The following is a 144179-nucleotide window of genomic DNA, read 5'->3' as shown; positions in this document are numbered from 1 at the left end:
AAAAGTTTTCTTTGGCATTCGAATTCCACACCATCATGCCACATGGAAATCCAGGCTCTAGCAAAGGCTGCGATGAGGAATGCAAATAGTTTGGCTTTCCGAGTAAAAATCTGTCTTTTAGGATAAGAGAGAAAGCAGACACACACCAAAACACAAGATGTACGAACTGGGGGCCAGCAATGTTTAAGAAACAGAAGCACAGTGATTGAGGCAAAGGGAATTAGAAAGAAAGCTTTGCTATTAATTATATACACATTTCCTCTGGCTGACTTGAGTTCAGGCTAGCACCAATATTAGATGTGTAAGCTAGGACAAATCATTTTACCTCTCTGAAATGCAGAAAAAAATAATAGTACCAACCTTCTCTCTGTTAAAAAGACTAAATGAGATAGTATATGTAAAGCTCCTAGAACAGTGACTGATACAAATACGCACTAAATCAATGTTGCTGTTATCTCTTTGGGTTACTATGAGAATTAATTAAGCATTTAAAGTACTTAATACAGTGCCTAAGGTATGGTAAAAGCCAATATATATTAGGTAACTTAAAAAAATTCATTAATCAGAACACACAATAATGGAAATAGAGAAGTCCATTTATAACCTTTGTCAAGAGGGCCAGGGTTCAGAGGCCTGGGTCTTACCTGACAGCTGCCCATCTACTTTGCCCCTATACATACCTCTTCCCTGAAAATTTCTAGGTCCAAATCCTGATCCTGCCACATACAGTCACATGGAAAGCTTAACCTCTCTGCCTGTTTCTCTATTTGTAAAATTGGATAATAACTCCTCCTTTGAAGGATAGTGGTGAAGATTAAGAGCACCTGGCACTCAGTAAACACTAGCTCTAAGGCCACCATTCTCCTTTATTAAGGAAAACAGTGAAATAACTGGCTGTGTGATCCTGCCAATAAACTATATACAAAAAAAAAAAAAAAACCTACCTCCAGGCATTACTTGTATTTAGATTTTAATTTTTATTATTTTTATCAATTACCAATGTAAATGAAAATCCTCTCCTTCCTTCATTTTGTCATATACACAGGTCCTGAATAAACAAAATGTCTGTCTCTCGTGGATACTCAGGGTTTTAACCCTGATTTATCCAATCCTTTATGGCTTCCCAAGGCAAAGACCCAGAGGATGCAGAAAGAGGCTGGAGCATCACAGAGGGCGCCAGCTCTCCTGGACAGCCTGAGCCTGAAATTCTGCAACCCCACCCCAGGTTTCAGGGCCCAAACGGAGCCAATACAGCACCCTCTATCCCCGCCGCCAGCGCCCGCCTCCCAGCCCAGTTCCTGTCTGAGGATGTCAAGGATCTTCGGAGAAGCGTCTCCGGAGCCTGCGCCTGGCAGCATCCTTTTTCCAGCGCACTGGGACGGAGTACCAGAACGCCAGGAACGGCCTGTAAACCACCCTTTGGAAGGCAAAATCCGCTTCTCAGCAAGGTTAAGAGCTGAGGGGAAAGCGCTAGCAGAAATCCCACCTCCGAACCAGACTGGGGAAAGCCGCAGCCCGGCGCTCTCAGCCCGCCACCGCCCCAGGGCCGCCGGAGCGATGTCGCCCATCCTGCGCCCCCTTTCCCACGCCTGGCCCGGCTCACCAGCCACTCCATCCTCGCTCCTGGCCGCGCGGGGTGTTTGGCTTCAGCTGGGAAGCCCGGAGGGATCTCACACCGGACCAGACTGAGCTCCTTCAGTTCTGTGGAGCAAGGATGCGCCCCGCCAGCGCCTGAGGAGAGCTGCCTCACTCCTCCTCCGACACAAATACCCCTCCTCCCCACCCCCGCCCCGCCCCCCAAGCAGAGGCGTGAAGGCCAGTTTTTTCCAGTTTACTTGTAGGGGATAAAATAAAATAAATAGTACTCCTCTTTTCCTATCTTCAAAACGATTCGCAGTTTTCAGAGGTGGCAACTGGGGAAACAGAAAATGTTTGAAAAAATATACACCGTTTCCATTTTCATTGTACAGACAGAAAGGAAACAGGGAGAGGTGGGAAGACATGAATTGTTCCCTGCGTTGGCGCTTGGAGGAATGGCAATCTACACTGTGCAGCTGGCAAGTGCGAAATGATTTTTGAGAAACGTTACACAGTTTCCACAATTACCACCTCGGAAAATCCAAATATTTTGAAGCTGAATTTAAACAGTAGACACTTTACAAAACAAATGGATATTTATTTTTATCCAGAACCAAATTATATATTGAAGCTATCAATGCTGTAATGATCTCTCCCCTCATGATGTGACTGGGTTTTTTCCTCTATGTGTGGAGTTTTCTTTCATTTGTACTGATGATGAGGATTCTTCTCATTTTATTTTTTTATTTTTTACAAGTTCCAGGGTTCTTGGCTCTTAAACAAACAAAGAAAGACAAACAAATCAATGAAGTGTTCAATTCCTAAAGCCTTTTCTGTTTTCCTAACACCACCCCTATGACAAGGTGCTGGGACAGAGCTTTTACCTAAGGATCCATGGGGCTGTAAATTCCAGGGCGGTAACGAAAATAATGACTGATTTTCAGAAAAACACAAACACACTGAAAGGACTAAAATATTCATGGAGTGGCAAACAGGAAACAAAAGAAAGCCAACTTATAGACATAGTGGAATTAAGATCAAATTAAGGAAATTGGAAGAAAATTCTTAAAGCTTCAAAAATGACAAGTAGAGACACCAAGAAAGAGAATCAAAGTGACTTTATTTTTTTAAACAGCTGTGTTTTATTTATTTAATTAATTATTTTTATTTTTATTTTTAGCTGCATTGTGTCTTCATTGCTGCACGCAGGATTTCTCTAGTTGCCGTGAGCGGGGTCTACCCTTCGTTGTGGTGCGCAAGCTTCTCATTGCAGTGGCTTCTCTTGCGGAGCACGGGCTCTAGGCGTGCGGGCTTCAGTAGTTGTGGTGCGTGGGCTCAGTAGTTGCAGCACGCGGGCTCTAGAGCACAGGCTCAGTAGTTGTGGTGCACGGGCTTAGTTGCTCCGCAGCATGTGGGATCTTCCCAGACCAGGGATCAAACCCGTGTCCTCTGCATTGGCAGGTGGATTCTCAACCACTGTGCAACCAGGGAAGTCCCAAACGTGACTTTTTTTTTTTTTTTTTTTTTTTTTTTTTTTTTTTTGCGGTACGCGGGCCTCTCACTGCTGTGGCCCCTCCCGTTGCGGAGCACAGGCTCCGGACGCACAGGCTCAGCGGCCATGGCTTACGGGCCCAGCCGCTCCGCGGCATGTGAGATCTTCCCGGACCGGGGCACGAACCCGTGTCCCCTGCATCGGCAGACAGACTCTCAACCACTGCGCCACCAGGGAAGCCCCCCAAAGTGACTTTAAATGTCACAAGGCAGTGCTGGATGCAAGAAGGCAATGAGTTAACTTTCAAAATATTGAAGAAAAATAACTTTGAATTCTACGTTGTCTTTTATAAATATTGCTACAGAGGTATATTTTAAAAATACATTTAATTTTTTGATTAAATGTGTTATTCATAGAGGAAAGTGCATACATCATAATTACCCAGTATGAATCGTCATAGAGTAAACATACTTGCATAGCCAGAAGCAGATAAAAATCTGACTATTCCCAGCTCACCAGAAACTGTCCTACTCTCTTTGCCTACCCTTTCTGTCACTGCCACCTTCCCACCACTCTTACTTTCAACATCATAGACTAGACTTGCCTGTTCGTAAACTTTGTATAAACGGCATCATAGAGTATGTCCTCATTTGTATCTGGGTTCTTTCACTCAACAGATTTGAAAAATTCATCCATGTTATTGCATGCAGTTGTGGTTCATTCATTCTCACTGCTGTATACTATCCCATTCTTTAAATGCCACATTTATTTATCTATTCTGCTGTTGCTAGACATTTGTTTGTTTCCGTTTTGGGGTTATTTTTAATAGTGGTGTTATAAACATTCTTATACATGGCTTTTCCTAAACACATGTACACCATGCTGTTAGATTATTTTTTGTTTTTGCCAGTTTTATCTTTTTCTATCACTTTACTTTAAAATTTTCTCTATTGTTTCCCCCCCAAGTATATAGATGATATTTTGCAGATGATATTTTGACATTTAAAAAAATCTACTTAAAGACTCTGTCCTAAATTTTATTAGCAAAATATTATAAAATGACAGGATTAAAAAAAGATTTTGTTAAGCATATAAATCTCAGAAAATTTATTACATCAAGACTCTCCTTGAAAATATTTTCAAAAGAAGTATTCTAGAAAAAAGAAAAATTAATCCAGGAGTATGCTACATAGAAAGATATGCAGAAAGGGTAAATAAACTCATCAAAACTTATAACTGCCTAGGAAAAGCAAGATCCCCAAAATTGTATGTTCATAATTCAATAATTCAAACGTGCATGGAAGGGGGTAAGAGGTTAGATAATAAGATTATAACAGGTAGGTGAGAATTATGCCAAGATGTGTATGTTTAAGAAATAAAAATATAAGTTCTTAGTAAGTTAAGGCAAAACACCAGAAGAATAGCATAAAATATGATTCAAACTAGCAAAAGAATATTTAACCTAGTGAAAGACAGTATAGGAGAAAAGAGAAAAATGTTACCAGTATGAAATGTGAAAGTCAAAAATAAAATGGACAAAATGTTCTATTATATTAGTATTTATGACATATACAAGTAAGTTAAAAACACAAAAGTTAGAGACTTGGGATGCAGAAGAGTGAACAAAAGAGGGGAAAAAAAATCCCTGCCATCATGGAGCATAAACATTGTTTAAAAATTCTTTGGAAAATAAGAAATGTGCTTATATAATTTAACACTTTGCAAGAAAGGAAAAAATGATGTTTAAAATTCTTGGACAAATTTAAAGGAGCACTCAGAGCTAATTTATCACCTGAAATATACATATCAGATACCAATGTTGAGCAAAAGAAGCAAACACTGAACTCAACAAAATAAGAAGGACAGATACAATAAAGCTACAGGTAAAAATCAATAAAAAGGAACAAAATTGAATATATATAAAAGGATTTTTTTCCTAGAGATTGATTGAACAAACCTATGGCAAAATTTACTAAGAAAAATAGAAAATAAAAAGAAACAATATAGAATGAAAGTTAGAAATAATACTGGTATAACAAATAGAAAAAATAACAAGACAGTATTATAAACAATCATATCAATTAAAAATTTCTGAAAGTGACAGATTGATCATAAGAATTTTTACCATTTTAATTGACATTTTAACAACATAAAATCTTCCAATTCATGAACATGGAATGTCATTCCATTTCTATGGAATGTCATTCCATTCCATTCCATTCTCTAATTTCTTTCATTAATATTTTATAGTTTTCACTTTATAATTCTTTTTTTAACATTTTTAAAAAATTGAACTAATTAGGGCCTACTGTATAGCACAGGGAACTCTATTCAATACTCTGTAATGATCTATATGGGAAAATAATCTAAAAAAGAGTGGATATATGTATATGTATAACATATACATATATGTATATATGTATGTATATATGTATATGTATAACATAACATATATGTATATATGTATCACTTTGCTGTACAGCAGAAACTAACACAACATTGTAAATCATCTATACATCAATAAATTTTTTTTAAAAATTGAAGTATAGTTAATTTACAATGTTGTGTTAGTTTCAGGTATACAGTAAAGTGATTCATTTATACATACATATATATATATTCTTTTTCAGATTCTTTTTCATTATAGGTTATTACAAGTTACTGAATATGGTTCCCTGTGTTGTATAGTAGATGATGTATGAGCATTTTACTTATTTATTTTTGTTTTGTTTATTTATATATTTATTCCTGTTTTCTTGAGATATAATAGAATACAGCATGTATAAGTTTACGGTGTACAGAATAATGATTTGACTTACATACATCATGAAATAATTACTACAATAAATTTAGTGAAGATCCATCATCTCATGTAGATACAATAAAATAAAAAGGAAAAATTGTTCTCCTCATGATGAGAACTCTTAGGATTTACTCTCTTAACAACTTCCATATATAACATAGAGCAGTGTTAATTATATTTATCATGGTGTGCATGACATCCCTAGTACTTATTTATCTTATAACTGGAAGTTTGTACCTCTTGACCAGCTTCATCCAATTCCCCCTCCCCCCATTCACTGCCTGTGGTAACCACAAATCTGATCTCTTTTACTATGAACTTGTTTGTTTGTTTTTGAAGTAAAATAGACCTACAACACTATGTTTGTTCCCAGTGCACAACATAGTGATTCAATATTTCTATACATTACAAAATGGTCACCACAATAAGTCTAGTTACCTCCTAGACCATAAAAAGATATTACATAGTTATTGGCTATATTCTCTACACTATACCTTTCATACCTGTGACTCATTTATTATGCAACTGGAAATTTGTACCTCCTAATTTCCCTCATCTATTTCTCTCATCTACCCACTCTATCCCCTCTGGCAACCATCTGTTCTCTGTATCTAAGACTTTTTCTATTTTGTTATGTTTGTTCCTTTGTTTTGTTTTTTAGATTCCACATATAAGTGAAATCATATGGTATTTATATTTCTCTGTCTGACATTTCATTTAGCATAATACCATCTAAGTTCATCTATGTTGTCACAAATGGCAAGATTTCATTCTGTTTTATGGTTGAGTAGTATTCCATTGTATATATATCCAAAACCTACTTTATCCATTCGTCTATCAGTGGGACCTTAGGTTGCTTCCTTATCTTGGCTATTGTAAATAATGCTGCAATGAACACAGGGGTGCATATATCTTTTCAAATTAGTGTTTTCATTTTCTTTGGATAAATAACCAGGAGTAGAATTTATGGATCATATGGTAGTTCTATTTTCCATTTTTTGAGGAACTTACATACTATTTTCCATAGTGGCTGCACCAATTTACATTTCCACGAGGGTTCTCTTTTCTCTACATCCTTGCCAACACTTGTTATTTGTTGTCTTTTTGATAACATTCATCCTAACAAGTGTGAGGTGATATTTTATTGTGGTCTTGAGTTGCATTTCCCTGATGATTAGTAATGTTGATCCTGATGTCATGTGCCTGTTGGCCATCTGTATGTCTTCTTTGGAAAAAAATGTCTATTCTGGTCCTATGCCCATTTTTTAATTGGCTTGTTTGATTTTTGATGGTGAGTTATATGACTTCTTTGTATGTTTTGGATATTAACACCTTATCAGACATATTGTTTGAAAATATCTTCTCCCAAACAGTAGATGACCTTTCCATTTTGTTAGTTCCCCCTGTGTTCATTGCAGCATTATTTACAATATCCAATTTTAGTTTGATGTAGTTCCATTTGTTCATTTGTTTGTTTCTCTTGCTTGAAGCGACAGAGCCAAAAAAATATTGCTAAGACTGATGACACAAAGCTTACTGCCAATGTTTTCTTCTAGCAGTTTTATGGTTTCAAGTTTTACATTTACATCTTTAATCCATTTTGAGTTTATTTTTGTATATGGTGTGAGAAAGTAGTCCAGTTTGATTCTTTTGAACATAGCTGTCCAGCTTTCCCCAACATAATTATTGAAGAGTCTGTCCTTTCCCTATTGTATATTCTTGCCTCCTATATCATAGATTAACTGACCATATAAGTGTGGGCTCATTTCTGGGCTCTGATTCTGTTCCATTAATCTATGTACCTGTTTCTGTGCTAGTACCATATTGCATTCATGACTGTAGCTTCATAGTACTGTTTGAAATAAGGGAGTGTGATATCTCCAGCTTTGTTCTACTTTTTCAAGATGGATTTGGCTGTTTGGGGTCTTTTGTGTTTCCATACAAGTTTTAGAATTATTTGTCCTAGTTCTGTGAAAAATACTTTTCTCCATCCCCTTACTTTCAGGCTAGTGTATCTTTGGATCTGAAGTGAATCTCTTGTAAAGAGCATATATATGGGTCTTGTTTTTTTATTCATTCTGTCACTCTATATCTTTTGATTTGCACATTTAGTCTATTTACATTTAACGTAATTATTGATAGGTATGTACTTATTGCCATTTTGTTAATTGTTTTCAGGTTGTTTTATAGTCCTTTTTCGTTCCTTCTTTTGCTCTCTTCTTTTGTTATATGGTGACTATTTTTAGTTTTATTTTTGGATTTCTTTCTCCATTTTGTGTGTGTATATATCATAATTTTTGGTTTGTGGTTACCATGAGGTTTATATATAGCAATCTATATATAGATTATTTATATATGCATGATTATTTTAAGTTGCTGATCTCTTAAGTTCAAACTCTTTTCAACAGCCTTACATTTTTACTCCTCCCTCTAAGTTTACTGTTTTGACATTATATTATTCATCTTTTTCTTTTGTGTATCCCTTCACTACTTACTGTGAATATAGTTGATTTTAGTACCTTTGGCTTTTAACCTTTCTACTAAGTTTATTTGTTGACTTACTACCTTTATTGTATACTTGCCTTTACCAATGAGATTTTTCCTTTCATAATTTTCATACCTCTAGTTTTTGTTCTTTTCTTTTCTGCTTAGAGAAATTCCTTTTACATTTCTTATGAAGCTGGTTTGGTGGTGAACTCTTTTAGCTTTTGCTTGTCTATAAAACTTTTGATCTCTCCATTAAATCTGAATGAAGGTCTTGCTGAATAGAGTATCCTTGTTTGTAGGTTTTTTTGCTTTCATCACTTTAAATATATTGTGCCACTCCCTTCTGGCCTGCTAAGTTTCTGCTGAAAAGTCAGCTGACAGTCTTATGGGAGTTCCCTTGCACATAACTTGTTACTTTTCCCTTGCTGCTTTTAAAATTCTCTCTTTATCTTTAATTTTTGCCATTTTAATTACAATGTGTCTTGGTGTGTTCCTCTTTGGGTTGATCCTATTTGGGACTCCCTGTTCTTCTTGGATCTGGATGTCTGTTTCCTTTCTCAACTTAGGGAAGTTTTCAGCTAATATATCTTCATATACGTTCTCTGTCTCTTTTTCTTTCTTCTCTTTCAGGACCCCTTATAATGACAACGTTAGTGCACTTGATGTTGTCCCAGAAGTCTCTTAAACTGTCCTCATTTTTAAAATTCTTTTTTCTTTTTTTCTGTTCAGCTTGAGTGATTTCCACACTCTGTCTTCGAGTTCTCTGACCCATTCTTTGTATCATCTAATCTACTGTTGATTCCTTCTAGTGTATTTTTTTTAATTTCATTTATTGTATTCTTCAACTTTGTTTGGTTCTTCTTTATATTTTCTAATTCTTTGTCAAACTTCTCACTGTGTTCATCCATTCTTCTTCCAAGTTCACTGATCATCTTTATGACTATTACCTTGAACTCTTTATTAGGTAGATTGCTTATCTCCACCTTCCACCTCTTCTTCTAAGGTTGTAACCTCTTCCTTTATTTTGAAACTATTCTTGAGTTATTTCATTTTGCCTGATACTCTGCTTTTATTTCTATGTATTAGGTAAACCTAATGTTAGGTAGGTGGTTACATTTTCAGATCTTGGAGAAGTGGCCTTATGAGGAAGATGTCCTATGGAGCCCTGAAGCACAGTCCTCTCTGTTCAGCAGAGGTATATGCTCTAGGGGTTCCCCTGTGTGGACTGCATAGGCCCTTCTGTTGTTGTGGGACTGACTACTGTGGGTCTCTGATGAGCATGGCTAGTCCTTAGCATGGTTGGTTGTCAGGCCCTGCCTAGTACAGAAGTTGCTGGCCACTGGTGGGTGGAGCTAAGTCCCAGGGCTGGTGCCAGCTCACTGATTTTTGGGTCTCAATCTTGTTGCAGCTGGCTGTTGGGCTCAGGGGGTCCTGAGGCTGGTGCTAGCCCACTGGTGTGCCAGACTGGAGCCCATGGGGTGCTGCGGATGGTGTCTGTCCACTGCTGCACCCCAGAGTTGGTGGGCTGCTCCTTGCTTACTTGTGGGTAGGGCTGGGTTCTGGTATGATTGACTGTGGTGGCCTAGGAATCCCAGGGCTGGTACCTGCCCACTGTTGGGTGAGGCCAAGTCCCAGGACTGGTGCTGGCCTGCTGGTGGGCAGGGCCATGTCCTGGTGCAGCTGAGGCCAGATTCCACCAGCATCTATATCCCCAGGGTGAGACCAAGTTGCCTCCTGCCTCTTCATGAAGCTCTCCAAGATCAGCAAGTGGGTCTGACTCAGGCCCTTTTAAATTACTGCTTCTGCCCTGGGTCTCTGTTGTGTGAGAGTTTTGTGTGCACCCTTTAGCAGTGAAGTCTCTACTTCCTAGAGCCCTCTGGCTCTCCTGAAAGCACACCCCACTGGCCTTCAAATCCAGATTTTCTAGGTGCTCATCTTCCTGGTGCAGGACCTCCAGGCTGGATTGTTCAATATGGAACTTGGACCCCTCACTCCTGAAGCTCTGCAATTGTGATTATCCTCCTGTTTGCTGGTCTCGTACCAGGCAGTGTGGGTCTTGACTATACTGAGTCTCCATTCCCCCATCCATCTTGTTGTGGTTCCATCTTTATATCTTTAGTTGTAGAAGATCTTTTCTGTTAGTCTTTGGGTTGTCCTCATTGATATTTGCTCTTAAAATTGTTGTAATTTTAGTGTGCTTATGGGAGGAGGTGAGCTCAGAGTCTTCTTCCTCTACCATCTTGGCCAAGTCCAAGCCTATATGAGCCTTTTAATGTGCCACTGAATTCAGTTTCCTGGCATTTTGTTGAGGACTTTTGCATACATATTTGTTACAGCTATTGTCCAGTAGTTTTTCTGTTCTTGTGCTGTCTTTGTCTGACTTTGGTAACAAGGTAAATCTAGCTTAATAAAATGAGTTTGGAACTGTTCCCTCCCTTTCAATTTCTTGAAAGAGTTTGTGAAGCATTGGCATTAAATCCTGTTTAAATGTTTGGTAGAATTCAGTAATGAAGCCATCTAGTCCTGGACTTTTCTTTATTGGAAGGTTTTTGGTTACTGATTCAATCTGCATACTAGTTATCAGTCTATTCAGACTTTCTATTTCTTCATAATTTAGTTTTGATAAGTTGTATGTTTCTAAGAATTTATCAATTTCTTCTAGGTTATCTAGTTTTTTGATATATAATATATCACAGTAGTCTCTTATGATACTTTTTATTTCTGTGCATCAATCCTAATGTCTCTTGTTTCATTTCTGATTTTATTTATTTGAGTATTCTTTCTTTTCTTCTTAGTCTAGCTAATGGTTTGTCATTTTTTTATCTTTTCAAAAACCAACTTTTAGTTTTGTTGATTTTTTTCTATTATTTTTTTATTTTCTATTTCATTTAATCTTTGTAACTTCCTTCCTTCTGCTAACTTTGCGCTCAGTTTTTTCTTCTTTTTCTAGATCTCTAAGGAGTAGAATTAGGGTTTTTTATGCAATGCCTATCAAAATTCCCATAGCATTTTTTTACATAAATAGAAAAAAACAACTATGATTCATATCAAACACAAAAAACCATCAATAGCTAAATCAATCTTGAGAAAGAATAATGAAGCTGGAGGTATAACACTTCCTGATTTCAGAATATAGTACAAAGCTACATTAATCAAAACAGTATGGAACTGGGGTAATGACAGACATATGGATCAATGGAATAGAAGAGAGAACTCAGAAATAAATCCAAATGTATACAGTTGACTGATCTTTGACAAGGGTGCTTGACAAGGGAGGGTCCAAGAACACATGATGGGGAAAGGATTGTTTCTTGAACAAATGATGTTGTGAAAACTGGATATCCACATGCAAAAGACTGAAATTAGACCCTTATTTTACACCATACAGAAAAATCAACTCAAAATGAATTAAAGACTTAAATGTAAGACTTGAAATTGTTAAACTCCTAGAAGAAAACATAGAGGAAAAACTTCGTGACATTCGTCTTGGCATGATTTCATGGATGTGACACCAAAAACACAGGCCACAAAAGCAAAAATATACAGATGGAATTATATCAAGCTAAAAAGCTTCTTCACAACAAAGGAAACAATGACAGCATGAAAGGGCAACCTAAAGAATATGAGAAATATTTCCAGGAGTCGTTAAGAGTCATAAAACCATCACAAGTATGCAAATATTGGTTTCTCAGTGTCATTAATGACAGTTAACCCATAACTTATTCATGTGTGTTCCAGATATGGAACAGGAAACAATTACTCAGTTACACAGACAAGTAGCTCCAGGATAGGCAAGAACATTTCGTCACTGTCAGGGTTTGTCCTCCATGTGAATCTTGGAGGTCTTTCTTCAGCCCCAAAGTGCTTGCACGAGAAACTGTCCTGAGCCTCTGCACCTAATTTCTTCCAATTATAGTCACATTATCTGACCTAATGAGTTTCTAAAAGTAGTTTTCATTTTATTTAGAGCATGTTTCCAGATGTGTTTTTAAATTAATCAGTGCTAGTAATAAAAGATAACATGACCCTGGGAAAAAAATTTGCAGACCATATATCTGATGAGGTTACTCTCCAAAACATATACATATAAAGAGCTCCTATAACTCATAGCAAAAAAATATATACACACAACAACAACAATAAAAAACCCTAATAATCCAATGAACAAATAGGCTGAGAATTTGAACAGATATTTCTCCAAATATACAAACACCCAAGAGGTAGTCAATGTCACTAATCATCAAGGAAATATAAATCAATCCACAGTGAGATATCACCTGACATCTGTCAGGATGGCTATTATTAAAAAACAAAAGACAACAAGTGTTGATGAGGATGTGGTGAAGTGACAACCCTTGCTTGTTATTGGTGGGAATGCAAAATGGTGCAGCTACTATGGAAAACAGTACAGAGGTTTCTTAAAAATGTTTAAATATAACCACATATGACCTAGTCTCACTTCTGCTATTTATCCAAAAGAATGGAAATACGGATCTCAAAGAGATATTAGCACTCCTGTATTCATTGCAGCACTATGCACATTAGCCAAGGTGTAGAAACAACCTAAATATTCACCTGCAGATTAATGGATAATGAAAATGTGGTAGAAACAACCTAAATATTCATCTGCAGATGAATGGATAATGACAATATGGTGTATGTGGTGGAATACTATTCAGCCTTAAAAAGAAAGAAATTCTGAAATATGTGACAACATAGATGAACCTCATGGGCATTATGCTAAGGGAAATAAACCAGTCACAAAAGACAGATCCTGCACAGTTCCACTTATGTGAGGTATCTAAAATAGTCAAATTCATAGAATCAGAGAGTGAAATGGTGGTTGCCAGGGGCTAGGGAGAGAGAGAAGTAGAGAGTTACTAGTCAGTGGGTATAAGTTAAGCAACATGAATTAGTTCTAGAGATCTGCTCTACAACATTGTACCAATAATCAACAATATTATATTGTAGGCTTAAGATTTTTATTAAGAGGGTAATGTCATATTAAATGTTCTTACCACAATAAAATAAAATGTTAAAAGAGAAATAATATTATACAAATTATAAGAAATTTAAAATGGAATAATCCAATAATTTTGAAAGGAAATAAATGAAATCAAAGAATTCCCCTGCCAAAAAATCCATAGATCCGGATGGCTATCAAGGAATAGAAATCTCTATCTTATATATGTTTCTAAAAAGAGAAATACTGTATGACTAAGCTCTTTCTTTGAGTGTTAATTTCAAAACCTTAATTTGAAACTTTTATTTCAAAGCAAGGAAAGATGATTTTAAAAAAATCAAAGTATAGTCCTGTTTTTCTTATAAAGCAGCAAAAATTCCCAGAATGGTTTAGCATTTGCAAATCTGTCAATGTAATTTATGATGTTAGTGAACCACTTTGGAAAGTTCATGTCACTATCTCAACAGGTACAAAAACATTACTTCTTAAGTTCAACAACCTATATATGTTAAAACCACAGAGACTGGAAATAATGAAACATCTCCTAAACTTGATAATATGCTTAAAGACCAAACACTGCAGGAAATATCATACCTAGAGAAATTTTAGACATAGTTTTTAAATTTAGAAGTGTTTTAAAGCAAAAATGTCATTATGTGCAAGGGAGATGGTTATCTATGTGGAAAATCATTAGATCAACAGAAAAACTTTGAGTTAATAAAGAGTTTAGCAAGGTTTCCAGCTACAGGTTAAGTCACAAAATCCATAACTGTTCCTAAACCACTAATAACAAGTTAGAAGATTTCATTTAAAAAATAAGATACCATTAATTATAGCACACAAATAAAAAGTACCAAAGAATTAACTTAGCAAAAGTTCCACAAAACCTACAGAGAGAAAATTTTTAAACTTTCCTAAAAGACATTCAGAAAGACTTGAATAAACGGATAACATATTTATAGGTGGAGTAAATTACACTAAAGATACAAAACTTCCAAAATTAATCTATAAATTCAACATAGGACTAAGCAAAATTCCAGCTGTATTTTTTTAAGAACTTAATAAACTTATTTCTTGATACATGTGTATGTTTGTGTATCCCTGAATTGAAATATCAAGTTAGAAAAGAAAAAAAGGAAACCTCTCCCTACCACATTTTAACACCTAACACAGACCACAGTAATAAAAACTATGTATCCATGAAAAAAAAAATTAAACAATGGGACAAAAGTTCCACCTGAGAGAGCTGGAAACAGAACTCATCAGTAAGGAAAGGATATATCGTATAGTAGCTGATGTTAGGAAATCTGGATCATTATATGATGAAAATTAGCACTATATTATCAAGTCTACATTATGTATAAAGGTTTAGAGACCTAAATATAAAATAGAAAAATAGAAAAATAAATATGATTGTATTTTTGTGAATTTAGGTGGATGAGGACTTCTTAAATAAGACCCCAAACTCAAAAGTAGGTAAAAAAGTGATGGAGTTAACAACATTAAAGCATTAAAGACCCCTGTTCTTTTAATTATATAACTGAGAAATTTAATGGAGTGAGGCCAAATAGGGAGAAGAATTTATTTACAGAATCTATGATATTCTACAATTTCTACAAATACAGTCCACCTACCCGAAGTCACATAAAGATGTAGACAAGAACTTCACAGAAGGGGAGTGAATAACAAAACAGGCTCATACTTATTAATAATCAGAAAAAGTACACCCCAAATCAGAGTAGCCATTCAACTAGTGACAGTGGGAGGGGTGAATAGACAGTGAATGAATAGAAACATTCCAAGACAGTAATATTAATATAACCTCAATTGAAATTACTAATTCATGAAATTGGATATATAAACAAATTTTTTCCACTTATTTTTAAAATGATAATTGCTGCTACCAAATGGACGATTTAATATGGAAGGGTAAGTCTTAAGTTTGAAGTATACACAATGACAGCAAAAATCACACATCTGCCAATTACCTGTGTTCATTAAGGTGTGTGGTTCATTAGGGTGTCCATGCCAGGCTGTCTCAGCTGGGGTGTGCTTTCAAGCACATTCTCAGACCTAGAGATATAAAGACTGAGATTATACATAAGATGAATACAACCCAAACACTCCCCCTAATGGCAGTATATTGTAAGAGCATGCTATCAATAAAAAATTGGGAGATTAAAACTCTCTTGACAGATCAAAATAGTTTTTCTTTTTTGAATTTTATTTAATTTATTTTTTTACACAGCAGGTCCTTATTAGTCATCAATTTTATACACATCAGTCTATACATGTCAATCCCAATCTCCCAAATCATTATACCACCACCCCCACCTCCCCACCACTTTCCCCCCTTGGTGTCCATACGTTTGTTCTCTACATCTGTGTCTCAATTTTTGCCCTGCAAACCAGTTCATCTGTACCATTTTTCTAGGTTCCACATATATACACTAACATATGATATTTGTTTTTCTCTTTCTGACTTACTTCACTCTGTATGACAGTCTCTAGATCCATCCATGTCTCTATAAATGACCCAATTTGGTCCTTTTTATGGCTGAGTAATATTCCATTCTATATATGTACCACATGTTCTTTAACCATTCATCTGTTGATGGGCTTGTAGGTTGCTTCCATGACATAGCTATTGTAAATAATGCTGCAATGAACATTGGGGTGCATGTGTCTTCTTGAATTATGGTTTTCTCTGGGTATATGCCCAGTAGTGGGATGGATGGATCATATGGTAATTCAATTTTTAGTTTTTTAAGGAACCTCCATACTGTTCTCCATAGTGGCTGTATCAATTTACGTTCCCACCAACAGTGCAAGAGGGTTCCCTTTTCTCCACACCCTCTCCAGGATTTGTTGTTTGTAGATTTTCTGATGATGCCCATTCTAACTGGTGTGAGGTGATACCTCATTGTAGTTTTGATTTGCATTTCTCTAATAATTAGTGAAGTTGAGCAGCTTTTCATGTGCTTCTTGGCCACCTCTATGTCTTCTTTAGAGAAATGTCTATTTAGGTCTTCTGCCCAATTTTGGATTGGGTTGTTTGTTTTTTTAATATTGAGCTGCATGAGCTGCTTGTAAATTTTGGAGATTAATCCTTTGTCCGTTGATTCATTTGCAAATATTTTCTCCCATTCTGAGGGCTGTCTTTTCGTCTTGTTTATGGTTTCCTTTGCTGTGAAAAAGCTTTTAAGTTTCATTAGGTCCCATTTATTTCTTTTTTGTTTTATTTCCATTACTCTAGGAGGTGTGTCATAAAAGATCTTGCTGTGATTTATGTCAAAGAATGTTCTTCCTATGTTTTCCTCTAAGAGGTTTATCGTGTCTGGTCTTACATTAGAGAATCCATTTTGAATTTATTTTTTTGTATGGTGTGAAGGAGTGTTTTCATTTCATTCTTTTACATGTAGTTGTCCAGTTTTCCCAGCAACACTTATTGAAGAGATTGTCTTTTCTCCATTGTGTATCCTTGCCTCCTTTGTCATAGATTAGTTGACAATAGGTGCATGGGTTAATCTCTGGGCTTTCTATCTTGTTCCATAGATCCATGTTTCTGTTTATGTGCCAGTACCATATTGTCTTGATTACTGTAGCTTTGTAGTACAGTCTGAAGTCAGGGAGACTGATTCCTCCAGCTCTGTTTTTTTCCCTCAAGACTGCTTTGGCTATTCGGGGTCTTCTGTGTCTCCAAACAAATTTTAAGATATTTTGTTTTAGTTCTGTAAAAAATGCCATTGGTAATTTGATAGGGATTGCATTGAATCTGTAGATTGCTTTGGGTAGTATAGTCATTTTCACAATATTGATTCTTCCAATCCAAGAACATGGTATATCTCTCCATCTGTTGGTATCACCTTTAATTTCTTTCATCAGTGTCTTATAGTTTTCTGCATACAGGTCTTTTGTCTCCTTAGGTAGGTTTATTCCTAGGTATTTTATCCTTTTCCTTGTAATGGTAAATGGGAATGTTTCCTTAATTTCTCTTTCAGATTTTTCATCACTGGTGTATAGGAATGCAAGAGATTTCTGTGCATTAATTTTGTATCCTGCAACTTTACCAAATTCATTGATTAGCTCTAGTAGTTTTCTGGTAGCATCTTTAGGATTCTCTATGTATAGTATCATGCCATCTGCAAACAGTGAGAGTTTTCCTTCTTCTTTTCCAATTTGTATTCCTTTTATTTCTTTTTCTTCTCTGATTGTCATGACTAGGACTTCCAAACTAGTTTTCCTTCTTCTTTTCCAATCTGTATTCCTTTTATTTCTTTTTCTTCTCTGTTTGCCGTAGCTAGGACTTCCAAAGCTATGTTGAATAATAGTGGTGAGAGTGGACAACCTTGTCTTCTTCCTGATCTTAGAAGAAATGCTTTCAGTTTTTCACCATTGAGAATGATGTTTGCTCTCTGTTTGTCGTATATTGCCTTTATTATGTTGAGGTTGTTTCCCTCTATGCCCACTCTCTGGGGAGTTTTTACCATAAATGGGCATTGAATTTTGTCAAAAGCTTTCTCTGCATCTATTGAGATGATCACTATGGTTTTTATTCTTCAATTTGTTAATACGGTGTATCACATTGATTGATTTATGTATATTGAAGAATCCTTACATCCGTGGGATAAATTCCACTTGATCATGGTGTATGATCCTTTTAATGTGTTGTTGGATTCTGTTTGCTAGTATTTTGCCGAGGATTGTTGCATCTATGTTCATCAGTGATATTGGTCTGTAATTTTCTTTTTTTTGTATTATCTTTGTCTGGTTTTGGTATGAGGGTGATGGTGGACTCATAGAATGAGTTTGGGAGTGTTCCTTCCTCCACAAATTTTTGGAAGAGTTTCAGAAGGATGAGTGTTAGCTCTTCTCTAAATGTTTGATAGAATTCACCTGTGAAACCAAATGGTCCTGGACTTTTGTTTGTTGGAAGAATTTTAATCACAGTTTCAATTTCATTACTTGTGATTGGTCTGTTCATCTTTTCTATTTTTTCATGGTTCAGTCTTGGAATGTTATATCTTTCTAAGAACTTCTCCATTTCTTCCAGGTTGTCCATTTTATTGGCATAGAGTTGCTTGTAGCAGCTTCTTAGGATGCTTTGTATTTCTACGGTGTCTGTTGTAACTTCTCCTTTTCCATTTCTAATTTTATTGATTTCAGTCCTCTCCCGCTTTTTCTTTTTTCTTTTTTTTTACATCTTTATTGGAGTATAATTTCTTTACAATGGTGTGTTACTTTCTGATTTATAACAAAGTGAATCAGTTATACATATACATATGTTCCCATATCTCCTCCCTCTTGCGTCTCCCACCCTCCCACCCATCCAGGTGGTCACAAAGCACCGAGCTGATCTTCCTGTGCTATGTGGCTGCTTCCGACTAGCTATCTATTTTACGTTTGGTAGTGTATATATGTCCATACCACTCTCTCACTTTGTCACAGCTTACCCTTCTCCCTCCCCATATCCTCAAGTCTGTTCTCTAGTAGGTCTGTGTCTTTATTCCCGTCTTACCCCTAGGTTCTTCATGACATTTTTTTTCTTATATTCCATATATATATGTTAGCACATGGTATTTGTCTTACTCCTTCTGACTTACTTCACTCTGCATGACAGACTCTATGTCCATCCACCTCACTACAAATTACTCAATTTCATTTCCTTTTATGGCTGAGTAATATTCCATTGTATATATGTGCCACATCTTCTTTATCCATTCATCCGATGATGGACACTTAGGTTGTTTCCATCTTCTGGTTATTGTAAATAGAGCTGCAGTAAACATTTTGATACATGACTCCTTTTGAATTATGGTTTTCTCAGGGTATATGACCAGTAGTGGGATTGCTGGGTCATATGGTAGTTCTATTTGTAGTTTTTTAAGGAACCTCCATACTGTTCTCCATAGTGGCTGTACCAATTCACATTCCCACCAGCAGTGCAAGAGGGTTCCCTTTTCTCCACACCCTCTCCAGCATTTATTGTTTCTAGATTTTTTGATGATGGCCATTCTGACAGGTGTGAGATGATATCTCATTGTAGTTTTGATTTGCATTTCTCTAATGATTAATGATGTTGAGCATTCTTTCATGTGTTTGTTGACAATCGGTATGTCATCTTTGGAGAAATTTCTATTCAGGTCTTCTGCCCACTTTTGCATTGGGTTGTTTGTTTTTTGTTATTGAGCTGCATGAGCTGCTTATAATTTTGGAGATTAATCCTTTGTCAGTTGCCTCATTTGCAAATATTTTCTCCCAATGTGAGGGTTGACTTTTGGTCTTGTTTATGGTTTCCTTTGCTGTGCAAAAGTTTGAAGTTTCATTAGGTCCCATTTGTTTATTTTTGTTTTTATTTCCATTTCTCTAGGAGGTGGGTCAAAAAGGATCTTGCTGTGATTTATGTTATAGAGTGTTCTGCTTATGTTTTCCTCTAAGAGTTTGATAGTTTCTGGCCTTACATTTAGGTCTTTAATCCATTTTGAGCTTATTTTTGTGTATGGTGTTACGGAGTGTTCTAATCTCATACTTTTACATATACCTGTCTAGTTTTACCAGCACCACTTATTGAAGAGGCTGTCCTTTCTGCACTGTACATTCCTGTCTCCTTTATGAAAGATAAGGTGATCGTATGTGTGTGGGTTTATCTCTGGGCTTTCTATCCTGTTGCATTGATCTATATTTCTGTTTCTGTGCCAGTACCATACTCTCTTGATTACTGTAGCTTTGTAGTACAGTCTGAAGTCAGGGAGACTGATTCCTCCAGCTCCGTTTTTCTTTCTCAAGATTGCTTTGACTATTCGGAGTCTTTTGTGTTTCCATACATATTCTGAAATTTTTTGTTCTAGTTCTGTGAAAAATGCCAGTGGTAGTTTGATAGGGATTGCATTGAATCTGTAGATCGCTTTGGGTAGTAGAGTCATTTTCACAATGTTGATTCTTCCAATCCAAGAACATGGTATATTTCTCCATCTGTTTGTTTCATCTTTAATTTCTTTATTCAGTGTCTTATAATTTTCTGCATACAGGTCTTTTGTCTCCTTAGGTAGGTTTATTCCTAGATATTTTATTCTTTTTGTTGCAGTGGTAAATGGGAGTGTTTTTTTTGATTTCACTTTCAGATTTTTCATCATTATTGTATAGGAATGCAAGAGATTTCTGTGCATTAATTTTGTATCCTGCTACTTTACCAAATTCATTGATTAGCTCTAGTAGTGTTCTGGTAGCATCTTTAGGATTCTCTATGTATAGTATCATGTCATCTGCAAACACTGACAACTTTACTTCTTCTTTTCTGATTTGGATCCCTTTTATTTCCTTTTCTTCTCTGATTGCTGTGGTTAAACTTCCAAAACTATGTTGAATAAGAGTCGTGAGAGTGGGCAACCTTGTCTTGTTCCTGATCTTAGTGGAAATGCTTTCAGTTTTTCACCATTGAGGATGATGTTGGCTGTGGGATTGTCATATATGGCCTTTATTATGTTGAGGAAAATTCCCTGTATGCCTACTTTCTTGAGGGTTTTTATCATAAATGGGTGTTGAATTTTGTCAAAAGCTTTCTCTGCATCTATTGAGATGATCATATGGTTTTTCTCCTTCAATTTGTTAATATGGTGTGTCACGTTGATTGATTTGCATATATTGAAGAATCCTTGCATTCTGGAATGAACCCCACTTGATCATGGTGTATGATCCTTTTAATGTGCTGTTGGATTCTGTTTGCTAGTATTTTGTTGAGGATTTTTGCATGTATTGTTCATCAGTGATATTGGCCTATGGTTTTCTTTCTCTGTGACATCCTTGTCTGGTTTTGGTATCAGGGTGATGGTGGCCTCGTAGAATGAGTTTGGGAGTGTTCCTCCCTCTGCTTTATTTTGGAAGAGTTTGAGACGGATAGGTGTTAGCTATTCTCTAAATGTTTGATAGAATTCGCCTGTGAAGCCATCTGGTCCTGGGCTTTTGTTTGTTGGAAGATTTTGAATCACAGTTTCGATTTCAGTGTTTGTGATTGGTCTGTTCATATTTTCTATTTCTTCCTGATTTAGTCATGGCATGTTGTGCATTTCTAAGAATTTGTCCATTTCTTCCAGGTTGTCCATGTTATTGGCATAGAGTTGCTTGTAGTAATCTCTCATGATCTTTAGTATTTCTGCAGTGTCAGTTTTTACTTCTCCTTTTCCATTTCTAATTCTATTGATTTGAGTCTTCTCCCTTTTTTTCTTGATGACTCTGGCTAATGGTTTATCAATTTTGTTTATCTTCTCAAAGAACCAGCTTTTAGATTTATTGATCTTTGCTTTCATTTCTTTTTCATTTATTTCTGATCTGATATTTATGATTTCTTTCCTTCTGCTACCTTTGGGGTTTTTTTGTTCTTTCTCTAATTGCTTTAGGTGTAAGTTTAGGTTGTTTGTTCAAGATGTTCCCTGTTTCTTAAGGTAGGATTGTATTGCTGTAAACTTCCCTCTTAGAACTGCTCTTTCTGAATCCCATAGGTTTTGGGTCGTCGTGTCTCCATTGTCATTTGTTTCTAGGTATTTTTTTTTTATTTCCTCTTTGATTTCTTCAGTGATCACTTCATTATTAAGTAGTGCATTGTTTAGCCTCCATGTGTTTGTATTTTTTACAGACCTTTTCCTGTAGTTGATATCTAGTCTCATAGCATTGTGGTCAGAAAAGGTACTTGATACAATTTCAATTTTCTGAAATTCACCAAGGCTTGATTTATGACCCAAGATATGATCTATCCTGGAGAATGTTCCATGAGTACTTGAGAAGAATGTGTATTTTGTTGTTTTTGGATGGAATATCCTATAAATATCAATTAAGTCTTGTTTAAGGTATCATTTAAAGCTTGTGTTGCCTTATTTATTTTCATTTTGGATGATCTGCTCATTGGTGAATGTGGGGTGTTAAAGTCCCCTACTATGAATGTGTTATTGTCGATATCCCCTTTTATGGCTGTTAGTATTTGCTTTATGTGTTGAGGTGCTCCTATGTTGGGTGCATAAATATTTACAATTGTTATATGTTCTTCTTGGATCAATCCCTTGATCATTATGTAGTGTCCTTCTTTGTCTCTTCTAATAGTCTTTATTTTAAAGTCTATTTTGTCTGATATGAGAAGTGCTACTCCAGCTTTCTTTTGGTTTCCATTTGCATGGAATATCTTTTTCCACCCCCTTACTTTCAGTCTGTATGTGTCTCTAGGTCTGAAGTGGGTCTCTTGTAAACAGCATATATATGGGTCTTCTTTTTGTATCCATTCAGCCAGTCTGTGTCTTTTGGTGGGAGCATTTAATCCATATACTTTTAAGGTAATTACTGATATGTATGCTCCTATTCCCATTTTCTTAATTGTTCAGGGTTTGTTATTGTAGGTCTTTTCCTTCTTTTGTGTTTCTTGCCTAGAGAAGTTCCTTTAGCATTTGTTGTAAAGCAGGTTTGGTGGTGCTGAACTCTCTCAGCTTTTGCTTGTCTGTAAAGGTTTTAATTTCTCCATCAAATCTGAATGAGATCCTGGCTTGGTAAAGTAATCTTGGTTGTAGGTTTCTCTCCTTCATCACTTTAAATATGTCCTGCCAGTCCCTGCTGGCTTGCAGGGTTTCTGCTGAAAGATCAGCTGTTAATCTTATGGGGATTCCCTTGTGTGTTATTTGTTGTTTTTCCCTTGCTGCTTTTAATATGTTTTCTTTGTATTTAATTTTTGACAGTTTGATTAATATGTGTCTTGGCGTATTTCTTCTTGGATTTATCCTGTATGGGACTCTCTGTGATTCCTGGACTTGGTTAACTATTTCCTTTTCCATATTAGGGAAGTTTTCAACTATAATCTCTTCAAATATTTTCTCAGTCACTTTCTTTTTCTCTTCTTCTTCTGGAACCCATATAATTCAAATATTGGTGCGTTTAACATTGTCCCAGTGGTCTCTGAGACTGTCCTCAGTTCTTTTCATTCTTTTCTCTTTATTCTGCTCTACAGTAGTTATTTCCACTGTTTTATCTTCCAGGTCACTTATCTGTTCTTCTGCCTCAGTTATTCTGCTATTGATCCCATGTAGAGTATTTTTAATTTCATTTATTGTGTTGTTCATCGTTGCTTGCTTCATCTTTAGTTCTTCTAGGTCCTGGTTAAATGTTTCTTGCATGTTGTCTATTCTATTTCTAAGATTTTGGATCATCTTTACTATCATTATTCTGAATTATTTTTCGGGTAGACTGCCTATTTCCTCTTCATTTGTTAGATCTGGTGGGTTTTTTTCTTCCTCCTTCATCTGCTGTGTGTTTTTCTGTCTTCTCATGCTGCTTACCTTACTGTGTTTGGGGTCTCCTTTCTGCTGGCTGTAGGTTCGTAGTTCCCATTGTTTTTGGTGTCTGTCCCCAGTGGTTAAAGTTGGTTCACTGGGTTGTGTAGGGTTTCTGGTGGAGGGGACTAATGACTGTTCTGGTGGATGAAGCTGGATCTTGTCTTTCTGGTGGGCAGGTCCATGTCTGGTGATGTGTTTTGGGGTGTCTGTGGACTTATTATGATTTTAGGCAGCCTCTCTGCTAATGGATGGGGTTGTGTTCCTCTCTTGCTAGTTGTTTGGCATATGGTGTACAGCACTGTAGCTTGCTGGACGTTGAGTGAAGCTGGGTGCTGGTGTTGAGATGGAGATATCTGGGAGATATTTGCCGTTTGATACTATGTGGAGCTGGGAGGTCTCTTGTGGACCAGTGTCCTTATGTTGGTGCTCCCACATCAGAGGCACAGCACTGACTCCTGGCTGCAGCACCAAGAACGTTTCACCCACACGGATCTGAATAAAAGGATGAAAAAATAGAAAGAAAGAAGGAAAGAAAGAAAGAAAGAAGATAAAATAAAACAAAGTAAGATAAAATAAAATAAAGTTATTAAAATAAAAAATAATTATTAAGAAAAAAAATTTTTTTAAAAGAAAGAAAAAAAATTGGATGGATAGAACCCTAGGACAAATGGTGAAAGCAAAGGTATACAGAGAAAATCACACACAGAAGCATACACATACACACTCACAAAAAGAAGCAAAGGGGAAAAAATAATACATCTTGCTCTCAAAGTCCACCTCCTCAATTTGGGATGATTCATTGTCTATTCATGTATTCCACAGATGCAAGGTACATCAAGTTTATTGTGAAGCTTTAATCCACTGCTTCTGAGGCTGCTGGGAGAGATTTCCCTTTCTCTTCTTTATTCACACAGCTCCCGGGGCTCAGCTTTGGATTTGGCCCCGCCTCTGTATGTAGGTCTCCAGAGGGCATCTGTTCTTCGCTCAGACAGGACAGGGTTAAAGTAGCAGCTGATTCGGGGGCTCTGGCTCACTCAGGCCGGGGGGAGGGAAGGGTGCGGATGCGGTGTGAGCCTGCGGCGGCAGAGGCCGGCAGGACGTTGCACCAGCCTGAGGCTCACCATACATTCTCCTTGGGAAGTTGTCCCTGGATCCTGGGACCCTGGCAGTGGCGGGCTGCACAGGCTCCCCAGAAGGGAGGTGTGGATAGTGACCTGTGCTCGCACACAGGTTTCTTGGTGGCGACAGCAGCAGCCTTAGTGTCTCATTCCCATCTCTGGGGTCCGCGCTGTTAGCTGCGGCTCACGTCCATCTCTGGAGCTCCTTTAAGCGGCTCTCATAATCCCCTCTCCTCGTGCACCAGGAAGCAAAGAGGGAAGAAAAACTCTCTTGCCTCTTCAGCAGGTCCAGTCTTTTCTCTGGACTCCCTCCCGGCTAGTCGTGGTGCACTAACCCCCATAGGCTGTGTTTACGTCGCCAACACCAGCCCTTTCCCTGCGCTCTGACTGAAGCCCAAAGCCTCAGCTCCCTGCTCCGGCCGCCCCGGTGGGTGAGCCGACAAGCCTCTCGGGTTGGTGAGTGCTTGTTGGCACCGATCCTCGGTGCGGGAATCTCTCCGCTTTGCCCTCCGCACCACAGTTGCTGCGCTCTCCTCTGTGGCTCCGAAGCTTCTCCCCTCTGCCACCCGCAGTCTCTGCCTGTGAAGGGCTCCCTCTTTTTCTTGATGAATTTGGCTAATGATTTATTTATTTTGTTTATCTTCTCAAAGAACCAGCTTTTAGTTTTATTGATCCTTGCTATTGTTTTCTTTGTTTCTATTTCATTTGTTTCTGCTCTGATCTTTATGATTTCTTTCCTTCTGCTAACTTTGGGTTTTTTTTGTTCTTCTTTCCCTAGTTCCTTTAGGTGTAAGGTTAGATTGTTTATTTGAGATTTTTCTTGTTTCTTCAGGTAGGCTTGTATAGCTATAAATTTCCCTCTTAGAACAGCTTTTGTTGCATCCCATAGGTTTTGGATTGTCCTGTTTTCATTGTCCTTTGTCTCTAGGTATTTTTTGATTCCCTCTTTCATTTCTTCAGTGATCTCTTGGTTATTTAGTAACATATTGTTTAGCCTTCATGTGTTTGTGTTTTTTACATTTTTTCCCTGTAATTCATTTCTAATCTCATAGTGTTGTGGTCAGAAAAGATGCTTGATATGATTTCAATTTTCTTAAGTTTACTGAGGCTTGATTTGTGACCCAAGATGTGATCTATCCTGGAGAATGGTCTGTGCGCACTTCAGAAGAAAGTGTAATCTGCTGTTTCTGGGTGGAATGTCCTATAAATACCAAATAAATCTATGTGGTCTATTGTGTCATTTAAAGCTTGTGTTTCCTCATTAATTTTCATTTTGGATGATCTGTCCATGGTGTAAGTGAGGTGTTAATATTCCCCACCATTATTTTGTTATTGTCGATTTCCTCTTTTATAGCTGTTAGCAGTTGCCTTATGGATGGAGGTGCCCCTATGTGTGGTACATATATATTTATAATTGTTATATCTTCTTCTTCGATTGATCCCTTGATCATTATGTAGTGTCTTTCCTTGTCTCTTGTAACGTTCTTTATTTTAAAGTCTATTTTATCTAATATGAGTATTGTTACTCCAGCTTTCTTTTGATTTTCATTTGCATGGAATATCTTTTTCCATCCCCTCACTTTCAGTCTGAATGTGTCCCTAGGTCTGAAGTGGGTGTCTTGTAGACAGCATATAGATGGGTCTTGTTTTTGTATCCATTCAGTAAGCCTGTGTCTTTTGGTTGGAGCATTTAATCCATTCACATTTAAGGTAATTATTGATATGCGTGTTCCTGTGACCATTTTGTTAATTGTTTGGGGTTTGTTTTTGTAGGTCCTTTTCTTCTCTTGTGTTTCCCACTTATAGAAGTTCCTTTAACATTTGTTGTAGAGCTGGTTTGGTGGTACTGAATTCTCTTAGCTTTTGCTTGTCTGTAAAGCTTTTGATTTCTCCATAGAATCTGAATGAGATCCTTGCTGGGTACAGTAATCTTGGTTATAGGTTCTTCCCTTTCATCACTTTAAGTATATTATGCCACTCCCTTCTGGCTTGTAGAGTTTCTGCTGAGAAATCAGCTGGTAACCTTATGGGTGTTCCCTTGTATGTTATTTGTTGTTTTTCTCTTGTTGCTTTCAATAATTTTTCTTTGTCTTTAATTTTTTGCCAGTTTGATTACTATGTGTTTTGGCATGTTTCTCCTTGGGTTTTCCTGTATGGGACTCTCTGTGCTTCCTTGACTTGGGTGGCTATTTCCTTTCCCATTTTAGGGAAGTTTTCAACTATAATCTCTTCAAATATTTTCTCAGGTCATTTCTCTCTCTCTTCTCCTTCTGGGACCCCTATAATGTGAATGTTGTTGCATTTAATGTCCCAGAAGTCTCTTAGACTGTTTTCATTTCTTTTCATTCTTTTTTCTTTATTCTCTTCCACAGCAGTGAATTCCACCATTCTCCTTTCCACGTCACTTATCCGTTTTTCTGCCTCAGTTATTCTGCTAGTGATTCCGTCTAGCGTAGTTTTCATTTCATTTATTGTATTGTTCATCTCTGTTTGTTCTTTAATTCTTCTAGGTCTTTGTTAAACATTTCTTGCATCTTCTCCATCTTTGCCTCCATTCTTTTTCCGAGATCCTGCATCATCTTCAGTATCATTATTCTGAATTCTTTTTCTGGAAGGTTGCCTATCTCCACTTCATTGAGTTATTTTTCTGGGGGTTTATCTTGTTCCTTCATCTGGTACATAGCCCTCTGCCTTTTCATCTTGTCTATCTTTCTGTGAATGTGGTTTTTGTTCCACAGGCTGCAGGATTGTAGTTCTTCTTGCTTCTGCTCAAAATATCTTTTCAATAATATTTTTGATCAATGGCCTTTAATAATATTTTGATATGATTTGTCTCCTTGGAAAAAATCCCCTCTATATTCCCAAGTTGATACCTCTGGTCCTTATCTGCTCTGTAAATTACAGATTCATAAATCTGGATCCTTCTACTCCCTTGCTTTAATTACTTCAATGGATTGATATTGCAGACACTTAAAAGCCCAAATGTCTTTCCAGGCCTATGGGCCTTACCTGTTCTGGCCCTCACTGCAATCTCAAAATTATTGTTCTACTCATGTTGACTTTCTCATTTTTCTTTGGACACACCAAGCTCATTCCCACCTTGGGACTTATAGTAACTCTTCCTTTTTGTCTGGACTACTCTTTGCCAAGAACTTTACTCACAACTTTTTTTTTACCCATTTCTCATTTTAAAATTCACCTCCTCAAAGAGACCACTCAACATAAATTGGCCCCATCATCTCTTTCAATTATATCATTCTACTTTATTTTCCAAATAGTACTTATCACTACCCAGTATTTTCTCATTTCCTTGTATCTTTCCTTGATTGCCTCTCCCCACTGGGACATAAGTTTCTGAAGGCAAAGAACTTGTCGGTTTTAGTTTTGACTCTGTCTCCCACACTGAGAACAATGCATAGCAATGTATAGGCATTCAGGAAGTATTTGTTGAATAACTGAATCAATATTTTATTATATTAGTCTTGTAAAGTAAGACCACTGTCATCTTACTGTGGCTTTGTCAGGTACATTTATCTCAAGTTCCCAATCTCAACCTTTTTGTGTGTGTGTGTGTGTGTGTGTGTGGTACGTGGGCCTCTCACTGTTGTGGCCTCTCTCATTGTGGAGCACAGGCTCCAGACGTGCAGGCTCAGTGCCCATGGTTCATGGGCCCAGCCGCTCCATGGCATGTGGGATCTTCTCAGACCGGGGCACAAACCCGTGTCCCCTGCATCGGCAGGTGGACTCTCAACCACTGTGCCACCAGGGAAGCCCCAATCTCAACCTTTTTTTACCACCCAGAGGTCAGCCTCCCACCAGTTGTCTGAAGTCCATATGCTCTCTCCTATCAAAATCTGTCCTCAAGAAAGAATCTTAAACTCAATTTATCATAAGCATGAATGATTACTAATAGCCTACCTCTATAACAATCCCAAGTAGCATATCATTTTAATAAGAATAAACCCTTGAGTGCAAAAATTACCAGGGATATACAAAGGAGTTTTCCATGATGATTCTTTCCATGATGAATTCTTCCAGAGCCCTTGGAATTTTTCTGTGGTTTTTATTTTTCAGATTTGAAACTATATGTGTTTAATCCATCTTTTCTATCAAAGCAGGTAGTAATACAACTTACTTTTTCTTTCTCTGAACAATACAAATGATGATAAATAACATACATGGAACAGTAATGAATGCACCAACTATACACAGCCAACTATAAGAAAAACCAGCAGTACCTAAAAAACACAAATCAGAAACATGTTCTTTGGGACTATACTTCTTTATGTACACTGTACTGACATTTTGGCACCTTTAATCTGTAATGCTCTTTTGATTTACCATTGCTTTGTTGACATGCAAATTGATACGGTAAGATTATTTGTCACATTTCATTTTGTAAAATAATATACTAATATATGTTAAAATTGAAGACAGACAATATTTATTTTCATCCTGCTACTCTCAGGAATTTAAAAAAGTATAGCCACCTAAATATCCACTTATATATAATCACTTAAAAGTGATTAACCAAACTATAATATAGTCACTTGATGAAATATTATCCAATTACTAAATGGAATTTCCAAAGAGCCTGTAATAACCTTAGAAAACAAAAATAATTAGTATTTAAGATTAATGTTCTAAGTAATGTGATAAACTTTTTATAAGGCTTATGTAGGGGAGCAGTATTTGCCACACCAAAATATATCTCTTTCACCTAAGGATTATTTCAGGCTGATTTTTTTAAGAAGCTGCAAACACAGGAGAAACATTGAAAATCAAGTGGAAGTTACCCTTTTGTAAGAGACATGTTCATGTATAAGAGAGATCTCCATTTGTACCAGGAAGAGGGAGATGACTCTAAATCTCTAGAAACTCTTATCAATTGAGAAAACAACAACTTAAATCTGCATAACAACCTTACCCTTGTTTACTGTGCTTTTTCTGGTAACCTCCCGTAACTGACTCTCCACCCCTAACATCTTCTTTCTTTAAAAAGCTGAAGATGGTACTTAAAGTGATGGCTTCAATATTTTTAAAGATTCAGTTTTTGTGGGTCTCTCCCATGTATACATATATTAAACTTTTGCTTGTTTTTCTCCTGTTAATCTGTCATACCATTTTAATTATTAGACTAACCAATCAACCTAAAAGGGAAGAAGGGACAAATTTTCCACCCCTATAATTATTTACATCAACTAGGTGAGCACAATTATTTGTTATGAGATGGAAAATGGGGGCTCTGAGATGTAAGAAAATTGCCCAAAACTATATGGTGTTTTGTTGGCAAAACTTGGAAGCAAGTGCAGTTCTGTCTGAATCCAGGGCCTGCACTCTTAAGAAAAACACAAATGGTAAAATTTTTAATAACAATGAAAAACAGATCTCCAGGCTGGAGGCAGGAGGTCAGTGAGAAGCCTGCTGCATAATCCAGGCAAGAAGTGGAAGTGGATCAGAACAGGATAGTAACATGCTGAGAAGACACAGAGAGCAGACAGCAGAAGCAGGGAGAAGTACAATCCTACAGCTTGTGGAACAAAAATCACATTCACAGAAAGACAAAATGAAAGGCAGAGGGCTATGTACGAGAGGAAGGAACAAGATAAAACCGCAGAAAAACAACTAAATGAAGTGGAGATAGACAACCTACCACAAAAAGAATTCGGAATAATGATAGTGAAGATGATCCAGGACCTTGGAAAAAGAATGGAAACAAAGAACGAGTAGATGGAAGAAATATTTAACAAAGATCTAGAAGAATTACAGAACAAACAAAAAGACACAAACAACACAATAACTGAAATGAAAAATACACGAGAAGGAATAAATAGAAGAATAACTAGGGAGAAGAACGGATAAGTGACCTGGAAGACAGAATGGTGGAATTCACTGCTGCAGAACAGAATAAAGAAAAAAGAATGAAAAGAAATGAAGAGAGTCTAAGAGACAACTGGGACAGCATTAAATGCAACAACATTCACATTATAGGGGTCCCAGAAGGAGAAGAGAGAGAGAAAGGATCCAAGAAAATATTTGAAGAGATTATAGTTGAAAAGTTCCCTAACATGGGAAATGAAATAGCCACCCAAGTCCAGGAAGTGCAGAGAGTCCAATACAGCATAAACCCAAGGAGAAACATGCCAAGACACATAGCAATGAAATTGGCAAAAATTAAAGACAAAGAAAAATTATTGAAAGCAGCAAGGGAAAAATGACAAATAATATACAAGGGAACTCCCATAAGGTTACCAGCTGATTTCTCAGCAGAAACTCTACAAGCCAGAAGGGAGTGGCGTAATATACTTAAAGTGATGAAAAGAAAGAACCTACAACTGAGATTATTCTACCCGGCAAGGATCTCATTCAGATTAGATGGAGAAATCAAAAGCATTACAGACAAGCAAAAGCTAAGAGAATTCAGCACTACCAAACCAGCTCTACAGCAAATGTTAAAGGAACTTGTCTAAGTGGGAAACACAACAGAAGAAAAGGACCTAAAAAACAAACTGAAAACAATTAAGAAAATGGTCATAGGAACATGCATATCAATAATTACCTTAAATGTGAAGGGATTGAATGCTCCAACCAAATGACATAGACTGACTGAATGGATACAAAAACAAGACCCATCTATATGCTGTCTACAAGACACCCACTTCAGACCTAGGGACACATTCAGACTGAAAGTGAGGGGATGGAAAAAGATATTCCATGCAAATGAAAATCAAAAGAAAGCTGGAGTAACAATACTCATATTAGATAAAATAGACTTTAAAATAAAGAATATTACAAGATACAAGGAAGGACACTACATAATGATCAAGGGATCAATCCAAGAAGAAGATATAACAATTATAAATATATATGCATTCCAAATAGGAGCACCTCCATCCATAAGGCAACTGCTAACAGCTATAAAAGGGGAAATCGACAGTAACAGAGTAATAGTGGGAGACCTTAACACCTCACTTAAACCAGTGGACATATCAACCAAACAGAAAATTAACAAGGAAACACAAGCTTTAAATGACACAATAGACCAGAGAGATTTAGTTGATATTTATAGGACATTCCATCCAAAAACAGAAGATTACACTTTCTTCTCAAGTGCACATGGAATATTCTCCAGGATAGATCATATCTTGGGTAACAAATCAAGCCTCAGTAAATTTAAGAAAATTGAAATCATATCAAGCATCTTTTCTGACCACAGCACTATGAGATTAGAAATGAATACAGGGGAAAAAATGTTAAAAAAAAAACACATGGAGGCTAAACAATACGTTACTAAATAACCAAGAGATCACTGAAGAAATCAAAAAATACCTAGAGAAAAATGACAATTAAAACACGACAATCCAAAACCTATGGGATGCAGCAAAGGCAGTTCTAAGAAGGAAGTTTATAGCTATACAAGCCTACCTGAAGAAACAAGAAAAATCTCAAATAAAAAATCTAACCCTACACCTACAGGAACTAGAGAAAGAAGAACAAACAAACTGCAAAGTTTGCAGAAGGAAAGAAATCATAAAGATCAGAGTAGAAATAAATGAAATAGAAACAAAGAAATCAATAGCAAAGATCAATAAAACTAAAAGCTTGTTTTTTGAGCAGATAAATAAAATTGATAAACCTTTAGACAGACTCATCAAGAAAAAGAGGGCGAGGACTGAAATCAATAAAATTAGAAATGAAGAAGGAGAAGTTACAACAGACACCACAGAAATACAAAGCATCCTATGAAGCTACTACAAGCAACTCTATGCCAATAAAATGGACAAACTGGAATAAATGGACAAATTCTTAGAAAGGTATAGCCTTCCAAGACTGAACCAGGAAGAAATAGAAAATATGAACATTTATGATAAAAACTCTCCAGAAAGTGGGCATAGAGGGAACCTACCTCAACATAAAAAAGGCCATATATGAAAAACCCACAGCAAACAGCATTCTCAATGGTGAAAAACTGAAACCATTTCCAGTAAGATCAGGAAGAAGACAAGGATGTCCACTCCTGCCACTATTATTCAACATAGTTTTGGAAGTCCTAGCCACAGCAATCAGAGAAGAAAAAGAAATAAAAGGAATACAAATTGGAAAAGAAGAAGGAAAACTGTCACTCTTTTTAGATGACATGATACTATACATAGAGAATCCTAAAGATGCCACTAGAAAACTTCTAGGGCTAATCAATGAATTTGGTAAAGTTTCAGGATACAAAATTAATGCACAGATATCTCTTGCATTCCCATACACTAATGATGAAAAATCTGAAAGAGAAATTAAGGAAACACTCCCATTTACCAATGCAACAAAAAGAATAAAATACCTAGGAATAAACCTCCCTAGGAGAAAAAAGACCTGTATGCAGAAAACTATAAGATACTAATGAAAGAAATGAAAGATGATACCAACAGATGAAGAGATATACCATGTTCTTGGATTGGAACAATCAATATTGTGAAAATGACTATACTACCCAAAGCCATCTACAGATTCAATGCAATCCCTATCAATTTACCAATGGCGTTTAATACAGAAGTAGAACAAAAAATCTTAAAATTTGTATGGAGACACAAAAGACCCCAAATAAACAAAGCAGACTTGAGGGAAAAAATGGAGCTGGAGGAATCAGACTCCCTGGTTTCAGACTATAATACAAAGCTACAGTAATCAAGACAATATGGTACTGGCACAAAACAGAAATATAGATTAATGGAACAGGATAGAAAGCCCAGAGGTAAACCCACGTACCTATGGACAACTAATCTATGAAAAAGGAGGCAAAGATATCAGTGGAGAAAAGACAGTCTCTTCAATAAGTGTTGCTGGGAAAACTGGACAGCTACATGCAAAAGAATGAAATGAGAATACTCCCTAACACCATACACAAAAATAAATTCAACATTGATTAGAGACTGAAATGTAAGACCAGACACTATAAAACTCTTATTGGAGGGGCTTCCCTGGTGGCACAGTGGTTGAGAGTCCACCTGCCGATGCAGGGGACACGGGTTCGTGCCCTGGTCCGGGAAGATCTCACATGCCGCTGAGCGGCTGGGCCCGTGAGCCATGGCCGTTGAACCTGCACGTCTGGAGCCTGTGCTCCACAACAGGAGAGGCCACAACAGTGAGAGGCCCGCGTATCGCAAAAAAAAAAACCAAAACAACAACAACAAAAAAAACCTCTTAGAGGAAAACATAGGAAGAACACTGTTTGACATAAATCACAGCAAAATCTTTTTTGATCCACCTCCCTGAGTAACGGAAATAAAAATAAACAAATGGGACCAAATGAAACTTAAAAGCTTTTGCAAAACAAAGGAAACTACAAATTAGATGAAAAGACAACCCTCAGAATGGGAGAAAATATTTGCCAACGAATCAACAGACAAAGGATTAATGTCCAAAATATATAAACAGCTCATGCATCTCAATATTATAAAAACAAAAACCCAATCAAAAAATGGGCAGAAGACCTAAAGAGACATTTCTCCAAAGAAGATATACAGATTGCCAACAAACATGAAAGTATGCTCAACATCACCAATTATTAGAGAAATGTAAATCAACACTACAATGAGGTATCACCTCACACCAGTTAAAATGGGCATCATCAGAAAATCTACAAACAACAAAGGCTGGAGAGGGTGTGGAGAAAAGGGAACCCTCTTGCACTGTTGGTGGGAATGTAAATTGGTAGAGCCGCTATGGAGAACAGTATGGAGGTTCCTTAAAAATCTAAAAATAGAATTACCATATGAACCAGCAATCCCACTACTGGGCATATACCCAGAGAAAACCACAATTCAAAAAGACACATGCACTCCAATGTTCATTGCTGCACTATTTACAATAGCCAGGCCATGGAAGCAACCTAAATGCCAATCGACAGACGAATGCATAAAGAAGATGTGGTACATATATAGAATGGAATATTACTCAGCCATAAAAGGAACGAAATTGGGTCATTTGTAGAGACGTGGGTGAATCTAGAGACTGTCATACAGAGTGAAGTAAGTCAGGAAGAGAAAAACAAATATCTTATATTAACGCATATATGTGGAACCTAGAAAAATGGTACAGATGAACCGGCTTGCAGGTCAGAAACAGAAACACAGATGTAGAGAAGAAACATACAGACACCAAGGGGGGAAAGCAGCTGGGGGTGGTGGTGGTGGTGTGATGAATTTGGAGATTGGGATTGACATGTATACACTGATGTGTATAAAATGGATGACTAATAAGAACCTTCTGTAGAAAAAAATAAAATAAAATTCAAAAAAAATTTTTTTAATATTAACACTTTTTACAGCAGGTATTATGACCACAGTGTACTTAAATTGTACTATAAATGTCACTTCTTTCTACATAGTCTTCTGAATATAATTTATATTTTACGTTGCAACTTCAATTCAAAAAATGGCCATCATTATGATTATCAATGATAGTTCTTAGGTGTAACATAAAAGTGAACCTATACCTTGTGGATGGACCTTAAGGAAATTTGCACTTATATTAAGTGGCATGAACTACTGTGCATTTTGCATTCTTAGGTCTTCTCGTGAATGGTTGTTTTTGTCCTCTTTCTGATTGTCAGATTGATGTCATTTGTCTGCTCACTGTAACCTCTTTTTCCTTTTTAATTTGCTGCTTTAATTTTCCATTATCATTGAAGAAAAAGATAAATTCTTGTTAGCAATTACTTCTTCGCTGAGATACTATTAGAAAGTCCATATTTAATTGAAAAACTTTGTGCTATTTATTTTTGACTGTTCAGGTATCACTTTGCCTCAGTTTCTACTTTTAACTATGTCCTTTTTCAACGAGATATTACATAGCTCATTCAAAATGTGTGGAGGAAGTTGAATGGGAAGAATTTGGCACAAAAATGTGAACACAGCCGTGAAGTCAATGGCAACAGAAAAAGGGAGGAGGGAGGGAGCTCTATATAAGATTTCAGCAAAATCAGGGATTTATATCCCAAATACTTGTTATGAAGCTAAGCAAGGAAGAATCCTCTTTTGAATTGATGTTACTTCTTTACAGACGTTTGTATCTCAGTGATAAGTGAAATTAACCATAATAATCTACCCAATAGATTGAGAGGACCCACATATACTATTCAATTGCCATAATTCAATCTCATGATTTGGGGAAACTTACCAGGGGAAAAAAGCTGATTAACTTTCGTTTTAAGAGATACATGTGGGCTTCCCTGGTGGCGCAGTGGTTGAGAGTCCACCTGCCGATGCAGGCGACACGGGTCTGTGCCCCGGTCCGAGAAGATCCCACATGCCACGGAGTGGCTGGGCCCGTGAGCCATGGCCGCTGAGCCTGTGCGTCCGGAGCCTGTGCTCCGCAACGGGAGAGGCCACAACAGTGAGAGGCCCGCGTATCGCAAAAAAAAAAAAAAAAGGGATACATGTAACAGAAATACTTACCTCTATTCTTTCCTGAAACTCCATTAAAGTAACAGTAACAAAAATAAAATGATTAAATGAAAAATAACAAGTAGACAGAAGAGAGACCTTCATTAGCAAGAAGTTTAAACAAACTTATGAAAGGTGTAAAAAGGTTAGAAGAATGGCCTATGAAGGTGCCGGATGAAAGAAGCTGAAGGTTCATTTATGTACAAAGCAGACTATTTCTGCAGAGAGAGCCCTGCAGAACCTGGAGAGGCTCAGGATTCAGACAACAAATGAAGGAATATTCTGAATCACAGAATAAAAGAGTCGAAAGCATCCACTTCCATGGACATAGAAACTGTCATACAGACTGAAGTAGGTCAGAAAGAGAAAAACAAATATCTTATATTAACATATATATGTGGAATCTAGAAAAATGGTACAGATGAACCGGTTTGCAAGGCAGAAATAGAGACACAGTTGTAGGGAACAAACATATGGACACCACTGGGGGGGAGCAGGTAGTGGTGGTGGGATGAATTGGAAGATTGGGATTGACATGTATACATTAATACATATAAAATAGGTAACTAATAAGAACCTGCTGTATTTAAAAAATGAACAAATAAAATAAAATTCAATAAATAAATAAATAAGCATCCACTTCCATAACCCAAAGCACAACTTTGGACAGCCAAGTGCTTTTGCCAACCACTCAGGCAAAAAACATGAGGTGGTAGTTCAAGTAATTTATTAAACATACAAAATAACCAGGGTAGAGGGGTCAGAGCACCAGAGTAAAGGCCTCTGCATTCCAGCTTTTAGACTCTCCTGGCTAATTGCTACCTACTCTCTACAAAAAAAAGTTTGTCTCTTCACAAGATGCAATAAACCAAATAAGGATTCTTTAAACTCCCAGTGAAGGCTCACTAGACTTTGAAGAAAGCCTGTAATCAAAGTGAAAAATACTGAGTAAAAGAAATATAAAATTAAAATGATGGTAGCGGAGGTGAGGCAGGGACTGGTGAAGATAACTAAAGATAATTATAGCACCTCTAAATTATTATTCCTAGATAGATTTGAGGGGATATTTTTTCCTTAAAATAGAAGATAAGGGTATGAATTAAAGCAATTTTAAATTGTAAAATTAATTTTAAATTGTAAAAGCAATTCAGAATTATAAACCTGATTATCAAAAGAAGGAAACATTTAATGAAAGAGTTTGAAGACAAATTTTTGAAACTCAGATAGTCTGAAAAAAAGAAAAAGAAATGTGAATATTAAAGAAAAATAAAATAAAATCCAATCTAAATACTTTAGTGACCACTTAATCAAAGTTTATCAAAAGAGAATGTTAGATGAACAAAGGGGAAAGCCTCAAAGATATGAGAAGATAGTCAGAGTTGAAGGATTTGAGTCTCTAGATTGAATGAACTCACCAAATGCCCATCACATTAAAGGATTAAAAACAAGACAAGTAAAAATAGCACCAGGAAGTTTCAAAACTCTAATAATAAAGAGAAGATACAATGTTACCACTGAGAAGTAATATTTACTATTACAATTATCAGATTGACATTTGGCTTCTTATTAATAATAATAGATAGTCAGGGTAATGGAGAAATACTCTAGAAGTTCTGAGGGCAGAAGGATGATTAAACTAAAGTTGTATAACAAGCAAGCTATCAATCACATGTGAAAGCATTCTAAGACCATAGGATAGATCCTGTGGCCTGGTAGCATGACCACCAGAGTCACCAGGGAAATTGCTAGTTTCCCTACAGCACTGAGTTTTGAACTCTACTTGAACCAGGTTGTGTAGCCTGGAGAGGCTGAAAATGACAGAAGAGAGTAGTTTTTGGTGGTCTGAGTGTATTATGTTTTACAACCATCTCATTTGGTGCTAGCCTTCATTTAGTGCTTTATTTAGATTAGCCCAGAGGTTAATTCAGAGATTGATGAGATTTCCTAAATGAGGTTATGTTTAGCCCATCTGGACTGCTTACTAGACTACTCATTCCAATACTCCTGTAGTTGGCTATGTACAAAAACTGTTATATATCCAAAAGACGTGATGTCTCCTTCACTCATTCAAAATTTATGATTCAACATCACTGAAGGCTAGTGATGCTTTTTGTTTCTTGGATGAATGTGACAACTTATGGAGATACTTTAATCTTCTCATCGTTTTCCTGAGTTTATAAAAACCAAAAGTATAGATATCTTAATAAAAGATATCTTTAAAGATATCTTAATAAAATAGGATAAGTTAAAGATATCTTAATAAAATAGGATAAGTGGGCTGACTAACATGACTTACTTAATGTTCTCACCAACTCTGAACATAGCAATTTTATGAAAACTGTCAAAATATAAGACTGGGAATTAAGATACCCTAAGTTCTACTGCAAGCTGTCCCATCAAATAAGATTCTGGAAAAGTCATTAGATTGTGCTTTCTGCAAAAGATATGCAGAGGTACTCTAGTCTTATTTCTAAAATGATCTGTAACTAATGACTTGCCTTCTCAATGTGTATTTTGGGGAAAGAAAATATTTCACTCTCATTATAAAGTCTAGGATTTGAAGCATTACTATCTGAATACTAAGCACCTACAGTAGATATCTTCTGCAGGAAGAGATGGAAACTCCAGTTGGCAGATAAGCCAAGAGCTCTTCTCTATTTCTATAAAAACTATTTAAGGCTATGTAATGAGGGCAAGAAACTGTACTTTCTTGAATTTCTGAAAACTGGGTCAAAGCACATTAATTACTGAACATGGTTAGAAGAGCCCTGTTGACAAGGAAGCTATGGAAATGCAGTTACAAAAGATGAAAAGATGGGACTTCCCTGGTGGCTCAGTGGTTAAGAATCTGCCTGCCAATGCAGGGAACACAGGTTCAAGCCCTGGTCCGGGAAGATCCCACTTGCCACGGAGCAACTAAGCCTGTGCACCACAACTACTGAAGCTGCGTGCCTATAGTCCATGCTCCGCAGCAAGAGCAGCCACCGCAATGAGAAACCTGTGCACCGCAACGAAGAGTAGCCCCCGCTCGCCTCAACTAGAGAAAGCCTGCGCACAGCAATGAAGACCCAATGCAGCCAAAAATAAATAAATAAAATAAATAAATTTTTTACAATACCCTAAAACTTTCCAGATTTGATTAAAAATATCATTAGTCTACATATCCAAGAACATTTATTCTGTAGAATAAATACAGAAAGATCCACACCAGGGCTTCCCTGGTGGCGCAGTGGTTGAGAATCAGCCTGCTAATCAGGGGACATGGGTTCGAGCCCTAGTCTGGGAAGATCCCACATGCCGCAGAGCAACTGTGCCCGTGAGCCACAACTACTGAGCCTGCGTGTCTGGAGTCTGTGCTCCGCAATAAGAGGGGCTGCGATAGTGAGAAGTCCATGCACCGCAATGAAGAGTGGCCCTCTCTTGCCACAACTAGAGAAAGCCCTTGCCCAGAAATGAAGATCCAACACAGCCAAAAAAAAAAAAAAGATCCACACCAAGGCACATCATAATCAAACATAATCAAAGACAAACTTGAAAGTAGAAAAGGATTTTCAATAACATTAACAGCTAATTTTTATCAAAAACCTTTGCAAGGCAGAAATAGAGACACAGATGTAGAGAACAAACATATGGACACCAAGGGGGGAAAGCCAGGGGTGGGATGAATTGGGAGATTGGGATTGACATATATACACCAATATGTATAAAATAGGTAACTACTGAGAACCTGCTGTTAGAGCACAGGGAACCCTACTTCAATTTGTTGTACAGTAGAAACTAACACAACATTGTAAAACAACGATACCCCAATTAAGATGAAAAAGTGCTAAGAGGAGTGGCCAAGATGGAGGACTATGAAGACCCTGAGCTCACCTTCTCTCATGGGTACACCAAAATTACAATTATTCACACATAAATTATTGATGAGAAAAAACTGGAAGACTAGCAGAAAATATCTTGCACAACTAAAGATATAAAGAAGGAGCCACAATGAGACGTATAGGAGAGGTGGAAATGTGGTACAGTCAATGTGGTACCCCTGGGTGGGTAACCCACAAATGTGAGGATAATTACAATTGCAGAGGTTCTCCCAAAGAAGCAAGGGGTTCGAGACCCAAATTGGGCTCCCCAGCCTGGAGGTACTGCACCAGGAAGATAGTTCCTCCAGAACATTTGGCTTTGAAGGCAGGCAGGGCTTGCTTTCAGGAGAGCCAGAGGGCTATAGGAGATAAAGGGCACACACAGAATCTCACATGCTTCGGGAACCAGGGCAGAAGCAGTCATTTGAAAGAAGCCTGGATCAGAGCAACATGCTGATCTTGGAGAGCCTCCTGGAGAGGCAGAAGGCAGCAGGGGGCTTGCCCCAGGGACATAGACACTGGTGGCAGCCATTTGGGGAGCTCATTCTGCCATGTGGCCCGGGTGCTGGCAAGACCCATTTTGGAGTCCTGCCTCTAGCTTATAAGTGCCAGGACTCAGCCCCATCCATCAGCCTGTGGGCTGGGACACCTTAGGACAAGCAATGAGCTGAGTGGAGACACAGCTGTACCCACCAGTAGGCTTGCTGCCTTAATACCGCACAGCCCGCACCTGCCTCAGGACCTGGCCCTGTCCACCAGAGGACCCTGGACCCAGGGGTCCTCTGGCACTATCACTGAACGGAAGGTAAATACCAGATCTGAGACAACTTGGACACCTCAGCCAGCCACCATGGGATCTACCCCACTCACCAGTGGGCCAACACCAGCTTTGGGACAGCCCAAACCCAACAGCGAGCCATGTCAAAAACCAGTCCTACCCACCAGCAAGCCAACTCTAGATCTGAGGCTGCCAGCCCCACATTCACCCACTGCAGCACACATCTCTGCCCACCAGTAGACCAGAACTACACCAGGACCTCCTGAGGCCATGTGGCCAGCAGGTGACCTGAGCCTGTCTTCCAGTGGCTGGGAGCCTCCTTGCAAGGCAAGGCATGGCAACCAACCAAACCAGAGGCCAGAAGGACCCATATAGGCAAAATAGGGAGCACCTCTAGAGCATAGAGCCAAATAAGAATCTAGATTTCAAAATCATTATAGAATTCCTTCCCAAACATTTTATGATGAGAGTGGGAACATGAAAATTGGCTCTATGGTAGTATCACTAAGTAATTTCAATGAAAATATCCCTTTCACATTATGTTTAGAAAAAAGAAATCAGTCTATCATTATTCCAAAAAATTTCCCTAGATAAAGGACTCAGAAGATAAAATCTATCTTGCCTGTCTTGATTGCATTCTCCTACATGGTTAGAATAGCCATTGTCTCCCTCTGTCTCTTTTTTGTTTCCTAACCCAGCAACCTGCATCCTCATATTTCAAAATCTCTATCACTCTATCTTATGTAGGAGTCTCATTCCCACCAGAATTCTGGGAAAACAGTGTCTATTGGCTCTTTGCCAGAAATCCACTGTTCCTAAGTTTTAAATTAATAGAGCAATACAATTTCTGGAGGTTCCTTTTCATCCTTGTTTATTTATTTATTTATTTATTTAAACGTCCTTAAGGCTTCAAGGGTTGCCGTAGATGTGCAGGGGCAATGATGCCGTGTAGCACCTTCTAGGACTGTATTTCATCAGCCAATCAAGTCAGGGGTTGTGAAGCTGAAGCCAATGGGTTCAGACCAGGGGCGGGGCTTACAGCAAGTAACTGTCAGTGAGATAGCAGTTAGTTGCGGCTGTTCTAGGGTGAACGGATTAGGTAGCCTCCACTTCTCACCTACATACCACACGATACTCCTCCTGAGGCTCTAGATGGTGAGTCCTCCCTTGGCTTCCCCTTCAGGAAGTTGCCCTTCTCCTTGGGTACTTTCTTCCGCAAGGAAGAACAAATGCTCCCACAGTATTCCAGCTACAGATTCAGCCAGCCACTCCCTCTTGTAGTTTCCAACTTTCCTATGGCAGCCAATCAAACACTTTTCCGAAGATCAACCAGCCTTTCAGTGTGAATTTCTGTCCCTTAGCCCCTGCCCCTCCTCCATTACACTTCCCATATCAACTTTCCAGACTGTGGTTCACCTGCCTGGTGATTGTTCCCTTTTGCCTTATGAGCACCAAGAGGAAAGCACACTGATGCCGTGGTGAATCTCCTCAGGTGTATGCAGCAGAGCCGAGAGGGAGGAGGGGCTCGTTCTGAGTGAAGAAGCCTTAGGAGGGCAACAGACTGCCCACCTTCGGAGTCTGTGAGTAAGGCCCCGCTGTATTGTGTGGAGAGTCTTCTGAAGAGACAATCCAACCCCAGTTCTGTATCTGCCATAAATCAATGAGAGCTTTACAGCTAATGAAGATTACTGGGATCCCACAGCTCTCTTTTCAGGATAATTTTGTCACCAAATTCCTGCAAAATGTGGTGATTAAAAGGAAGAAAGATTTCCCATTTTCAAGTACAGAGTGAATCAGTACGATTTCCACTCCATGAGAGAGAATTTCTCAAGGCTAAGTGATGTTCAGGACAAATCCATATGCCATTTTTGAGAGGACAGTTATTAACTCCACACAGAAAGAGATTTGAGGCATTATTTAATTTATTGATAAGTTACTATAGGAAACCTATGTGGCAATTTCAAGGCAAATCAATATTTTTTACCTAATGAGGCATTAACTCACAAACTTATTCAAAATTGTCAAAAGTCAATTTAAGCTGAAGAGGAGTTTTAATTACATTGAAAATCTGTTTAATCTAAACTGCTACTTCTTTACCCATATCCTTTAAAGTATCAAACTAGAATGATATTAGCATTTACATGCTAACTTAACATGAGATCATTTTGGTCAGGGGAAAGGTTTGTTAGGAGAATTTGGAGTAGAGATTGAAGAAGCCAAATTGAGTATTTACAGCCAAACAAGGAAATTCTGTTGAACTTGATCATATATGTCCCTAAAGTTCAAGAATAATTAAGATTTGCAGTAATTTTATTCTTTTATGAAAGAGATTTATTAGGATTGAGTGTATAAACACTTATTAAGGTTTTCTTTTTTAATTTATTTTTTTATTGGGGTATAGTTGTTTTACAATGCTGTGTTAGATTCTACTGTACAGTGAAGTGGAGTTCCCTGTGCTATACAGTAGGTTCTCATTAGTAATCTATTTTTTACATATTAGTGTATATATGTCAATCCCAATCTCCCAATTCATCCCACACCCCCTTTCCCCTTTTGGTGTCCATACATTTGTTCTCTATGCCTGTGTCTCTATTTCTGCCTTGCAAACAGGTTCATCTGTACCATTTTCCTAGATTCCACATATATGCGTTAATAATATATGATATTTGTTTTTCTCTTTCTGACTTACTTCACTCTGTATGACAGCCTCTAGGTCCATCCACATCTCTACAAATGACCCCATTTCATTCCTTTTTATGGCTGAGTAATATTCCATTGTATGTATGTACCACATCTTCTTTATCAATTCATATGTCGATGGGCATTTAGGTTGCTTCCATGACCTGGCTATTGTAAATAGCGCCACAATGAACATTGGGGTACATGTGTCTTTTTGAGTCATGGCTATTAAGGTTTCAAATAAACAATTTTAGAAATGAGAAAATGCTTATGGGAACATGTGTCCCTGCTTTTAGTTTGGAAAACAATAATTTCCTTAACTGTATTAAATTCTGAGAGCCTATAGGAATGTATAACTATGATGCAGAAAATAGTTTTCCTTTTTTGGTCAAACCCATTTGCTCCAGAATATTTAGTCCAGGAGTAACAGTGAGAAAATTAATAGGTGAAATTGACAATGTTTTCCTAAATAGTTTGATGCTGGGAGCAAATACCATCAGTCTATCACAATGTTCTTCCCTAATGGCACAGATTTCTCCTAGAGCAGTGCTTCTAAATAATGGCTGATTATTAGAATCACTGGGAAGTTTTTAGGTTCCTAATACTCAGGTTGCACCTTAGACCAATTAAATTAACCTCTGTGGTACCACCCAGGTATCTGTATTTTTAAAACTCTCTGATTCCAATATGCAGTCAAGGTTGAAAATCTCTGTCTTAGAGGGATAACTGAGCTTGCTCTCCTCTATCACTTAAATTACTATCAAGAGCCCTTGGTCTACTTTCAGTTCTTAACATGTTAAAGTGAGGTTAAGGAATTTAGAAATCCTTTGAGGAAAAATGAAACAAATCAAAAATAAGCAGCCCCAAACATCAGGGAACTGGTCTGACACCCAGAGCTAGGTGTCACCTAGTATTACTACAAGCTGGTCTGATGCTCACAGCTAGTCCATGCTGTTCTCCTACCGGACATATAATCTCACAGAACATCAAAATCAGATGAGTTCACTAGGAGACCGTAAATAAAGTTGGACAAAAAGAAGTCACCATGCAACCCATACAGTACCAAACATCCCCTCCCTCATCTAAAATGAGTGGCTGCTGCTTCTGTACTCACCACAGCTTTATCCCCATTCTAGTCTGCTTTCTCTATACATAAGATTTATTGAGATACCCAATCACAGAATTGTCCTTGCTTTTTTTTTTTTTGCGGTATGCGGCTTCTCACTGTTGTGGCCTCTCCCGTTGCAGAGCACAGGCTATGGACGCGCAGACTCAGCGGCCATGGCTCACGGGCCCAGCCGCTCCGCGGCACGTGGGATCTTCCCAGACCGGGGCACGAACCCGTATCCCCTGCATCGGCAGGCGGACTCCCAACCACTGCGCCACCAGGGAAGCCCTGTCCTTGCTTTGTGACAGCACCCAAGTTATAGCAAACTTTCACTTCCTTAGACCTTCTCCAAAATTACCCAGATCCACAATTAGTTCTTTCTAACATCCTTTTACTGAACCTCCCAACAGTTCCCCAGGGTGAATGGCCTCCCTCACTGAGACACATTATAAACCAAACTTGTCAACTACAGTTGTGTTTCTGGGGTCTTCACCAGAAGGGCATTGATACCCTTTCTCAAAATATCTGACTCAAGAATATTGAAAATAAGCTGGCTTTGAGACTGAAAACTGAGCAATGTTGCCTTTGAATTGGGTGAATCACAGTGGTTACTACCATTGGCTACACATTAAAATTGCCTGGGGAGCCCAAGCTGCCACCTAGACTGATTTAAATAGGAATCGCTGAGGATAAGACTCAGGCAATAGTATCGTTATAGCTCCCCAGGTGATTTCAAATAAAATTATAAATACAGGAAGAGGAATTACATAGACTGGGAAACTATACAGATTAGAAAACTGAGGCCAACAGCAAGTTGCTCAGAGTCTTTTACCCTGCAAGCAGCAGCCCATCAGATCTTTGCGTGCAGAGAGTCGCAATCTGACCAGAGAATCGACACTTTTACATCAGTGCTAATATGGTACAACGTTTGTAAACAGTGTTCACAAGGCCCTTTGATGCTGGTGTTACAATACCATGTGGAAAGAAGTAGAAGGTATAATTATATAAGGATGAACAGAACTATATAAATAAAATATATAAAAGCCACTAGATGACATGACTGTGCATATTTTTTTTTTGTTTTTGAAATGCTTCTTTACATATTTATTTCAAAAATATTCACAATAAGCATGTACTCATTTAATTTTCTTTCAAAAGGTTGTTTTTATAGTCAGTAAAGAGCATATTATAAAACATATGTATGTGAAATATGAAACTGAAAAAGACATTGCTGGATTGTGAGAGGAAGTTTAGTAATAACTGATTGCTTAGCAGGGCAGCCAGATGAGATGCTAATAGACATGAGAAAAGGTTAAGCTAATATTATGAGAGAATTGGAAGAGTTCCCTGCATGAAGTTTAAGACCCCGACGTAAAACTTTCCTCACCATGGGAAGCAAGTGGGATTGGCAGACTGCAGCTATTACCTATTTCTTCAAACCAAGACACACCATGGCCTTTGTTCCTTTTCCAAGAAGTAACAATAGAAACATGTAACAACTCCCTTGTTTTAAATCATCTTGTTTTCAATATTTTTCTTAGGTCCTTGGTTGCTATAAAAATATTTAAAAGTTAGAGAAAACATGGCCTATCAATGTCTCAGAGGAGATAAAAGAAGGCTGTTATTAAACATCATCATAGTCTATTCATTTCTGTCTGGACAGAACAACAAAAGAGATCAGAATATTCTCACCACCACCACTTCTTACTTTGGAATAGCTGCCGGAACATGCTTCCAGAGGCTCAGATAAGCTGAGAGCAGACCCCTGGTTGTCCATCCTCAGAACTAAGTAACCTGCACCAGCTTGTGGTCCTGGTGACTGGTTAGATGAAAAATCCTCTTTTCAGCTGGATAGATACAGGACGAAAATAGCTGAGTAGTGCTTGGCATCATAAGAACACAGGATGACACTGGCTCGTCTCTATCACTTGGGGTTGTAATTCTTCTACCATCTAAATTGAAAACATCATAGAAGAGGGAGGCATCCCTAATTTGGGCACACCTTAAGAAATCACTAGAAATAACTAAAGAGAAATATAGGCTTTTTATTTATTTTTTAAGAAAAGCTGTAGAAGGCCACCAAGAAGGGAAAATCTTATGTTCTTTTGGTCCTAGGTGTGTTTTGCAGAGAGTCCTAAGAGTTGGATTCAGACGGCCTATGAGAAACCACAGGATGAGTGGCCCTGTTTCTAATTTCACTTTTCTTAACAAAGGATTTACCAACATATGGCTGGATATTTTTATGACAACATTCACGAAAACTTCTCAGGACCTCCCTGATATCATTCTAATATTGTCTTTGATCTGTACAATTGGAGGTAGGTGTAATTCTTTTTATTTAAGTGTGTTTTGTGCTTGTATTTTGTAAATGTCATCATAGAGAATTAAGAAAAGTAGCAATAATAGGAAATTAGATTTTTTTTTCTAAATTCATACCTCTATACCAAGATTTTCAATCAAATGAATCCAACGGTAATCTGCCCCTGAGGAGAGACCATGTAGATCTGATCCACATTCTTCACCTCTATTGAGTTCAGAGTATTCATACCTTCTTACTTGCTAGGTCGTGGTTAGATTTAAGTGATGTGGAGAATTGAACCAAATAAGCAGAAAATCAAAGGTTAGGGATTTTATTGTTACCTGCATCATCATAAACTAGAGTTTCATTCATATTTTAAAATTAGGTGTCCCACAGATTTCTTCACTTGGAAAAAGAATTTTCAAAGTGATAGGTCTTCTGAATGATTCAGTTACTTTTTAACCCCTTGGTAGGTGTTCCCTTAGGTTTTGTCCAAATGGTAAATTATGCCCAGCTTTTATGAGAAGAAAAGAACACTGTAGAAATCAAAAGAAAGCACATTTTTTGCATGTGCTTTTGACCTGATTAGGAATTGTATTACAAAGAATTAGAAACATTAAACTGAAGGAAATGCTGTGATACTACTTATTGCACCTTGAAAAAAATTATAAACAAAGTTAAATATTCATTTTATAGGCTTTCTAATGGGTAGTAGGTAATTAGTAATAGGTAGCTAGTTTTTCTCATTATTAAATTATTATACTAATTCCTCATTGCTATCTTGGGAATCAGCCAGGATATTTCATTTAAGGTTAGTAATTTATTAATCCCTCATTGCAGGATTGCTAAAGAAATGAATATCTGATTTATAGCATGTACATAAACTGCTGCAAATATTTTAGTAGGAACACAAGAACGAACGATTACTAGCAATATTTAATAAAGATTCTAAGAAAATGATAGACTTTGTAAAAGAAGTAAAGCATGAATTTAGTGGATGACCAATTATACTGATTCTATATGCTTAAGTGTGAGGGAGGGTTTCAGTTACAGGAATATAGCAAGTAAGGAGTGGTGCAGTATTTCATTGTCCTCAGTATTAAGAAGTCATGTCCAATTAAAGTTCTATAAATGTGGTATTTCACTGCCTTTCAATAGACATATTTTTTTGCAGCATTTTTGAACCTACACTTGAAAGACTTTCCAATTCCTCTCCCTGTGATATTATTTTTATTTGGATGCAGTTTTGAAATGTTCAGTTTTACATCTGACCAGGTGTGTATAGTAAATATGAGTAAATATAGTAAATATAGTAAATATTTTATATATCTGACTATATCTAAGATTCATATAAATACAAAGATGGCTTAAGAAAATTTGTAAACATATTTCTTCACTGCTGTGCCAGTTGATAGAGGCTTATGATGTGGATAACGTCATATCAGCTGTGTAGAAGAAGGAACCAGGCATGAAAGAGCTGAAATCCAGGTAACATAGTCAAAACAGAGCCTAGGTCTGAAACTAGGTAGGCAATTCAGAATGAGTACATGTACAGCTGCTAAGAATGTGAGTAGCTGAGTATTTAATCATAATTCAAAACCTTAGACAAGAAATTGGTAAACAAGATAGAAGCCCAGAGACACTTTGAGCTACTGATACAGGACTCTAGTGGCAAGAGAATTCTGACACTGAACAAATCTATTGCCTTGGGAATGTTTCATAGTGTTCCCATTAGAATAGAGGCTACTCTCTAAGTGCACCTGCCTTAGAATATTTCAAGAAACATACACTGAACCTCTTACATGGAGCTGGAAGTGAGGAACAAGACAAATTATATAGTCAAGGCATATACAGTATTACTAAATAGTTGGGAACAGCCGGAGTCAGGTAAAGGAGAGACAATATGCTTACTACAAGGAATATAGAATGCATTATTGACACATTAAATAGTCCTCTAGCCCAGGGGTTGGCGGCAAAGTGTTTTCTGTAAAAGGCCATATAGTACATATTTTAGACTATGAAGGCCATATGATCTCTGTCACAACTACTCAACTCTGCCATTGTAGTTTAAAAGCAGCCATAGACGATACATAAGTAAATTGGTATGGCTGTATTCCAATAATACTTTACTTATGAAAACAGGCATTGAGCCAGATTTGTTCCCAGGGCCCATAGTTTGCCAACACTTGCCCTAGTTAATCAGTATATAAACACGAACATGTGTGAAAATGATTGACTTTCCCAAACAAATTTAACCAGTGATGTTAAAAACCATAATGGAAACCATGTATCCATGCCAGAACCAGAAGCAGATTACTCCTTCATTTGTCATGAACAGGTTTTATAATCATCTGATTTTTGACATAAGTGCAATTTTAAGTACTTCTATAAACTTTACTATTTGTCAACAACTCTTTAAAGGAAGAGACCATATGTTGAGAACTGTGAACGGTCTAAGATTTTACTCAACTTTCAATCTAATAATTTTGCTTGCCACAGTTTCATCGTCCTGGCAAAAGACACAGGACTCCTGGGCTAGAAACAAAGGAATTTATTACTCATAGCAATAACAGAAGCCAGAGTCTCCGCATTTTCTTGCCCCTGTTCCATGAGCCCCACAGGGAGAAGTAAAGAGGGCAAGGTGAAACCTGCATACACAATGGGTTGCATTATAGGAGAAGAAATCTGAGCTTAGAGAACTTGAATATTTTATGATGGGCAGTGAGCTCATCTGCCCTCTTGCTCCAGAGAGAGATAATATCTTTATAACACTGGACAGTATAGTAAACCTGCCTTTTTCTCTGGAGGGAGACACTTGCTTTATCTTCCAAAGCTGTTAGCCATACAAATATTCTTGAAAGAAAATATTCCTGGAAGAAAAGCAGTCAGTGCCCCCATCCATAGCATACAGAGAAACACAAGAGACCCATGAAGAATCATTTCCCAAATGCAAGGAGAGAGCCTAACACAGTAGGTACTCAGTGTTTCCTTAATGAGTGAATGTTGAATGGATGTATTAACGAACCAAACTGGGTCTGCTTGCCCACGGGCAGTAAAGCCAATCTACTGACAGTGGGTTGTGGTGAAGGAAAGTGCAGCGTTTATTGTAAGGTGCCGTACAAGGAATATGGGACAGCTAGTGCTCAAAAAGCCTGAACTCCCCGATGGGTTTCAGCAAAGCATTTTTAAAAGCAAGGCAAAGGAAGGGAGTCCCAGGGTATATGATGAGCTCATGCACAATTCTCTGACTGGTTGATGGTGAGGTAAAGTAGAAAGATCAAAAATTGTTGCAAATATTTCCTGGTTCCAGCCAGACTCCTGAAGGGATGTGTTAATTTCTTTCATTTGGTGCGGCTGGCGGGGGGGGGGGGGGGTTTGCATCTGTAAAACAACTCAGGAAATGTGCATGAGATACTATTATCTAGGTACTTCAGAGAGGACCTAAAGCAGAGGATATAAGGGAGACATCTCTCTGGGGAAGGCCCCATAGGGTCCTGCTTGGTTACAGATGCCCATATAGGATTTAAAACTATCAACTAAATATTTTATGATAAACACCATTAATTGGTTATTTCATAATCTGCATTACCTTCCCAGTCTCTATCCCTGCTATTCTTCCATACACATCTTCTGTATAATCCATGGCTAATTACATAGTTTCTGGAAATTGATACGATTGTTTACTCCTTTGTGGATTTTGTGCATGATGATCCGTCTACCTGAAATCTCTTTCTTTCTCTTGTATGCCTGAAAATCTGCTACATACCCTTTAGTACTTTTGTCAAACTGTTTCCTATATCTATTCTTAAAAAAAAAAAAGAAAAAGAAGCATAGAGATGTTCATTAACCTTTTGCTGTAGTTGGTAATGATCTGATGCAAAATTATGAAAATCCAAGAGTTAAGACTTCAGCACTTACTATGTTGTGATTAATCTTTCTATCTTGTGCTAGGCATAGGAGTGCCTGGCATGTAGTCCATGCTAATAGACCAACAGATAAATGAGAAAATAACATTTTTATATTATTAGGTCCAAAACTATGCAGATGCCGTACAGTGGATGGATCCACATTTATTTTTTGATATATTTACACCAATAATTCTCTTTAATGTTGCATTTGACATGGATGTTTACCTGCTCCACAAGTTATTCTGGCAGGTAAGAAGTGTTATTTTCAATAATATTATTCACTCATGAACTACTACATGTTATCTGTGTTCAGATTTTTTTACAGTTTTAAAAATCAACTATATTTAGGTATAATTTATATGCAATAGTATGCATACATTTTGAGAGTACAGTTTGATGAGTTTTGACAAATATCAACCTATCAAGATATAGAAATTTCCATTATCCTAGAAAATTCCCTCAGACTTCTTTGAAGTCAATCCCTCATCAATGCCTCAGAGAGGTAAGTACTGATCCAACTTTCTCTTTTTTAATGATTCAATTTCATTTGATTTACTTTAGAAATTCTGTCCAAATATTATGTAATTTTTGGTACAGATAGTCATTTGCAAGGTCATGGGGTACAAGTGCAAAGACTAACTTTCTCATTACTTGTCATTTCTATATAGTATATTTCTTTTGAATATTAATTCAAAGAGAAAAGTAGGAAATCATTTCTATAGCCTTATTATTAAAGTCTCAAATAGATGCCAGGTGAAAAAATTTACATAGTGACTATTACAGGCATTATTTTCAAAAGTCATTCCTAAGCAAGATAAATTATATTCAATTAAATTGATTAAAAAATCCATTACATATTGTTTTTAGCAGGTTCTTCAAGATTTACATAACAGTGTCATTGTCTTCCATGTATGACTTAGATTCACAATCAAAAATAAGTCTCCACTTTGATACCACTGTAGTTTTCTTTTTTCCAAAAATTTTTACTTTTGATGAAGCTCAATTCATCAATTTTTCTTTTAGAATTTGTGTTTTTATGTCCTATTAAAAATTATTTGCCTATTCTAAGGTCACTAAGATCTTTTGCTATGTTTTCTTCTAGAAGTTTAATAGTTTTAGATTTCACATTTAGGTCTAAGATCCAATTTGAGTTAATTGTTTTATATGATGTGAGTTGGGTGTTCTGTTTCATTTTTTTTCATATGGACATTCAATTTTTACAAAATCATTTTTCTTCTTCCAGTTTTATTGAGATATAATCAATGTAGAGCACCATATAAGTTTATGGGGTACATCATGATTTGACTTGTATACATCATGAAATGATTATCATAATAAATTTAGTGAACATCCATCATCTCACAGATACAAAATTAAAGAAATAGAAAAAAATATTTTTCTCTGTAATGAGAACACTTAGGATTTACTCTCTTGACAACTTTTGTGTGTAACATACAGCAGTGTTCATTATATTCATCATATTGTTGTACATCACATCCCTACTACTTATTTATTTTATAATTGAAAGTTTTGTACCTCTGGACTGCCTTCATCCAATTCTCCCTCTCACACCCCCTCCCACCCTGCCTCTGGTAACCACAAATCTGATCTCCTTTTCTATGAGTTTGGCTGCTTGTTTGTTTATTTTTGAAGTATAATTGACCTATACCACTGTGTTAGTTCCTGTTACACAACACAGTAGTTTGATATTTATATACTTTTCAAAATGATCATCACAATGTCTAGTTACAATATGCCACCATACAAAGATGTTAACTAGTTATTGCCTATATTACCCACACTGTACATTTCATACCTGTGAATCATTTATTTTGCAACTGGAAGTTTGTACGTCTTAATCTCCCTCACCTATTTCTTTCCTTCTCCCAACCCCTCTCCAGGTGGCTACCTGTTTGTTCTCTATATCTATATAAATCTGTTTCTGTTTTGTTACATTTGTTCAGTTAGTTCTTGCCACAGATGGCAAGATTCCATTCTTTTGTGGTTGAGTAATATTCCATTGTGTGTCTGTGTGTTGTTTGTGTGTGTATATATATATATATATATATATATATACACACACACACATATATAAACCGCATCTTCTTTATCCATCTATCGATGAACATTTAGGTTGCTTCCATACCTTGGCTATTGTAAATAATGCTGCAATGAACATAGAGTGCACATATATTTTTGAATGAGCATTTTCATTTGCTTTGTGTAAATACCCAAAAGTGGAATTGCCAGATGATAGGTAGTTCTATTTTTAATTTTTTGAGGAATCTCCATACCGTTTTCCATAGTGGCTGCACCAATTTACATTCCCATGAATGGTGCATGAGGTTTCCCTTTTCTCTACATCCTCTCTAAAACTTATTTGTTGTCTTTTTGATAATAGCCATTCTGACAGACGTGAGGCGATATCTCATTGTCGAAATCAGGGATTTGCATTTCCCTGATGATTAGTGATGTTGAGCACATTTTCATATGCCTATTGGCCATTTTTCTGTTTTCTTTGGAAAAATGTCTATTCAGATCCTCTGCCCATTACTTAATAGGTTTGTTTGTTTGTTTTTGATGTTAAGTATTATGACCTCTTTGTACATTTTGGATCTTAACCCCTTATTCAATATATTGTTTGCAAGTATCTTCTCCCATTCAGTAGGTGATCTTTTTGTTTTGTTGAGAGTTTCTTTCCTTCACTATGCAAAAGCTTTCTAGTTTCATGTAGTCCCATTTATTTATTTTTGCTTTTGTTTCCCTTGCCCAAAGAGACATAGCCAAAAAAAACGTTACTAAGACTGATAACAAAGATCTTACTACCTATGTTTTCTTCTAGAAGTTTTTCAGGTCTTACATTTAAGTCTTTAATCCATTTTGAATTTATTTTTGTGCAGGATGTGAGAGAGTAGTACAGTTTAATTATTTTGCATGTAGCTATTCAGTTTTCTCAACACCATTTTTTGAAGAGGCTGCCTTTCCCAAACCGTATATTTCTCCCTCCTTTGTCGTAGATTAATTGCCTATATAAGTGTGGGTTCATTTCTGGGCTTTCCATTCTGTTCCATTGATGCATGTTGCTGATCTCTTAAGCTCAGATGCATTTCAACAACCCTGCATTTTTATTCCCCCCCTCACATTTACTGTTTTTGACATCATATTTTACATATTTTTGCTTTATGTACCCCTTTACTGCTTATTGTTGATATAGATGATTTTACTACTTTGGTCTTTCTACCTTCCTACCAGCTTTTAAGTGGTTGATCTACTACCTTTACTGTATATTTGCCTTTACCAATGAGATTTTTCCTTTCATAATTTTCATATTTCTAGTTGTAGCCTTTTCCTTTTCACTTAGAGAAGTACATTTAACATTTCTTGTAAAGCTGGTTTGGTGGTGCTGGACTTTTTTGCTTTTGCTTTTCTATAAAACTTTTCATCTCTCCATCAAACTTTAATTAAAGCCTTGCTGGGTAGAGTAGTCTTGTTTCTAGGTTTTTCTCTCTTATCACTTTAAATATATCATGCCACTCCTTTCTGGCCTGCAGAGTTTCTGCTGAAAAGTCTGCTGACCGTCTTTTGGGAATTTCCTTGTACGCAGGCCTCTCACTGTTGTGGCCTTTCCCGTTGCGGAGCACAGGCTCTGGACGCGCAGGCTTAGTGGCCATGGCTCACGGGCCTAGCCGCTCCGCGGCATGTGGGATCTTCCCGGACCGGGACATGAACCCGTGTCCCCTGCATCGGCAGGCGGACTCTCAACCACTGCGCCACCAGGGAAGCCCCTCCCTTGCTGCTTTTAATATTCTTGCTTTAACTTTATGATCATTACCTTGAACTCTTTATCAGGTAGGTTGCTTATCTCCACTTCACTTAGTTCTTCTGGGTTTTATCTTCTTCCTTCATTTGGAACATATTCCTCTGCTGCTTCATTCTGCCTAATTTGCTGTTTTATTTATATGTATCTGGTAAGTTAGTTACATTGTCCAACCTTGGAGAAGTGGTCTTTTTTAGAAGTCCTCTGTGACCCAGCAACATACTCTCCTCTCATCACCAGAGTTGTATCCTCTAGGAGTTCTTCCTATGTGGGCTTTGTGGGTCCTTCTGTTGAAGGAGGATGACCACTGTGTGCATTCTGGTAGATGTGGCTGACACCCAGTCCAGTTGGTTGCCAGGTTCTGCCTTGTGTGGGTGCTGTCAGCTGCTGGTGGGCAGGGCCAGGCAGCTGCCTGCAGAGCCCTGGGTGGTCCTGGGGCTAGGGTTGGCCCACTGGTGGGCAGAGCTGGGTTCTGGAGTGGGTGGTTTTGGGACCTGGTATCCTGGGTCTAGTGTCTGCTGCTGGTGGGTGGGCCCAGTTCCTGACACAGCTGATTACAGAGTCTGGAGTACCCCAGAGTTCATGTTGGCCTGTTGGTGAGTAGGGCTGAACCCAGGGGTGGGGAGCTGAGGGGTCAAAGATATCTCAGAGCTGGTGTCAGCTTGCTGACGGGCTTGGTGGTTGGGTCCCAGAACTGGTGTTGGCCTACTGATGGGCAGGGCCATGGTCTAGGGGGTCCTGGAGCAAGTGCTGTCCTGCTGATCTGGATGGCTTTGGTGCTCTGGTGGCCCCTGGGCTCATGTCCACCCACTGGTGGATGAGGATGAGTCCTGGGGCTAGTGCCAGCCCACTGGTGAGTGGAGCTGTGGCCTAGGTTCTCTGGCTGCAGGGCCCTGAGGGTCCTGGAATTGGTGTGTTGGCCTGCTGGTGGGCAGAGCTGGGGCCTGGGTTGTCCTGGGGCTAGTGCCAGCCCGTCGGTGGGTGTGGCTTGTCCAGGGGCTAGTGCCAGCTTGATGGTGGGCAGAGCCAGGTCCTTACAGATGGCTGTGGATATGCAGGGGATCCCAGGACTAGTGCCAGTGCATTGGTGTGTGGGGTTGGATCCTAGGCCTTTTGATGGACAGGGCTGTGTCCCAGGATAGTTGTACACTCAGAGAATGTTAAGACAATTGGCCTGCTGGTGGGTGGGGCTATATTCTCACCCAGGTAGCTGCTTGGCCTGAGGCGTCCCAGTACTTTCCCAAGGTGAGCTCCGGTTGCATCCTTCCTTTCTGAGAGGCGCTCCGAGATCAGCAGGTGGGTCTGACCCAGACTCCTTTCAAATCACTCCCTCTGCCCTGGGTCCCAGAGCATCTGAGATTTTGGGTGTGCCCTGTAAGAGGGGAGTATCTATTTCCCACAGCCATCTGGCTCTCCCAAAAGAAAGCCCTGCTGGCCTTCAAAGCCAAATGTTCTAGAGGAATCATCTTCATGGTGCAGTACCCCCAGGCTGGGGAGGCTGATGCAGGGCCTGGACCCCTTGCTCCTTAGGGAGAGTCTCTGCAATTGTAATTATCCTCCTAATTGTGGCTCACTCACTGTGGGTATGGATTTTGACTATACCGTGTCTCTGGCCCTTCTACACATCTCATGGTTTGCTTTTTTGTGTTTTTTTTTTTTTTTTGAAGTATAGCTGATTTAAAATATTTAAAATATTATATTAGTTTCAGGTTTACAATGTAGTGTGATTCAGTATTTTTGGAGAACATACTCCATTATAAGTTATTATAAGATAATGACTATAATTCCCTGTACTATACTATTTTATACATGCTAGTTTGTGTCTGTTAATCCCATACACTTAATTTGTCCCTTCTCCCTTTGGTAACCACTAATTTGTTTTCTATGTCTATGAGTCTGTTTCTGTTTTGCATATACATTCATTTGTATTAATTTTTTTAGATTCCCCATATAAATGATATCAGACAGTATTGGTCTTTGTGTGGCTTATTTCACTAAGCATAATATTTTCTAAGTCCATCCACATTGCTGCAAATGGCAGAATTTCATTCTTTTTTGCATTGGTTGTATAGTGGTGAGCATAGGTGCCTTCCATTCTTTTTATGGCTGAGTAATAGTCTATGGAATACATATACCACATCTTCTTTATCCATTTATCTGTTGATGGGCACTTGGGTTGTCATGGTTTGTTCTTTATATAGTTAGTTGTAGAAGATCATTTCTGCTAGTCTTCTGGTCTTTCTCAACAAAAGCTACTCTGTAAATAGTTGTAATTTTGATGTGCCAGTGGGAGAAGGTAAGCTCGAGGTCTTTCTATGCACCGTGCCCCCCCGTCTTTGCCACTGCCCTCTATATTTAAAAATTTTAAAACTTTGCTCCAAATTGTAAAACAAAGTAAACAAGGAAAAAGTATAAAGTGTGGGAAAAGTAAATTCAGCTCTACATTTTAGTGAATAAACTATATCTTTTCAATTGTCTAGCATGTTGAAGACTCAAGAAAGAAATTATGGAGGAAAAAAGTAACAAAAAAATCTGACCGGCAAAACTTAACGCCACTTATGATTTTAACTCTGATACTATAAGAAAGCTATTATTAAATATACTAGGTCCAGTAAAAGGAAATTACTGATAAAAGTTGTGTTTCAAATACCCACCTTCTAAAATTTCCCACACACACACATAAAAGAACAGCACAGAGAAGACTACTCACAGAAACAGCAATAATCCTAATTCACAAGCTATTATGATTATTTTCTAATCATGTGATATTTGAACCCCTCCAGGAAAGACCTTGAGAAAAAATACTCTAGATTATAAGCAGGATGTGCATTTCTTTCAAAGTAATCAATACAGTTTTGCAAGTATAAAGCTGTTACCTAAAATACATTAGAATCAAAACTATTAAAATAACTTACACTTGAAACAGAGTCCAGGCAAATGAAATTCAGACAAATTACAAAAAAATGAAATTGAAAAGAATAGAGATATAATACTAGTTTGAGCTGGTTCTAGTGTTCCCTGTCAAGCCATCTCCTGAGTCTCTGTTCAACTGGGGCGTCAGCTGAGGTAGGATGAGCTAGATGGCTCTGCTCATATGTCTTTTGGTTGGTACTGTTAATATTGGCTATAGGCAATGAGTGTCACTGTACATGTATCTCATTATCCAGGCAATTATTCCAGGCTTCTTCACATGGTGATTTCAGAGTCTCAAACATCAGTGGGAGAGGGCAAACTTGAATTTACTAGTGCTTTTTAAGAGAAAATTTTTATTGAAGTATAGTTGGTGTATAACATTTTCTAAGTTATTGGTGTACAATATGGTGATTCCCAACTTTTTAAAGTTATACTCCATTTATAGTTATTATAAAATATTGGCTATATTCCCTGTGTTGTACGATATATCATTGTAGCTTATTTTATGCATAATAGTTTGTATCTTTTAATCTTCTACCCCTATATTGCCCCTCCACACTTCCCTCTCCCCACTTTTTAAGTCTCTAGTTACATCATGTTTGCTCCTGTTCAGTCAGTATGGAAGATAGCTACCCAATGGTGTGGATTCAGGGAGCAGAATTACTGCAGCCATTTTTGCAAACAATATACCATGTGATTTATTGAGGTATCAACAGCTATTTGGTGGAAGAACAAAGATTTGGATATCCTGACCCTCAATCCTCTTGTCTCAAAGCCTCATTTTAATTTGTTCCTTTGAACAGGAGTTAGTAATACAACTCCCTTGACCACCATAACCTTAAATTGAGAATTCAGCCACCCTAGAGGTAAACTACCTAGGGGACCTTGATTTTCTTTCACCATTCTGATGCTGTTATCAAGCTTTATCTACCAAAGACTCCCTCTCAATAGTGTCAGGCCTCAGTAATGCCGTATAAGCACTCTGTCATTGTTCTGTCAATTTTAAGATTGGGTTAGAAATGTCTGATTAAGTGACAACCAAAATCACTCAGGACTAGCACCCAGGCCTCCTGAGTCAGAGTCCAGTTATTTCCCAACTGGACCCTAACTCTCCGCAAGAATGTCCCTGTACAGACAAAAGACTAAAATAATCAGAAGGAAGATAGCTTTTAATATTTTAGCTCTTCTGAATTCTCTTTTTCATTAACTGCATTAGGTATGTCTTTCTCCAGTGCCTATTGCAATGCCTCATTGCATAGTAGGTAGTGAATAAATGTGTAATAAATAAGGGGGTAAGAACTTGTGCTTTTTCATTTTTCTTGATGTAGCAAAAGTTGAGACAGGAACCTGGGGATTTTATTTGATTTTACTTCTCTGGAGAATTGTTTTAAATGGGAATGATTAGTACACTGCTGGTGGCTGTGTTTGTTGGTAAAACTTTTTGGAGGATATATTAGTAATCTCTATGGAAAGTTCCAAAATGATGCATGTCTTTAATTTTACTCATTGAAATTCTAAGGATATAATTAAGGATGTATGATATTGCTGTTTTTAATTTTATATTGGCAGTAAGAGCATTTTTCAACATCATTATGAAATTCTTAGTTATCCATTTTTATTTCATTTTATTTTTAAATTGAAATATAATTGACATATAACATTATTTAGTTTCAGGTGTGCAACATAATGATTTGATATTTGTATATATTTCAGAATGCTCACCAAAATAAGTCTAGTTAACATCCATCACCACACATAGTTACAAATCATTTTTCTTGTGATAAGAACTTTTAAGACCTACCTTCTTAGCAAATTTCGAATATGAAATACACTATTGTTGTTAACTATAGTCACCATACTGTATATTGCATCCCTATGCTTTATTTGTTTTATAACTGGAAATTGGTATCTTTTGACCCCTTTTACCCATTTCACACCTCCAACCCCCCACCCCACCCCACTGCCTGCCTCTGTTCTCCGTATCTATGAATTTAGTTTTTTGTTTTTTTAGATTCCACATATAAGTAAGTGAGATCATATGATATTTGTCTTTCTCTGTATGACTTATTTCACTTAGTATATGCCCTCAAGATCCACCCACATTGTGGCAAATGGCAAGATTTCTTTCTTTTTCTTATGGCTGAATAATATTCTATATAGATACCACATTTTCCTTATCCATTCATCCATAGATGGACATTTAGCTTGCTTCCATGTTTTGGCTATTGTAAATAATGCTACAGTGAACATGAGGGTGTAGTTGTGAATTCTCATAGGTACTTTAAGGCACAATCACCACATTTTCCCAAGTGCATTTGGTAATAAAATCTTGCTAGATAACCACCACAGGTAGAATAGGAGAAAGTAGAAGACAATGGTGGGAAGGCAGAAGGCCAGGATCCAGTTGTAGAATAACAGAATGCCCCTTCCCATCTTTTTTCTGGTCCTCTGCCCTTTCTATACATTCCTTCTATTATTTTGTTTTCTCTTTTTTCCCCTCTTTTGTAACTTCTTTCTAAATTTGTGTTCTTTTTTCTATGTTAATAGGCTATGTCTCAGTTTTTATGCATTGTTAAATGTGTTTATATATATATATATATGGTATGTATGTATATACCTTCACACATATACATCTATATTCAGTGGCCTTATCAAGAAAATTAAAAGTTCATTTTTTTTCCATTATGGTTTATTACAGGATATTGAATATAGTTCCCTGTGCTTTAGAGTAGGACCTTGTTGTTTATCTATTTTATATGTAGTAGATTGTATAAAAGTTCCTTTTTAACTATAATGTGGTATTTCCTGTAACTGGTATTTCTTAGGTCCTAAGAATCTCATTGCAATATTTGTTCCTTATTTCCAGAGTTGCAATCACATAGTTGTTAAATAAGATAATTTAAAATTTCCCTTTAATGGATTGCATGTGATTCTACATCTCCAGTATCCTGATTATCTGCATTTAAAAATGGAATACAAATGCCATCTGATTTTTCTATCTGTAAAATTTCTTTGCAGATACTTTTAATTACAATTCCTGGCTTTTTGATTAATTATACCTTAATTCTTTGGTATTTGGCATCTGTGAATAAATTAGTTTTGAAAACCACCACATGGTTATTATTTTCAGCTATCCTTGTGAGTTCAGATCCTATGCTGACTTCATCTTCTATAAAAGACCTGGGTAAGTATATTTTTCTCTTTTCCTATATTTAAAATATATTCCATGCTTAAACTGTCTAGTTTTAAGATCTTTTGTTCACTATAGCTTTTCACTATGTGAAGTGGGGTGCTGGGACATTGGGGATTGAGCATAGAGATTCAGGTGGTGATGCTTAGAAAAGAAGGAAATGCCAGTGATGGGCTTACTTAGTATTTTAAGTCTTACATTCAGTTGTGGAATAGGGCAGGGGATTATTTGTAATCCTTGACTTTATACATGCTTCTATCCTGAGCCAACAGAGTAGTTCTGGGAGAATCACAATATTGCATGTACATTGCGGTGACATTTCTATTGCCCAAAACCCCTTTTCTGTTGAAAACACTGTCATTAAGATAATGCTATTGGTAAAAAAAAAAAAAAAAAAAGAAAGAAAAAGTCGTTGGAGTGTTTGTCACCATTAAGACCAAAAGCCTAAAAAGTCAAAAACAATAAAATCATTAATGATACAGTGTGTACTATTTTAGGAGAAAGAAATCTATATTTAGAAGTATAAAATATCAAGTCAATGTAATCCAGAAAAAAATCCAAGAGCCTCATTCAAAAAAAAAATTACCTAATTTGTATTCCCTCAGCTATTTTTTAGTAATGAGAACAAAAACATTTGCTTTAAAGTAGAATTAAAGTATAATTTTAATATGGCACATACATGCACATACACACACACATACTTTTTATGGCCACTTGAAAAGGAAAGAGCTCTCTGAGGCAAGTAGAAACAGAGTAGTGCAGAAACCTCAATTGTACCTATGTGAATAAAGAAAAGCCATATCTTTAAGACAAGGAGATTTGTCTGTCCCTCAACCCTGCTTCTATGAGACTCTGTCAATGTCAGGCCCTTTCCTACTCAAAAGATTTGGAAGAGTTCTATGCTACCTGAGAGAATTCCATACTCCTCTTAATTGGAATCTAGTTACTTATTCCACTGACTTCCTGGCTTACCATTGTTGAATTTAAATAATTTCTTTGGGTTGAGTTACAAGGTTGTTCTCATAAACTTTGGCCATCTTGTCGTTACTTTTGGAATTTTATTTTTCTCCTCAATTTGCATCTTAAAAAAAATTTTTTTAAATAAAGTATCTTTCTCTTGGCAACATTTTTGTCTGAGTTTTCAAAGCAAGACTTTTATATATTTTTTACTTTATTCTCAAAAATAAAATCTGCCCAGGCCAATGTCTGGAGTACATGAATACATTCACATTGTTTTGAGCTTTTTAGGGTCCACTGACTTCTCTTATGTTCCTTGTCTGTTATTTATTTCTAAATACTCACATTTTGTTATAGCCCCATTTTCTAAAATGGAATAGTTATACAACAGTGTCAGTTAGGGTTTGTCTTTGTCTTTGTTTTTGACTAAAAAGCCACCACCAAAACATAGTGGCTTAAAATTACAATTATATATATATATATATATTTTTAAACATCTTTATTGGAGTATAATTGCTTTACAATGGTGTGTTAGTTTCTGCTTTATAACAAAGTGAATCAGTTATACATACACATATGTTCCCATATCTCTTCCCTCTTGCGTCTCCTTCCCTCCCACTCTCCCTGATGGCATAGGCTGGGCTCCACTGATTGTGGCTAGGCTTACTAATGAATCTCCAGTCAGCTGGAGGGTCATTTGGGGACTAAGTGATCTAGGATGGCCTCAACTAGGAAGATTCACCTTTCTTCCATGTATTTCTCACATTCCTCCAGAAGGGTAGCCAGGGAATGCTGCCATGGTGGTGGCAGGGATCCAAGAGAGAGGAAGCAGAAATCTTCCTCAAGCCTCTGCTTTCATCAAGTCTCATTAAAAAATAGTATTTTTTTTAAATTTAAAAATCAGAACTCTTTGGTGAGAGAAACTGCAACTTCTTACAGCAGAGGGCCTGGATGAAGGGAGAGGTGAAGAATTGGACCATCAAGGCAATTGAACTTCCACAGGAACAGACTGCCTTGGCTTTTCTTCTCTTCCAACAGCATACTTACTGTATTAGATTGTGATCACAACTATAGAGTGGTTGGTTCACAGGGAGGGCTTTTACCATTTCCTTAATAATATTTCCTTTCTATGGACATTTTGAAAACCATTAAAGGTGCTCAAAGTTATAGTTTTCCCCTACAGGCACATTGAATAGCAAAGAAAAATGATAATTGATGGATATCTAAACTTAGAATATCATCATAAATAGAGGAGGATGAGGATGGAAGTAGATTATATCAGGGTGCTCTCCATTAATGGAACTTGATTTCTAAAACCATCGAAAGTGATGTATGAGAAAGTCAGACAATGTCTAATTATAGTGTGATTATCAGGACAATTGCCTTAATACTTTGATTGGGTACCATGGTATAAAGCCTTAGTTTATAAATATACTTTATTCCTCCACCATCAGTTTTTCTTGTCTTAAATGCATGATGTATGTATTTATATAAGCCAAGTCTCAGAATTAAAAGTAATAAATTTTATGATTTCATCTGTGCTTTGAAACAAGGAATGAGAGCTGTAATTGATTATCTTACTTACATAAACTATAATCAACCACAATTAATTTGGTAACTAATCACGGTGATCTAGACTTAACTTGTAGTTGATACATAATGAAATTTCCTTGAAGGGAGTTTACAAACATGACTAAAGTATACTTAAGTATGTAGGAAAAGTATGTGATATAAATACATAGCTGAATATCCTTCTAATTGTTGATAAAATTTTATTCTTCAACATTGATGAAGTTTTTCCCACCTTAAAAAAATATTTTTCCTTCTGCAGGTCTTTCTAGAGGCCTCGTCAATTTAATTAATGGAGAAAGTCTGATGACCTCTATAGTGTCTTTAATAGTGTTTAGTAGTATTATGGATATTAACTTTGGCTTGCAAAAAAAAGTAAACTATTCCTTAGGTAAGGACTTATTTTTTTCTTAATTTCTTAAAATTAGAATCCTGTATTTTCTGAAAGTTTACATGGATTTTGTAACACCTTACCATAAGTTATGCTTATACAAACATAATTGTATTAGTATAATGATTTACTCTTTACAAAGCACTACCACACATCCCTTATTTAATATCTGTTGTAGTTTTGTTGTGAGGCTGAGTTGGGATTTTTCACGAGGATGCATATAGAAGCAACATTCCACAGGCCTAGGCTGAATCAGAATGCTTGATAACAAGAATGAGGGATGTTGTTTTTTATGCGTTGAAGATGAACTCAAAAGATAAGCCAAGTAGTGCATCCACCAGTGACGAGAGGAGGTGGCTTCCCTTCCCTTCACCCTGGGACTATCTCCCTGCAGGCAATACAGAAAGCTGTCAGCTCAGGGAGGAAATGTGAGTTATACAGCCATCTACAAGGCCTGAGCGCAGTGCTTGTAAGCAAAGAGACTGTAATATGCCTGGAAGCTCATTTACCACATTCAGATAGCCCTGAACAATAAGTATTTTATTTCCTTTATCATATGTGTATGTGTGCATTTGTGTGTATGAAATAAATGATATATGCACACTATAATGAGTGATTATAAAGTATTCATAAAGTATACAGATGAGTAATTATCACTCAGGACCAGAAATACAGTTACCAGCACTCCCATGAGCATCTTATATGTCCCTTCCCCATGCTTTCAGTGGTGCTCAGAGTGTAGTCTCAATAAAATTAGAAATTAAAAAGGAGAAGTTACAATCAACACCACAGAAATACAAAGGACCATAGGAGACTACTATAGGCAACTATATGCCACTAAAATGGACCCCTAGAAGAAATGGACAATTTTTTAGAAAGGTACAATCTCCCAAGACCAAACCAGGAAGAAATAGAAAATATGAACAGACTAATTACAAGCACTGAAATTGAATCTGTGATTTCAAAAACTCCCAACAAACAAAGGACCAGGACCAGATGGCTTCACAGGGGAATTCTACCAAACATTTAGAGAAGAATTAATACCTATTCTTCTGAAACTATTCCAAAAAATTGCAGAGGAAAGAACACTTCCAAACTCATTCTATGAGGTCACCATCACTCTCATACCAAAACCAGACAAAGATACAAAAAAAAAGAAAGAAAATTACAGGCCAATATCACTCAATATCACTGATGAACATAGATGCAAAAATCCTCCACAAAACACTAGCAATCCAAATCCAGCAATACATTAAAAGGATCATACCCCATGATCAAGTGGGATTTATTCCAGGGTTGCAAGGATTTTTCAGTATCTGCAAACCAATCCATGTGATACACCACATTAACAAATTGAAGAATAAAATCCATATGATCATCTCAATAGATGTAGAAAAAGCTTTTGATAAAATTCAACATCCATTTATGATAAAATCTTTCCAGAAAGTGAGTGTAGAGGGAACCTACCTCAATATAATAAAGGCCATATATGACAAACACACAGCTAACATCACATTCAATAGTGAAAAACTGAAAGCATTTCCTCTGTGATCAGGAACAAGACAAGGATGTCTGCTCTCCCCATTTTTATTCATCATGGTTTTGGAAGCCCTAGCCACAGAAATCAGAGGACAAAAAAAAAAAAAAAGAATTAAAAGGGATCCAAATTGGAGAAGAAGAAGTAAAACTGTCACTGTTCACAGATGACATGATACTATACACAGAAAATCCTAAAGACACTACCATAAAACTACTAGAGCTCATCAATGAATTTGGTAAAGTTGCAGGATACAAAGCTAATACACAGAAATCTGTTGAATTTCTATACACTAACAATGAAAGATCAAAAAGGGAAATTAAGGAAACAATCCCATTTACCACCACATCAAAAAAGATAAAATACCTAGGAATAAACCTACCTAAGGTGACAAAAGACCTGTGCTCTGAAAACTGTAAGACGCTGATGAAAGAAATCAAAGATGACACAAACAGATGGAAAGATATACATGTTCTTGGATTGGAAGAATAAATATTGTCAAAATGACTATACTACCAAAAGGCAATCTACGGAGTCAAGGCAATTCCTATCAAATTACCAATAGCATTTTTCACAGAACTAGAACAAAAAATTTTTTAATTTGTATGGAAACACAAAAGACTCAAAAGCAAACTTGAGAAAGAAAAACAGAGCTGGAGGAATCAGGCTCCCTGACCTCAGACTATACTACAAAGCTACAGTAATCAAAATGGTACAGTACTGGTATACCATACTGTTTTGATTACTGACTATTCTTTTCCAAAAAGAATCACCCCTCTCATGTCTTCCTCTAGGGAGCTGGTTCAAGTGGTGGACAATTAATTACCCTACTTGTGCATAAGAAGCACTTGCTTTCAGCATTGTTCTGTATCCAATTATTTTACCCAGGCCATGGCAGCTTGGAACATCAACTGGAACCCCAGTTTAGCACAGGAAGGTACATTCTCTTTAAATTCTTCATATATGCCATCTGTGGTGTATAAGAAAACCAAACCAACTACCTACATACAACCTTTTCCAAAATCCAGAATACAAAACGAGGTGACACCATACAGCACTTAGAGAGTTTTTACCATAAAACTTGCTGCAGATAAGGGCTTCCTGAAGATGAATAAGATGAACAAAAAAGAAATGTTTATATTCAGAAGCATCTTAAAAACTCAAGAGCCACCCTTGGGGGAAACTGAAAAATGTAAAATGTAGTCATACATGCTGGTCAGAAGGATCCAAGCCCAGCCCCTATACCTGATCTAGTATTCTACCAGGTCCCATTTAAGATAGTAAATACTGATCACAGAATTTCAGGGAACTTTATCAGAGGCAACATCTACAATCTAATCAAAAGAACTTTCTTGATATTCACTGAGAAGCAAAAAAAAAAAAAAAAAAAAGAAAAGTACTGATTTAGAAGTTAATTCATTCATTAATCCAACAGTTACTTGTTGATATGTACTATGTGATAGCTCCTATTCTAGGCCCTGGTGATTCAGCCATGAACATAATAGTCCTTGCTTTTGTGGAGCTTGCCTCAAAATTTTGACTATAATCAATGGAATAGAATTTTGTTTTTGATTAGATTTCAGAGGAGTACAAACTTTTAAGTAATCACTGTTAAAATGATAATAGTAACAACATTTTATTACAAATGTCTGCTGTAGAAAGAAGAGAAAAGTGAACTTATTTTCTTCGACATCAGGACTTTCTCTGAATTTTTAATAGGAGAATTTCCCCTAAGAAAGGTTCTTGATAAGTTTTACTGGTATTTCATTTATATCAGTTAACACAGCTGTGAAACAGTAATTTTCATAGTAATCATTATTTTACAACATGTAATTATTTAAACAGTAGTGCTCTATCTTTGAAGTGAACACATATTTCATAATAGGGAAAACCAAGAAGTTACTGCACTCAGAGGTTCTTACCTTTTCCTATTTGTATATTAGAAGTTTAAGAACATTATAAGAAGTAATGGATTTGCTTTGAGGCTTTTCCTAACCTAATAAATCCATTCAGCATATATTGTACTCATTAAGAGCTATTTTTCTTTCTTAAAGGGGAAAGCAACTTTTAAACTGGGTCTTTTAACTCCAGTTCCCTGCATTTTTCTGAAACCAGAGTTGGCCTCCAGCCTATGTTTCATTTACAGGAGGTGCTGGATTCCCAAAATTATCATCATGGTCAACTTCATACCTAGAATGGATGTGACTTAGAGGGTCATTCATGAAATTCTCCTCCCAAGTTCACACTATCCCTACGGATGTTAAATCTTTCTGCTTGGCATATCTAGAAACCGTGGCTCCCTTTCAGCCATAGGAATGAGACTAGGTAGAGAAGGAATCTAAATAGCCTCAGTACTCTTAACAGTGCCCTCTCCACCAGTGGACATGATTGAGGATTCATAAATGGATTCTTTCTCCTTCATTTTACTATCTAAGAGCATAGTTCTAGGATTTACTTCCCCAAATTTAGCCTTGTTTTTCGATGTGGTTGCTGTTGCTGTTTTCTGTTGGCCATTCTTTGTTTCGATTTTGTTCTTGCTCTTCACATATTCTGTTGAAGTTGACCCTTCAGGCTTTCCTGACCCCAAGACCCACTCTCATCTGTAATTCAAACTTTGCTCCTCTGTTCCTCACCCTGTAAAGGTGGGAAGGACTTCCTCACCCACTGAAAATGCCTGATTCCGGCAATCAAGGCTATCAAGGGCTTAGGTCTCCTGTTTTCCTGGGGAGGGCATCATAACGACTGTAGAAAGCAATTTGGCAAGATATAATAATATCGATAAAGGATCAACTATCCTTTAGTGTAGTAATTCCACTTCTGGGGACTAAGGAAGTAATCAGAGAATTACAAAATAATTATGTACAGAAATACACACTGCAACATTGCTTATCAGGGAAAAAACTGGAAACAATGAAATGCCCAACAATAAGGAACCAATTGGATCGGTTTGGCAGGCCAAGACAATACAGGAAATTCACTCAGCTGGGACTCAGAGGCATTCCTTGTTTCGTATTTCTTTGTGTGTATTATGTTAGACCTGGAAAATAAGTTCCATGGGTTTAGAGACTTTCTACTTCTCGTTCATTACTGTTTTTCCAAAATGTATTACAATTTTGGCACTGAATAAATATATATTCCCTAATGGGGACTGAAAAAAGCTCTTAAACTAAACTGATCAAATTTTACAAATTTGTGTCTGACTTTTAACATTTGAAAAGAAACTCTTTCAATTTAGGAATAAGAAAATACCCTACATCTACCCCAAAAACTATGAGCTATTTTTAAAGAGAATGACGAAAAGAAAAGTTGACCCAGATTATCACTTAAAATTAAGAGCAAGTAAGTTCTATTAATTATTTCCTGTTTACTCCCCTTTCTTACAGCTCATAGCATCATGGATAAAATTTGGTCATATTGTATAGAAAGTCTCTTGTTTGGAATTCTAACTTCAAAACTGGTACAATTGTGGTTGTCTACTGTTTTTGGAGATGATGTGAATCATATAAGTCTCAGCCTTTCAATTCTATACCTCATCTTTTATATTTGTAAGTAAGAGGGATATGCCTAAAATTAAATGATGTAGAAAAATTGAAAATAAAGATATGGGAAATATTTAGGCCAAAAAAGAACATTCAACTGATCTAGAAGGAATATTTTTGAAAACAATGTATCAAAGGAGATTAAAAATATGAATATGTATACAATGGAAAACAATGTGCCAAGATATATAAAGACAATTATAAATGACAAGAGAAATTTGACAAAATCATTACAATGAGATACTTTAACATGCCTTTCCTAGATAATTTCATAACCAAGTGGACAAAAAAATGACTATGGCTATAAAAAGATTTAAATAAAAACTCAAATGCTTGGCTCACAAGATATATAAAGAGTTTTATCTTCCAAAACAGAATACTTATCCTTTACATAGACATATAGACATTAACAGAAATAAACTAGACTAGAAGAACATTACAATAAAATTTCAAACATTGCTCAACCACAATGCAATTAAATGCTAACTTCAAAAGGAGGATCTTTAAAAATAAACATTCTAACTGCCTGAAATTTAAAAAAACTTTTCTTGGTAACTCTTCAATCAAAAAGGAAATAAAAATAGAAGTTACAGATCAAGGAAGGCTAAACATTAGAAACTCTATCAACATTACTAATCCATTTACCACAACTCCCTTCTCAAAGAAGTATGGCAGGCAATGATAATTAGCCATATCACTGTTCCCTGACAGAGCCTCAGAATCACTTTCAACCCAGCCCTTTAGACAGCTCCACAAATGATTTGGAGTTGGCATGTGTGATAATACTTACTTCCCAAATTACACTATGTCTTTCCATTACACTTAGGAATAAGAGTGTTGCCTAGCCTCATATCCGTGATTAAACACAGATGTAGAGAATGGACTTGAGGACGTGGGGAAGGGGAAGGGGAAGCTGGGACAAAGTGAGAGAGTGCACGGACTTATATATACTACCAAATGTAAAATAGATAGCTAGTGGGAAGCAGCTGCATAGCACAGGGAGATAAGCTGGGTGCTTTGTGACCACCTAGAGGGGTGCGATAGGGAGGGTGGGAGGGGGAGACACAAGAGGGAGGAGATATGGGGATATAAGTATACGTGTAGCTGATTCACTTTGTTATAAAGCAGAAACTAACACAGCATTGTAAAGCAATTATACTCCAATAAAGAGGTTAAAAAAAAAAAGTTCTGGAAGCTCTAGCTAATATAATAAGAAAAAAAGAAAGACGTTTATACATTTTAAAGGAGAAAATGGTTACATTAGTCACAGCATTTTAGATTATATAGAAACACCCGAGAGAATTAATTAATAAACTAAGAAAACAAGGTTCTTTAATAGTTTGATATAAGGCAAATATACAAAAATTAATAAATCAAATAGCACTCTTATAAAGCAGCAGTAACTAGTTATAAAATATAATGAAAATTGATTCTCTTTACATTAGCAAAAAGTTATAAAATATCAAGGAATAAACTTAACAAGAAGTTTGGACTTAAACAGAAAGCTACACATTTTATACTTCTGAGAAATATAAAATTTAAATAGACACAAAGAAAAGCTTCTTTTTAGAAATGCTAGAGTAACAGGATTCACTACTTTCATGTCTGAGGAAGGAAAGGCAGAACATAGGGATGTGAGGTTTCCTAACTAATCTGGATTTAAACCAATTATAATCTAGTGAGGTTGCACAATTGTTAATGAATTAATAGACAGTGAGAGAATAATGAGTCAGTACAAGTACATTCGTTACATACTACTTTAATGGTGTATTCCTAATGCTACAAAATTTATATTCCAGCAAACATAATTTCCTCTAACATCATTAAGTAAGCATAGCCTCAAGATTAAGAGTTACACTCAAGGAAATAATTTTATCTATTTTAATTTTAAAAATTGAATTATCATTGATTTACAATATTATATTAGTTTCAGGTGTACAACATAGTGATTCAGTATTTTTATAGATTATACTCCATTCTAAGTTATTACAAAATAATGGCTATATTTCCTTGCACTGTACAGTAGATCCTTGTTGTGTATTTATTTTATACATGATAATTTGTATCTCATAATCCCCTACCCTATCTCCAAGAAAATTATTTTAAATTTTTAGAGTCAAGATGTCTCAATAAACATTTTAGCAAAAAAAAAAATCCTAGGACAGAATTTCATGAAAACAGATAATGAGTAAATATAAATCTAATGTAAAATAACTTTTACCCTGACCTAGCTTATTGTTTATATTAATATCTTCAAGGTAGTCATCATAAATATTTTCCAAATTTTACCATTACTTAACAAGTTATAAAGAGTAGTCCAGGATTTGATCTCAAAGCACATGCATCCACAGTTTCCTCTTCCTTCACGATTCAAAACTGACTAAGTAAAGTGTTCGTTTCTGGCTTAGGTATCATTCCTAGCCAGAACTAAAATAAAGAATATAAAACTTGTAATTTTCCATCTCTAGAAAGGAAGACTCAATAGTGTGATAATGTTGTACATTTCATCAAATTAAGATTATCACAATCTGAATCAAATAATGATAGAATTTTGGAGGGAGGTGAAATTTTACAGAATAATTTAAAAAATTCATCTGGAAACAAACTGTGAGACTATGCATGACAACTTTTTTAAAGTGAAGAATTTTACAATTAGGTAAGTATTAAACATTTAAAAAGCCTATAGTAATTAAAATACAACTGCTATTAACAGGGAAATACAAAGTAAACCAAAGAAACAGAAGGGGCACAAAACAGATCCATGTATGACAATTTGATAAACATGGCAATAATGGTCAAAGTGGCATATCCATAATATTCTTCAATATTAAAACAAAAATTTTAATTTGTACTTGTTAACTAGAACAATGTCTAGTTCAGAGAAAAAAAAATTAAGAGAAAAAAAATAAGCCCATTACAGAACTGTATTGCTGTATAATCCCTCTGTAGTTTTTCTTAATGTGTGACTGTATATATGTATGTTAGAAGCAAGCCTCTGTGAGTGTTCACAGGGTACTCCACCCCTCTCTAAGATCTTAATCCAATTATCTTAAGCTTCCAATTCTATAGTCTATGAAAACCCAAAGATATCTCCTCATAATTTCTGAAAATTTCTGGAGTTTTCTTCCTCATAATCTCTGCTGCCTCCTCATAAATATATAGCAATTTCTTCTTCTTAGTAAACTCTAGTGAAGATGGAGACAAGGGGAGCTCACAAGGAAAATTACGTTGTGTAGTTCACAACTCTATGAGATCTAACAGCTACCCATATCTCCTCACTTTTCCATGTTTCCCGCTTAATTTTTACCACTTGTCTCCAGTATAGAAATTCAGCAAGCAGCCTTTAATGCTTGGAGTTGCCTTCTGGGTGTCTCATTCTGTACTTTCAAGTAGCTTATCTTATGATTTTTTTCTAGGCAAATATAGTCCTCTCTTCAATAGAAATTTCAATCAAAATGTTCTTTACTATGCGGCTGCTTCCCACTAGCTATCTACCTTACATTTGGTAGCGTATATATGTCCATGCTTTGTGACTGCCTGGAGGGGTGGAATGGGGAGGGTGGGAGGGAGGGAGACGCAAGAGGGAAGAGATATGGGAACATATGTATATGTATAACTGATTCACTTTGTTATGGGGCAGAAACTAACACACCACTGTAAAGCAATTATACTCCAATAAAGATGTAAAAAAAAAAAAAGAGGAAACAAACAAACAAACAAAATGTTCTTTAAAACTATACCTGAAGTCCTGGCAGTGGAATTATGGGTATTCCCTTTTTCTAAAAAATATAATCTCTATACTGTATCATATTATTTGAATTTTTCACAGTGATAATATATCACTTTTATAAGCTACTTTCAAAATTATTTTTCCCTCTAGCTCATGAAAGCTATGAGAATGTTTAAGAATATTCCACAGTTTTGTACACTTTTCAGTCCCTGACAGTAAATTCACCAAACCAAAATTAAACTGGGGGAGTAGATCCATATTAGGTTTCTATTGGCTCCACTCCCTTAGTCTTGTCACAAGATCAAACCATTTCTATCTCCTACTGTCTTCTAAGAAAAAGTATGTGAAGTGAGCTAGTCCATAGAGAGCTCATCAGCTCACTTCTATTTAATTCATCCAGAGCCCCTCTGAAAAAATTAGACCTGTGAAGGGTGCTCTAGCCTCACTAGGGCACATGAAGAGATTTGTGAACTCCACATTGTTGCCAATTATCAGAAGCCAAAGCAGTGCAAGGATGTTCATTACAGACTTTTCTGCACAGTTGGGTATGAATCTAAGGAGGAAGAAGGACAATGGGTGGTGATAATAATTTGTGATATTATCCAGTTGAAACCAAGGGAGATAGCCTCTCTATATGAAGTCACTGCTATCAGATATCTGATGTTTTCATCTCTGGCAAAATTTGTGCCACTGTTGATGTAAAATTAATATTTTATATTTGTTTCTTTAAAAACATAGGTAAGCTAGTTGGAATGTCTGGAATATTTACCATCGTCGTTATGGGACTTTTTTTAAATTCTACAAGTTTTAAACCAGGAGTTGAAGCACTTCTTCTTGAGTGAGTGGCTAGCATATTTTCACTTTGTTTCGTACATTAGAAGTTATAATATTGTAATAGTAACTACATCTACGTCTACATGGTCAAAATAAGACACTGACTTGAAAACTAGCTAACTAAAAACCCGTTCTAAAAACTCTGTTGCCTATGTCCTCTAAACCTCCATCTTTAAGCAAAATTTGTAACCTCACTTTGAGTTCATGTTGACTCTATTTCACCACTAATTCCCTTAAGTCTGACCATATTACTCAGTAATGTTCAGTCTAATCCCCTAGACAGGGGCTAGGATTAAGGTAAGGCAACTGAGGCCTTCATCTCAGGCACAAAATTTAAGAGGGTGCCAAAACACTCAGTAATCAAAGCAAATATTTTAATGCAATATTTTAAAATTGAAATTAATACAAAAAATCCATGGTGAAAATACAAAATTTTAAAAGAAAGATCAGTATTACTAACAATTCCTTTTGCCTCAGGCTCCAATATGGGTCAGTTTGGCACTGCCACTAGAATGGAAGACCAATATTTTAAGGACAGTGAAGAGAGGCCATGCAAAGCCAATTAAAAGATTAAGCTGGGGCATTTAAATACAATTGGCAGTGTTAAAAAAGAAAATAGAAGAGTACAAATTGTGCCTTGCTCAAGGGCACCCAGCTGAGGGGGTGAGTGGAATCTGTGTCAGTCTTGAAGAAAGGGTACTTTCTGTAATGTTCCAATACATGGGATGGGAACTTGGCCTAAATCACACAATGGCAACATATTAATACGTGTTAACAGAGGCCCTGAACATAATCAATGATTTTTTGGCTTTTGGGAGATCATTATGGAAGATGAAGTAAGTTCAGAAGTCAGAAGCTGAAAAGTATAGGATTTTATAGGATTTCCTGTCAATTACAAAGGAAGCCAGTTGTACTAGCAGCTAGGCAGCATTAATTGGGCCACCATTGTAAGAAGAATTTAAAATGTTATGCATGTATTTATATCTATGGGAAGTGATTCTGAAGGCTCCCTTCATTCTTGCTGTAACTGAAAGCTGGATCTCCCCTGAAGACATTATTTCCCTCGTGTTCCTTAAAGGTTATAGTGTCTTTCTCACCTGCATCCCTGGTGCTATAAGACTAGGGTTGAGGTGGGTGATTTTTCTGTACCTCAGTCATTTCTATATTATTTTTCTTATTCTTCCCCAAAGGAGCCCAGTTTTGAAGCTCATGCCATCAGATTATACCATCAGCCACCCTCTTGGTTGTAGTTATCTCTAGAACTCTGAGTCACACTCTCCATTTTGTGAAGATCTTGGCCGCTGTCTCACTGCGACTCTCTCCAACATCATGCTATCACCATCCTTAGTGGCATCAATCAATATTCACACAGTTGATCCTACTATTCCCTCACCTTTCAATTCGAAGACTTCATCTCCTCCTGTGAGCACATCTATCACTCCGCTTCAGCCACCCACTTTATGCTCATAAAAATAATAACTTCATAATCTCAATTTCAAGAATCTTACTATCTAAAATATAATATGTGGCAGCTCCTACTCTCTGAGACAGTAGAAATCTAAGATAATAATGGTAAATCCTATAAGAGTCTACAGCAGGTCCATGCTACTCTCTAAGAGAGGAGGCGCACCATCTCCCATCTTTTCAGCTTAACCCCCTAGGACCCCAATTCTAACAATTCTGTTGTCACACTGAGAATATAACGCATTGAACCTATGATGTTTTCTGACCCTCACCCACCTCATTTCCTCCTTACCCAGATCATTTCTTTTCTTTAAAACCATCTAATAACTTCTCATTTGGCTACAAGTCAAAGTTGTTTCACTGGCAAACAAATGATATATTTGTCCCCCTGTTACTTCTGTGATTCATTTCTACCACCCTCACCCTCACCCACCCTGCTCTAGCCACACTTGTTATTCCTCAAATATACCAAACAGGCTTCCTGTTTGGGCTTGTGTTCTTGTGCTTCTGCTCTTGAAATGTGCTTCCTTTACATATTGGCATAAGTAGCTGCCAATTTCATTCTTCTATTTCATGCTTCTATTCATACATCACCTTGTTAGAAAGAAATTCCCCAAATAAGAGATACTTCCTTGTCAACCCATATAATTCTTCTTAAGTCATATAGTACTACTTGGTTTATTTTTATTTTTTAAATTTTATTTTAATTTTGTTTATTTTTGGTTGCATTGGGTCTTCGCTGCCGTGTGCGGGCTTTCTCTAGTTGCCGCGAGTGGGAGATACTCTTCATTGCGATGCGAGGGCTTCTCATTGCAGTGGCTTCTCTTGTTGCTGAGCACAGGTTCTAGGCACGTAGGCTTCAGTAGTTGTGGCACACGGGCTCAGTAGTTGTGGCTCACAGACTCTAGAGTGCAGGCTCAGTTGTGGCGCTCGGGCTTAGTTGCTCTGCAGCATGTGGGATCTTCCCGGACCAGGGATCGAACCCATGTCCTCTGCATTGACAGGTGGATTCTTAACCACTGTGCCACCAGGGAAGTGCCAACCTGTATAATATTTTATTCTTGGCAAATTGATGTCCCTAAAATGTCCAGGCCATAAGGTCTTATCATTCCTCTAGGCTAAGGGCTGTGCAACATTGAGATATAAAAATGATACAGATGCCTAGATCTATAGTATCAAAATCTATGAGGGTGAGAGCATGGGATATCTGATTTTAAAAAACTCTTCCAAGATGATACTTATATACAGAAAGGGTTGTGACCCTTTGCTCCCGTAAAAGGTCTAGATTTGTTAGGATAACTCATGATCACCAAATAAAGGAAACAGACTTTAAAAAAAAATTCAGAAGCTTTTTTCTGTGTGCCTGACTGATTGAACACACACACGTACATGCGCACGTCTATTAGATGGATTTGGAGCTTGGTTATTCAGCTCATATCCACTCTGAATTTGGTGGGCATTGATTCCTTACAGAATCTGGTTTCCTCCTCATAAGATTTCTCCCGTTAATTTCTACCATATATGAAAGAGTCTTGATAACTCTTCAATATATGTCACTTAATTGATTTGATTACATTTTGTGCTAATCTCAACAAGACTGAGATTTTTGATATTTGGAGACATTTTCCCACAGCGTTTCATATTGAAATTTTCTCTGGTAATGCCTAGGTATTTGTGTTTCAGGGACAGAGTCTGGCAGCATATGGGTAAAACCAAGCTCTTTTTCCTCTCATAAAATGGTGTTCATGTGCCCTTTTAATCTTTTCCATTTATTTTGCTACACATATAATGTCAACCTTAAAGACATGAAATATACAGAAAGATAACATGAAGTTTTAAATAGCTATGGTCCCAACACCCAAAAATGACAAATACTCGTGTCTGAGTGTACTTTTTCAAACTGCTTTGCCTGCAGCTGATGAGAACGTGAGCTTTGGGAATGATGCAGAGTTTTCCTGGGCTCTGGAGTACTTGAATAAGTACAGACTCAGAAATCACAAAAGGAGAATCTACAAAGGGCATTCATGTGAATAAAAGATTCATTCACATATTCTAAGTGCTAGCTAGATTTTGGGCAAAGGCTTAATTCTATCACTATGTAAATCAGACTAGTAGTTCAGTATTTCCTTTTAAAATAAACAATTTTAGATCTTCCTAATGATACAAGGACTTCACAATCAGTATTTTCCAGCTACTTGAACCATAGTGCCTGAATGAGTTCTGTCAAATAGTATAGCTACAACCTAACATATCTTTCAAAGTCAACCCAAATAGAAAGACACTGATTGACATTCAGTGTAAACTGGTTAAAATTGCTTTAGAAGTATTTGTTTACTTGCCTTAGTGCTCCTTACTCCCCAGTTAAATTATAAGCCCCTTGAGTGTTGGTGAATGCCTTATTCATCTTTATTTTCTTTATAATGCCTAGCACAATGCCTTACATAGGTAAGTCTTGCATTGAACATGTTAGATTAATTAATTATATTTAAATTTTTTTCTAAAAATGCAGATTCTGGAGTTGTCTATCATTTGTTGCTTTTCTTATGGTGTTCACTTTCATTGGACTTCTAATTCCTGCACATACATATTTATATATATCATTTTCTGATATATATTATTCATTAAATATCTGCTTAACACTTGTTGTTTTCAGGTAAGAAAGTCATTTGAATATTTCTATTTATAAGACATTAACTAAGCCTGAAGACATTCTTTAAATGACAGAGATGTTTCATACCTTAGAATGAAAAATTCACTCAAACTTTCCAAGGAATCATCAGCAAGTTAGCACTCAGTGTTTTATTCAATTTTTAACTACATTTCAAAGCAATGCAAACTTGTTGTAAAATTTTTGAAAATTAGAAAAAAGAAAAAAACTTCTCATAATCTTACTACCTAGAAGCAACCACTATTAACATTTCGTATATTTCCTCCAGTGTTTTTTATTGTTTTTTATTCTATGAGGTTTCATGAAGTTAAACACCTATCATAAATAAAAATGTTATCTTGCTTTGTTCACTTAATATTATATATTAATATTATATATATATTATATAACAAATAACTTACTCTTAATAAAGTATAGTTGGAAATTGCTTTTTAAAAATCAGGGAGGGACAAATTGGAAGACTGGGATTGATATATACATGCTACTATGAATAAAATAGATAACTAATAAGGACCTACTGTACAGCACAAGGAACTCTACTCAATGCTCTGTAATGGCTTATATAGGAAAAGAATCTAAAAAAGAGTGGATGTATGCATATGTATAACTGATTCATTTTGCTATACACCTGAAACTAATACAGCATTGTAAATCAACTCTACTCCAATAAAATTTTTTAAAAAAGAAAGATAACCTTTCTTTCCTCCTAAATTATTATTCACTATTATTTGATATCTGCTCTGTTCGGTGTTCTGACAATTCTGGCATTCTGCCATGTTACGTTATGTTATGTGATGTTATGTTTAGTTACTTTTAGGTTACATTTTTCTAGCTTTGATTCAAAAAAATTAAAAATAAATTAAATGATCACATGTCTAATAAATAAATAAAAATCATATGGAAGTTCTCCTTGTAAATGTCTTTTTTTACCTAAATAATTTTTGTAGCCCCCTTTCCAGTGTTAAAAGGCAGAAAACAATCTGCTTATGTAACTGAAAAGGAGATAACATAGAAGAGGAAAACCACCATAACAATTCTTTAATCTCCATCACCAAAATTGTTAACATTCTACTTCCATCTAGGAAGATTAGTTGGGACTCAACATCAAGTCAGCCAGTGCCAAGTAAATGGAAATTAGCCCCAAATTGTCAGATACCGTTAGTGTAAAATATAAGAATGATCTGTTATTAAAAGAAGAAATAGAAATGAATTAACTGATACTGGGCAGATTCAATAAGATTAAAATCTACAAAGAAAAAGAAAGAGAGGACATTATTTTCTCTCGTATTTATTAGATTTGCTTTTATTTGTTGTTTTTTTTTTTTTTTTTTTTTTTTTTTTTTTTTTTGCACTTTTCTTGTGTCTTGTGAGTTTTGAAACATAGGGATGTGAGCATCAGAGAGGATGCGGGAGACCATCTAACCCAAATGAGACAAAATTTACTGACCAGGAAATTGATGCTCCGATAGGGTCAGTAACTTATCTCTGGTCTTATAGTTAACAGCATTTATTTCTACATAAGGCATCTCCCCCAAGCCTTCTCAGGCTCCAGCAATAAATGCCTCCCAGTCATTCCAGGGGTTACAGACTGCTTTAGGCGGATCTCCTTTCCCTAACAAGCAAAACAGTAGGCATATGAGGGAGCATGGAGAGGCACCATAGAGACCACCAAAATCAGCAGTTTGTACAAGGTTAGGAATTAAATTTGAGTCTCCTGTCAGTTAGCATTCTTTTTTTTTTTTTTTCTTTTTTATTTGTGGAAAACATTTAGATATCTGGTAAAAGACTAGAATTTTAAAACTCAACTTTTATTTATTCTTTGGTGAACTTCGAAACATTTTAGAGACTTAAAAATACAGATTGTAAATTTAGTAAGACAGCCATGTAGTAAATGATCATAGTTGGAAGCCCATCTTAACTCTTGGTGAATAGGCAGGTAATCACAAAGGTGATCCAGGAGTTGTCTATTATAACACCACCTCATGCTCAAACCCAAACGCTTACTTAAAAGTAGGCTGAATTGGTTGGTTTCTTTATGTGTCTCTTTTTTTTTTTTTTTTAACATCTTTATTGGAGTATAATTGCTTTACAATGGTATGTTAGTTTCAGCTTCACAACAAAATGAATCAGTTATATATATACATATATTCCCATATCTCTTCCCGCTTGCGTCTCCCTCCCTCCCACCCTCCCTATCCCACCCCTCCAGGCGGTCACAAAGCACCGAGCTGATCTCCCTGTGCTATGCGGCTGCTTCCCACTAGCTATCTACCTTACGTTTGGTAGTGTATATATGTCCATGCCTCTTTATTGCTTTGTCACCGTTTACACTTCCCCCTCCCCATAGCCTCAAGTCCATTCTCTAGTAAGTCTGTGTCTTTATTCCTGTTTCACCCCTAGGTTTTTCATGACATTTTTTTTTTTTAAATTCCATATATATGTGTTAGCATACGGTATTTGTCTCTCTCTTTCTGACTTACTTCACTCTGTATGACAGACTCTAGGTCTATCCACCTCATTACAAATAGCTCAATTTCGTCTCTTTTTATGGCTGAGTAATATTCCATTGTATATATGTGCCACATCTTCTTTATCCATTCATCCGATGATGGACACTTAGGTTGTTTCCATCTCTGGGCTATTGTAAATAGAGCTGCAATGAACATTTTGGTACATGACTCTTTTTGAATTATGGTTTTTTCAGGGTATATGCCCAGTAGTGGGATTGCTGGGTCATATGGTAGTTCTATTTGTAGCTTTTTAAGGAACCTCCATACTGTTCTCCACAGTGGCTGTATCAATTTACATTCCCACCAACAGTGTAAGAGGGTTCCCTTTCCTCCACACCCTCTCCAGCATTTATTGTTTCTAGATTTTTTGATGATGGCCATTCTGACTGGTGTGAGATGATATCTCATTGTAGTTTTGATTTGCATTTCTCTCATGATTAGTGATGTTGAGCATTCTTTCATGTGTTTGTTGGCACTCTGTATATCTTCTTTGGAGAAATGTCTATTTAGGTCTTCTGCCCATTTTTGAGATCTAGAATAGAGTATATCTACAAAATGTCTCTAACACTTTTTTTTCCACCTGGAGAAGCACCACTCAAAGGTGATGTGGAATTACTCCACTACTTTCCTAAGAGAAAGAAAGAAAAAGAATAATACCATTCTCTTGGTATGGAATGCCCTTCTGCCTTCCTTTCGTGCCATGCCAACAGAGTGTGAAAGATGGTTCATTGGTCTGAGAGTTGGCAGTTCCACAGGGAATAGATTGGAATAGCATAGAATGGGATGGAAAGAAATTTCTATAACAAAAATAACTTTTTAAAATCTGTTTTGTCTTTTAGACTTCTGGTCTTTCTATTATTGAGCCCTCTTTTGTCTCGACTTGGTCATGGTTTCAGCTGGCGCTGGGCATTCATTATGGTCTGGAGTGAAATGAAAGGGATTCCTAATATAAACATGGCTCTTCTGCTTGCCTACTCTGAATATTCTCTTGGATCTGAGAGGGAGAAATCTCAAGTAAAGAAAGATGTGGTTTTTTATTAGAATATTTTATGAAAACTGTTTCTGTGTACTAAAATATGCTTTTGTAGTGAGATCGCTCAACCCCACTTGGAATGTGGGAGTGATTTAGCTATGATGGTAAAACTGGGGAGGGGAAAAACAACTGGCAACTTTCCTCTTCTCCATTCTAGCTTAAGGATTCCTAAATCCCTTCATCACACTCCTAAAAGATAGGTTTATTGTACAAGTTAAGAGAATTAAAATTTATAAGTCATTTAAAATATTACCTGATACAGAGTATGCACTTAATAAATGTTTCTATTTTTATTTACTTCTAATACCTACTCAAGAAAAGCAGAAACCTACTTATAATTGGCTCTATTGCCTTCTGTAACTTTATGAGGCCACATTTAGTAATGCTAGGAACCGAAACATTTTGTTTATTAACGGAAGTTATCTCTAAGATAGAACCCCCAAACTCTGCCTAACAGAACATAATGGGTATGACTCTCCCTCTACCTCATCTCAAAATAAGACAATTTCAAGGAGCTCTTTAAGAAATTTTCTATGCAGACATCACAACACATCTAATACTTCCATCGTGGCTTTTCTTTTTACATAAATTCCAAGAGTAAAGGGAACAGTACAAAGGCCATTATTATGTATAATCCAAACATTAAAAAACTAAATATTCAAACACTGCTTTCTAAACCAAAGTATCTAATATTACATGACCTCCTCCTTCTTTTTAACCTATCTCCACCTGCCTGAATAAAAATCAGCGGCATCATCATACATCCTGACCAGTATAATGGTGAACGTTGCACGTGGATATGGGTTCCGAAATTTTTAGTTGGTTGCTATTTACTGTGTGACCATCCACAAGTTATTTAATTCCCACCACCTCACCCAAGGTGTCAGTTTCCTCACTCCAAAACAGATTTAGTAATAATACCAATCGTTTGCTAATAAATATTTAACAAGTAACTTTCTCAGAGAGGGGGAGACCCTAAGTTGTAGTGTTTGCCAGTTTCTGTTGTGTAATCACTGGCACCAACAGGAGTATCAATCTGCTCATAAACTTCCTGAAAATGTAATGATCAGCTCTCACAAACTTGTATGAGCCAGGTCTATCTGGCTATATCACTATCTCCACTGTCTCAAAGGGTTATTATGATAAATGGAAAATATACCTAAAATGCTTAACACATTGTTTAGCATATAGTAAATGTACAATAAATCTGAGCTATGATGATGATGATGATGATGTTGCCATGTAGACTTGCTTTCAAATAAAACTTTGGTAGATAAAATCATTTGAGAGATGTCTCAGTAGTAGTTAACTAGTTGAGAAGAAAGTAGCACTCCTTACTTAATTTAATTTAGCTGAATCTTACAGCTAATTTATTAATACTCACAAAGAGGCACTACAATGAAAGCTTAAAATTTTAACTTAATCCTCTCTCTACTACTCACAAGTTCAATGACTGAACTGAATATGTTCCAAACAAGTACATAAAAATATGTGAAGCCAAAACTGAGAACTAAGAGGAAAAATAGACAAACTATATTTGGAGACTTTAACACTCCTTTTTATAATTTGTTCAACAAAGTGTAGCACTAGTAAAAAAATCAGCAAGGATATGGAAAAACTAAGCAACACCATCAACCAACAGGATCTAATTGACATTTATAGAATCGTATCAACTGATACAGAAAAAGCACTTAACAAAAATTAATACCCATTTATGACAAAATCTCTCAAAAAATAGAAATAGAAGGGAATTTCCTAATGTTGATAAAGAACAGCTACAAAAAAATTTACAGGTGGCATTATAATTAATAGTGAAAGACATTTTCACCCTATAATTGGGAAAAATCCAAGAATGTCTACTCTTACTTTTTTTATTAAACATCATGATGGAAGTTCTAGCTTGCTTCATAAGACAAAAAAATAAAATAAAATTAATGAAAAAAAACACATGAATATTGAAAAGGGAGAAATAAACTATCCTTATTTGCAGATAATATTATCTATATAGAAAATTCCAAGGGTCTTCAAAAAGAAGAGAAAAAAAAGCTCTACTAGAACTAATAAGTGAGTTCAGCATGGTCTCAGGATACAAGATAAGTATAAAAAATCAAGTATTTCTATATACTACCAATTGATACAAGGAAATGAAAATTAAAGATACAATTCCACATACAATCATTCAAGAAATAAAAAGCAAAGGAAGGGCTTCCCTGGTGGCGCGGTTGTTGAGAGTCCGCCTGCCGATGCAGGGGACACGGGTTCGTGCCCCTCCAGGAAGATCCCACATGATGCGGAGCGGCTGGGCCCGTGAGCCATGGCTGCTGAGCCTGCGTGTCCAGAGCCTGTGCTCCGCAACGGGAGAGGCCACAACAGTGAGAGGCCCGCGTACCGCAAAAAAAAAAAAAAAAAAAAAAAAAAAAGCAAAGGAACTAAAATAACGAAAACAAGTTTGAAAGAGAAGAAAAAATGGGAAAAATCACTATACCCAATTTTAAGGCATTATTACAGTTATAGTCATGGAGATTAGATAGTATTGTCAGAGAGAGAGAGAGACACGTGGAACAGAACAGAGAACCCAGAAATAGATCCACACAAACATCCCCAACTATTTTTTTTTTTTTTTTTTTTGCGGTACATGGGCCTCTCACTGTTGTGACCTCTCCCGTTGCGGAGCACAGGCTCTGGACACGCAGGCTCAGCGGCCATGGCTCACGGGCCCAGCTGCTCCACGGCACGTGGGATCCTCCTGGACCGGAGCACGAACCCACGTCCCCTGCATTGGCAGGCGGACTGTCAACCACTGTGCCACCAGGGAAGCCCCCCAACTATTTTTTGATAAAGGTGCAAAAGCAATTCAATAGAGGATGTCTTACAAATGGTGCTGAAGAATGGGTCATTCATAGGCAAAAAAAAAGAACATTGACTCTAAGTCTCACATCTTTTACAAAAATTAATTATAGTGGGTCACAGAATTAAATACAAAATGTAAAACTAGAAAACTCTTTTTTAACTTGGAATAAAATCTTTGGGACCTAGCATAAGGCAAGGACACCAAAAGCATAATCCATAAAAGAAAAAAAAAAGAAGAAATTATACTTCATCAAAATCAAAAACTTTTAACAGTCCAATGGGCAGAATACAGGAAGAGACATTCCACAGAACAGGATATACACATGACAAATAAGCATAAAAAGATGGTCAACATGATTAGCCACTGGGGACATGCAAATTGAGACCACAAAAAAGATATCTCTCTATTAGAAGGGCTAAAATGAAATATGGTGATGAAACTAAATGTTGGTGAGGATGCAAAGAACCTGGACCACTCATACATTACTAGTAGGAATATCAAATAGTACAGTCACTCTGGAAAAGAATTTGGCAGTTACTTAAAAAAAAAATTACATACGCAAAGGAAGGGACCCAAAGGGCCTGGGGTAGCATGGGCGCTTCTGGCCCGGACACATAGAGCTCCCAATGCTAAGTCTGTCAAGGTCAAGGCTACAGCAACTCAACAAGACTTTCCACTATCCTCAAGTCAAGCAGTTATTGCTGGGAGCTTGGAGGTATCAAAAATTCGTGCCAGAAGACAAACTGTGCCTGTCCCTTAAACATTTGCCTTAAGGGCAGCTTCAGAGCACTACGCTTTGTTTCTGAACCAGCCCATCTGACAGCAGCCTGGTGAAGCTGCCTCCTCCATTCAGCCTCCTCCATCAGGAACCATTTTCTTCTTTGAACACCATCAGGGACACCCACAACAGGGGCTGGGGGTCCAGTCCAGCGAGAACCCAGGAACTCAGAAATTTCTCCTGATTATGTCACAGAGTGCTAAGGGTAGGACTAGAGCCGTGTGGCTGACAGGGTCTTGGTTCTCCAGCTGGGTGTCAGTCCTGAGCCTCTGAGGTGGGAGAGCCAAGTTCAGGACGTTGGTCCACCAGAGAACTCTCAACTCCTCATAATATCAATCGGCGAGACCTCTCCCAGAGATATCCGTCTCAATGCTAAGACTCAGCTCAACTCAACGACCAGCCAGCTCCAGTGCTGGACACCCCATGCCAAACAGCTTACAAGACAGGAACACAACCCTACCAATTAGCAGAGAGGCTGCTTAAAATCATAAGTCCACAGACACCCCAAAACACACCACCGGACACAGTCCTGCACACCAGGAAGACAACATCCAGCCTCATCCACCAGAACACAGGCACTACTCCCCTCCACCAGGAAGCCTACACACAACCCACTTAATCAACCTTACCCACTGGGGGCAGACACCAAAATCAATGGGAACTACTAACCCGCAGCCTGCAAAAAGGAGACACCAAACACAGTAAGTTAAGCAAAATGAGAAGGCAGAGAAATACACAGCAGATGAAGCAGCAAGGTAAAAACCCACCAGACCAAACAAATGAAGAGGAAATAGGCAGTCTACCTGAAAAAGAATTCAAAGTAATGGTAGTAAAGATGATCCAAAATATTGTAAATAGAATGGAGAAAATACAAGAAATGTTTAAAAAGGACCTAGAAGAATTAAAGAGCAAATGAACAATGATGAACAACACAATAAATGAAATTAAACATTCTCTAGAAGGAATCAATAACAGAATAACTGAGGCAGAAGAACAGATAAGTGACCTGGAAGATAAAATAGTGGAAATAATTACTGCACAGCAGAAGAAAGAAAAAACAATGAAAAGGATTGAGGACAGTCTCAGAGACTTCTGGGACAACATTAAATGCACCAACATTCGAATTATAAGGGTCCCAGAAGAAGAGAAAAATAAAGAGACTGAGAAAATATTTGAAAAGATTATAGTTGAAAACTTCCTTAATATGGGAAAGGAAATAGTCAACCAACTCCAGGAAACGCAAAGTTCCATACAGGATAAAACCAAGGAGAAACATGCCAAGACACATACTAATCAAACTATCAAAAATTAAATACAAAGAAAAAATATTAAAAGCAGCAAGAGAAAAGCAATGATTAACATACAAGGGAATCCCCATAAGGTTAACAGCTGATCTTTCAGCAGAAATTCTGCAAGCCTGTAGGGACTGGCAGGACATATTTAAAGTGATGAAAGGGAAAAACTTACAACCAAGATTACTCTACTCAGTGAGGAGCTCATTCAGATTTAACAGAGAAATTAAAACCCTTACAGACAAGCAAAAGCTAAGAGAATTCAGCACCACCAAACCAGCTTTACAACAAATAATAAAGGACCTTCTCTAGGTAGGAAACACAGAGAAGGGAAAAACCTGCAATAACAAACCCAAAGCAATTAAGAAAATTGTAATAGCAACATACACATCGATAATTACCTTAAATGTAAATGGATAAATGCTATAACCAAAAGACATAGACTGGCTGAATTGATACAAAAACAAGACCCATATATATGCTGTTTACAAAAGACCCACTTCAGACCTAGAGACACATATAGTCTGAAAGTGAGGGGATGGAAAAAGATATTCCACACAAATGGAAATCAGAAGAAAGTTGGAGTAGCAATTCTTGTATAAGACAAAATAGACTTTAAAATAAAGACTATTACAAGAGACAAAGAAGGACACTATATAATGATCAAGGGTTCAATCCAAGAAGAAGATATAACAACTGTAATTATTTATGCACCCAATATAGGAGCACCTCAGTACATAAGGCAATTGCTAACAGCCATAAAAGGGGAAATTGACAGTAACACAATCATAGTAGGGGATTATAACACCCCACTTTCACCAATGGATAGATCATCCAAAATGAAAATAAATAAGGAAATGCAAGCTTTAAATGATACAATAAGTAAGATGGACTTACCATCCAAAACATACCATCTAAAAACAACAGAATATACTTTCTTCTCAAGTGCTCATGGAATATTTTCCAGGATAGATCATATCTTGGGTAACAAATCAAGCCTTGGTGAATTTAAGAAAATTGAAATCATATCAAGTATCTTTTCCGACCACAGCATTATGAGACTAGATATCAATTACAGGAAAAAATCTGTATAAACTACAAACACATGGAGGCTAGACAATACGCTACTATATAACCAAGAGATCACTGAAGAAATCAAAAAATACCTAGAAACAATTGACAATGAAAACACAACGACCCAAAACCTATGGGATGCAGCAAGAGCAGTTCTAAGAAAGAAATTTATGACAAAATACAATCCTACCTCAAGAAACAAGAAACATCTCAAATAAACAACCTAACCTTACACCTAAGGCAGTTAGAGAAAGAAAAACAAAAACCCCAGTTAGCAGAAGGAGAGAAATCAAAAAGATCCGATCAGAAATAAATGAAAAAGAAATGAAGGAAACAAGAGCAAAGATCAATAAAACTAAAAGCTGGTTCTTTGAGAAGATAAAGAAAACAGATAAACCATTAGTCAGACTCATCAAGAAAAAAAGGGAGAAGACTCAAATCAATAGAATTAGAAATGAGGAAGGAGAAGTAACAACTGAGACTGCAAAAATACAAAAGATCATGAGAGTTTACTACAACCAACTATATGCCAGTAAAATGGACAACCTGGAAGAAATGGACAAATTCTTAGAAAACCACAACCTTCTGAGACTGAAGCAGGATGAGATAGAAAATATAAACAGACCAATCATAAGCACTGAAATTAAGATTGTGGTTAAAAATCTTCCAACAAACAAAAGCCCAGGACCAGATGGCTTCACAGGTGAATTCTATCAAACATTTAGAGAAGAGCTAACACCTATCCTTCTCAAACTCTTCCAAAATAGAGCAGAGAGAGGAACACTCCCAAACTCATTCTACGAGGCCACCATCACCCTGATACCAAAACCAGACAAAGATGTCACAAAGAAAGAAAACTACAGGCCGATATCACTGATGAACATAGATGCAAAAATCCTCAACAAAATACTAGCAAACAGAATCCAACAGCACATTAAAAGGATCCTACACCATGATCAAGTGGGGTTTATTCCAGGAATGCAAGGATTCTTCAATATACGCAAATCAATCAATGTGACACACCATATTAACAAATTGAAGGAGAAAAACCATATGATCATCTCAATAGATGCAGAGAAAGCTTTTGACAAAATTCAACACCCATTTATGATAAAAACCCTGCAGAAGGTAGGCATAGAGGGAACTTTCCTCAACATAATAAAGGCCATATATGACAAACCCACAGCCAACATCGTCTTCAATGGTGAAAAGTTGAAACCATTTCCAGTAAGATCAGGAAAAAGACAAGGTTGCCCACTCTCACCACTATTATTCAACATAGTTTTGGAAGTTTTTGCCACAGCTATCAGAGATGAAAAAGAAATAAAAGGAATCTAAATCAGAAAAGAGGAAGTAAAGCTGTCACTGTTTACAGATGACATGATACTATACATAGAGAATCCCAAATATACTACCAGAAAACTGCTAGAGCTAATCAATGAATTTGGTAAAGTAGCAGGATATAAAATTAATGCACGGAAATCTCTGGCATTCCTATATACTAATGATGAAAAATCTGAAAGATAAATTAAGGAAACACTCCCATTTACCATTGTAACAAAAAGAACAAAATACCTAGGAATAAACCTACCTAAGGAGACAAAAGACCTGTATGCAGGAAACAATAAGACACTGTTGAAAGTAATTAAAGATGATACAAACAAACAGTGAGATAGTCCATGTTTCTGGATTGAAAGAATCAACATTGTGAAAATGATTATACTACGCAAAGCAATCTACAGATTCAATGCAATCCTTATCAAACTCTCAATGACATTTTTCACAGAACTAGAACAAAAAATTTCACAACTTGTATGGAAACACAAAAGAACCCGAATAGCCAAAGCAATCTTGAGAAAGAAAAATGAAGCTGGAGGTATCAGGCTCCCTAACTTCAGACTATACTACAAAGCTACAGTAATCAAGACAGTATAATACTGGCACAAAGACAGAATTATAGATCAATGGAACAGGATAGAAAGCCCAGAGATAAACCCACACACATATGGTCACCTTATCTTTGATAAAGGAGGCAAGAATATACAATGGAGAAAAGACAGTCTCTTCAATAAGTGCTGCTGGGAAAACTGGACAGCTACATGTAAAAGAATGAAATGAGAACACTCCCTAACACCATACACAAAAATAAACTCAAAATGTATTAAAGACCTCTTATAAGGCCAGACACTATAAAACTCTTAGAAGAAAACATAGGAAGAACACTCTATGACATAAATCACAGCAAGATCCTTTTTGACCCACCTCCTAGAGAAATGGAAATAAAAACAAAAATAAACAAATGGGACCTAATTAAACATAAAAGCTTTTGCACAGCAAAGGAAACCATAAACAAGACCAAAAGACAACCCTCAGAATGGGAGAAAATATTTGCAAATGAAGCAACTGACAAAGGATTAATCTCCAAAATATACAAGGAGCTCATGCAGCTCAATATCCAAAAAAAAGAAAAACCCAATCCAAAAATGGGCAGAAGACTTAAATAGACATTTCTCCAAAGAAGATATACAGATTGCCAACAAACACATGAAAGGATGCACAACATCATTAATCATTGGAGAAATGTAAATCAAAACTACAATGAGATATCATCTCACACCAGTCAGAATGGCCATCATCAAAATAGCTACAAACAATAAATGCTGGAGAGGCTGCGGAGAAAGGGGAACCCTCTTGCACTGTTGGTGGGAATGTAAATTGGTACAGCCACTATGGAGAACAGTATGGAAGTTCCTGTAAAAACTAAAAATAGAACTACCATATGACCCAGCAATCTCACTACTGGACATATACCCTGAGAAAACCATAATTCAAAAAGAGTCATGTACCACAATGTTCTTTGCAGCTCTATTTACAATAGCCAGGATATGGAAGCAACCTAAGTGTCCATTGATAGATGAATGGATAAAGAAGATGTGGCACATATATACAATGGAATATTACTCAGCCATAAAAAGAAACTAAATTGAGTCATTTGTAGTGAGGTGAATAGACCTAGAGTCTGTCATACAGAGTGAAGTAAGTCAGAAAGAGAAAAACAAATACTGTATTCTAATGTATATATATGGAATAAAAAAAATGGTTCTGAAGAACCTAGGTGCAGGACAGGAATAAAGACGCAGACATAGAGAATGGACTTGAGGACACAGGGAGGTGGAAGTGTAAGCTGGGACGAAGTGAGAGAGTGGCACGGACATATAGACACTACCAAATGTAAAATAGATAGCTAGTGGAAAGCAGCTGCATAGCACAGGGAGATCAGCTCGGTGCTTTTTAACCACCTGGACACGTGGGATAAGATGCAAGAGGGAGGGGATATGTGGATATGTGTATACGTATAGCTGATTCACTTTGTTATACAGCAGAAGCTAACACAACACAGTGAAGCAATTTTACTCTAATGAAGATGTTAAAAAAATAAAATAAATAAAATGATAAACTTTAAAAAAGAGCAAGAGAGGGAGACAGAGACAGACAGAAAGAGATAGGGAACAAATTACTGATATCCATAATTAAAAAGAAAACATGCCTACAAGTTATACAGTTATTAAAATAGTAATAAATAGAAATTATGCATAACTTTTTGTCAGAATAATTCAATACCTTAGATGAAAATGGTTAAAGTCCTCAAAAACACAACTTACCCAAAGTGACACAAAAGAAAATAGAAAATCTGAATAGCCCTATATCTGCTAAAGAAATTGGGTATATAAATTAAAACTGTCTCACAAACTAGAAGCCCAGATGGCTTGACTAGAAAATTCTGCCAAACATTTAAGGAATAAATGATAACAATTCTACATAAACTCTCTCATAAAATAGAAAATGATGGAACACTTCCTAATTTTATGTGGCCAGCCCACTCTGATACTAAACCCCAACAAAGATAATTACAAACAAACAAAACCATTAAGTATACATGATGCAAAAATTCTTAGAAAATATGTAGCCAATTAATTTTAAATATATAAAAAGTATGACATTATGATCAAATAGACTATCAAAAAAATATGTCCAGAAATATTAGTTTAACATTCAAGAAACTATTTGTGGAATCTAAAAAAACTGAGCTCATAGAAACAGAGAACATATTGGTGATGGCCAGAGGTGGTGAGAGGAGATGGAGGAAATGGATGAAGGCAACCTAAAAGTACAGACTCCCAGTTATAAGGTAAATAAGTTGCCAAAGAAAGTAAAACCTTCATTTTTACCTCACACCATATGTAAAAGTGCTTAGAGATGCATCATAAACATAAATATAAAATCAAAAGCCCTAAAACTTCAGAAGAAAACATAAGAGAATACCTTTGCAACCTTGGAATAGACAAAGGGTTTTCAGATCAAAAAAACAATAGTAATTGGAGTTCTCAACATTAAAAATGTTTGCTTACCAAAAGATAGCTTTACATAAATGGATAATGTAAGTCACAAACTGAGAAGAAATATCCATAACACATATATCTGATAATGCACATTTTTCTGTATTTTTCTAGTGAAATATAGCTAATTCATAATGTTGTGTTAGTTTCAGATATACAGAAAAATGATACTCTTTTCCAGATTCTTTTCCATTATAGTTTATTACAAGATATTGAATATAGTTCCACGTGCTATACAGCAGGTCCTGTTACTTACCTATTTTATATATAGTAGTGTGCCTATGTTAATCCCAAACTCCTAATTTATCTCCCCCCACCACTGCTAAACCCATTGGTAACCAGGGGTTTGCTTCCTGTTGTGAGTCTATTTCTGTTTTGTAAATAAGTTTATTTGTATCATTTTTTAGATTCCATACATAAGTGTATCCTATGATATTTGTCTTTCTCTGTCTGATTTACTTCACTTAGTATGATAATCTCTAGGCCCATCCAAGTTGCCGCAAATAGCATCATTTCACTCTTTCTCATGGCTGAGTAATATTCCATTGTATATATATATAACTTCTTTATCCATTCATCTGTGGATGAACATTTAGATTGCTTCCATGTATTGTAAATAGTGCTGCAGTGAAGATTGCTGCACATGTATCTTTTCACATTAGAGTTTTCTCCAGATATATGCCCAGGAGTAGGATCATATGGTAACTCTATTTTCAGTTTTTTAAGGAACCTCCATACTGTTCTCCATAGTGGCTGTATCAATTTACATTCCCACCAACAGTGTAGCTGGGCTCCTTTTTCTCCACACCCTCTCCAGTATTTGTTATTTGTAGACTTTTTAATGATGGCCCTTCTGACTGGTGTGAGGTGATACCTCATTGTAGTTTTGATTTGCATTTCTCTAATAATTAGTGATATTGAACTTCTGTTCATGTGCCTGTTGGTAATCTGTATGAGAATGCACTTTTATCCAGAATATATTTTTCAAAATTTCTACAATTTTATAATAAAAGAAAAATGACCCAATTTAAAAAATAGGCAAGGGGCTTCCCTGGTGGTGCAGTGGTTGAGAGTCCGCCTGCTGATGCAGGAGACACGGGTTCGTGCCCCGGTCTGGGAGGATCCCACATGCCGTGGAGCGGCTGGGCCCGTGAGCCATGGCCACTGAGCCTGAGTGTCTGGAGCCTGTGCTCTGCAATGGGAGAGGCCACAACAGTGAGAGGTCCGTGTACTGCAATAAAAATAAAAATAAAAAATAGGCAAAATAGTTGAACAAATGTTTCAAAAAGAAAGATATATACCACTAAGCACATTAAAATGCTTAACATCATTACTCTAGGGGAATGCAAATTAAAACTACAATGAGAAACATAATATTCAATTTAAATGAAGGTTTTAGAACTGGCAAATCTCACCTATAGAAATAGAAATAGAAGAGTAGTTGCCTCGTGTCAGGTGGGGATTGATTGGAGCAGCACTGGAGAAATTTGGAGGGATATGAGAATATTCTACATCTTGATAGGACTGAGGTTTATATGGGTGTATGCACTGTCAAAACTTATCAAATGATACATAAGTACATTTCAATGTGTGTAGATTATACCTTGGTTTTTCTAATTACCAGTGTTTGGGCTGCACCCTTGAAGAATTAAATCAGAATATTCAGTGGCACCATCCTGGGCACCAATATTTTAAAGTTTCTCTGGTGATCCTAGTGTGCAAACTTGAAGGCCTCTGGTGTGGTTTCATGCTCTGTCTCTAACCTTTCTTTGTAGCCAAAGAATAGAGGACTGGCTAAGAGTTTAAAATAAGTTCTGGAAGTTAGAATTCCATAAAACGATGGAAGTATGTAGTATCAAATTGAAAAGTGTCGCTTCATCTGTCCATGGAGATTAACTTGGGATATAAATGGAGAAAAGAAACAGGTGGCACCAAAGACATCAATTGCTCCTCCCTGCTGGCAATGAGATGCCAGAGAGGCAAAGTATGAGGTGGAGCAAACATACCAAGACCTCTGAGTTGTCCTCTTTTCCTAAGTGGAGAGAATTATTTCATACAGATGTGCTGATAATGTTGAGCAGAGAACTGTGTGGCTGTGTATATGGAGGTGTGTATGGTGGATGAGAACTGGTGAAGCACAAGTATATTTCCAGGGCTCAAGAAGTGCAGTAATAGAATTTAAGAACAAGTATTTTCCCCTAATGTCTTCATATGTACATAAATATTTGTCAAACCATGTGTCCTGATTTTTGGTTTGGTTCCAAAATGTGAATGAAGCACATGCAAGAAGATAGAGAATCCCCAGAGTACTTTCATCATGTCTGACATCCAAATTCCCCTCTGCCATGAGTATCTATTGACATAGTACATCCTAGCTTAATTTACATTGGTAAATATAGAGTATATTATATGACATTGTGATGAAAACTTACTTTTTTTTTTTCTATTCCAGATATTATTTCATGGAGTGTCAGTATCCTTAATTAGCCTGATTGTCAATAGATTTATTTTGCCAATGGCAGTTACTAAACTCGGTAAGCCCTGCAAATTCATATTCTGAGTGAAGAGAAAAATATTCCAAACATGCTAAAGAATTGTTAATAATGAAGAAAGAAGCCATATAAATACAAATCAATGGTGTCTAATTGAAGAGGAAATTGGATCTCTATGTAAAGTCATATGAATTGTTTAGGCCAATAAGCTTGTTAGGCCAATAAGCAATAATCTTGTACCCCAGTGTTCATTGCAGCACTATTTACAATAGCCAGGACATGGAAACAACCTAAATGTCCAACGATAGATGAATAAATAAAGAAGATGTGGTACATATATACAATGGAATATTGCTCAGCCATAAAAAAGGAATGAAATTGGGTCATTTGTAGAGATGTGGATGGATGTAGAGTCTGTCATACAGAGCCAGAAAGAGAAAGAGCCAGAAAGAGAAAAACAAATATCGTATATTATTAACACGTATATGTGAAATCTAGAAAAATGGTACAGATGAACCTATTTGTAGGGCAGGAATAGAGATGTAGACATAGAGAACGGACATGTGGACACACAGGGGGAAGGGAGGGGTACAACGAATTGGGAGATTAGGTTTGACATAAATACACTACCATGTGTAAAATAGATAGCTAGTGGGAACATGCTGTATAGCACAGGGAGCTCAGCTCCATGCTCTGTGATGACCTAGATGGGTGGGATGGGGGGCAGGGTGGGAGGGAGGTCCAAGAGGGAGGGGATATAGGTATATATATAGCTAATTCACTTCATTGTACAGCAGAAACTAGCATAACATTGTAAAGCAATTTTACTCCAATTAAAAAAAAAAGATTACTTATTTACATTAGTCCAGTTTAAGTAAAATTATACAATAAGTTTATTCAGTTATTTGACAAACTTTTTGTTAAGAGCCTCTTATATGCCAGTCATTATTCTAACTGATAGTGATGCATTATGAAGACAAAAAAGATTTCTGAGTTGATGGAGAGAGGAGAAACAGGCAGTAAACAAGTCAAATAAGGTAATATCAGAGAGTCATTTTTGTATAAAAATCAACAAACCACATATAAATAAAATAGAAAACACAACAGGTAATAGATTCCTGAGGAAATTAGAAAATGAGTGTGTTCAAAGAAAGAAGGTAAGGTGCTGGGACCTTCGAGAACAATGCCAATAGTGAAGGAAGTTCAGATGGGAGAGGTAGGGAAAGAGTTAGATAATGAAGGACCTTAAATTTTAAGATTTTATTCTAAGGGATAAATGGATTTCTTGGTTGGTTTTAAGCAACTAAGTGTAATTTTATGAATAAGGTCCTTAAAAAGACAACTCTCGTTCTGTGGATAGCTGATTGGGAGCTATGAAGAGAATAGAAGCAGAAATACTAGTTTTAGGAGGCAACTGCATTATACAATATGACTGTTTCAATCCCCTACTTTTTAACAATTGATAAATTGAAATCTAAAGAGTTAAAAGTTCTCGTCTAAGGTCACATGGCTTGATAATGACAGTTAAAGAACTAAAAACAAATTGCTCTAATGTTTTTAATCCATTGTATTCTTAACTGCTTTATCACCCTTTCTTGTTACACGCAGAGTTTTCATTCATATGGCATTTTGTAACCAATCTTAAATTCCATGTTTATGGATAATAGTGCACCTTCATCCTCATATTTGCAACAAAATCTTTCCTTTCATTTACTTTTTTTATTTTCTGAGCCTTAACATAGTAAAATGGAAAAAACAGATTAAAGAGGTAAAAATTTTCAATTTATCAGATGTTCTACTTAGTAGCTAAATAAACCTAAAATTCTTATTGTGGAGCATCTGTTTACTTGCACTGAGAGCAGTGAACATTTGCTCATGGAACATTATTGCTTTCCAAAGAAACTTCTATGGCTCAGAAAAAGGGAATTTGTGTCTGGTAGTAAGATTCCTTCAAACATTGAGGTCTGGAGATATATATACATACACACACACACACACACACACACACACACACACACACACAGTTAATCCTTGATCAACATGAATTTAAACTACACCAATCCACTTATAAGTGGATATGAATTTTTTTTAATTAAAAAAAAATTTTAATATATACTTCAGTATAACACAAACCTGCTTATTGAATCTGAGGATGCACAACCATGGATATGAATGGCCAACTATAAAGTTATATGCGTGGAGGGTTGGCACCCCTGACTCCCATATTGTTCAAGGGTCAAATGTATACATCTGGAGATAAATAAATATATATCATAAATACTTATATATATGACCTTATGTATAGGTGGGAAATATATGTATATATCTACACATACACTGAGTACATATATGTATATGTATATCTATACCTCCTGCATATATCTCCTACACATCTATATGTATATATGTATATTTTATATATATCATTAAAATGATGATGTCTACTATTTATAAAATGTGTTCTTTGCATCAAAGGTCTTCATGATGTCACATCAACAAAGTATAAATCACTGTATTATACATTTCAACACTTTCAAGAACTAACCATATCTGTAGCCTCTGCACTCAAATTTGACAAAGATCTTGCTAACGCAGATTGGAACATGGTTGAGAAAGCAATTATGCTGCAAAACCCATATGCAGTAAGCAAGTAATATCTTTTGTTTATTCCTTCAAAGTGGATATGATTGCCCTTAAATAAGTATAAATGTTATAAATATTAATTCACAATTCTTCGGGATTTTTGTGACCACTATGGGGCAAAGTAGAACTGACAACCCCTTTGAGTATAGCAAGTATGTATTGTAAATTCAAAAGAAGGACTAGTGTATTGGAGCTGCCTTTAAAAGACAGCGTAGGGCTTCCCTGGTGGCGCAGTGGTTGAGAGTCCGCCTGCTGATTCACGGTACACGGGTTCGTGCCCTGGTCCGGGAGGATCCCACATGCCGTGAAGCGGCTGGGCCCGTGAGCCATGGCCGCTGAGCCTGCGCGTCCGGAGCCTGTGCTCCACAACGGGAGAGGCCATAACAGTGAGAGGCCCGCGTACTGCAAAAAAAAAAAAAAAATTATACATATATCTATATATATATTACTTTGTAATATAAAATAGAATTCAAAGCCAGTGTCATACGATTAGATGTCGTGAAATGTCACCTCCTGCTTCTGAGATATGCTTTAGAATCTCCATGGTCAGACTTCTAATTCATATATGAGTTCATAATTCATTAGCTCTCATGAATGCCACAAGGAGAAATAATAAAAGTTGTCCTGGTATCTGCTCAATGCTTCTTCTGGGTTGCCATCTCCTACATTAAGTCCAATTTTCATTGCAATGTTTTTCTGCATCAAACAATATGAGGGGCCAACTTCTATGACTGTAGACATAAGATAATTGGTTGCTATGAAATAGGATTTCTAAAACTCCATTTTAAATTCTCTAACAGGTGCTTGAAGCTCCAGGTGGGGGCTCAGAATCAAGCCTTGTGTCTGCAGGAATATTGCCAGGATTTCTGGATAAGAAAAGTACCAAGTCAAATCTAAGGATTTTTTATAGTAGCTCCCAATATCTGATTGTGGCCTTTTGTTAATCTGGCTGCATCAGAATCACTGGGAAAGCTTATTAAAAAATACGGATTGATTTCCCAGCCTCTGCCCAGGAGATTCTGATGCAGATGGTCTGAGGAGGGTCCCAGGAATATATATTTTTAATCCATTTACCCAGCTAATTCTAATGCAAAGTCAGGGTTGAGGTCACCACTCTGGTATTTGATCTGTTTCAGAAGGCAGATAATTAAACAACTACATTCTCCTCTTTATGATGCTGACATGAGGGATATTCTAGTGTTATAGATAGAACACTGGCTTTAGACTCAGAAAATCTGGGTTCATATCCTAGATTTATCACTTAATAGATGCTTTGTGATCTTTATATAAACCTTTTATTTTATCTAAGCTTCAACTTTTTTCATCTATAAAATGGAGTTATCCATATACTCATTTCCTAACAGCCATGTTCACTTTTTATTCTACCTTAAGTGATTAGTTTAAAGCAGTGGTTGTCACACTTTAGCTGTAGCAGAATCATGGAATGGGTTTGTAAAAACACAGACTGCTGTCCCATCTCCCCACAGTCTCTGATTCAGCAGGTCTATGGTGGGGTTTGAGAATGTGCATTTCTAACAATACCCAGGTGATGCTGCTGGTGCTGGGGAACCACACTTTCAGAACCAGTGGTTTAAAGTGTGATCAGCAATGTAGTAGCTTTTATAAACTTTTACCAATGCCATGCAAAGGTAAAAATATGATATAACTCCTTCCCCCCAAAACTGGCAATTATGTTACCTTCTAGATGACTGTGCAAACGATGAGAAAACTCATCTGAACATTTTTCTGTATCTAGCAAAATTTCTATACTTTTTTAAACCAAAATGGTATGTGAATTGCTTGAGGTTTATGCTAAACAATATGTTAATGTTCATGTATTATTTTTTGGTTTTGATTTGTGTTTTATTTAGTTGGGCCAAGAAGAAAAAGCAGAACATCAAAAAGTGAAATGTATACACTGTAACAAGGAAATAGATGAGACCCTTAATATTGAAGCAATGGAGCTGGCCAAGAGGCGTCTCCTGTCAGCACAAATAGTTAGTATTTTATTATACGCTTTTTAAATTTTTGTCCTATCATTTATATCATTTGCAAATATTATTTTACCATTCAGTAGGTTGTCTTTTCATTTTGTCCATGGTCTCCTTTGCTAAGTTTGCTTAGGGCCCATTTGTTCATTTTTGCTTTGTTTCCTTTGCCTTAGGAGACAGATCCCAAAAAATATTGCTACGATTTATGTCAAAGAGTGTTCTGCCTATGTTTTCTTCTAGGAGTTTTGTGATTTCCAGTCTTACATTTAGGTCTTTAATTCTGAATTTATTTTGGTTTGTGTTGTGAGAAAATGTTGTAATCTCATTCTCCTACATGTAGCTGTACAGCTTTCCCAGCACCTCTTATTAAAGAGACTGTCTTTTTCCATTGTAAATTCTTGCCTCCTTTGTCATAGATTAATTGACCATAGGTGCATGGTTTTATTTCTGGGGTCTCTATCCTGTCCCATTGATCTACATGTCTGTTTTTGTGCCAGTACTATACTAAAAAAAATTTGAATTTAAAAAATTAAATTATTGGCTAAAATTATACTGAAAAGTTTCTCCCTTGCTTAAGACATCTTGGTTATTCTCACCTGCACAGCTTAATAGATTGCTTACAAAGGCAAAGGGAAGTTTGGCATTGTCTTAGGAATCTGCTTGAGTGCAAAGAGAAAAAAGAAAAGGACAAAAAGAAAAAGAAATCCACTCAAATTAGTTTAAGTAGAAGGTGTTTTATTTTGAGGAACTTGGAATTTCACAGATCCCAATGGCAGGAATTACAGCTGAGCTCTACCACCAGATGCGTTATGCAGTCAGTTCCATGACACTGCCTATCTCTGGACCGAACCAGTTTTTCCCGAAAGAATACCACCAAGTCCACTAGTAACTGCAGGTATAGGTTAGTATGTTTTCATATCAAATCTTGGGTAAAAATTAAAGAAATTCTGTAGCACAGCAGCATATAGGACTCTGTGAGGAAATGCTAACAGCCCAGTTACCATTTTCTATCCAGGTCAGAATCTTGACCAGTTGCCATGACTCATCCTCTCAAAATGTTCATGTTGGGCCTTCCTCACTGTCTGTGGAACTATCATGCATTTCTCTTCTGTTCCATGCATATAGGATTCTGCTTGCTCAGTCTAACTTGGGAAATGGAAGATCTTTAGGGTATGATTATTCCCTCCTCAGCAGTAGTCCTGGCAGACAAGCTGAGTCTCAAAGACAGCTTTCCAAGGACCCAAATAACTTCTTTAAGCAATTGAGGCAGTGCCATGAAGGGTGAACTTATGCCCATATCATGCTTTGTTCCACCAGCAGATTTTATGAGATCATGTCTTTGAGTCACTTCCAGATTTTTAATTTATTTCAGGAAAATATAGTATTCAGGAACCCTTAAAATCAATGCAGGAGACTCCATTTTGAGTCTTGCTTTTATTATTAATATGATATGTGACTCAGAACGTATTCTTTTAAGTTATTATTCTCCCCATCTGTAAAAGGGGAAATTATGCTACCTGAATGACCTCTTAGATTCCTTCCACTCATGATAGCCTGTTTTCTGCAATATATACTTCCTGTACCTTTTTGATTTATTGCCTTAAACTTTTTTTTTCTACTATTATATCTTCATTGATTTTGTGCTGTGTGTTAGGTCTTAATCCAGAAATCCTATTTTTCAAAGTATATTGGATCTCTCTGTTCTATTCTCCAGATCTTCATCTCACCTCATATATTTTTAGTCTTTCTTTGTTCTAGACATATTTTCATGTGTATCTTAGCTTGTTGATTTGATTTCTGCAATCTCAATACTAATGTTCACTGTTCCCAACAGTATTAATTGGTTATTGCAGTTTTCAAAGCTCTGAGGGTTTTTATTTAAATCTCAGCCAGCTCTTGTTAACGGGAGCAATATCTCCTCCACTACTGTATGTTAGAAGAGGGGGACTTCCCTGGTGGTCCAGTGGTTAAGACTCCACGCTCCCGATGCAGGGGTCCCAGGTTTGATCCCTGGTCAGGGAACTAGATCCCGCATGCATGCCGCAACTAAAGATCCCACATGCCACAAGGAAGAACCCACACAAGGCAACGATGATTCTGTGTGCGGCAACTAAGACCCAGAGAAGACAAATAAATTAATTAACTAATTAAAAAAAGAAAGAAGAGGAAGCACAGCATGGTAAGACAGTGGCACAGGAGAGCAGCACAACATAATGGGGGAAAAGAGAGGCAGGCTTTAAATTCAGAAAGAACTGAGTTTCCAATGTGATCTTGAGAAAACTGCTCAACTCCCTGAGGAGCCTCATCTTTCTCATCTATGCAGATTCGTATACCTTCCTCATAAAGCTGTTGCAAGAATTAAATAATTTTCTGTAAAACATAATTATGTTAATTCAATAGTATAACAGAGAGCTCAGAGATGGCAGTTATTGTTAGGAATCAACCATTCTCTAAATTCTTCTTACATTTTGGTATGAAGGATCACTTAAGAGTTAACATTTTTCTAGTATCTAACTGCTTTGTCACTTATGTCACTAAGCTTTCGTGAGCTCCATATGACTTTCAGCTTTCTTATTTTCCCCACAAACTACAGTGTTTATCTTTGAGGATACTGAAAATATTTTAATGCTACATTATTTTGCAAATATTTTAATGAAGTTTAAGGAGAAAATGATACTCTATAGAATTCCTTTCATTACTGACAAATAACCTTTTGACCATTCATCCTTAAATTTAGTTCTGTCCCTTTCTAGGATCCCCCAAGAGCAAAACCATGTTTCAATGTCTGTAAATAATTGTGCAGACAGAGTGTCTTCTATGGAACCAGGAATCTTTAGTCATATCACACATCCCAATTTAGGAAGTTGATTCTCAACAATGTTCAGCACACAGAAGTCGAGTGGGCTCTCAGTATATGGATTGAATGAACGAATGTCTGTGTTCTGCACCACAGGAGCAGCTCATTTCATGCTGGGAATCGATTGGAGACAAGAGAGTTCTGTTGTCAAAATATTGGGGGAAGTGGAATTAAATAAAGCTATAAATCAGAATTCCTTACTGTAGAATTTCTCAGAGTTTTTAATATTCTAATATGCATTATAAACTTTTAAGATGGGGATAGTTTGCAACAGTTCCCACACTTATTTGGCCACAGAACTCCACTTATTTTTGAAAACCTAATTAACATCTAGAGGAACCTAGTTTCCTGCATAACCATTTTCATTCCACCCAAAACTCAGACCTACCTTCTGCACTGACCTCATGGTCTGGACTCCATAGGAGAAAAAACTTTTTTTATATAAAGATACCAGATTATTTGGGGATTTTGACTTCTTTCTCACAGATTATTTTTCCATAAAGAAAATAATATATTGTCTCTGTTACCCATATTATAGAATGATTTGATTCAACATTTCTTTTAGGCAAGCTACCAGAGACAATACAGGAATGAGACTCTGTCCCAGAGTGCAGTCCAGGTGCTGGTAGGTGCAGCAGGAAGCTTTGGTGAGAAAGGAGAGTAAGTATATTTTCAGGAGAAAGCTTCCAGCCTAAGCCACTGCATTTAGGAAATTGTGCAAATGAGTTTCCCGCTTTTGTCCGGTAACTTGAGATCATCCAGTATTATGCGTGCAAGCCACTGCCTGCTCTCCACCCCACAACCAGGCCAAATCACCTGCTTCCAGTTTCCCAAACTTGCTCCACTCATTCACACCTCTGTGCATTTGAACCAGCTGCTGCTTCTGACTGAGATGCTCTTCCCTTTCTCCTTTTGCCCACCCCTGCAAAGCTAAGCTGTGGTAAACCACTCCTCCTTCTAGGCTACTCAGATACCTCACTGAGGTCAAAGACTTCCTTAGTTCTTCCAGGCACATCTTCCCAATGCACAACCTCTCCTGATATACTCATAATGATTTCCTTAGATGCAAGCCTCCAGAGTCGACAATGAGTTCCTCAAAGTCAGCATGTTAGGGAGTACCCTCAGATCATCCCCTGTGGAGTGGAAGGATGAAGGATGTATGATTGGGCAGAGGATGAGTTAAACTGCAATGCAGTTGCGACAGTGACCACCCAAAACCCAGACATACCTTCTTGTTCTAGATCTCACTTCTGGTACTGCGGACACCAAAATTTCCTGCTCAAGTGGTCCTAAGCTTATTTCTAGGATCGCTTGGGCCTTTTCCCTTATGTCATGATCTTACAAGCAAACTGGGCCCTTGGTGTGCACCCCTCAAAACCTAAGACATGTGCCAGCCTGGTGTCCACTCACATGCACCGGCTTGAGGTACAGTGAGAGATAAAGCTGTGTGTGGGAAGAGAAACAGCCAGATACTAGAGCATGCTCTCACTGCAGTGTGAGTACAGATTTTCAAAGAATCTAAGAGTTTTAATTTCAAGCCTAGCCATGTAAATCATTATGACATTATCTTTCCATATATGGTGCAAGTCCTCCACCTGCCCTTTTGCTCTAGGGCCCTCAAATGCTTAGGGGACCTGAGCGATGTTAGTGAAGTAGAGGGAGAAGGCTGGGCCGATGTGATCAATTTAAAACAATATGATTCATACTTTAAAGACAGATGCACTATGTACAGTGGAAGTTTTTAAATGAATGAACAAATGGCATGCTGAAAAGTAGTATCACTGCATTGTCCAGGAGAGGTTAACATATGTAGAATACATATAAAACAGTACCTATATAGAGCAATTCAGCCCACCACCTTGATTTTTCCTCTTAAAATCCACGAAGGCAGAAGCAACATATGCCTCTGAGGACCCAGAGTAAATGGGGTTAAGGTGTGAAAGGACTCGTAGTGGGCAACAAAGGCAAATTTTGAAACATTTATTACATTTTCATTTATACATGCAAGAGATAAATATTGAATACTAATGTGTGCAAAACTATATGCCAGCACTGGGGAATATCAAGATCAGTGAAATGGTGTTCATATCAGAGAATTTTCTCTTAATTACACTTGTGTTCAGTGATAACTGCTTTGCTGTGTTGCTTTGGAGTTGATTTCACCATCTGCTGATCATTCCTATCCATAGCCCCACCTGTTGGGGTACCCTGTGGCAAGAAAACAAGTCTAAAGATAAAAACAGTAGGGGGTTAAATAGAGGTACCAGGAGCTGTGCTAAGTGCCTGCGTAATTGCTTAAGAAGCAATACTTTGAATAGAGCTTATATTTATTGTCTTGTGTCAGATACAGTTTTAAACATATTACATGTATTACCCATTCAATGTCATAAAAATCCTATAAGTGCTATTATTATCTTTATTTTGCAGATGGGGAAAGTGGGGCACAGAGAGATTAAATAATTTACCCAGGGTTATTTAACTAATGAATTACAGAGCACGGGTTCAAAGCTATCCTACCTCACTATCCAGTTAGAGAGATCATACTCTTTTCCTAAATCAGGTCTAAACAGTGAACATGTTGATATAAAATAGGAACTCAGGAGCCTGAAAAACACAATAATTTGGCCTGTAAAATATCACACACATTGATATCACAGAATTTTAGGATTCATAGGAACTTGTGAAATGATCAAATCTTAGCTTAGACATTAATTCCTTCAGGAAGGTTTCCTGATTCCCCAAGACTATATTCAACACCCTCCTTTGTGGGTCCAGAGTGTCCTCTTATTGTCTCTGCAGAACGCTTACTACACTTAACTGCAACTGTTGTTTGCATGTTTTACTCCACTAGTCTTCTGGATTCTTGAGGGCAGAGACCAGTATTAATGGTTTATCCCATGCATTTATCAAGCATAAAAGGTGCTCAATCAAATGTTTTAAAAATCAGAAATGAATCAAGTCATATATACATTCATGATTTTCCATGTAATTACCACATGATTATATTGAATCACAGAGAACGGAATAACTTCCTTCTTTTTAATTATATCAGTATCCTTGTAACAGAGAAATTGCCCAAATTTTAGGCTGAGAACATCATAATCCATAGGAAGAACAAGGTCCACCTTTGTACTTAAGTCACCAATGCGCTTCCATTAAGCTGCATTTTAACGTAGGGCCTCAGATCCAGGGATGGAGCCCCATCCTCCTTCTGATGAAGACAATGTAAGTATCTGGTCAGCAGCAGGTAAGTTCCTCATGAAACCAAGGGAATTTGCTGAGCAAGACCAAATGATAACATATAGATCTGAACTGCCTCAACAAAAAACCCAGAAGAAACCTACAGGCAACCTGGGGCAAATGTCTTTTGGCGGTTTATGAGCACCAACTTCTCCAAGTAACCATTTTTACTCTTTCACTTCTCCACTTGTATTTTCCCCATAAACTCCCTGATTACTTGCGCAGAAGGTGCAAGAAAAGAGATGGGTGAATGTGTGAGTTGGGCTGGATGCCTCATATATGCTTTCTCATTTAAGTTTCCCAGGCTGACATAAGTATTTTTACTTCCATTCTGAGAGCAAACAGGTTAATGAGGTAATTTGTTCACTGCCACCCAGATAATGGAGGATCAAACACAAAAACCCACATATATTTGAATCCCAAATATTTGAATCATGGTATGCTTTCTCTCCCTGAAACTTGACTTCTCTATTTTGAAACATTTATCTCCATTTTTTTTTTTTTTACTCTCTGTTTAATGATGAGTCCCACAATCTAACTTCATAATTATATATCCACCTTCATCTACATCTTCATGACTTGGACCTATGCCCATGAAAGTGTCTCATTTCCTGTCGTCACTGGACAAAATAGTTTTCCTGCCTCCTGACAATACTGCATTAAACTTATCTCAAAAATTTTAAAGCATATTTAAAGGTTCTTCTTCTTTTTTCTTTTTTTTTAGATATATGAGTGCAGAGACAATAAAGAATTATTCTGAAAGCAAAAAAATTCTTGTCTTTACTAGAAAAGCATTGCTCAACTGGGTGTATAATACGAAAAAGGAAAAAGGGATCCCATCAAGGTAAGTGCTTTTAAACCTTACTAGAAATGTTATTATAATCATTTGAAATTTCCTTTTATTTATTTTTAAAAATTTATATCCTGAATACTTTGTAAAATATTTTGAGGTGGTTTACAACGAAATTACTTATATACATACAAAAAGTTACTTAAAGAAAAAAAGATATAGTGTAATAACTTTTATTATAGAGGTAAATTTCATACAAGATTAAACATTAACCATTTTTAAGTGTACCATTCAGGGTTATTTAGTATATTCACGTTGGGCAACCAACTCCTCTGTCAAATTCCACAGCATTTTCATTGCCCCAAATGTAAATCCAGTACCCATTAAGCAGTCACTCCCCATTCTCTCTTCCCCCCCAGCTCCTGGATAGCACTAGTCTGCTTTCTGTCTCTATGAATTTACCTATTCCAAATGTATTATATAGATAGAATCATATAACATATAGCCTTCAGTTTATGGATTCTTTTTTTTAACATCTTTATTGGAGTATAATTGCTTTACAATGGTGCGTTAGTTTCTGCTTTATAAAGAAGTGAATCAGCTATACATATACATATATCCCCGTATCTCTTCCCTCTTGCGTCTCCCTCCCTCCCACCCTCCCTATCCCACCCTGGAAGCAACCTAAGTGTCCATCGACAGATGAATGGATAAAGAAGATGTGGCACATATATACAATGAAATATTACTCAGCCATAAAAGGAAACGAAATTGAGTTATTTGTAGTGAGGTGGATGGACCTAGAGTCTGTCATACAGGGTGAAGTAAGTCGGTTTCTGGATTCTTTCACTCAGCATAATGTTTCTTCCACATTGTAGCATGTATCTGTAGCATAAGGTTCATCTACTTTGTAGCATGTATGAATACTTTATTTCTTCTAATGGCTGAATAATAGTCCATTGTACAGACGTGCTGTATTTTCTTTATCCATTCAACGGTTGATGAGTATTTGAGTTGTTCTCAGCTTTTGGTTATTGTAAACAGTGCTGCTATGAACATTTATGTACATGTATTTGTTTGAATTTCTGCTTTCCATCTTTTGGGTATGCACCTAGGAGTAAAACTGCTGGATCATATGAAAATAACATTTATTTAATTTAATTAATTTATTTAATTTCTTGAGGAAACACCAAATTGTTTTCCACATCTGCTAGATAATTATGAAATCAGGAAATGTGAGTCCATCCACTTTGTTTTCTTGTTCAAGATTGGTATAGCTATTCAGGGTTCCTTGCAATTCCATATGAATTTTAGGATTAGCTTGTCTATTTATGCACATAAAAAATGTCATTGAGATTTTCTTAGGGATTACATTTAGTTTGTAAATTGCTTTGAGTAGTATTACCATCTTAAAATATTAAACTTTCTGATTCATGAACATGGGATGTCTTTTCATTTATTTAGATCTTTAATTCCTGTTAGGAAAGTCTTAAAGTTTTCAGTGTACATGTCTTTGGTAAAATTTAATCCTAAATACTTTTATGCTATTTCAAATAAAATTGTGCTCCTGATTTCATTTTTGTAGTGTTTATTTCTAGTGTATAGAAATACAAGATATTTCTGTATATTGATCTTGTATCTTGAAGCTTTGCTGGATTCATTTATTAGCTCTAGTTGTTTTTTGTGAATTCTCTAGGACTTTCTGTATTTAAGAGCATATCACCTAGGGATAGAGATAATTTTACTTTTTCCTTTCCAACTGGGTTGTCTTTTATTTCTTTTCTTAGATTCAAGAGAGGTCTCCCTCTTCTCAATAGGAGTATCAGTAAATACCAAATGGATATTTCTGTACTATGGTTCTTTTAAAACCTTCAATAGTGACTTAGGCTACAACTTTCTAAGTACTTACTTCTGTTGATGTAACAAAGAAATGGAGATTTGAAAAACTAGGATTTATAGTCGTCTACCTTTTAGGCTGTCTCTTATGTATCACTCATCTCAGAGTAGGTAGTACAGATTCTGGAGTCAGATGGCTTAGTTTAGAATCCTAGTCTTTATCATTTATTAGCTGGATAAGTTTTACAGGTCTCAGTTTTCTCATTTGAAAAACGGATAAAGTAATATCGATGTCATATTCTGGAGACTGATATATGTAAAGCATTTGGCAAAATAACTGGCATATAGTAGGTACTAGTATATGCTAGTTGGGTTCACTTCTGCCTACATTATGGGATTGTTGTAAAGATTACATAAATAGTGTGTGTAGAAGCACTTAGTCCAGAGACTAGCACTAAGTAAGCACTTAAATGTTAGCATTTATTATTGTGCTAAATAAAAATTGAGTTCTCTAACCAGTGGATGAAGTCACTATCAAAGATGAACAAAGACACAAGGAAACAAATAATCATGAGAGTGAATCAGCAGAAATAACGGCAGATTTATATCCCTAAGACTTCAGTTATTAAAATTATCCAATATGGACTATAAGTATTAATGAAATGTTGATGTTAGTAAGTGATGGAATCACAAACATGAACAAGGCCAATCACCAAAAGAAGATTTATATAATGAAAATGAAAAAATATATAATTTATATATAAATTATATAACATGGAAAATATATATATAATAGTTTCTACCACCTTTTCATTGCTTCCAAGGTAATTACCCTGGTCAGGTCTCAACACAGTTGGAGGGGAAAATATAGTGGCTGCTTCAGGAGACTACAACTTGTCAGCTGACGGAATTACAGGACCTGACATCAGCAAATACTAGTAGAACATATAAGGGGATGGGTCTTGTGGATATGGGACCAGAGGGCTGCAACATAAGGCCAGATTGGGGAGAAATTTATTGGCACAGAGGTCTTATCCATGATAATTCAGGATTCAACATTCTATCTAGGACACTTGGAGCTGGTGCTATTATATTCCTGAGATGGTTCTTTGAAGCTTGACCAGGCCAATAACCTACAATAAATGAAGTGCAGATGATAAAATTGGAATATTTAACCAGATTTATTATATTAGAATGAAGAACCAACCTCATGATCTTGTTCCCTGCGAAAGAACAGAGGATATTTCCCTTCACCAAGGCAACAGTGAGAAACTCAATGATAGATGTCCTCTGCAGGACATGGTTAACCATCATTAAGTCTGCTGTGGAACTGGCCTCTCTAGTATCAAAAGGAAATGGGAATGGCAGAAGACAGATGGCAACACTTAAATGTCAGAGGCAAGGTGGGCATACTTTATTTTGTGGACAGCAAACCTGGAGTAGCAGTCAGAGTGTTTGACCTAAGGATGGGTAACAAATATTGTATATTAAAAGACAATATAGACAAACAATTAACTATGTTATTACTTGACTTTTCTAAAGATAAAAAGGGAGAGCTGTTGAGCAAAGGGATGAAGTCAATTACTGCAAGATAGCTAAGTCAATTCTCAGAACCAGAGTCCTTGAGAAAGAACTGAAGCACCACAAATATGTAGGATAAATATTTCCTCAATCTTCTCTCAAATGGACATTTAATCATTTTACCAGAGTTCCTGTGCATTGGGAAAAGAAAATACTCAGACTCTGTTAGGACTTTGGGTTATGGCATTTTAAATGATACTGATATCAAAGGCTTGGAATACTATTGTGTTCCTCAAGTTAAACTGGGAGCTTTTAGGCCAGATAATTTATGGAGTTTCTGACCCAGTCTGTCTCATAGAAGTCCACCAGGTCCACTGTGTGGTTATTTCCCTAAGTCCCTAAGTGTATAATTGGGATGAATATACTTAGTGTCTAGCTGAACACAAACATCGCCTTGTTGACCTATATTGTAAGAATCATGGCAGAAATGGCCAAGTGGAACCCTTGGCCAAAATAGTAATGAGAAGCGATATAGCATTCCAGGAGGAGTTTAAAAACTAACGCCAACATTAAAGATTTAAAGGAATTGTAAGTAATTCCCATCATATCCCCTTTAATTTATCTATCTGACATAAACAAATCAGATTATAGTCAATTATCAATTTAAGCAAAAGGTAACCTCAAGTGTAATGCTGTGCCAGATGTGATTTTATTGCTGGAAGAAATTTTAAAAAGCAGTCTGTTCTCTCAACCAAGATGGTGGCATTGAGACTCCTGAACTCAATTACTTCCATGGACACACCAAACCTACAGCTAAACATGGATGAGTTCTCCTTGAAAGAAATCCAGAAACTATCTGAGCAACTCCTACACATCAAGCTAATGAGAAAATACCTACTTTGAAACAGGTAGGAAAGGCTGAGACACACTTTCACCATAAAACTCACCCCCTAGCACAGACATACAATTGGAAGGGAACACACAGCTCCCAGTCTCTCCCAAGAAGCAAAGGGCTTGAGCCAATATCTAGTACCCCAACTTTTAAGACTTCACCCTAGGGGATGGGCCCCCAAAATACCTAGTTCTGAAATCTAATGAGGCTTATAACCACAAAATACACAAGACTAGAGCAGACAAAGAAACAGTTCTTAATGGGTTCATGAGGATGTTGTCTCCTTGGAAGGAGCTTGTGTAAAATTTGGCACCCTGGATTTTGTGGCTGCCACACAAAGGACACACCTCTTGATTGCCTGGCTCTAGTGGCCAAGGGGGCTTGTATTTTAGGACCCACAGGACTGTAGCAAACAAAGAAACACTTCTTAATGGACTACACCTCCAGGATTCAGTGCAGATGGAGCAGATAGAAATACCCATCTCCCAGTCTTTCCCTGAAAGAAGTCTATTTGCATACCTCAAAAGCTGCTACCTGAGGAGTCCAGTTTCCAATCAGCTTGCATCTAGGTGATGAATGATACTCTCCACAATGGGACACAAACAGGTCTTGGCACATCCTCAACTACTGGGAGCCACTAAGAGCAAATAAGGCAGCTTGGACAATCACGAAGGTCTGAGAGACAACCAAGAGCTCAGGCTAGGCTGAATGATAAGGTTTATCTACACAAGACCAGTCCATCAAGACTGAAAGAGGTGGCTGTTTTATCTAATATGCAGAAACCAACACAGAGCATGAAGGAAAATGAAGAAAGAGAGGAATATGTTCCAAACAAAAAAACAGAATAAAACTCCAGAAACACCTTAATGAAATTTAGATAAGTGATTTATCTCTTAAAGAGATCTATTAGAGTGATTTATCTGTTAGAGAGATCAAAGATGCTCACTAGGGTCAGAAGAAGAATGTATAAACAAAGGGAAAAATTTAACAAAGAGATAAACAATATAAAAATGTCCCAAACAGAAATCACAGAGCTGAAGAATAACTGAGCTGAAACATTCAATAGAGGGGTTTAACAGCAGACGAAATCAAGCAGAAAAAAGGATAAGCAAACTCAAAGACAAGGCAGCAGAATTCATCCAATCAGAGGAGGAAAAAAAAGAATGAAAAAGAGTGAAGATAGCTTAAATGACTCATGGGACACCATCAGGTGGACCAGTATTTACATTATAGGGGTCCCAGAAGAAGAGAGAAAGAAAGGGGCAGCAAACTTATTCAAAAAACTAATGGCAGGAAACTTTCTTTACATAGGGAAAGAAACAGACATCCAGATCCAGGAAACTCAGTAATTTCCAAATATGATTAATCCAAAGAGACCCACACCAAGACACATTAGGTAATTAAATTGTCAAAAGTTAAAGACAAGGAGAGAATATTAAAAGCAGCAAGAGAAAAACAATTTGTTATATACAAGGGACACACACACACCAATAATGCTATCAGCATATTTTTCAGCAGAAGCTTTGTAGGTCAGAAGAGAATAGCATGATATACTCAAAGTACTGAAAGAATAAAAAAAGAAAAAACTACCAACCAAGAATTCCCTACCCAACAAAACTGTTCAGAATTGAAGAAGAGATAATGAGTTTTTCCAGGCAAGAAAAAGCTGAGGAATTCAGCACCCTCAAGACCAGCCTTACAAGAAATGTTAAAATGGACTAAAGTCCCTTTCAAGGTAAAATGAATGGGAATTTTTTAATAACAGGAAAACATATCAAAGTATAAATTTCATAAGTAAATAAATATATAGTAAAATTCAGAGTACTCTAATGTTGTAATAATGGTGAGTAAGTCACTTATAAATCTAGTATGAAGGTTAAAAGGCAGAAGTACTAAAAATAACTACAATAATTTGTTAATGGATACACAAGGTAAAAAGATGTAAATTGTAACATCAAAAACATAAAATGTGGAGAGGAGGAGTAAAAATGTAAAGATTTTAGTATGTATTCAACGTTAAGTTTATCTTAAAATAGACTGTTATAAATATAAACATGTTTTATGTAAACCTCATGGTAACCACAAAGCAGAAAACAATAGTAGATACACAAAAGATAAAGAGAAAGGAATCTAAGCATACCACTGCTGAAAATCATCAGTAGATAGGTATGGATTTACTATTGCCATTTGATAATTGTTTTCTTGCTACTTTATATAGTTCTTTGTTCATTTCACATTCTCTTATCTCTTAAATTGATGCAGCCACTGTGGAAAACACTATGGAGACTCCTCAAAAAATTAAAAATGGAACTACCACATGATCTAGCAATCCCACTTCCGAGTATATATCCAAAAGAAATAAAAACAAGATATCAAAGAGATATTTGCACTCCCATTTCACAGTAGCATTATTCACAATAGTTAATATACAAAAATAACGTAAGTGTCCATCAATGGATGAATGGATAAAGAAAATACAATGGAGTATTATTCAACCATGAGAAAGAAGGAATTCCTGCATTTGTGACAACATGGTTGGATCTTGAGAGCATTATGCTAAGTATAAACCAGACTGAGAAAGACAAATACTGCATGGTATCACTTATATGTTAACTCTAAAAATAAGTAAAATGAAAAAAATGAAATAAAATAATAGATTTTAGAAAGTCAACTCATAGGGACTTCCCTGGTGGTGCAGTGGTTAAGAATCCGTCTGCCAGTGCAGGGGACATGGGTTCAAGCCGTGGTCCAGGAAGATCCCACATGCTGTGGAGCAACTAAGCCCGTGTGCCACAACTACTGAGCCTGCGTGCTGCAACTACTGAAGCCTGCGTGCCTAGACCCCATGCTCCACAACAAGAGAAGCCACCACAATAAGAAGCCCATGCACCACAACAAAGAGTAACCCCTCCTTGCCACAACTAGAGAAAGCCTGTGCACAGCAACAAAGACCCAACACAGCCAAAAATAAATAAATTCATTCATTCATTAAAAAAAAATAGTCAACTCATAGAAACAGAGAGTAGAAACCAGAGTTGAGGGTTTGTGGAAATAGGGATTGGTAGAAGGTTACAAACTTTCAGCTATAAGGTGAATAATGCCTGAAGATCTAATGTAAGACATGGTGACTATAATTGAGAACACTGTACTTTATAACTGAAATTTGCTAGAGAGTAGAACTTAAATGGTCACACCCCCAAAAAAGAGCTATGTGAGGTGATGGGTGTGTTAATCAACTAGATGGGGGGAATCCTGTCACAATGTATATGTATATACATTGTATTGTATATATACATGTATATATGATGTACACTTTCGATATCTACAATTTTTTATGCCAGTTGTACCTCAATATGGCTGAATTTTTAAAAAAATAGAAAAGGAAAACAGTCTGGAGAGAGGGCTGAGAAGGGCAAAGGCAGTGTTACCATAAACTTAACAAAGCTTACACTCTATGGCTCCTCCCTCACACTGGCACTGCCTGAGGCCTTGGAGGATTTTTGCAATTTGATGACAGCATCATATATGTATTCATAATTTCATCTTCTTTTCCTTAAACAGGGGTCCAAATTGTAAAAATTTCAGGTCCTGCGTAACACGGATCTACCTCTAAGAATAGAGAAATAATCCAGCACTTACCCACTCTTCAATCAATAATTGATTAATAATTTCATTTGAGTTTTAGCAATAATAATGCATTATTATACTAGTTGAATAATTTAAAAATAAAATTAAAAATACATTAAGTAATTCCTCTCACCCACAATTCTGTCTAGCATACTCAGTATAAAAATAATTTTTCAAAGCATGTACGTTAATTTAAAGTTTTTGATAAAATATGACCTAACCTGTTCCACTACGACACATGCTGGGATTTGTTCCAGATTATATGCCTTGACAAGGAAAAATGCTCATGATCCATTGCTAAGAGAAAAAACAGGTTATAGAACAATATGTATGATATAATTCCTTTTGTATTTATAAATATGATTATATAAACAAAAATATTGGAAAAATATTCAAACTGGTAATAGTAGCCATCTCTGAGAAGTGAAATTATTAGAAGGTGGGAGAGATTTGCTTTGTTTTTTTTTTTTAATATTTCCAATTTGAATTATCCCTGTCTTATGATCTGAAGTATTTCTACTAAAAGTATAAGTAAAAATGAATGAGAGGTGAGGAAAGTGAGAAAGAGGGGAAACCAGCCTGAAGATATTTAGCAGAGGAAGAAATTAAAGGAAAGTATATGAAGTAGGATGCCAGAAAGTGTATGGTATTGACAGCTACTTCTCAGAATTAAGCTGGGCTTTGTAGCTGTTGATGATTAGGACAGAACTGAGCATATATTGAAATTAATTCAGTGTAATTATTTTATCAGATAAAACTATCTTTTTTTTTACAGCCATTGCTTTCTTCGTGTATGTCATAAAATAGTATTTACTGATGAATTTGAGTATGTCGGATATCTTGTGATACTAATGAATATATTTCCTATTATAATTTCTTGGATATCTGTGTTAAACGATATCTATGAGCTTGAATTAGCATATGCTAACTACTCTTTTCTTGCATTTTATATCACGGAGGCACTGCTTAAGGTAAGCTAAAATGTGATTTTGTGTGTGTGTTTGTGTGTGTGTGTGTGATATGTCTAACAGGGAGATTTCCTAATTTCATTTTTCAACACTAGCTACAGACAGTTTTCCAAAGGAGTGTATAAAATTCTCCCTCACTCCTCAAACAAATTTATTTTTTAAAGGTGATTTTAAGGTGACAATAGAAAATATTCATACTTTAAGGATTGATTTTGTATTTGCACATTTTTAATTAGTGTGTGTCAAAGAGATGCAGAGTGAGTTAAAAAGGTATTGGCAAAGTTCTTTAACTTAGCAGAGAGGTGAGCACCTGGATGTTCATTTTATTATTTTTTTTTAATGGAAGATTTTTTCTTTCTTTCTTTCTTTCTTTCTTTCTTTCTTTCTTTCTTTCTTTCTTTCTTTCTTTCTTTCTTTCCTTATTTTTGGCTGCTTTGGGTCTTTGTTGCTGTGCACCGGCTTTCTCTAGTTGTGGCACGCCGGGGCTACTCTTCGTTGCAGTGCGAGGCCTTCTCATTGCAGTGGCTTCTCTTGTTGCAGAGCACAGGCTCTAGGTGTGCAGGCTTCAGTACTTGTGGCATGTGGGCTCAGTGTTGTGGCACATGGGCTTAGTTGCTCCACGGCATGTGGGACCTTCCCGGACCAGGGCTTGAACCCGTGTCCCCTGAATTGGCAGGTGGATTCTTAACCACTGCGCCACTAGGGAAGTCCCATTTTATTGTTTTTATACTAGATAGATAAACAGATGGATAAGTAGATTGATAGAAATTCATTTATACTTGAAAAATATTTCATAATTTGATTTGTTAAATCCAGTATAAAGGTAGCTGTTAAATGATGGAAATGTATTGATGGGTCCACAAACTGATAATAGTATTGTGTCATATGGATCAAGTTGTAATATAAAATATTTTTAGCCAGACGATTTAAATAGAAGAATTATATATGATATTCAAACAAAGTGGATGAAATCTCGAATCGTTACTGGAAAATTAAAATGCTACTGCAGAGCTGTGATTGGTGGGGAGAGGGGAATGGCTTCACATTCAATCACATTGTATGTAATAAATTCCAATTAGTTGGAACGACCATAGGAGATGTCACCTAATTAAGAAGAAATAAAGCAATTAGGGTTAGGGTTAGTACCAGGGTGAGTGTGAGTAAAGGATTCCCTAAAATCACTTAATATGTACTATAGTGGAAAGAACACCGAGTTGTGATGCAGCAGACTTGGCTCTGGTTTTGGTTTTCTCTGACAGACAGTTAGCTGTTCACCAAGTCACTAAACTTTTCCCAACCTTAGTTTCTTCTTCTGTAAGATATCAGGGTTGGCCTAAATGAGAGGAAATGATTCCTCCAGCTCTGTGGTCTTTGTACTTTGTCAGGTTTAAGCTTCTGTCACAACTGTGCATAGCCATAGCTCCTTCAGTCAGGTCCACTTAAGAGAGCAGAAAAGGACTGCAGAGACTTCGCTACACTTCATAGCTAAGAGGGTACTCCCAAATGTGCAACTCTGTTCTTGTCTCTCCCTTCTATTTAACTCAGGATTCATCTTCACTGCCCGATTTACAAGCTTGCCTTCACTTATTTTCTTTGCTGTCTTTTCTACACAAGTTCAGTTCTGCCCCCTTTGTACTATGCCTATTAAAAATTCATTATGTTAATAACAACAATAATAAATGATCACTAAGGTACCAGGTATCATTGCAATTATAACATTTCAAATCCTTAAGTTAGCCCTTTAATGTAGATATATATTATGACTTGCATTTTACAGATGAGGGACCTGAGTCTCTGAGAAGCTGTTTAAGGTCACATAGCTAATGATAATAGAGTTTGGATCCAACCCCTCAAAGTTTGTGTTCTTTCTAATACACAATTCTACCTTAAACTTTCCTTCTTGTATTTTCAAACTTTTCCCAAAACACTCCTCAACCTATTAGAGTAATGGATCTTTTGAAACTTTCTCAGAGGAAGAGTAATCACTCTTCTATATCTGAGTGCTGGAGGCTTCCATTATCTGAATTTCTAACCATTCTTTAACAACCTTATATTTAACAAACCCTCTTCCTTTGAAGCCTACACTATCCTTTTATACCAAGCTCTTCCTCTCCTGTGGCTGTATTCTATTGACCTCCAAAAAACTCCTTCACGTTTCCAAATACTGGGCATCTGGATAAAGTCTTACTGTTGATACCAGTTCTTTCAGGTTCCTAAGAGAATGATCTAACCTATATTCTGTTTCAATAAGAAGGAAATGAGACATCTACAGTAGCTGAATGGTGCCTTGAGCAGGACCTCACAAGACCAGGATCTGGTCTTCTGCTCCCTAGATTCAGACACTGAATTTCCTCAGCCCCGCCAAATGTGAGCAGACTCAAGGGAAATGACTCTCTACCACTAAACACACAACAGTCTGTTTACAAACAAGCATGACAGTTTCTTAATTTGTAATCGAGCTTACACTTTCCCTGGCGTAAATAGGTCTGTCTCCTACAGTCTCTGAATCATAGTGAGTAGGGGGATCAGGCTGCTAAAAAAGACAAATTAATCAAATTTACAAATCAGTATCTTAAGTGTTATGATAGAGACCTACACAGGGTGCTATGGGAAAAAAATGGAGTTCCTTACACAGAATAGTAGGTTTAGAGAAGGAAGGCTATTAAGGAAAGGAGATGCTTGAGTTGAATTCTGAATAATGAATAGGAGTCAAAGTAGGGAGTATGTGAGTGGACAACAAGAATAAGGGAAAACGTAGAAGCAACAATGTGACACATACAAGGAACAATATTCCTAATGACAGGAGCTTAGGGATGGGTTGGTCACGATGCAGATTGGAGAGATGTTAAATCTGTGAGGAGGATATGGAAAATGAGACAGGAGACACAGACGTGAATTAAATAATAAAGGGCCTCATGGGTCAGGCTATCTCAACAACTTCCCTGGCATCAACTACCATTCATAGTCTAATGATTCCCAAACTCATGTCTCCAGCTCAGATTTTATTCTGAGCCTCAGATCATATAGACAACTGATGACTGGATCTCTTCAATAAAATACTGTGCAAACATCTCAAACAGCATATTCAAAACAAATGTATCATCTCTAAACCTACTCTTGCTTCAAAATTCCCCTGGAAACCTAATTTCCCAGGCTGGATTCCACAATCATTTTTGACCGCTCCTACTCTCTTAGTTATAGTAGGTTTTCAATAAAAATTTTTTAAATAAATAAAGAATGAATTAATAAGTTAGTAGGTATTTTGAATATTTTATCTCTTGGAATAGATATTTCAATATTTTAACCATTTAATTTCAAGTTGATATGATCACTTCCTAGTATTTTAGACAAGTAGAATCTTAAGGTAGATCAGAGAAAAACCTAACTAGTAATGTTTCAGTTATTATGGAAAATGGTGTAGTAAAAGCAAAAACAAATAAGATAATATAATTTCTTTTTAAATCGACAGATAGCAGCAATGAAGAAGGAATATTTTTTACATGCCTGGAATCTATTTGAGTTAACAATTACATTAATTGGCATCATAGATGTAATGCTTATTGAGACAAATTCCATTAATTATCATACTTTTGATTTGATTCAAACAGTGGCCTTTATAAAAGTTGTTCGATTTCTTCGCGTTCTACGCATTTTGAAGGTAAAGAACTACTAAATCATGCAGTTTCGAACTGCTCCTGACTGCTTCATGAAATATGGACTAAAATCAGTTTACTAGTGTTATGGTTTCCACTTTCTGTTGGGCTGATGTTTATATTTTAGATCCCTTTGACAAATTAAATTTTATAACAGATTATATTATGAATATCCAAGTTATATTAGAAATTTGTTTAGCACATGAAAGTACAGAAATACTCATCACAGCTTCTCCTTTGAAAAGAGAGCACATGAAAACTCCAAAGTAATGTTTATTCTTATGAATACCTGAAATAAATGATGGAAATCAACAAAACAAACCATGTAGCAACAAAGCAAATAGTATACGTTCATACAAATTAAGAAACCGAAAAATACACATTTTGTGTTATATAAACTCATAATATTATAAAATCACAGCATCAAAAATGACCTTTGACTGTCTAATTAATGTCTTCCTATAACAAGTATAATGAGTAGTTATTTATTTCTATATGAGTGTGGAGATTATGGAGCATGGACTTAGGGATCAGCCAACTCTGCTGAAGTTAGGAGACTGTACAAGGGTAACAGATAACCTGGGGACTTAAACCCTCAGCAAAGAAACAATGAAAAGTTAATTGTGGGGCCAAACAGGGAGTATAGTTGTGGTGGACTCTCACTCAAATGAACCATCTAGTGAACAGTTTAGTGGGAGGTTTAGCAGGTAAAAGTGACAGTACTTTATAGACGGTCATTTTATGGCCTAAGCCCAGGAGATTAATCACATTGTTTTCCAAGAATTTAAACCAGTTGAAAATAGCATGCAATTCTCTCTAAGGGAAATAAGTAAAGAATAAAGTCTTAACCTCACAGAGACATCTAATATTATTAGTTACGGGGAAATAGCTCTAGCCATGAAATTATAGAGATACTATGAATAAAATAACGAAGAATCTTGACAAGTTACTATAGTTACCATTGAGAGCATGTCATTTTTTATTAATACCTATTTTAAACTAACCAACATGAAATCAACTATAATTTGTACAATTTATATTAAATAGTGGTCCTGTTTTTTAGCTCGTAACACCAAAGTTGCTGCAGATATTAGATAAAAAGATGAGTCATCAGCTGTCCTTTAAGTATGCTATACTAAAAGGATATATCCAAGGTGAAGCAGACATAATGACTATAATTGATAAGATTGCAAGTTCTAAACAGATTAAACAGGTGAGGAAAACTTTAAATACTAAGAAAATGGTTTATGTTCCTCACCCATCAGTCTCCCTCACCCATCATGTCTTCTGTCTATATATGACCTTTGATTCCTGGTTTGCTAAGAATTGTCTGTAAAAACTGAAACTGATCAACATTTAGATTACTCAAAAGGCTCCTTACTGAAGTGTCTATGCCATATTAACAAGTTATGAGGCTCTTGGAGCACATCCTTTTGTCCTTGTGGAGCTGTCATGAAACCTGTGTGCAGCGGTCAGCTTCTCTCAATGCAAGTTCCAGGATCTGTCAGGCTACAGATGCATTAAATAGGAAATATTGGAGGACGATAAGTGATGGCAGGGTTGAGCCAACGGACCTTCCTCATAATTCCCAAAGGCTCCTTCTATTTCTCTATATCCCTGATTTTCCCACAGTAAATAATGAAAGAAGTAAAGGATGGGGATATGGCAAATGGAAAGGAGTACCAATAACTTACTTAGAGGGAAATCACATCTAATTCTCTCATTATACAGATGAGAAAAATGAAGCCAAGAGAGGTTAAATGATTATGCCAAAGTCACACACATAGCTAATAAACAGCAAAGAGAATGCTAGGGCCTAAGTTCTAGACCTTATTTTTCATTTTCTCAATTAGGCAGATTATATGTCCCCACAAATTTGCCAGCTATGTGGAATTAAGCAGTCACCTTTCAAGATAATTTAGAACATTTGAATGCTATAGTCTTTTTTTTTTTTTTTTTTTTTTTTGCGGTACGCGGGCCTCTCACTGTGGGGAGAGGCCTCTCCCGTTGCGGGGCACAGGCTCCGGACGTGCAGGCTCAGAGGCCATGGCTCACGGGCCCAGCTGCTCCGCGGCATGTGAGATCTTCCCGGACCGGGGCACGAACCCGTGTCCCCTACATCGGCAAGCGGACTCTCAACCGCTGCGCCACCAGGGAAGCCCTGAATGCTATATTCTATATGCTATATGTCCAAAGCTTTGTAGTTGAGAACATTGACACTCAATATGTAGTTGAATACAAAGAGCTGTATCTTTTCTCTCTTCACCACCTGTGACTATAAAACTATTTTGCTGCATTTTATTACCTTTATAACCACTCATATTGAGGATACACAGTAGAAAATACAGAAGGACTTGAATCTCTAAGATATTGGCCAGTTTCAGTCCTCATTTCTGCTCCCACATAGTTTGGTTAAAACTTCTATCTCATTTAAGGTTGAAAGCCACACCTGTTTCCGAAATTTGGAGGCTATCAAAAATTGAATGGGAGAGTACTAGCATGCCTGCAGTTTTCAGAATCAATAATATCCTAAAGTAAGTTACTTTAAGAAAAAATATATGACTTACCTTTAGGCTTCTCAAAATTAGCCTAGGTAATGCCGCTTCTTATCCTCTCCACCACTCTTGCTAGAGTAAAATAAAATTCATTGCACAAAATTCAATTCTAATTCCTGAAAAGTTCCCCATCATATTTTTCTTTAAAGTTATTTTTTTAATTCAGTTTATTTATTTATTTTTGGCTGCGTTGGGTCTACATTGCTGCTTGCAGGCTTTCCCTAGTTGCAGTGAGTGGGGGCTACTCTTCGTTGCAGTGCGCAGGCTTCTCATCGCAGTGGCTTCTCTTGTTGCGGAGTACAGGCTCTTGGCACACGGGCTTCAGTCGTTGTGGCACGCAGGCTCAGTAGTTGTGGAGCATGGGCTTAATTGCTCCACAGCATGTGGGATCTTCCCAGACCAGGGCTTGAACCCATGTCCCCGGCATTGGCAGGCGGATTCTTAACCATTGCACCACCAGGGAAGCCCTAAAGTTATTAATTTAGGTTAAAAGTTCATCAGTTGCAAATGTAAAGACATTTTATAACAGTTTTGTTTCCCAAAACATTTCTTTTGTTCCGTAGATGTTATTAAGGAGGATAACGAAGAATACAGGACATGCTATGGAAGAGCTAGGTAGGTACCTCTCACCCTAAAGATCTAACATGACCATCTCTTATCATCGTTTCTTCAGAGAGGCAATGGTTTTGATAACGAAACTGATCTTTGAGGAGACCTACTTACTATCAATAATAAAATGAATAACTTCAACAATCAACATGATCGTATCTTTGGCTGGATGAGAATAGTGTAATATTACCCCTCCACATTTGTTCTCTCTGCCTTATACCACAGTGAAGGACTTTTAATTTCTGTTTAAAGAAAACACATTTGCATGCCATGGTTATGCATGTCTTTATCACCTTATAAATTCTGTTTTCTTCCAAACATACCTTCCTGAGCAACACAAGGAAAGAAGCTATTTTTTCCTCCGTTTGCCACAGAGTTGCCATCTGACAATTTAGGCTTTAAAACGAGTTGAAATCAGAACAGAGCCTCACAGATCGCTGATGTGACTGCTAGGAGACTCAGTGCCCAAACGTGACAACAGCCTGTTCTCTGAATCACACCAATTCATGGTCCTAGTGCAGCACAAATCCTGGGAGTGAGACAGACACATCCCTATAGCACAGTGTTTACATGTATGGAGAAGAAGGGGGTTTGGTACCAGATGGTGGACAACAAAAGAACACAGCAAGCCTGGGAATGAGGCCAAGCATGAGAGATCTTGCATGGCAGATGGTTGTCAAGCCAGACAAGAGGTCATGACCAAGAAAAAGTCCTAAGTGGATGAAACTCTCATGGGCATCCAGGAATCCACATCAGACAGGCAGGAGAACATAGATGAGTGATCTAGATGCCCAGGCAGGACAGGTGGAAATGACCCAGGAGGAGTGAGAGAACTTGATCAGAAGCCATATTTAAGCACACAGTCTGTAGTCAGAAATCTTCATTTAAACAGAATGAAAAATTGGGTCATGAACTCCAGACCTAGAGCCCAGGAGAGCCTCTCAGTGTCCAGCATAGGTGCTTCAGTATAATTTTGATCCTAGGACTAGGGCTGTCTGTCCTTCACGGGCTTAGACACAGGTATGGGCTTCCAACAAGAAAATGTCAGGCAGAATTCTGTAACTACTGGTGAATTTTGATTGATTGTAGAGACCTCTTCAGGGAGAGATACATTTCCCTGTGGTGAGGGTTATACTCCATGAGTTTAAAGAAGAAATATTAGCTTACTGTCCACATGAAATATTTAAGCAATGTCCTATTTCCTCTGAAAATATTTTGTTATTTTTCAGGCTACTTAGAGTATGACCACCCAGAAATCGCTGTCACTATGAAAACAAAGGAGGAGATTAATGTCATGCTCAGTTTGGCTAGAGAAATTGTTAAAGTTTTCAGGTTAAAAGGAATTCTTCATAAAATTGAAGGTTTTGAAATTAATAAGGTATGGTAGAATGTTTTCAAAACAAATATACTTACTTGATATATAGTTATTTATGATCATCAAACCTACTTTTGGCTCTTTCCAATATAGGCCATTCCTGCAATATAAATATATAACTTAAAATAGTTGTCTAAAGAAAAGCACCTATCAGAGAGAGTTTCCTTCCTGCAGTTCTATTGGTCAACTTCCCTTTCCTTTCTTGCCATAGTGAGGGACAACTTCTTTCTACGCTTTGCACCCAGACTAAAGGTATAATGAAACTATTCCTCATCCTAGGCTAAACTGGGTATCAATATGTTCCTGGGAGTTACCTGTGACACTCAAACAACTTTTTCCATAAAAACTATGATTTATAAGAACACTCAATTATAGGGTAAGAATTAATTACATTTCCTTTCTCTAAGTTATTTAAATGGTACTGTGACATGTAAAAAGTTAGAGAGGGTCCCAACTCATTCTGTAAGTATAAAATTTATTCCCCAAATCGAGAATAGTATAAGGGGAAAAAAGTTATTATACTTGTGAATACATATATAAAACTTTTTAACACAATAGTAGCTAGTTGAATCTGGCATAATACACTATGACTAAGAAGGTTTTGTCTCCCAAAATAGCTATATAACTCACTTATTAAGAGATCAAAGAAGAAAAGTCATTTGATAAAATCCAACTCTCATTCAGAATGTTCAAAGGCTAATAAAAGAAGTAACATCCTTAACTGGATAAAAAGTATCTATTAAAAATCTGAAGCAAACATTGTATTAGATGGCAAAACATTTAGAATTATTCCCATTAAAGTCAGAACAGTACCATTCCAGGTAGTGAATGCTGTGCTTGTAAGTCTTAGCCAGATCAAGAAGAAAAATAAAAGGAACTTGAGAGATGGAAGTTTTGGAAAAAGAATAAAACTGTTATTTCCTATTGATTGTTTAATCTAAAACCCTAGAGAATTAACTTAAAATTAATAATATAGGATCAATAAAATAATTCAATAAGGTTTCCAGAAACAAGATCAACTTTCAAAATTATTCCACAACTAAAGAAAATGTGGAAAAATATTGTATTCACAATAGCAATTAAAAACTCTAAATCCTTAAGAATGAACCTAAGGTAAAATATGTATAACACCACATGGCAAGAACTAAAAGGCATAAAAAAAAATAAGTCTCCTTGAAAACAGGACCATGGAAATTATAGCATCTGAGGAATAGAAAGTAAAAGATAGAAGAAAAGTCAGCAGAGTCTAAGGGACCTGTGAGATACCATCAAGTGGACCAACACATGCGATGTATATGTCCCAAGAAGACAAGAGAGAGAGAAAGGAACAGACAGGAAATTTAAAGAAATATTGGCTGAAAACTTTCTAAATTTGATGTAAGGCATGAATATTAACATCCAGGAAGCTCAGTGAACTTCAAGTAGGGTGAACTCAAATAGACCCACATCAAGGCACATTGTAATCAAATTGCTGAAAGATAAAGAGAGAATTTTGAAATCAGCAATAGAGAAAAAATTCATCACATACAAAGGATCCTCAATAAGATTATCAGCAGATTTCTCATCAGAAACTTTGGAGACCAGAAGAAAATGGGCTGATATATACAAAGTACTAAAAGAAAAAATAGTCAACTAAGAATCCTATATCCAGCAAAAATGTCCTTAGAAGTGAGAGGGAAATTAAGACACTTTCAGACAAACAAAATCTGAGGGAGTTCATTACCACTATACCTGCCCTGAAAGAAATTCTAAAACATGTCATGAAGATTGAAATGAAAGGACACTGGACAATAACTCAAACCCATAGGAAGAAATAAAAATCTCAGTAAAGGTAAATACATGGGCAATTATTAAAGCTAGTATTATTGTGATAATTGTATCTGACTCCATTTTTTTTGTTTTCTACATGATTTAAGAGAGTAATATATTTTTAAAGTAATTATTAGTCTAAAAGCTAGAATTATTACAGCTTTGGCTTGTAATGTCATATTTAAGAGATGAATGCATTTTTAAAAATATTTAGTTTGTGTTTTGGACAGACAACACATAAAGATGTAATATTATGACATCAACTGCAAGGGGTGGGGATGAAGCTGTTAAAGGAGCAGAGTTTTGTATGTTATGGAAGTTAAACTGTTATAAATTCAAATTAGAGTGTTATATTCTAGGATGTTAAATGTAACCCCTGTGGTAATAGAAAAGAAAATAACTAAAGAATGACATATAAATAAATGAGAAAGGAGTTTTAAGTGTTTCACTACAGAAAATCAACTAAATACAAAAGAAGAGAGTAATGCAGAAAATGAGAGACAAAAAAGGATACAAGATAATGAAAAGATGATCCACAAAAAGGTAGAGGAAATTTTCAAAATAAATATATCCAAAAAAGTGCTCATGTTCAGAATATATAAAAATATCTTACAAATCAATAAGAACAGGACAGAAAATTCATTTTTTAAAAAAAAATCAGCAAAAGATATGAACAGACACTTCCTAACAGAGAATATTCTAGAGGCCAATAAACATAAGAAAAGATGCCAAATATCATCATCATAAGCTTAATGCAAATTAAACCCAAAAGTAAATACAAATACACAACCATCAGAATACTTAAAATTAAAATAAAAACAAAAATACTGGCAATACCAAGTGTTGGCAACTGGAACATTAGAGTGGGAATATAAACTGATGCAATCACTTTGGAAAATTATTTGGCAGAATCTACTAAATTTGGACATATACATATCTTAAGACCCAGAAATTAGATTATATAACCATATATACAACAGAAATGAGTACATATGTACAGCAAACAAGTATTCACTGCAGCATTTCAAAAGTCCAAAACTGGAACAGCCCAAATGTCAATCAACAACAGATAAATAAAGCTGTGGTATATTCATAAAATATAATACTACACAACAGTGAAAATGAAATGAATGAATGTTTACTCCTTGCAACATTATAGATGAATCTCAGAAACATAATGTTGAGCAGATGAAACCAGACACAACTAAGTACATACTCGTTGATTTCATGCAGATAAAGTTCAAAACCAGACAAAGCTAAACTATGGTAATAGAAAAAGAGTGATTAATTTGGGGTAGAAGTAATGACTAGAAGAGAACATAAGGGAGGATTCTAGGGTTCAATAAATGTTTTATTTTTTAATCTGGGTGCTGGTTACGCAGATATTTTCATGTGGTTAATGTTCTTTGATGGACATTATGATTTGTGCACTTTTTGCATATGTGCTATACTTCGGTAAAAGATTTATTTATTTTTCTTAGTTTCTGCTTTATAACAAAGTGAATCAGCTATACATATACATATATCCCCATATCTCCTCCCTCTTGCATCTCCCTCCCATCCTCCTTATCCCACCTCTCTAGGTGGTCTCAAAGCACCGAGCTGATCTCCCTGTGCTATGCGGCTGCTTCCCACTAGCTATCTATTTTACATTTGGTAGCTGGGACGAAGTGAGAGAGTGGCATGGACATATAAGATTTACTTTTAAAAGTAATCTGTGACTTCAGAATAATGATAACATAGAAAAATGCTATAACGGGAGAGGTTGAAGGTTTCCATGGAAGAACAAAAATCTTAGAAGAGCAAGAAAAGGAAATAGTATAAAACCATAATTGTTTTAAACATTCTGTGAACACCAATTTTGTTCATCTCCTTTCTTAACTTTTGTGGTTTTAGTTAATAATGGCCAGAAAAAGAGAGATACTTGATCTTCAACCTATGTACAAACCTCTTACTGTTGACAAAGCACTCTATCATATTCCATGGCTAGATAAAGACCAAGACTGTATAAGCTTTATTCAGGTAATATTTGTATTTGCTAGTAATACTATCTCTAACGTATCAGCAAATGATATTTTAAAAGGTAAAGATTTAACCATGATACTCTTCAGTTTTAAATTACCTAAATGTCATTGATTACCTGTAGGATAAAATCAAAATCTCTTTGAATGACATGCAAAGTTCTCCCACAATCTGCCTCCTGCCTACCTCTCCATCTTTACTTTCTGTTACCCATGTGTCATATACCCCATACTCTATTTATACTGAACCACTCATGGTACCCCAAGAACTTTATACTGTTCTTTAAGTCCATTCCTCTGTGAGTGCTATTTACTTATCTTGAAATGCTCTTTGCTTTCATTTTTTCCCCCAAAATCTCCTCTGCTTATTGCTTCTCTGGAAACACCCCCACCACAGGTACTCTGAAAAGCAGGCTTTAGAGTCAAATACCCCACCAGTAGAAGAACATCCTATGGTCCATCCAGAGTTTGGAAGACCAGAGGAATCACCACTGTTACTGTATATCTTTATTATAGCATCATTACATTATATTACAATTATTATCTTTACATCTCTCTCCTCTACTATAATTTTTACCTCATCCAGCTTTTGAATACTCAACTCCTACCATGTAGCATCTCACATAGCGGGTGTTCAGTAAGTGTTTGTGGGATGAACAAATAAAGAGATTTAACCTGTTCTATTAACATCTTTTTCTATATCAAATAAATAACAAAAGACAAATTATATTTTTTTCACCTGCTTAAAATATTTTGAATGAATGAATTTTTTTATTACTTCATCAGCTGTTTAGAGCACGAGTATGTATAAGACACATATGTGCCATTAGCTTCTATCTGTCCTATCTTTCATCCAAATGAAATATTTTCATCCTTCTACTACATTCTTATTCCTAGATTAGATTGTTTTTTAATCTACGTATGAACACCCCATCTGAAATTACATATACCTGTGAATATCCACCTTCTTCTGTTAGCCATAATTCCTATTTTATCTTACAAATTTATTACTAACACAAAATTTCAGATATTTTAAAGTAACATTTACTTTAAAAATGTACAACTTTTAAAAAAATGTAAACTCCAATCACCACTAAAATATTATTTATGGCTTATGTATTTGGTGATATTTTTTAGGAAAGATCCAGAGTTGTAACATTTGATTGTGGAAATGATATATTTGAAGAAGGTGATGAGCCCCAAGGAATTTATGTAATTATTTCAGGCATGGTAAAGGTAAGGCAGAGACATTTATAAATGCCCTTGTGAGCACTAGTTAAAAAGTTACATAATACAGAATAAATACCTTTCAATGTTAAGAACTCCATTATTCCTTTTTTTGGACAGCAGCTGTTATCCAAACAACAATTTTCTTCCTCAGACACAATGATAATACCAGCCATCACCTTTAAGTCATACGTTGCTATTGATAACAAGAAACCTCAAAGGATCAGCATTAAGATGGAAAATTATAATATACATTGTTATTTATCTTATGTTTGAGTTGGGCCTTTAGCCATTCTAAGACAGGTATAGGTTGAGTGAGTAGGTGGGATCAGAAAGATCAGAGTATTTAAGAATGCTTTTTTTCCAAGTCATTACTAATTTAATAAATTCACTTTAAAAGTTATGAGTAATACGTGTTCTCAAACAATATATAAATATTAAAACTGTTAAAACCAAAGGGGGAAAAAGCCATAAATTAAATAGTTTTGGTAAATTAACTGGCCTATGTATTTTTTTTCTTTCTTTGTTCCTGAACAGCTTCAAAGATCAAAGCCAGGTTTGGGAATTGACCAAATAATCTGGGAGTCAGAGGAGAAAGATTACCAAATAACTTACACAGACTTTGTGATCAGTGGGGCAATAATAGGAGAGCTAAACTGCTTGACTAATGAACCTATGAAATATTCTGCCACCTGCAAAACTGTAGTGGAGGTCAGAAAACATCACCTAATGTCTTACTGTTGTACTTTGTTAAATATCTAGTACAAAATTTAAGGTTATTTTTGTACTTGTATATGTTTACAGTCTAGCGACAATTTTTTTAAAAATAAGGATGATAAAGAAATAAAACTTGTTATAAAATTTTATGAACACACTATAATGTCCTAACAAAATGGTTTGTAAAAGTTAACCTACCATATTGAAACAAGGATTTAACCAGAAAAACTGGTTATATGAGATCTCTCATGGGAAAATTAGATGGGATATGTTAACTATCAATACCATAATTTGGAGGGTAAGGAAGGGAACAAGTCAAAGAGCTGGGGTTTATTACTAGAAAAGTTGAGCAAAGTGGACGGAAGTTTCCTGACACACAATTGAGGACAAAATCCTCAAAGCAGCAGAGACTTCCACTGGCCTAATGTGAACTCAGAAAAAATAATGACTGTAAATAATTGAACCTCCAAAATATATAAAAACCCATAAGTCGATAATGACACCTATTTTTTTATTCCATAAAGGTTGCTAGGATATCAATTTATGTCTCTGAAAATGGATTGCTTCTTTTTTTTTAAAGGACCGTGTTTTATTTATTATTTTTTTTACTATATATATATATATATATATATATATATATATATATTTATTTTTTTTTTTGGCCATGCTACACAGCTTGCGGGATATTAGTTCCCCAACCAAGGGTCAAACCCGGACCCCTGGCAGTGGAAGCCCGGAGTCCTAACCACTGGACCACCAGGGAATTCTGGATTGCTTCTTTTAAAAAAGAAAAAATTAAACATTTATCTTGCCTTTCCTCTATGAACTCTTTCAAGGAAGCTAAAAAGAAAAAAAAAATGATGAAAAATTCTTCTGTGTAAAAGAATTCCAGCTAACAAATATAGAATGACAGAATTAGAATATCTCCATTTTGCCATCCCTAATGAAGTAATAAAACCTCTGTCAGAATGTCTATCATCAAAAAGTCTACAAATAACAATGGGACTTCCCTGCCAGTCCAGTGTTTAAGACTCTGTGCTTCCACCGTAGGGGCTCCAGGTTTGATCCCTGGTTGGGGAACTAAGATCCCACATACTGCAAGGTGTGGTCAAAAAGTGAAAAAAAAAAAAGTCTGCAAATAACAAATGTTGGTGAGGATGTGGATAAAGGGATGCCTAGTACACTGTTTGTGGGAATGTAAATTTGTGCCACTATGGAAAACAGTATGGAGGTTCCTAAAAACTAAAAATAGAGCTACCATATAATCCAGGAATTCTGCTCTTGGATAGGTATATGAAGAAAATGAAAACATTAATTCGAAAAGATACATGTACCCCAGTGTTCACAGCAGTATTATTTATAACAGCCAAAACATGGAAGCAACCTAAGTGGTAATATATATATATATTATATACATATATATGGTAATATTACTAAGCCATAAAAAAAGAATGAAATTCTGCCATTTGCAACAACATGGTTGGACCTGGAGGGTATTAACGTTTAGTGAAATAAGTCAGAGAAAGACAAATACTATAAGTTATCACTTATATGTGGAATCTAAAAAAAGAAAACAAACAAATTAATATGACAAAACAGAAATGGACTCACAGATACAGGAAACAAATTAGTGGTTACCAATAGGGAGAGGGAAGGGGTTGGGACAAAATAAGGGTAGAGGATTAAGAGGTACAAACTACTATGTATAAAATAAATAAGCTACAAAAATATATTGCACAGTACAGGGAATAGAGTCAATACTTTGTAATAACTTTAAATGGAGTATAATCTATAATAATATTGGATCACTATGTTGTACACCTGAAACTAGTATAATATTGTAGATCAACTATGCTTTAATTTTAAAAATTGGGCAAAGGATTTGAACAGATACTTCACAAAAGAATATACAAATTGCCCATAAACACATGAAGAAAATAATCAATATCATTAGCTCTCAGAGAAATGCAAATTAAAATCATGATAAGTTATCACTACACACCTACTACATTGGCTAAAAATAAAAAAACTGAACAGTGTATTAGCAAGGATGTGAAGCAACTGAAATTCTCATACATGGCTAGTTAAAGGGTAAAATGTTACAACTTCATCTGAAAACAGTTTGGCAGTTTCTCATAAGGTTAAATACACACTTACCCTATTACCCAGCAACCCCACTCATAGATACTTACTAAGAGAAATTAAAACCAACATACACAATGTCTTCTGTATTCATAGCAGCTTATTCCTAATAGCCAATAGTCTGTTCATTGTTAGTATCCGCATTTTATTATTGACCAAAACACTCGCTCCCCTCAAATAATGTGTTTTTAGAAATACTTATGTCTTTAGAAAAGGTTAAATGATCTTTGATACTTGGTTTTCTATTTTTTTCAGAATCTGTAAGAATAATAAAGAACCTCTCATTGGATCATGTAGTCTTTTAGTGCTTAGTGTATGACAAGATTGCACAAATATTTACTAAATAGATACATTTTATTAGGTTTCCAGGAAATAACATGAATCTATATAATTGAAATTATTAGCTTTAATGTTACATATATAAATGGGAAAACCTCATTTCATTAAATCATGGGTGCACAGGATGAAATGTTAAACTGATATCCTCTGGGACTTCCCTGGCAGTCAGGTGGTTAAGACTTCGTCTCCCAATGCAGGGAGTGTGGGTTCCATCCCAGGTTGGGAAACTAAGATCCCACATGCCTCGTGGCCAAAAAACCAAAACATAAAACAAGCAATATTGGAACAAATTCAACAAAAGACTTAAAAAAAATTGATATCCTCTTCTTTCCAGGCATACTTTATTCCCAAACATCACTTGTATGAAGCTTTTGAACAATTCTGTCCTCACATTGAATATAAAATGTGGCTAAAACTTGGACTTTCCATTACTGCCAAAAAAATCAGAGAACATTTATCTTATGAGGTAAGAGGTGTTTATATAAAATTGTATTTCTCTCTGAGTGAAATAGCCCTAAAGTTTTGTTAGAAATTAACTATTTAGGAATTTATATTAAACTTTATAAACAATAGACTATGAAATTGTGTTTTTCTTATAGGATTGGAATTACAAGATGCAGTTAAAACTCTGTAACGTTTATGTAAAAAATATACCAAAGAACACCAAAACTGATATCTATGGTGAAACTGTAATTTATGTCATCCTCATTCATGGAGCTGTGGAAGATTGTCAGTTACGAAAAGCTTATAAGGCTCCTTTCTTAATTCCTATAACATGCCATCAGGTAAAGAAATATTGATTCAAATCTTCAGGTCAATATGCCATTTGTCCAATGTGTTAATGTTAGAAAAATTGTCACTTTTCCACCTTCCCATTCTCTCCCTTTCCCCCACCACCTCCATACCCCGCCCCACACACACACACCACAAACCAAATTAATTGATTGCTTTTGCACTGGGTAGCCCAAACACCAAGCTATTCCTATTCACTGTCAATGAATTGGGCCAAGCTATACATTTTGACCACAGTTAGATTTTGGTGCAACTGTAAATAGCAAAAGAGGACCTATTAAGTTCATGTACATATTGCAGAAGGACTACTCTCTCTGGACTGTAACAGCAGTGCTCTAAAAATGTTCTGTCAGTCCCATGCTGAAGTGAGTACCAGTGGTATTTCCCCAGATACTTTCAAAGTGAATGTAGAAATGAAGGACTTCTCATATTTAAGCTGTTGGGTTACCCTTCCAATTAAAATGAGAAGCTGTGCCATGAGAAGAAAGAAAGAAGTAAGACTGTATTATGTGTGTGTCTGTGTGTGTGTGTAGAGTAAGAGAGGCACATGTCAGGAGGAATCAGAGGACACATAAAATACAGCTAAAGAAAGTAACTTGAAAGAGGGACCTAGAGTCAATTAAATCAGGTACTTTTTAAAAGCAACTATGACAGAAACAGGCTAGATGCTAAAGTGGTCAAGATGAATGAGACTTTAAGCTTGCCCTCAAGAGATCTCTCAACCAAGCGAAAAGAAACATCTATAAATAGATTAATAAACATTTACAGCTATGGTAGAAGTGCTTAAAAGGTAGATTTGGGACACAAGGAAAAAACTGAGGTGGGAATAAGAGGAATTCTAAGCTGAGAAACAGTCACAAGAAAATTTTCTACGTGGATGCCACTAGCATCAATTTGATGCCAAGCGAGAGGAAGTAAAACATTATTCTTACCTATGGTGCTCCTCAACTCTATTCTTGAATACATAACTATAGAGCTTAGTTGGGGGGTTCTGGTTGGGAATTTAGATGACCAAGTAAGAGATTCTCAAGGCAGCCCAAACCTGCCCAACTCTGTCTACTCTCCTAGGCATAAAACTCTGCTCACTGTGGATTTGGGCACCAATGTTATTCAAAGCATATTGAAGACACTCACAAGGTTGGAAGATTTCTTGAAATCCATTGATTTTCAAACTTTCTTCCTGCCACATAGAAAAACTTTCTGGGTGATATTTTAAAGGGTCATTGATGATTAACTCGATTATTTTTCTCATTTGTAATAAAAATGAGCAAAATAATTAAAAATCAGTGAAAGTATGTAGAATATTGACTCTCACAAAACTAACATATCCAGGTATTTAAAGATATCTAATATCTATTGCTACTGTCAATTTTCAGGCCCAGATATTTAGAGAGGGTCTGAGATAGTAGCCTAACAGAAACATTCAACTGTATGATATAGCTTGTAATCTGTCAACTTTCAGATACAAGGCACTGAAGATTTCACAAAGGTAACAATTGTTCGAACTGCGATTGATTCAAAAAAATTCAGGTGGAACACTAGAAAGTATATAACTTCACGTAAACGTGCTCATCCTGTAGCATCAGGTATGTTAGATTTCTTTGAGCAATTGGGAACTTACTTTGCTTTTGTAAAATACTCCTATATGTATTTGGAAACTTGTATGCATTCTACCTAGCGTGTAGAACCCTGAGGAATTCCTGAGGAATCCTTTTAACTGCCATATTTGATATCCAATGTGTGAATTAAAACCGAGAACATCTAAGTTATTAGAAATTTTAATATTTAATCTATAAAAACAAACACATATAATAGTATTATATATTATACACATTATTTGTGTATAAAAGTAATTAATGAGGGAATTCCTAATTCATCCCAAAAGTTAAAATATTTTATATAGCAGTAATAGTGAAAATATTGTTGCACTGTCTGAACAACAGAGATATAAATCATGTGACTAAATGAATAACTTTATTATTTTTAAAAATTTTTTTTAATTTTTTTATACAGCAGGTTCTTATTAGTCATCCGTTTTATACACATCAGTGTATACATGTCCATCCCAATAGCCCAATTCATCACACCCCCCCCCAACCCCACACAGCTTTCCCCCCTTGGTGTCCATACATTTATTCTCTACATCTGTGTGTCTATTTCTGCCCTGCAAACTGGTTCATCTGTACCATTTTTCTAGGTTCCACATATATGCATTAATATACGATATTTGTTTTTCTCTTTCTGACTTACTTCAGTCTGTATGACAGTCTCTAGATCCATCCATGTCTCCACAAATGACCCAATTTCGTTCCTTTTTATGGCTGAGTAATATTCCGTTGTATATATGTACCACATCTTCTTTATCAATTCAGCTGTCGATGGGCATTTAGGTTGTTTCCATGACCTGGCTATTGTAAATAGTGCTGAAATGAACATTGGGCTGCAGATGTCTTTTTGAATCATGGTTTTCTCTGGGTATATGCCCAGTAGTGAGGTTGATGGATCATATGGTAATTCTATTTTTAGCTTTTTAAGGAAACTCCATACTGTTCTGCATAGTGGCTGTATCAATTTACATTCCCACCAACATTACAAGAGAGTTCCCTTTTCTCCACACTCTCTCCAGCATTTGTTGTTTGCAGATTTTCTGATGATGCCCATTCTAACTGGTGTGAGGTGACACCTCATTGTAGTTTTGATTTGCATTTCTCTAATGATTAGTGATGTTGAGCAGCTTTTCATGTGCTTCTTGGCCATCTGTATGTCTTCTTTGGAGAAATGTCTATTTAAGTCTTCTGCCCATTTTTGGATTGGGTTGTTTGTTTTTTTAATATTGAGCTGCATGAGCTGTTTATATATTTTGGAGATTGATCCTTTGTCCATTGATTCATTTGCAAATATTTTCTTCCATCGTGAGGGTTGTCTTTTGGTCTTGTTTGTAGTTTCCTTTGCTGTGCAAAAGCTTTTAAGTTTCATTAGGTCCCATTTGTTTATTTTTGTTTTTATTTCCATTACTCTAGGAGGTGGATCAAAAAAGATCTTGCTGTGATTTATGTCAAAGAGTGTTCTTCCTATGTTTTCCTCTAAGAGTTTTATAGTGTCTGGTCCTACATTTCGGTCTCTAATCCATTTTGAGTTTATTTTGTATATGGTGTTAGGAGGTGTTCTCATTTCATTCTTTTACATGTAGCTGTCCAGTTTTCCCATCACCACTTACTGAAGAGACTGTCTTTTCTCCATTGTATATCCTTGCCTCCTTTGTCATAGATTAGTTAACCATAGGTGCGTGGGTTTATCTCTGAGCTTTCTATCTTGTTCCATAGATCTATATTTCTGTTTTCATGCCAGTACCATATTGTCTTGATTACTGCAGCTTTCTAGTATAGTCTGAAGTCAGGGAGTCTGATTCCTCCAGCTACATTTTTGTTCCTCAAGACGGCTTTGGCTATTCGGGGTCTTTTGTGTCTCCATACAAATTTTAAGATTTTTTGTTCTAGTTCTATAAAAAATGCCATTGGTAATTTGATAGGGATTGCATTGAATCTGTAAATTGCTTTGGGTAGTATAGTCATCTTCCCAATATTGATTGTTCCAATCCAAGAACACGGTATATCTCTCCATCTGTTGGTATCATCTTTAATTTCTTTCATCAGTGTCTTATACCTTTCTGCATACAGGTCTTTTGTCTCCCTATGCAGGTTTACTCCTAAGTATTTTATTCTTTTTGTTGCAGTGGTAAATGAGAGTGTTTCCTTAGTTTCTCTTTCAAATTTTCATCATTAGTGTATAGGAATGGAAGAGATTTCTGTGCATTAATTTTGTATCCTGCAACTTTACCAAATTCATTGATTAGCTCTAGTAGGTTTCTGGTGGAATCTTTAGGATTCTCTACGTATAGTGTCATATCATCTGCAAACAGTGACAGTTTTACTTCTTCTTTTCCAACTTGTATTATTTCATTTCTTTTTCTTCTCTGATTTCCGTGGCTAAGACTTCCAAAACTATGTTGAATAATAATGGTAATCCTTGCCTTATTCCTGATCTTAGAGGAAATGCTTTCAGAATTTCGCCATTGAGAATGATGTTTGCTGTGGGTTTGTCGTATATGGCCTTTATTATGTTGAGGTAGGTTCCCTCTATGCCCACTTTCTGGAGAGTTTTTATCATAAATTGGTGTTGAATTTTGTCAAAAGCTTTTTCTGCATCTATTGAGATGATCAAATGGTTTTTATTCTTCAATTTGTTAATATGGTGTATCACATTGATTGATTTGCATATATTGAAGAATCCTTGCATCCGTGGGATAAATCCCACTTGATCATGGTGTATGATCCCTTTATTGTGTTGTTGTATTCTGTTTGCTAGTATTTTGTTGAGTATTGTTGCATCTATATTCATCAGTGATATTTGTCTGTAATTTTCTTTTTTTGTAGTATCTTTGTCTGGTTTTGGTATCAGGGTGATGGTGGCCTCATAGAATGAGTTTGGGAGTGTTTCTTCTGCTGCAATTTTTTGGAAGAGTTGAGAAGGATGGGTGTTAGCTCTTGTCTAAATGTTTGATAGACTTCACCTGTGAAGCCATCTGGTCCTGGAATTTTGTTTGTTGGAAGATTTTTTTTTTTTTTTTTTTTTTTTGCGGTACGCGGGCCTCTCACTGTTGTGGCCTCTCCTGTTGCGGAGCACAGGCTCCGGACACGCAGGCCCAGGGGCCATGGCTCACGGGCCCAGCCGCTCCGCGGCATGTGGGATCCTCCTGGACCAGAGCACGAACCCGTGTCCCCTGCATCGGCAGGCGGACTCTCAACCCTGCGCCACCAGGGAAGCCCTGTTGGAAGATTTTTAATAACAGTTTCAATTTCATTACTTGTGATTGCTGTGTTCATATTTTCTATTTCTTCCTAGTTCAGTCTTGGAAGGTTATACCTTTCTAAAAATTTGTCTATTTCTTCCAGGTTGTCCATTTTATTGAGATAGAGTTGCTTGCAGTAGTCTCTTAGGATGCTTTGTATTTCTGCAATGTCTGTTGTAACTTCTCCTTTCTAATTTTATTGATTTGAGTCCTCTCCCTCTTTTTCTTGATGAGTCGGGCTAATGGTTTACAAATTTTGTTTATCTTCTCAAAGAACCAGCTTTTAGTTTTATTGATCTTTGCTGTTGTTTTCTTTGTTTCTATTTCATTGATTTCTGCTCTGATCTTTATGATTTCTCTCCTTCTGCTAACATTGGGTTTTGTTTGTTCTTCTTTCTCTAGTTCCTTAGGTGTAAGGTTAGATTGTTTATTTGAGATTTTTCTTGTTTCTTGAGGTAGGCTTGTATAGCTATAAACTTCCCTCTTAGAACTGCTTTTGCTGCATCCCATAGGTTTTGGATCATTGTGTTTTCTTTGTCATTTGTCTCTAGGTATTTTTTGGTTTCCTCTTTGATGTCTTCAGTGATCTCTTGGTTATTTAGTAACATATTGTTTAGCCTCATTTAATCATGTGTTTCTGTTTTTTACATTTCTTTCCCTGTAATTGATATCTAGTCTTATACTGTTGTGGTCATAAAAGACACTCGATACAATTTCAATTTTCTTAAATTTACCAAGGCTTGATTTGTTACCCAAGATATGATCTATCCTGGAGAAGATTCCATGAGCACTTGAGAAGAAAGTGTAATCTGCTGTTTTTCGATGGAATGTTCTATAAATATCGATTAAATCTATCTGGTCTATTGTGTGATGTAAAGCTTGTGTTTCCTTATTAATTTTCTGTTTGGATGACCTGTCCATTGGTGTAAGTGAGGTGTTAAAGTCCCCCACTGTTATTGTGTTACTGTCAATTTCCTCTTTTGTAGCTGTTAACAGTTGCCTTATGTACTGAGGTGCTCCTATGTTAGGTGCATATATATTTATAATTGCTATATCTTCTTCTTGGCTTGATCCCTTGATCATTATGTAGTGTCCTTCATTGTCTCTTGTAACATTCTTTATTTTAAAATCTATTTTATCTGATACGTGTATTGCTACTCCAGCTTTCTTTTGATTTCCATATGCATGGAATATCTTTTTCCATCCCCTCACTTTCAGTCTGTATGTGTCCCTAGGTCTGAAGTGTGTCTCTTGTAGAGAGCATATAGATGGGTCTTGGTTTTGTATCCATTCAGGAAGCCTGTGTCTTTTGGTTGGAGCATTTAATCCATTCATGTTTAGGGTAATTATCAACATGTATGTTCCTATGACCATTTTGTTAATTGTTTGGGGTTTGTTTTGTGGGTCCTTTTCTCCTCTTGTGTTTCCCACTTAGAGAAGTTCCTTTAGCATTTGTTTTAGAGCTGATTTTGTGGTGCTGAATTCACTTAGTTTTTGCTTTTCTGTAAAGCTTTTGATTTCTCCATCAAATCTGAAAGAGATCCTTGCTGGGTATAGTGATCTTGGTTGTAGGTCCTTCCCTTTCGTCACTTTAAGTATATCATGCCACTCCCTTCTGGCTTGTAGAGTTTCTGCTGAGAAATCAGCTGTTAACCTTATTGGAGTTACCTTGTATGTTATTTGTCATTTTTCTCTTGTTGCTTTCAATAACTTTTCTTTGTCTTTGATTTTTTCCAATTTGATTACTATGTGTCTTGGCGTGTTTCTCCTTGGGTTTATCTTGTATGGGACTCACTGCACTTCCTAGACTTGGGTGGCTATTTCCTTTCCCATGTTAGGGAAGTTTTCGACTATAATCTCTTCAAATATTTTTTTGGGTCCTTTCTCTGTCTCTTCTCCTTCTGGGACCCCTATAATGCGAATGTTGTTGCATTTAATGTTGTATCAGAGGTCTCTTAAGCTGTCTTCATTTCTTTCCATTCTTTTTTCTTTATTCTGTTCCACAACAGTGAATTCCACCATTCTGTCTTCCAGGTCACTTATCCGTTCTTCTGCCTCAGTTATTCTGCTATTGATTCCTTTTAGTGTAGTTTTCATTTCATTTATTTCATTGTTCTTCTCTGTTTGTTTGTTCTTTAATTCTTCTAACTCTTTGTTAAACATTTCTTGCATCTTCTTGATGTTTGCCTCCATTCTTTTTCAGAGGTCCTGGATCATCTTCACTATGATTATTCTGAATTCTTTTTCTGGAAGGTTGCCTATCTCTACTTCATTTAGTTGTTTTTCTGGGGTTTTCTCTTGTTCCTTCATCTGGTACATAGCTCTCTGCCTTTTCATCTTGTGTATCTTTCTGTGAATGTGGTTTTTGTTTCGCAGGCTGCAGGATTGTAGTTCTTTTTGCTTCTGCTGTCTGCCCTGTGGTGCATGAGCCTATCTAAGAGGCTTGTGCAAGTTTCCTGATGGGAGGGACTGGTGGTGGATAGAGCTGACTGTTGCTCTGGTGGGCAGAGCTCAGTAAAACTTCAATCCACTTGTCTGCTGATGGGTGGGGCTGGGTTCCCTCCCTGTTGGTTGTTTGGCCTGAGGCAACCCAACACTGAAGCCTACCTGGGGTCTTTGGTGGTGCTAATGGCGGACTCTGGGAGGGCTCACACCAAGGAGTACTTCCCAGAGCTTCTGCTGCCAGTGTCCTTGTCCCCACGTGAAACGAAGCCACCTCCCACCTCTGCAGGAGACCCTCCAACACTAGCAGGTAGGTCTGATTCAGTCTCCTCTAAGGTTACTGCTCCTTCCCCTGGGTCTCGATGTGCACACTACTTTGTGTGTGCCCTCCAAGTGTGGAGTTTCTGTTTCCCCTAGTCGTGTGAAGTCCTGCAATGAAATTCCACTAGCCTTCAAAGTGTGATTCTGTAGGAATTCCTCCTCCTGTTGCCGGACCCCAAGGTTGGAAAGCTTGACATGGGGCTCAAAACCTTCACTCCAGTGGGTGGACTTCTGTGGTATAAGTGTTCTCCAGTCTGTGAGTCACCCACCCAGCAGTTATGGGATTTGATTTTACTGTGATTGTGCCCCTCCTACCCTCTCATTGTGGCTTCTCCTTTGTCTTTGGATGTGGGGGTATCTTTTTTGGTGAGTTCCAATGTCTTCCTATCAATGATTTTCCAGCAGCTAGTTGTGATTCTGGTGTTCTCGCAAGAGGGAGTGAGAGCACGCCCTTCTACTCTGTCATCTTGGTTCAGGGACCCAATAAATAACCTTAGTATAAAGCCTATTCATACAAATTTTGCATGAATAAAGTTGAATCAGAACATAAATGATTATTTAATAAATACTATTAAGTCATTGATTCAAATTTAGAAAATGAGTTTGAGGTAGATTTAAAAATTAACTGGTAAATGATTAAATTATTGAATAAATAGTAATATAATTTAATATTTATCATTTCACTGAAAGAGACATAGTTCTAAATTTAGAAATATAGAAATTAATTTTAAAATTCTGTGTCAATAAAAATATTACCAACCAAGAGGTCAGCAAAGGACAATTCATGGAAGAAAAGTTACATTGAAAACAAAATGTAAAAGAGTTCAACACTACTAACATTTATAGAAACAGAAATTAAATATTGCTCTGTTTAATTAGTGAGATTTTTAAAGAATTATAATGTCTAATGCTCAAAAAAAATGTTGCGAATCTGATATACATTCTTACCTTGATACCAGCACTAATTGATGAAATAAATTTATCACAAGATTCCAAAAGCCATAAAGGTTTTTATATCCTTTGCCTAAATAATATAATTTTTATATATGTCAATTATACCTCAATAAAAAATTAATTAATAATATAATTTCTAGACATTTATTGTAAAGAAATAAATCAAAAAATGTGATAAGGGTAATTGAGCATTATTTATAAAAATAAAAAGTAGAAGTTATCAAAATGGCTAATGATAAATGAATGGTTAATTAAATTAACACATTAGTCAACATGATTAAATGCTAAATAACCATTAACCAATTAATTTCCCATGTAGTAACTTGGAAAAGACCAATGATACATGTCAAGTAAAAATACCAATGATACAACATTGTGTTGCTAACATTAAACAAATTTTATCTTTATTATGTTACAATTATATACCTTTGAATCCATGTGGACACACAATACTGTCATCACATGAGTCTCCTCTCATCTTTAGATTAAGCAGAAATGGGACATGGTATTGAAACCTTCACCATCTTCTCTTTTTTCAGCCATCTCCCCTCCCCACTCTCTAAAACGTAGCCATACCAAACAGCTAATGGTTCACATAATCTGGGAGACCTCATGTTTTCTCATTCCTGAACTTTTGCACATTCCTTCTTTTCCTTCTGCCTGGAACTTCTAAACATGCCTCTCCCCACATCTCCCCATTCCACGGAGCTAACTTCTTATTCTTCAAATCTCAGCATCACTGATACATTCCAAATTCACAACACTTCACTCTCCTGTGTGCTCCCATAGCCCGCTATGCACACAATCCTATTTTCCCATTTTGTATTTTTTTTTGCTGGCCCATCTGCTCCAAGAGGGCACGGATCATAACTCATTTGTTTTCTTATGTATCGCCATTGCTTACCAATGGGCCTGGCATGCTCAATAGATATTAATATAAAAGTATTTTGGGGATGGTGGGACAATAGATGATTTTGTCTCTCTACTTTCCAAACCTTCTGCACAATTGTTACACAATCTTTATAATAGAGGACTTTTAATCCCTTTTTTGAAAAGTGACCCCACTTGCTACCAGTCAAAATTACCACCAATTTCAGATCACATGTCCTGGGTGTAAGTGACTTGAACATGGTTGACTTTGAGAGTCGTACTATTTGATACAGTCCTTTGTTTCAGTGCTTGAACTAACACAGTCTTTTTTGAAGCAGCTGCAAGCAGAACAAATGAAGAACACCCTCAAGAAGAGACAAGTACTCAGGTAAACTGAGAAATAGAGTGAAAGTACAGTCAGCCCTCCATATCCTAGAACACGGAACCCATGGATACTGGGCGCATACTGTACTATGCCACTTTATATAAGAGACTTAAGCATCCATGGATTTTGGTACTTGTGGGAAGAGGGAATGTGGTCCTGGGACCAATCCCCTGCCAATACCTAGGGACAACTCTACCTCACTAGATCTACACCAGCCTACCTGTAGACTGGATTTTAGGGAGTTCCAGGTGGGGTAGAGAGTTTATTTATTTATTTAATAAATTTTATTTTTTAAAATTGAGACATATTTTTAAAATTTATTTATTTTATTTTTGGCTGTGTTGGGTCTTCATTGCTGTACGTGGGCTTTTGTCTGGTTGCAGCAAGCGGGGGCTACTCTTCATTGTGGTGTGCAGGCTTCTCATTGTGGTGGCTTCTCTTGTTGGGAGCACAGGCTTTAGGCACACAGCCTCAGTAGTTGTGGCACACAGGCTCAGTAGTTATGGCACATGGGCTCAACAGTGCAGGCTCAGTAGTTGTGGCACACGAGCTTATTTGTTCCGCAGCATGTGGGATCTTCCCAGACCAGGGCTCGAACCCATGTCTCCTGCATTGGCAGGCAGATTCTTAACCACTGCGCCACCAGGAAAGCCCAATTGAGGCATATTTGATATATTAGTTTCGGGGAGAATTTATTTTTAATTCTTGTCTTTTCCAAGCTGGTTGTATTTTTCCAGGAGATGTTGATTATCATGCCCAGAATCTGAGAAATATCTACTACAAATACATCAGAAAATTGTATATTTGATTGTTAAAAATGTTTTACATCAGTTAAGTCTATTTGCTATATTAGCAGTAGGCATCAAACTCAAAACACATGCTCCCTTTCCCCCGAAACTCTCCTCATGAGTGTATGTTGAATGAAAGTTAATTATAGGTTCCATGGGGGACGTTGAAGGTGTTTTTCTCATGTCCATCTTAAACTCAAATGTGTCCAAGTTCTCAGATCTTCAAGAGGCCAATACTCTTCTTTAACACAAATGTTCTCATTCTGCATAAAAGCAGGAAGTTCACTTTCTCCCTAAGTATTTTGGAGTCTTCCTGGGGAAGCTTTTCCTCAAACCTTCCCTGGTTGTTGCTTGTTACCTAGAACTCCTGACCCAATAGCTTTGGGGCTAAGAGTATGGGCTCTAGCATGAAATTCTCTGGTTTGTCTCCTGGTTCCATCATATATTAGCCATGTGACCTTGGACAAGTTTCTCAACCTGCCTGAGCATCACTTTTTCCCTGTCTATAAAACAGGGATAATAACAATGCCTATTTCATATAGTACGACCACATGGGGATTAAAGAAATGGGAAGTACACTGCATAGTATTTGACATATAACAAGCAATACATACACAGAATGTCTATTATTCTTTGTTAACCCCTTCTTAACATTGTAAACTTCGTCTCCAAACCTCTTTTGCTCTCCCCATATTAATTTTCTAAAAAAAAAAATATGGACACAGTCACCTCCTCTAATTCTCGCAAACACAGTTGCTGCTGAAGACTAGGAAATAACAAAGGGAAATTACAATTAAAAAACAAAAAAAGAGGAGTAAGACACTTAAGATAAAATATTAGATGGCTTCGTCTAGCTTACCGATTAAGCCATCTTTCTCCTTAGCCCTGGCAGGCTGACAAGCCTGTAGGATTCATCTTAATAGCATATTTGAGGGGATGGAGGGAAGAGCCAGGGAAGCTAGTGCTCTCCTGGTACACTTTGCCCCAAAATGCTGCTTTTCCTTAATTAAAGAAAAGGATTGCATGATGGTTGCTAACATAGAGGAAGTAGTGTTAAAGTGAGAGACAGTCCATTAAATGGTAGAAACATCAGCTACTGAGACATACAGAGATCAACAAAGTGTGTTATGTAGTAAATTCTCTTTTCTCCCTGATGTCAGATCTTGGCTATGTTTCTGAGCCAGCTCCCTTCCTACTCCCCCCAAACCTTTGCCCTACTACTACCACCCCAGAACTGTAGCTTTACCTTTACATAATGAAAAAGGCTGACACAACATAAAGTGGCTCCTTACAAAATGTTTTGGTCCGCACACAGTGCTGTCACTGGCAGAAGTCCCAGTTCTAGCTGCCCTGATCTACAGACCAGATCTGACACCAGCTCTGCTTTATAAATCTGCCCCTTATTAACAGTCTCAGACTTTGACTCCTATCTCCATTTTTAGAATCAACAGCCTACAGAATCAATTGTTAAGACCACGGAGGATAAGAACTTCTATGAGGATGCCTATAACAAGCCTAAATGAAAGTCTGGTAAGCTGCCTCAGTTTCTCCAACGTGATCAGGAGCACACCTGTCCCCAGAGATGCAGAAGGAAGCCAGTTTATTTGCCTTTGTGTGATAGTATGATTATACTACCTTCCACTAGCCAGAGATGCTTCTAATGGCACTAGCTCTAAATTCTAATTTGGAAAATTAATTTTAAAATAAGATTCCTTTATCTGGATTTCTGAAAACTTTGTAGTCTCGTGGTTCCCTCTCTATATTCTGCTATTTAGTCTCACATGCAACACTGGTTGCTCCCTATTTGGCAGGTCATTTTTCAGGCAGCCATGCACTGTGGAAGATGTAAACAGGCAATAAGCTATGACTTCATGTTCAAAAGTTTATGTTCTAGTTAAGGAGACAAAACATACCACACAGAAGGCAATTAAAATAACAATACGAGATACACCATGGACAGTGTCAACTGAAGCTAAATGAATTCAAAAGAGGAAAAGTAGCTACTGAGCATAAACAAAGTCTTTGTAGAGAAATGAAGCGGACGCTCAGAATAGAAGACACAAGAGAGCAAGACTTTGGGGGAAAAATGAGTAGACCAGCCTGACTGTTGACCAT

The 144179-nt window shown here is 36.6% G+C and overlaps 2 protein-coding genes across 3 annotated transcripts in view; one reads left to right on the top strand and one right to left on the bottom strand.

The window, feature by feature from the left end:
- CD200 (CD200 molecule) overlaps window positions 1-1716 on the bottom strand; it is a 19224-nt gene extending 17508 nt beyond the window's left edge. Inside the window, exon 1 of one of the 2 annotated variants that reach the window (XM_060009887.1) lies at window positions 1604-1716. Coding sequence is in view for 1 of the 2 variants with exons in the window: in XM_060009886.1 (XP_059865869.1) it covers window positions 1604-1615 (12 nt within the window). In the remaining variant the exon portion in view is untranslated. The remainder of the gene's footprint in view (window positions 1-1603) is intronic. The other variant, XM_060009886.1, reaches the window with a different exon arrangement.
- A 45065-nt stretch (window positions 1717-46781) lies between these two features.
- Window positions 46782-143587, top strand: SLC9C1 (solute carrier family 9 member C1). The gene is made up of 27 exons (XM_060010134.1): window positions 46782-46926; window positions 48082-48182; window positions 50936-51064; window positions 60564-60729; window positions 63524-63652; window positions 68573-68734; window positions 73197-73296; window positions 77266-77409; window positions 80774-80948; window positions 93812-93893; window positions 96327-96493; window positions 98366-98491; window positions 101908-102002; window positions 105307-105426; window positions 114024-114219; window positions 117686-117874; window positions 118933-119082; window positions 120988-121039; window positions 122263-122411; window positions 126114-126239; window positions 127376-127474; window positions 128003-128176; window positions 130998-131129; window positions 131263-131448; window positions 132918-133041; window positions 141215-141279; window positions 143507-143587. Exons 1-27 carry the CDS (start codon window positions 46782-46784, stop codon window positions 143585-143587), a joined length of 3564 nt encoding a protein of 1187 aa, XP_059866117.1.
- The last annotated feature ends 592 nt before the right edge of the window (window positions 143588-144179 follow it).

The sequence above is a fragment of the Delphinus delphis genome, chromosome 4 (genome assembly GCF_949987515.2).
Source record: "Delphinus delphis chromosome 4, mDelDel1.2, whole genome shotgun sequence".
Classification (NCBI taxonomy): domain Eukaryota; kingdom Metazoa; phylum Chordata; class Mammalia; order Artiodactyla; family Delphinidae; genus Delphinus; species Delphinus delphis.
This window is presented reverse-complemented; position numbering and strand designations above follow the sequence as displayed.

Bases quoted from the DNA above. Each gene is read 5' to 3' on its own strand.
- SLC9C1 (XM_060010134.1), top strand. From the start codon at position 46,782: ATGAGTGGCCCTGTTTCTAATTTCACTTTTCTTAACAAAGGATTTACC. The intron at 102,003-105,306 runs GTAAGTATATTT...CTTTTTTTTTAG, and splicing joins AGCTTTGGTGAGAAAGGAGA to ATATATGAGTGCAGAGACAA. The intron at 131,130-131,262 runs GTAAGAGGTGTT...TTTTTCTTATAG, and splicing joins GAGAACATTTATCTTATGAG to GATTGGAATTACAAGATGCA.